Source organism: Nilaparvata lugens, chromosome 14, assembly GCF_014356525.2.
Source record: "Nilaparvata lugens isolate BPH chromosome 14, ASM1435652v1, whole genome shotgun sequence".
In the NCBI taxonomy this organism is placed as follows: Eukaryota; Metazoa; Arthropoda; class Insecta; order Hemiptera; family Delphacidae; genus Nilaparvata; species Nilaparvata lugens.
In genome coordinates this window covers 7255601-7394902 of record NC_052517.1, presented here as the reverse complement: position 1 = coordinate 7394902, position 139302 = coordinate 7255601, and the positions used below count along the sequence as shown (strand labels likewise).

Below are 139302 nucleotides of genomic sequence, written 5' to 3'. Positions count from 1 at the left end.
ACAGTAACTAATATTATAACCCATAGTATGGCCATTGGATTTTTTCTCGCCGCCGCCATGAAGATTTCAAATATTTGAATCTTACAATGGAGATTATAGGGGATTATAAGAAAAATAGCATGCCTTTACTTACTAAAGCATAGTTTTGTGATTATTAACTTCGATATAATTTTTTCCATGTTTTTTTCTATATTCCCAATATAGTTTTGGAACTTGAAATAGTAAATAATAGATAATATCGAGTGAAGATGAAAGGTAGGTAAGGTAACCTGAAAGCTGAATCTCCAAAAACAATTTTTAAAACTTTTGATATAATTATGTCTAATTATATGTCTTAATTATACTAGTAGTTCTGAAGGAATGCAGATTGTTAGAACTTGTTGGAATTGTACATTTTTATATATAAATATATTATAGGCTATAATGAAGATGCCGAAATAACGGATGCCGAAATATTAGAAGTGTTAAAAAATTGAAAGAGGGTAAAGCACCGGGCATAACTGGGATACCAGGAGAATTTTTCAAATATGCCCCTAGAAGCTTTGTTGCATTGCTGCGCTGCTTTTTCAATCACGCTTTTGAAAAAGGTGAGTTACCTTCTAGTTTTGGTAAAGCCAAAATTTTCCCAATCCATAAAAAAGGAGGTGTGGCTCTAGTAGAGAATTATAGAGGCATTGCATTCTTAGATTCGGGAGTCATAATTTTTGCAGGAGTACTGTTGAGGAGATTGCAAAAATATGTGATACAACACAATGTTATAACAGAGAGTCAGGCCGGTTTTAGAAAGGGTTACTCTACAGTAGACAACATTTTCAATTTGTACAGTATTGTCACTTGCTAATATGCTTTTTACACGCAAAGTAATTTTTTACAGATTATTAGTTGTTTCGTATATTACAATAATTAGCCACGTGAGACGTTTAGTTCCTCAAGTTGCATACTGTTTTGCCACAATAAATTTCTGCCAAGGTGTTTGGTCAGATTCTACGTTGTGTGACTCGGTCGATCGTTAGGTCGCCGATCAGTAAATGTTTTATGCCTAACCTCAAATTTTCAATATTTTATATAATATTATATAGTAGCAAAAATTATTTCCATTCCTCTTAGGCTGTTGTACAATTTAGCCAGGATGTCTGATATTATCTAATCTTTGACGTTATCATCTTTGGCGATATTAGCCTATTATTTCACTTAGACCTATAAATCTTTCAACTAGGGATTTTTATTTATCCATCCAAATTTAAATATGTTACAATGTATGTTGATTTCCGGGCTGCGTTCGATGTCATTGACCGAAAGGCACTATGTTCAAATTATATAACATGGGAATACCATTCAAATTAATAAAAATGTTACAGTCGAATTATATAAATGCACACAATCAGCTGTGTGGACCACTAAGGGGCTAACACAGGAATTCGAAACTTACTGCGGCTTAAGACAAGGCTGCTTATTATCGCCGATTCTCTTCTCCTTATTCATTAATGATTTATTAGATTATGTAGGAGATGAGTTATGGATTAGGGATCGAAATATTAGAGGCTTACTTTATGCCGATGATTTGGTGCTGCAGTCAGATACACCCAAAGCTCTGCAGAGAATGATTAATAAACTTAAATCGTATTGTGAGGTATGGGGAATCAAAATTAATAAAAAATAATGGTTTTTAGAAAGGGTGGGAAATTGGCTAGTCATGAAGAATGGTTTTGGGGTGGAGAGAAAATTGAAATAGTAGGAACATATAAATATCTGGGGGTTATCTTCACGGCCACCATGAGGTTCGGAACTCACATAAGAGATAGGGTGTCAGCAGCTAAGTGTGGAGTGAATGCAGTTTGGAGCAGTATAATCACTAACAACACAATTCCAGTCAAAAGCTAAATGGGAGGTATTCAATGCAGCAATTAGAGCGATTGTGAGTTATAGTGGACAGGTCTGGGGCTACAAGATGTTTGAAGAGCTAGAAATTTTTTATCAAAAAGTTATTTTCCCTACCTAGATGTACACCCAACTACATTTTGTATTTAGAAACAGGGAAAAATCTTCTGTTTTTTCATAGTTTTAGATTGCACTATAAATACATTCTTAAAGTATTGAAGTTGCCAACATCTCGTTTGCCTCTTTTTTTAGCCGATGTCATGATAGAAAAAAAATATGGGTTGGTTCAAGGAATGGAAGAATTTAGGCAACAAATATCAATGTGAAGTGGGCGTGAGCCGAACAAGTATTGTCAATCAGGAAGCACAACAAGAACTACTTATGGACTGCATGATGAAGGAATTTCGTGAAAAGTGTAGCGAGAGGGCAAGAAGGGCAAGGTATCATGACATCGATGCAAAATTAAAACAGGATTTAGGTGGCAGGGACTATATAAATGCGAAGTTTAATAGAGCAGAAACAGCCATGATACTGAAGTCAAGAGCAGCTTTGTGGCCTCTCAATTATAGAATAGATAGAGACGGAGACCAAGCACTTTGTTCAATGTGTAATGACAGATTGAAGGAGGACACATATCATTTCTGTTCTATTTCATCAGAAATTAGATGGGAGGTTTGGGGTAAACGTGAATTGACCGAGCAGCAAGTAATAGAGCAGTTAAATGGTGAGAGCTGGGAGAAATTAATAAAATATGTGAGAATTGCATGGAGATATCGCTCGCAACTCATTGAGGAGTTTAACACATGAAATAGAGATGAGATAGGAATTTAGATATATCATATAGACAGTATTAAAATCAAGTATAAAAAGTGAGTATTCACTATTCATAAGAGTCTACTAAAAGAGCTATTGAATTACAATATTTTCTTATTGAGATATGAGTCCCCGAATAGCAGATTATTGTGAGAATATGTATGGAGAATGGGCTATAGAATATTGAATGAAAAAGGCTAAGAAGTTGTCAAAAAACCACTGATTTATTGATAATTAGAAAGACCGGTTTCGGTTATTACACCATTGTCAACTTCTTAGCCTTTTTCATTCAATATGAATAATTACCACAATATCAACTTCTCAACTACACAAAAAGGCTATAGAATACGAGAAGCGGTGTAGCATTAGATTCTGGTACTTTTTCAGAAATTAAGCTCTGTTGAATATAAAGTATTCAAAATCAACGAGGAATTGAGGTTCATGATTATTCCGGGCGCAAATGTCATTCCGTGGTCATTTTTGAGCAACAGCCGTAGAAGATGTCTCCGTGAAAGTGAAAGTTATACCTATTTACCACAGTTAAAGTTGGTGGAATTTGATAAATCTTTCAGATATTGTAGTATGATTATTTTGGAGCTTCAGATGGCTGAATTGATCCGATATCCTCGACATTATTAGAATTAAAGACAATTTCTTGAAAATCCACATATTTATGCCGCCATCTTGTCTTTTCATGGTGACAAACATTTTTTGAGATTGCCATCATGGATAATCTCTTCCTACACATCATTATGAAGAGATTGATACCATTCCCAAGTCTGTACGATCAAGGAGTCATGAGTTACACGGTTTTCTAATTGTTGGGATTGGCATTTGGTGGAAAAAGTGTGTTTTCCGCTGCAAACAGTACTTTTTACTCTTTTCCGATGACGCTCCAGCCGTAAGATATGAACTTACAGCCTCCAACCAGATGTCATTTTGAAGCTTTGGAAATATTCTACAACACTGTGCCAATAATACTAGTGTTTGTCCACTGCAAATACATGTACAGAGTGGAAAGTGAAATATTGTCCCCGAAAAATGTATGTTTCAAGTTTTTGAAGTTAAATAAATAATGGAAAGAGTGGTCGAAATGAGATGGTTCTCTCAAACATAATTGTTTGGTCAATTCTAAATACACTTTGGTGGTAAAACCAATCCGATATCTCTCACAATAACTGAATAACAAGCGATGTAAGAATTTCTGTCAATAATGACCGCCATCTTGAATTTTTCAATGATGTAGAATATTTTCGTTGTTTCCATCATCAATATTCTTATTCGTCTTGTTGTAACGAAGAGATTGAGACCATTTGCAATCTTGAGGTAGTCATGAAAAAATGGATTTTATAGTTCTAGCCTGTTACCTCATGCCTATGGAAAAACGCACCAGAATCATGCAGAGTTTTCTTTGGAGGGCGCTGGAGAACTCATTTTTCGACGTACAGCGCATTAAGATATATAGTTTTAAAGTTAAAAACACGCTCTAAATTTCATAGATTAGAAATTTCTCTGTATCTCTTGCACATAAAAATTTATAATGGTATGAAATTTGAACAAATTTAGAAAAAAAATTTTGGGCTTTTGAAGGTTACAACTGAAACAATATGCGTTTTAGAGGAAAATTTTATAGGACAAAAATTGTAGAGGAAGATCTTACAAATATTTTCTTCTAAAGAACGGTTGAATATCTTGAACGGCTATTGAAATACAAGCGATATAGCAAAACCCTGAAAATTTTGGCGGTCATCTTGTTTCCGAGGTGTTTGCCTGTGATTTAGACTTATCATCATCACGATCCTTATTATGCTAGACCTAACGAAGAAATTGAGACATCTTCCACGGCTGTTACTCAAAAATGACCACGGAGTGCCTTATTCATGACATTTGTGCCCGGACTAGATGGAAATTGTGTAACAATCGCCACCTAAGTGTAAAAACAAAGTAGTACTGTATAGTACGTCTGTGAAGTTGGCCGAAATGATAACAGCCGATCAGGTTTGTTTTGACAAATTTAGGATTTTTTTGACGATTGTTGTGGCGTCTAGATACTAGATTGTGTAGTTACAATATTATTGCCAGCCAACTTCACACTAGCCCTAAGATTGACTTAAATGTTTCAAAATTGCATAGATCGTATTTACAAGACTCTCATGTTCATTGAAACAATAAGAAGTTTTAGGAATCTACCAATATATCAATAATAGAATCGGCATCCTTGAAGAAATATTACCAAGAAAAAGGGACGGATCCAAGAAAGGGAGGGTCGTCATTTGGAAATTTTGAAGGGTGTTACAGAAATCCGGTATCCCTAACAATAAACTCTTGTTTTGTGACGCCTGCACAGGTCAACTGTATTGTCTAGTGATTACTCAACACAGGCCAAAATCCCCACTAAAGTGATTATTCACAAGTTGTAGAGAGGATCCATGACTTTGACTAATGTGATTGACACTATTCTGAGCTTCCTCTGTGCTTCGCGGCAAGAAACAGGATTGGATAAAAACGCCCGCGGAACAACACTCAAAAGCGCAGGTCTCTAAACTACTCAAAAGCGCGACTTTTGAATCCTCTCGCATATAACATGAGAACTACCATATGGATTTTCAGTTTAGGAATGAGAATGGGCCGTAGGAAAATTCTACAAAAAATCATAAACGAATCCCTCCATACTATTAACACACCCATGAAAGTATTATCAAATCAATCTCTTCGAAAGTAAAAAGTTAGAAAAAATTTCTCCAATTTGATGTTGGTTTATAATCATAATTTATTGGATAATATCCAACTTTCCGACCTGGACATTCAACTATTTTAGCTTTTCTGAGCTTGGGATCATATTTTTGACGAGTTTCTTCATACCTATATTCAATCACATATATATTATAATTATGATACAGTTCTTGAGTAATTAACATTTATTTTGTTATTGAGAATACACCTAACTGGATGAAAACTTCTTATACAAATCAATTAGTGTTTCATATAATTCAATAATATCCTAGTAATTTGAATTAGAACAAAATATTTGTATGAGGAACTGTCATAAGGGTGTTGAAGAATGTTTATTATAAAATGTAGTAACAGTTTGTAGCATTCAACGTTTTAATTCTAGTTCAGTATACTTTCTTGTGCATATCATTTATCATTGTAATATACTGTACGATAGGTATGGATTGAAACTTGGAATAAATATTAAATCAATAAAATAATAGGCAAAGATGAACCCCAAACAATATTGTGATTGTGATGTTGAAATGCAATGACAATCGAAACGTTAAGATTCTGGCGAATAAAATATTCTATGACTGTTCCCCAGTTTTAATTGAATGTTCATTATCATAAGAGTGGTTGATTTCTAAAGGTCGAATACAAAACAATCTCACTTTCCCACACGTTATCGATCCCCAATAATTGATTTTCTAATTGGTCACTGATGTTTTCATAGGCTGCTTGTAAGTTTAGTGTTTCTTTCTTCAACAGAAAAGATATGTCAAAACTTTTGAGTTATAGCCTAAAGGACTGAAGCGTTAAACTTCAGTCTGGTGTCGCTGCTCCGGTAAAGGGTTGGATTCCGTTCCCACCTGGCATTGGTTTCTATCATACCATGTACTAATAGATTTGGGCATCATACAAAAAATATTCCCTTTAATTGACAGTCTCTATATAGTATATACTAATGAATGGAAAATAATCGTTTAAAAAATATTTATTTTCAAAATGATCAGAACATACAAACACTCCCTTCCCAAATCAATCACTGTATGCAACCCTCCGAGCTCAGAATGGCGTCAACCTTATGAACAGTTTATTTAACAAACCTACTTATGAACATAAATCTATTTCCACGGAAGATGTTAGATCTTCTCGCGTTCCCCGGTCGACCACTGTTGCTCCCCGGTCGATCATCAATCGCTCTGCTGGAGTGACGTTCGGTTGCGGAGCAGAGCGAGAGTCTGTACGCACCTTAAGTTTGTAACCTGCTCTTCAAGATCATCGATATGATTAGCAATGACAACTTCGTCGCGTTGGTTAGAGTGTGAAACGAAATGGTCATTTATATTGTTCAATGGTAAGTCAATTTGTGGATTCGATTTCTGTTTGCCAAGCCCGAATTCTTTTATTCCCTGCCAAAGTGATTTAGAGTCTTGTCTATTGTTTGTCATAAACGTATTCAAGTACCTAATCTTTGAGTTCTGTAATTCCTGTTTAACTCTATTTTTAAGGCTCCTATACTCTATCAAACTGTCCAAGTCAAATGTCTTTTTAAATTTCCTATGTGCTTTGTCTCTACGTCCCATCATCTTAAGTATGTCTTCAGTCATCAACGGTACTCGTCGTTTTCTATTAATCCTCCTTGTTACATAAGGTGCATGTTTGTCAAACAGAGTCAAAGTCCAATTCTCGAAAGTCTTGACCATGTCATCAACTGAGGGTAACGCTTCAATTTGATGCCATGAAGTCTGAGCCACATCAGTCAGGAAGGCGGCTTCATCAAAGTTTTTGAAGTCTCTATAAGTGATAATTTTCTGTTCTGGCTTAGGTATCTTATGGGAAAGAACGCAGTAGATCAAATCATGTCCAGAAATAGCTGGGACTGGGATTTGGCCTGCTTGAACAACCTCGTTAGGATCACTAACAATGAGAAGGTCAATGAGTGTGTCAGATTCATTAGTATGATGAGTTGGATCGAGAGGTGAAATAGTCATGTTTAGGCATTGGAAAATAGTAGTCAGTTGAAAGTAGTCAAAGTTACGATTTGTCATGTTCAAGTCGGTGTTCATATCCCCCATAACTAGTATATGGCTATAAAAAGGCATAAGAGAAAGCAAGGCACTTTCGAAATCTGTAAAATGACCTATTTTTGGTGGGCGATAACAGATACCAACGAGTAATTTATCAGTACTAGATAAGGATAATTCAAGTAGCATAAACTCTGGTCTGGAACAATACTCTTGTTTAGATGTGATTAAAACTTTTGTTTTGATACCATCTTTCACATAAAATGCTACACCCCCACAAGCTTTATTTAATCTATCATTCCGGAAAAGATTATATCCAGGTAATGCAACAAAATTTGATGAAATACTAGGCTTCAAAAATGATTCGGAAATTCCAATTATATTGAAGTCCTGAAAACGGAAGATTGCTCTGAGTTCATCAATGTGGCAGCTGAGGGATTGGACGTTAAGGTGAGCAGCCTTGAAAAGTTTTTTGGAAGAGTGGAGCTTATTTGCTAGAAACATACCTGCGTCATTATTACTATTATTGAAATAATCATACCTACTTGAGGGCGAGCGAGCTGACGTGTCAGTGAGAGGCATCATGGAAGCAGCAGACCAATCGTGAACCGACCTCAGAACGACACTTGACGGGGAAAATGGGGACGAAACTGATAAAACTTAACCTAAATGAAAAAGTCTCTTGATTCGAGTGCATCCTGTATGCCTTGACAGTTCGGCTCCCTTCACTATTTTAAAATTCACTAGTTCAAAAAATTCACTGAACACATCAATAAGATGTAGATGTTGTGATCTGTGGAGTTACGGTGATGAATAATCCTAATGGTGAATAAGATGAAGATTGAGGAAGAACTGGTAGTGAGAAATCTAGTCCAAGTTGAGATAGAGCGAGTAGGTATCCAGTAGTGGAAGAATCGAGTCCGAGTGGAGGTAGAGCGAGAAGGTATCCAGTAGTGGAATATCGAGTCAAAGTGAAGATTGTGTGAGTAGGAATCCAGTAGTGGAAAGATCGAGTCCAAGTGGTGACAGAGAGGGATGAAATCCAGTGGTGGAAAATCGAGTCCAATTAGAGATAGAGAGAGATGGAAGATCGTGTTCAAGGTGGAGATAGAGCGAAATGGATCCATTAAAAACTGCAAAAGAGAAGAAAAAGCCAGCAGAAAAACAAAAAATCTTTGAAGAAAGTTATCAATTGAGAAAAGATACACAATACAACTGATAATGAATAATATTTGCATAAAATGGAAGAGGAATAGTATGATTTAATGTGAGAAAGAACCGAATATAAATATGGATATTAGTGGAAAGTAATCAGATAGAAAGAAAAAAGGTAGAAAGAGAAATAGAGATAGAAAGAGAAATAAACATTTGAACATGCTGGATAGCTAGTGGGAAAATCACAGGGAAAATAATGATAATAATAGGGAAGAAGAGAAGAGAAAGAAGGAATGTGCATAATTGAGAAGAGCTTATGAAACTGAACTATAGAATAAGAAACAGAACATCGTATTGTGATCTTTGGATTAATCAAGGAAAGAAGAAGAAGAAGAAAAGAAAAAGAAAGGGAAGGAGAAGAATAAGAGGAAGAAGACGAAGAAGAATAGAAAAGAATAATAATCATCATTGCAAAAGTCACAAGTCACAAAAATCACAAAAATCACATTGCAAAATTACAACAATATTCTAGTAATCATAATAACTATAAGATTAAGAAGAGAAATGAGAAAGAGAAATAAGAAGTAGAGGAGACACTTGAGAAAGAGCTAGATTATTTTAGATGAGTTTTAAATAGGATTGAACGGTGAAATTTGAATAGTTTTATATAGTATTAGAAGTGTAACCAACTATTGGGAGTTGCAATAACGATAAAAGTAGTAAATTGAGTACTGTAATATTTTAGTGATGAATGTCTAAGATAACGTTAAATGAAACACAGCCCCTTTATAAGCATATGAACAGACTACCCACCCCTCTGTTCTATCAATAACTCTTCACACATTAGCTTCTATTGTTCGAGCTGTGGCAATAGTAGAAGATATCATTATGTACACCTAATATAGAAGAGATTACTATCTATACCTATAGATTACATCTATATCTATAACGTATGTTAATAATCCAATTTATTTGAAATTCAGCATTTCGAAAATTATTAATTATGGAAATAATTTTGGTAAGAGATGTAATTATTATTAAAAATAGAGATAATGATTTTCTTAGTACCCTCTGGAGTAAAGTAGTTGATGCATTGAACGTAGTTTTGGGAATTAATATCAAGATAAATTATTAATCAGTATTAACAAATGTGGATCTCTTCCGTTTGAAATAATTGCCTTTGTATACAATCATAAAAATAGTAGTGGAAATATTCATTTATAGAACAGAAAGACAGCTCATGAAAAATGCCAAGGTATATCTACTGTGAAATCTATTAATACGAATTTCCTATTATTGTAGTGAAGGGCACCTTAGTCATCGAAATCCTGAAATGATTTAATTTACCTTTATTTTTTGAAGGTCGGTCATCCTCTCGACTGTGTGGACCCTCTTGGATCCTCCCTCGCCGATAGAGATCTTAATCCTCCCGTCAGATGACCAGACATTCCTGTGCCCATGACGGTCGGCCGCAGCGTTGAGGATCTTGAGACGCTCCGCAGTCAGATCCTCGCGAATGGTGACGCCGGAACCCTTCAGCTTCCTCTTAGCGTCGAAGATCATCTTCCTGGTCCGGTAGCTGCAGAGTCGAACTATGATGGGTCGGTCCTTGGGTTTAGCTTGCCCTTGTTGAGGTGGTTGACGCCTTCCAACACGATGCGAGCGGTTGACATCCGCCAAAGTCACGGGCACGTTCAGCTTCTTGTTGAAGACATCAAGCGCCAGCAGGTCCGTGTCTTCTTTGTCACTCTCCGGGATCCCAAAAATACGTATTGAATGTCGGCGCCCGTATTGCTCGAGAGAGAGAGAGAGAGGAGAATATATATATATATATATATATATATATATATATATATATATATATATATAGAGAGAGAGAGAGAGAGATTGATTGATTGAATGAGTACTTTATTTATGTAGATTACAATATATACTGGCTTATACACTTATATACAATAGCTTACAATACAGCAAAATTATAGATGAATTTACATAATATAGACTAGGAAAATAACTATAGAACTGTATATGATATGAAAAAGCAATTTGTAATATAATAACTATAGATAATAATCATATTGTTATGCATCTACATAAATTGGCGGAGCTTTGGACATATCAATGTCCATTCTTTGGGAAGAATAATAAAAATATCCTCCCCACTAACTCTCTACCAAAGAGAGAGAGAGAGAGAGAGAGAGAGAGAGAGAGAGAGAGAGAGAGAGAGAGAGAGAGAGAGAGAGAGAGAGAGAGGAGAGAGAGAGGGTGAGAGAGGGAGAGAGAGAGAGAGAGGAGAGAGAGAGAGAGAGAGAGAGAGAGAGAGAGAGAGAGAGAGAGAGAGAGAGAGAGAGAGGAGAGAGAGAGAGAGAGAGAGAGAGAGAGAGAGAGGGAACGAGAGAGAGTGAGAGAGTGAGTGAGTGAGAGAGAGATATTGATAAATTTATTGATTCAGCTGATGACGAAGCCATACTCTGGCTGAATAACCTTACCATTAAAGTTTAATCTCTTCTTTTCTTTCTCAATTTTTACATTACTGCTTTGCCATACAAAGTAATAATCCTTCCTTCCTTTTTCCTTTTTTCCTTCGTCCTGGTACCCCCAGAAGAAGGGAGTTAATTGCACAAAAAATAAACAATAATAATAAGAATAGTCATACAAAATTATAAGGTCTTATTATAAACCGAATCAGTTTGAAATAGATAACAACTTATCAATCCTCTATTTCTACGATAAAAATAAACACCAGACGAATTATCTTCTCCAAAACCTTCTATAGAAGGTTTGACTGGGGATAATAAGATAGATATAGACAGATTAAATGTTTTTATTTAGGGCGGATTAAGGACTCCAGATCCTGGAGTTGACTTGAATTTGGAAAGAGATATAATTTATTTTTTTAAATTTATGTTTGCAGTGATAGAAGTGACAACATCAACAAGCTTTCTTCTAATAATCGAATTCATAGAATGTGTACAACAGTATCTGTGATTGTACTACTTCCCCGCCCGCTTCAAGCTGGTTTCATTGTTCAATAGGGTATTAGCTGTCGGGGAGACTAGTTGTCGGGGAGACTAGTTGTCGGGGAGACTAGCTGTCGGGGAGACTAGTTGTCGGGGAGACTAGTTGTCGGGGAGACTAGTTGTCGGGGAGACTAGCTGTCAGGGAGACTAGTTGTCGGGGAGACTAGTTGTCGGGTACGATCACGACAACCAGACCCCTCATAGGCCTATCCAGCAGGGGATTTACTGTCGGGGAGACTAGTTGTCGTGAGCGTGTGAGGAGCCTAGTTGTTGCCGACAACTAGGCTCCTTCGTTCTACTAGGGCATTTACTGTCGGGGAGACTAGTTGACGGCAATGGTATATTTTGCCAGGGGATTTACTGACGCCTGTGATCAAAATAGCGAGGGGACTAGTTGTCGGGGAGACAGATTGGCGGCGACCCGGAAATACAGCAATAGACTGGCTTCTCCACACATCTGTGTAATGACACTGAAGCTCTTTTTATTGTTGCCTGTGATCAAAATAGCGAGGGGACTAGTTGTCGGGGAGACAGATTGGCAGCGACCCAGAAATACAGCAATAGACTGGCTTCTCCACACATCTGTGTAATGACACTGAAGCTCTTTTTATTGTTAATTGCCATGAGAATTTGCTACGTGATATCGATAGATTATGGTGAATATCGGCTTTCGATATTGAATTTTTATAAGTGAAATAAAATTATGGTTTTTGATTAACGATATGTTAGGTATAATATGTTAGGCTAAATAAATGTGAAATATTTGCATTTACTGAAAAACCTGGTGCAAAATGCCATTCTGTCCATGCGTGTAAGTTTTAGTGGAATACTTTTCCCAAGGCTTAGGTTAGTAGCAATTCAGATTTTGTAATCTGTGTGGTGTGTTTGTTTTGTTTTTATGATTCCCCTTCCTAAGCCTATTAGTATCTTATCTTGTCTATGCCTATTAGCCTAAGCTAAGCCTACTTGCTGCCAGCACTTGTCTTTGTGTTTGTGTTGTGAAAGTAGCCTAAATATAAGTTACTGTCAGTATATTCATCGTGCTTTTGAAGTAAAGTGTTTGATTGTCAGTGATTATCTATAAGTCAGTGTTGTTTCTAGTCTACCTCAGACCTTCAAGAAATATGGCTCCTCCAGTAAGTAAGCTATGGAGCTATTTTATGAAGAAAGATTGCAAAACCGCTTCTTGTAAACAATGTTTGAGAGACGTGAAATGGTTGAAGTACCACTAATTTATCATCGCACCTTAAGAAAAATCACCCCAAAATATTTTTTGAATATTCTGGTTTGAAACAAACTAAAATTGATACTCCTTTGAAAGTTGAAATTCCTCAAATTGATCAACCTGGTCCTAGTACATCCACATCAGCAGTAAGTGAGTGATACTCCTTTGAAAGTTGAAATTCCTCAAATTGATCAACCTGGTCCTAGTACATCCACATCAGCAGTAAGCCTACCAACTACATCTACTAAGTTTACAGGTTCACCAGAAAACCGTTCTCAGGAAAAACTAGCTTTGATTTCACCAATCGCTGAAGCGTTTAGTAAAAGCCGATTGTATGCTGAGGGAGACTTGTGATACTCCAAGATTGTTGATTGTTTATTGTACTTGATTTCTAAGGACAAGCGGCCATTTTACATGTTAGAAGGAGAAGGGTTCAAGCAACTTCTGAAAGAACAAGCTCCGTCTTTTAAAGTTCCATCAGCAAACTACATGAAAAAACAGCTAGATTTAAAGTACCAATCTGTGTCCAACGATATGAAACAACGGATCGCTAATGCTCCACATGTCTCTTTTTCAATGGATGTGTGGACTGAAACTATGTCTGAGAAGTCCTTCTTTGGAATTACCTGCCACTTTCTAGAAGGAATTAACATTATTTCTGTAGATCTAAGTATAGTCCAGTTAACCTCAAACCATACTGCAGAGTTGCTTGAGCAAACCATGTTGAAGGTTTTTGAAGAATGGAAAATTGACAAAAAGAAAATTGTCAGCATTACAACTGACAATGGCAGTAGCATGGTCGCTGCAGTCAAGCGCAGCTTTGAACCACAACATGCACCGTGCTTTGCACACACTTTGAATTTGGTCACAGAATCAGTTATTTCCCATGAAAAAATTGAATCTATAGTTAAAAAGGTCCGGGGAGTAGTTAAATTTATAAAGAACAGCGTTATAATGTCAGACAAATTGAGGAAAATTCAAATGGACAACAACGCACCAGAAGGTGATTCAAGGAGAAAATGATTCTGGATGTGGAAACATGCTGGAATTCGACTTATTATATGGTAGACTTTTTTGGCTACTTTCTTGATAACATATTCACCGTGAATGTCAAATTTCATCTTTGCATCAATAAATACACCTAAGTATTTATAGTTTGATTCCCATTCTATTTTAATCACATATTTGTCAACATTATCATAATAACTACTTTCTTTTACACATAACTATTGCCTTACTCTTCTGAACATTTAGTTTATTAGTAATTAACCACCTATTTACAAATTCAATTCCACCAGTTATACACTCTATTACTTCCTCCACTTTATTGGCACTATAGTACAAAAGAGTCATCAGCATACAATTTTAATTTTGTTCTGTTTATCACCCTTTCCATATCATTTATGTAAAAATTAAATAAAATTGGCCCTGAAATGCTTCTGGGGTTCGCCATAGACATTTTCAATTTTATTTGAGTGTACTCCTGTCCATTTAACAGTTTGAAATCGATACTGTATCATTCGACATGCAACCGAAAATGCAATAATTTTGCTTCCTAGGGATTTTTGAGATATTTCCAGAAGTTTTCGAGATATTTTCTCTGCAAAGTGTAAAACTGTTGAAAGAAGTCTGTTTCTTGAGGAATGAGGATCCGAGTGAATGGAAAAAAGTAGTATTGAACAGAATATATATTATTTCCCCTACAGCCATCTACAGAAATATTCTATTCAAATTCAAATTTATTTATTCAAGTAAGTCACAATACATTCCGGTCTATACACGAATCTACAATAAATTACAGTACAACAGCTAATTATGCAACAAATTTCACATATTATGAAAACTTATTAATTACAATGAATATTGAATGGAACATTAGAATATTGATAATATAGTATTGTAATGTAACTACATAAATCAGCGGTGTTTCAAAAATGAATAAATGATAACTTCAATGAATAAATATACACCCCACTATAAATGATATGTGTTGGGGTTAAGGTAGCCGAGAGTAACCTCTGTTATTATTCTATTAATAACAATATTAATCTCAACCAACTAACAATTAATATATATTAATTAATAAGCAATCAAAATCAATTAACTAACATGAACTTCGACAAAACTCCATTCTTCAATATTTGTACATTGTTAAAAGACGACCTGGCAGCGTTGGAGAGCTAGAAAACAATAGCACTCTCTGTTTTGTTTCAAACTCTGTCGAGTTTCCATTCTGTCTATTCTGCGACAGTGTGGTCCACGTTATAATGATAGTGTAACCGGTGGAGGTATTTTTAACCCTACACCACACCTGACATCATTTCTGCAACCGGTGACATATTTGTCTCTATTGAGTTAATCTTCCAAAATATGAAATATATACATGTGGTTCGATAGTCATTCTTGCAGACTAAACCACCGCTGGCCACCAATGTAAACGGAGGGGGTTGTTTCTTCTCTTCTATAATATTTACCAAAATTATGCTATCAAATCTCCAGTTGAATTCTTGATTGGTTGGGAGCTTTTAGTGGATTCGTTCATTCAAATGCACAGATTATCATCATTATCTAATGGTCACCTATTTTAGCAACTCGCAACTACGAGCCAGGAACTTCAATGAAAAATACTAATAAAATTCAACTTCAGGTTTATTGAACTCTAAATAGGTAGAACGAATTAATAAAAGTCAGGAAACATGTCAAATTTTCAAACAGAACAAAGTGATTCAGCAATTGATTCACAAAAAAAATATATTCAATACTAATCTACACATTTTGGGAACCTGCTAACTTGCTGCATTTAAATTAAGGCCTCGGTCATTCTATGAGATTAAATTTTGAGCTTAATAAGAAAAACAACAAAAGTTTGGCACTTACCATTTTAACAATATTTAAACTTGGACTCTTCAGAAACACTCACATACGCTTTAATAAAACTCACTATACTTAAACTCACACTCACAAATAATTTCCTGATTCTACTCCTTCTAACTCCATAAAATTTGGTTTTCTATTCAACTAGATAAAAATTACTGATAACTGAAAGTTTAACAATTTGTCCCTCTGAATGGGAAATGGGCCCATTCAGAGGACCGAGGCTCGCACACCGTTACATGTTTTCCGTTCACGTCTCAATACCAACTGTGGCCTTTTCACTGAAAATTATTCCCCCTCCACGAGCATTGAGCATAACTTCCAGTGGAAAAGCCAAAGCTGCAAAAGCTTAATGTAGTTGCAGAGTGTAACGCTAGATAGCGCTGACAGCAAACATGATACAAAACACCGTGATACTGTATCATTCGACATGCAACCGAAAATGCAATAATTTTGCTTCCTAGGGATTTTTGAGATATTTCCAGAAGTTTTCGAGATATTTTCTCTGCAAAGTGTAAAACTGTTGAAAGAAGTCTGTTTCTTGAGGAATGAGGATCCGAGTGAATGGAAAAAAGTAGTATTGAACAGAATATATATTATTTCCCCTACAGCCATCTACAGAAATATTCTATTCAAATTCAAATTTATTTATTCAAGTAAGTCACAATACATTCCGGTCTATACACGAATCTACAATAAATTACAGTACAACAGCTAATTATGCAACAAATTTCACATATTATGAAAACTTATTAATTACAATGAAGATTGAATGGAACATTAGAATATTGATAATATAGTATTGTAATGTACCGTAACTACATAAATCAGCGGTGTTTCAAAAATGAATAAATGATAACTTCAATGAATAAATATACACCCCACTATAAATGATATGTGTTGGGGTTAAGGTAGCCGAGAGTAACCTCTGTTATTATTCTATTAATAACAATATTAATCTCAACCAACTAACAATTAATATATATTAATTAATAAGCAATCAAAATCAATTAACTAACATGAACTTCGACAAAACTCCATTCTTCAATATTTGTACATTGTTAAAAGACGACCTGGCAACGTTGGAGAGCTAGAAAACAATAGCACTCTCTGTTTTGTTTCAAACTCTGTCGAGTTTCCATTCTGTATATTCTGCAACAGTGTGGTCCACGTTATAATGATAGTATTGTCATACATGACATCAAAACCTATTCAATTTTAGAAATATTATTTTGTGAACTGGAAATCTGGTCGCGGATTTAATTATTAAATGTAATTGATAAAGCGAGAAGATCTCCAATGTACAAAGATGAAACGTGAGTTTATTATGGCAATATTATGGTTTTTAGCTCCATGCTATACAAACAAGAGTGAGTTGACTTTTGGTCTGTGAATCAAGGCTGCATGTGTTTGTCACATAAATAGATTTTGAATTTTTCTTTTGAGGCCCGTATTCCTTGAACCGTTTGTGAAGTTAGTTGTTGACTTAAGGCATTGGTTACCTGAAGGATTCTGTCTTGAGAATTCAATTATAGGCTGTCGCAGTCCGGGCAGTTTAAACCTACATAATTGTATTTTCAGGATTTGAATCTTGTAGGGAAAGCTGGTGTTTTTGATTCAATCAACTGGCAGAGTTTTTTATATATTTTTTTATTTAAACTTCGGGAGTGCTTTAACTGGACTTGAGGAGCAGACCAAGGGACTCTTGTTAAGGTAAAGTATTATAATAGTTAATTGTACTTTTTTTAAATTGTATTTCGTGAATAACCAAAAAATCTTTATTTTTTCACGGTAAATTTGATTAAAAATCGTTTGACATTTTTCAAGATTGAACGAATATTGAGTGAGATATGGCAGCATTAGTGATGGGTGAATAAAAGGGTCATGTAACGTTTTACTATTTTTTGTAATAATCTAATATCGCTTACTATAATATAAGATGCAAAGAAAACTAATACTAAGTATTAAGATTAACTATTCCAGTAATTAATTATAATTCTTCTTCATTGAAAACGATCTGGCAACCTTGCAGTTATTAAAATACTGTCCTTACTCTGTACCCTTATAATGTGGAGCTCACTATAAATTGGGTTGGCTTATGGAGCTATTGACAGCTCAAGGTCTATTATTCACAGAACTACTAGGTGCTGGTTATCTTATCTGGAAAGAAGTTACATTGTAAAGGTAAATCAGTACTGTCAAACAATGACTTAACCAGTGACCCCCTGGGTTGAAGAACTCGCCCATGAACGGTTGTATTGATCTCTGAAATCTGCAATCTAGTAACTATATAAAGTTGGTGAGAATTGTTATGGAAACAGCTAAATGTCTTCTCCACAAGTATGATAATATTATGACAGTAGGTTCCGTGGGGGCCTCCAGTGTTTGCCAAGATCTTTGAGACGGTAATGAAGATGCAGCTGGTGGAGTTCTTTGAGACTAATGAGCTTTTCTCTGATCTGCAACATGGTTTCAGAAAGAATAGGTCGACCGTGACAGCAGTTGCTGAGCTTGTCAAGAGAACCAGGAAGCTTTTGAGGGAACCAACGGCCTGTCTCTGACATTATGTGACCTGAGTAAAGCGTTTGATTGCGTATCTCATGAAATAGTGATTGGCAAAATCGAGGGATATGGAGTGGGTGGTGCTGTTCTTTGGGCTCTCTAATCGTACTTGAAGGATCAAAGGCAGGTCATATACATTGGAGGTGCCAATTCAAGGGCTCAGTCGGTAATCATGGTGTCCCTCAGGGTTCGGTTCTGGGACCTGTATTATTCTTGATTGCAATCAATGACCTTGATCTTGAGGGTAGGGCACTGACGTTTGCTGATGATACCACATTGATTTCTTCTGGCCCAAATCTGGCCCAGGTACAGCAGGGGGCTGATTTGCTTTTTGATGCTGCTGGAGGGTGGTTGGAAGCAGATACGTTGCTACTGAATGAGGAAAAGACACGAAGATTGGTCTGTACACTGAGTTGCAGTCAGGCCATCAGTGCTCACAGTGTGTCTCTCCTTGGATTCACCATTGATCCAAAGCTTACCTGGGAGTGCCATATTGAGGGCATCTGTAAGAGGTTGTCACGAGTCACCTATTTGCTTAGGAAGTTGAGCAGGCCCTACTTGCTGGTAGTGTACCATGCGCTTTTTCATAGCATCCTGAGCTATGGACTGCTGCTGTGGGATCATGCTTCTGCATGTGAAGATGTCTTCAAGCTGCAAAAGAGGGCCATCTGCATTATTACCTTTAGTGGATTTCTGGATCATTTTCGACCTCTCTTCCAATCCACAGGTGTAATGACCATCTACAGTCATTACATTTACATGTGTGCTGTCTGCTGTGTATGTGCGAGCAAATCATGAAAAGTTTAACACGAGGAGTGACTTCCATGGTCACGACACTAGAAGTCGAGGTCTCATAGATGTGCCATACCGCCGTTTGTTAAAGACCCATGATTCATTTCCTGCATTAGCCTTGTGGATCTTCAATAGACTGCCGGGGGATTTGAAGAGGTTGAACACACCAGCATTCAACCTGAGACTTGAGTGTTGGTAGGGAGAAATCCGTTTTATTCCATTCAGGAATATTTTCTAAACGACTTGGTAGGCCTTGTCTAACGTGTACTGCCATCTTGATAGTTGCAAATAATGTGATAAATGTGAAAAGTCATATTTTTTAAACTCTTGACACAACCCATTGCTGGTATTGGCGAGGAGGAAGGTAATTCAATTTATTAGATTCAATGATTCATTGGATTTCTATGTTATATGATTGTTATGGTGGAAGATGATGAATTGGAAGGGTTGACTACTAAATTTCTATTGGGAATGATATCAAATCTGATGAGTTTACAGGTTGTGTGCTCTAGCTACATGGCTTGAGTTGTTGCTAAGGAATTATTGCACTTTTGGTTTTTTTGGATAATAATACAAGGATAAATCTATTTTTCTGATGGTGCTGAAACTTTCTGTTTGTTTTTTATATTTGCTATTTATTATCTATTCATAATTTTCTTTTCATATCACTTGCTCTTTCTATATATAGTGAGGTCCACGTTATATTGGCAGTGTACAATTGACAATACTGTTGCTGTCCTTTTCTATCATACAACAAAACAGATAGCACTATCTCTCTCTAGCTTTGCGATGTTGTCAGTTTGCCAAAATATTTTATTTTTACTTTTGACAGTGACTGTACAAAAGTAGACTAACAATATTCTTAGCCGCCATTTTTTTCTTCATTCTATCAAAATAATTTGGTTTACAAGTCGTATAATTGATTTAAAATGTATTTTTTAAACAATGAAATAATTTTTAGACATTACCATATGAGAAACACAAATTGAAATACCCGAATTGGCATTTTAAAAGTTGATAACCAACCATCCTAGACTTTATCCTTCAGTTATCCTACACGTTTATGTTAGACCTACTCGTACCAGTATAAATAATAATTGAAAGGTTATTTCAGAATTGTATCCAATGAAATCACTTATTTTAAAAGGATTTCTATTTTTCTATTATCTTTAAAAGAAATTGGAGTAGAATACCTACCAAATAACTCAATAATTTCTGTTGTTTTGAAATTCAAATTGTTGTATCACAGCTTTTTAAATTAGCTGTTATTCAAGATTTGTATATTCATTCATTATATTCATTCATTAATTCAAGATTTTTATAAAAATAAAAATCTGATCTCAGTTATGGAAGCAAATTTTTGAATCAAATTACGAAAAAATATATTTTCTTGATTAATTTGACATTAAATTGATTATTTTACTAAGGAAATGATAATTATTATTAGATCAAATCTAATGGTATGAATTGAGTAACAGCTGTTTACAGTCAGTGGTAAAATGGAGAGACTTGGCAACGTTTTTCTCCTATTCTTCTTTTCTACCATTATAACGTACACCTCACTATAGTTGATTGAGCACTCACCCATACCTCTGTGTATCCACGATTTCAGAAATAAATGAAATTGTAAAACTTTACGACGGGGAATTCATCGATTCAATTCGATTTTTTCTTATGTTCAGATATGAAAATAGAGAAGAACAAAAGAATATTTAAGAATGAAAGAATAATTATTAGAATCATTTGAATGGATTAAAATTTATTCTTTCGAGAAAAAAGAATATTCTATTATGTTATGCTGGTACTATTGTTTCTTAGTTCAGTGCCATCTAGAAAACTACTAATAATCTCTAGATGGCATAAATTCTGTCGTCTGTCATTTTTGACAAGACAGAAACAAAACATGATTTCGTTTACGCATGCACCAATTTTCTTGTATGGTTTCCATACTACCGTATTCTATTCATGGAATGCCTCCAATTTCTACCAAAAATTACTGCATAAGCTACCCTCAATCAATAATAAGTGATAACAACTAAACAAGTGTAGTCACAACGTTCTGAAACAAATTGCTTATTCTTGAGGTTAGGACAGTTTCAATCCGTAAGGTAAGTAAATATCAAAATCAATATATTATAAGCCTGTTTCCATTGAATATAAAATATGTTTTCTAAGTTGTGAAGTATCTTATAAATATTGAAACATACCGATGCTCTTACATAACCTGTACGTTACATGTAGGCTACAAATACGTTAATATTATTGTCGTTGTTCAATTTTAAGTTACTTGCATCCACTATTAATAAACCGGTACCGTATATACTTTTTTAACTGTCATAATATTCTTCATAATAATAATAATATTTTTTTGAAAACTATCATATTGATTGACTTTGTTATTGTTTTCTTTTTCCAGAATGGAGATTGATTTAGAAACAAGAGGTATAGACCATGGAAATTTAGCTCTTTCCTTGTCAACAGCCATTCATTTGGTGTTACCTGTGAGTTTTCTAGCAAGCAATCATGTATCCTTGCTTGTATCTGGACTACTGTCTCTTGCAATATCTCAAATACAAAGTGAGTACTTCAAAATTTGAAAATCGCAGTGAAATCTGTATCGGTTCAAAAACGAAATAGTCTACAAATCGAAACGTCTAAAATAGACTAAGTAAACATTAATCTTTAGGTTAGACATGATGTGCTTCTACGTTGTAATCGTTGTCTAAAATTTAGGATTGATTCAATAAATTTTGTTTGGGTTTAAAAAATTTGTTCCCACAGTCAAAATGTTTGAAAATGTGCCTCATGACTTGAAAATACATCATACATAATAAAGATATGGCTCTGCTCTATGTGTAATTTGAGGCAAAGAGAAGACATAAAGCATTTCCTAGGAGTATGTCCTGTTTTAGTGGGGTTACGTAAAATGTTTCTGGGGAAGAATGTATTAAATGATATAGAGATGATGGAGTGGTTAAATGGAAAAGAGTGGAGTCTCTTAGCGCGATATGTGGAAAGGGCAGTTAGTATTAGAAATGAAATGATTAGGGGGTTTAATTATTAAATATAAAAAGGAAAATTACTGAGGCATTATAGTAGTATTCATTTCAATTTGTTCAGCGTTATTGATTTATTTGTTCTTTATGTAGCAGGTTCTTTATTTTTTTTTCTTTATTTGGTTTCCAATGATAATTGTTTTCACAAAATTTCGAATTTCTTTTGTTTTTGTAGAATAGGCCTACCAACTCTGGCAGACAACCTTTATGGTTATGTCAAGTTTTTTGTCTCATGTTTTTTATTTAGCTTAATCATTATCTTAATTATATAATTTTTAATTGTTTATTTTGTAACATGATTGTAGTCTTATTATTTTTATCTATATTGAATAAAGGCATTTTCTATCTATCTATCTATCTATAATAAAGATATGCTTTCATTCAGCTTTCAAAGACTGTTATAAAAACTTTAGAAGGCAATCTTGTAGGATGACATTCTTTTTTTGCTGAGGCTAATGCCCTCATCATAGCTAAATGGATATTTCATGCATTCAACACACCTGTCTATCTTACAAGCACATAGTTGATCGTCGTCAAGTAAAAATACAGTCTACTGAATCAATCGTTAAAATAATAAAAAAAATCTGGTGTGGCGCACTCACACAACTTTCCTTACCGTTATGAAAATTGATCACCTGACGATAGTGTTCCCGTGCATCTCAAGTCTGCTATTCAAAACTCTGAGCCAGCTGGTGACAGGACAATAACGCTGTAGACACACGAGGTCTGCTATCTATTCATAGTGAATCATTTAATAGAATCAACAGTTGCCAACAGTGTGCAATTGAAAAATCACATTTTCTCGAATTTCGAGCTTATTTTCAATTTTAGGTGAAAATGTTACTGAACATTAATTGTAGAGATCTTCATGCTCAATCTTTTCCACTTGAATTTTTTGTTCAGATTGTATCTGAAGCCTGATAATTAGGAATTTAAAATCAAAATTTGCATAGATGGGGCGGATCTCCTGAAATTTTTACAGATATGGGACTTGTGGCAGTTGATAGAGCTTTTCAATGACTATTTTAGATATAAATTTGATCAAAATCGTTGGAGCCGTTTTTGAGAAAATGCGAAAACCCCTGTTTTTTACCTCATTTTCGCCATTTAGTCGCCATCTTGAATTGCATTTGATCGAAATTGTTTGTGTCGGATCCTTATATTGTAAGGACCTTAAGTTCCAAATTTCTTGTCATTCCGTTAATTGGGAGATGATATGTCGTGTACAAAGACATATATATATATACACACATACAGACCAATAGCCAAACCCCACTTTTTTGGACTCAGGAGACCTTGAAACGTATAGAAATTTAGAAATTGGGGTACCTTAATTTTTTCGGGAAGCAATACTTTCCTTACCTATGATAATAGGGCAAGTAAAGTAATACAGTCTACTGAATCAATCCTCAAATAAAAATACATGAGTTCTGCTGGCTTGATCGTGGCATGATTTCTGCATAGGTAAAGATCGAGGTTAGGTTAGGTTGATCATTTCCACTGATTTCCTATCGTAAATCTCACTATCATTTTCCAATTTTAGATTTAAATGTTCATTTGTAAAAACTTGTTTAAATGTGCTTGAACTATTTTATAAAGAAAGCGGCCAAAATATCAATGAATTCAACTATGAAGTACGTCACCCAATGTACAGGAGGGTACCTTATTGCGCCTTGTCCAAGAAAGGAGAAATCCGGGAGATTTTTCCTCTATGTTGCTAATCGTATTTTTAACCTTTTGCCAAGTGAAATAAAGGATGCATTACGCTTGAATAGATTCAGACACTTGACAAAGAGTTGGCTCTTGGAGAGGAATGAAGTGGAAACATTGTTTCAAGACCTACTCTTCCTATGCTATGTCGTAATTAATTATTCAAAAGCGATTGTTTCAAGAAATTCTATTTCAGTAGATTAATTTCTTAATTTTATGTATTTATGTATGGCATTTCAACACGCTCAAATTATCCGATTGCATTATTCAAGCTTAAAGAGTTTAATTCAGCTTAATTTATTACTTATTATGAAAAATTCAGCTAAATTTATCTCTTATATTTTATAACTTTATCTACTTTCAGTTTTATTTAGTGTTCTCTCTCTCTCATTATAGTACAAATTTTAATCAAATAGTTTCTAGTACTAGATCTGATCATATTCATTATTCATATTGATTGATTGAGTACTTTATTCATGTAGATTACAATATATACTGGCTTATACACTTATATACAATAGCTTACAATACAGCAAAATTATAGATGAATTTACATAATATAGACTAGGAAAATAACTATTGAACTGTATATGATATGAAAAAGCAATTTGTAATATAATAACTATAGATAATAATCATATTGTTATGCATCTACATAAATTGGCGGAGCTTTGGACATATCAATGTCCATTCTTTGGGAAGAATAATAAAAATATCCTCCCCACTAACTCTCTACCAAATGGATGGATGTGACTCAAGACAATAGACAATGGGCTTAAGTACACATATTGAAGGCATTACAAAAACACTTCACTCGCATAGGCTACTTTTCAACAAATTAATAAAAACAATATAAATGAATAATAAAAACTAATAAATGAAACAATAAATAAACCTAAATGAATAATTAATACGGTAAAAACAATATAAAAATCTTGTATTATTTTAATTTTTTTAAAAAATACAAGGTACTAAAAGATGTTTATATTGTTTTTATTAATTTGAAGGCAATAAATTTGTAAAGTTTCTATTCATGCAGATCTCTGCTGTTTTATTTTTGTTTAATAAGAATATTTTTTTTCTAAATTGTATCCATACTTATCAAGAGATTAAAAAAATCATATGGAACATGAACGACCCCACACTGTATTAACTCAGGGGTTGTTTAAAACAATATTTTTCCACTTTTTCAGTTATATGCAGAGTGATTCAAATAAGGCGTAATAATAGGTAACTTGTCAACCGTTCATTTTACAGAGAAATTCAAATATGCAACTTCCCTTCTTTTATTGTGACATTTCACGACATGCCATTTTAAATTGAAATTTCAAATCTTCCAAAATGGAGGGCAACTTTATTTATTTGAATCGCAACCCCCATTTTCTATGATATTTTTCGATTCTACATGGAATTTAAAGACATTTTTACTCTTGACAATTTTTTGATAAACCTAACCGTTTAGGATGTACAGTCATAATAAGCCATTAATGCAACCAGTAATTATCTGTGGCTTATTATGGCTGTACATCCTAAACGATTAGGTTTATCAAAAAAATTACAAGAGTAAAAATGTCTTTGAATTTCACGTAGAATCCAAAAAATTCATAAAAATGGGAGTTGCTATTCAAATGAATAAAGTAGCTTTCCATTTTGGAAGATGGCGGCCAAATTTTCAATTTAAAATGGCATGTCGTAAAATTTCACAGAATTCAAATGTTTTTATTGTCGTGAACAAATAGATGTATTGACAAAGTCATCAGGTACACATACATTTCATAGTCATACATTTCACATAAGTACTCAAAAAAGAGAAATACTATCACAGCCAACAGTCCCACGTACTTAGTATCTTCACAGTTATACAGGGTGATTCATAATTATGGTAAAATATTTTAATACGTGATAGTAGAGGTGAAAATAAGAAAAAAAGTTCATATAAACATATATCCATAAACGCTTCATTAGCGAGCTATACAGGGTGAAAGATTTCGCCCGGAATTTAGTTCCTCTGGTGAAATACACTGATGCTGAATTGTTTGGGGACTAGTTTTTGATAAACTTATGCTGGATTGATATGGAAAAATATCTGAAAAATTGAATAAAACTAGTCTGGAAGCTGTAGTGTGAGTAGTTTTTGAGAAAAAAGTTTAAATATGAAAAAAATCTAAGAAGAAAAACACAGACTTCTACGTTTGATGCCCAATAACTTTCTTTAATGACCAGTAAACAAATAATTTTTCGCAATAAAAATTGTAGAGAATTTAATTCTGAAAAGAATTATGTAAAATGTGTAAACTAAATTTGAATAAAATGTATTCTTATGTAGTACATTACACCACGAAAATTTGCTGTTTTATGAGGAGAGAACTAATAACTCATAGGTTGTAGCTGATTGCAAATAGAACATGGATTTTAATAACAGCTGTTCCAAAACAGCTGATTTATTATGTTTTAAATAAGAAAACATTCAAAAGAAATTATCAGCTGAAAATTATTTTCAGAAATATTTTAGCTCACTGTTGAACAAAAAAAAAAAAAACAAACTGTAAGTTAGGCCTACTGTAACTGCGCTGTGTTTTTTGTTTAATCTATCAACCAGTTATTCGTAACCATTCCACTTTGCTTTTGTGTTAAGTGTTAACTTTTTAAAAAATGGCAGGTAATCTTAGACATTATTCATACTCCGAATTAGCTGACATGCATTTAATGTATGGAATGGGACACTACTGTAATAGTACTGAAGCAAGACGTTTGTATCAAGAGAACTTTCCTATCGAGTATGTCCAAGTTCAAAGTTTTTTGCCACTATTCATCAACGTCTGTCTGAAACAGATTCTTTGATATCCAAAGAGCACATTTATGCAGGCAGACCCCGATCTACTATGACTGTTGAGTTAGAAGAACAAGTTCTTAATGAAATTAATGAACATCCAGAAAAGAGCACAAGAGAATTGTCAGTGCAGTTAAATGTCAATCAATCTATTATTTGGAGGATACTAAAATATAAACAATTACATCCATACCACCTCCAGAAAGTTCATACTCTATTGCCACAAGACTGTATTCCCTGTGCTGGTATTGGCCGATTGTTTTTAGTAAAACTTGTTTACCCAAACTTTTTAACGACCGTTTTATTTACCGACGAGGCACACTACAAGAACAGCTATCGTTAACGTCCACAACCAACATATTTGGGCAGCTGAGAATCCTCATGCCATCAATCCTAATCTTCCACAACATCAGTTTTCAGTAAACATTTGGGCAGGAATCATAGGAGATCATCTACTTCTGTTCGAGCTTCCTCCCAGGCTTAATGGCATAATCTACTAGTCTTTTGGTATAAGTTTAATTTCATTTAGATATGCTACTTTCATATAAAACCGAATATTTTATTTGCAATCAGCTCCAACTTATGAGTTATTAGTTCTCTCCTCATAAAACAGCAAATTTTTGTGGTGTAATGTACTACATAAGAATACATTTTATTCAACTTTTATTTGAATTTAGTTCACACAGCTTACATAATTCTCTTCAGAATTAAATTCTCTTCAATTTTTATTGCGAAAAATTATTTGTTTACTGGTCATTAAAGAAAGTTATTGGGCATCAAACGTAGAAGTCTGTGTTTTTCTACTTAGATTTTTTGCATATTTCAACTTTTTTCTCAAAACTACTCACACTACAGCTTCCAGACTAGTTTTATTCAATTTTTCAGATATTTTTCCATATCAATCCAGCATAATTTTATCAAAAACTAGTCCCCAAACAATTCAGCATCAGTGTATTTCACCAGAGGAACTAAATTCCGGGCGAAATCTTTCACCCTGTATAGCTCGCTAATGAAGCGTTTATGGATATATGTTTATATGAACTTTTTTTCTTATTTCTACCTCTACTATCACGTATTAAAATATTTTACCATAATTATGAATCACCCTGTATACAGTCATATTTTTAATTGGCAATAACAATATTATAATAGAGGTCACATATTAACATGAAATATCAGCTGCCAACATCTCCTCAATCGAATAAAAAGCCCTATTTTTAATTTGGAATCAAATATTCCCAAAAAAGGGTAGTTGCCCATTTAAAGTATAGCTCGCTAATGAAGCGTTTATGGATATATGTTTATATGAACTTTTTTTCTTATTTCTACCTCTACTATCACATATTAAAATATTTTACCATAATTATGAATCACCCTGTATACAGTCATATTTTTAATTGGCAATAACAATATTATAATAGAGGTCACATATTAACATGAAATATCAGCTGCCAACATCTCCTCAATCGAATAAAAAGCCCTATTTTTGAATTTGGAATCAAATATTCCCAAAAAAAAGGGAAGTTGCCCATTTAAAGTTTAAAATTCCATTAAAAAGCCCATTAAAATTCATCAATACTTTATCTGATAAAATAAACTCCAATAAGAAAACTATTGCGGTCTTCCTGGATATACGCAAAGCTTTTGATACAATACCTCATAATACTTTGTTCAATAAACTGGAGTCCTATGGTTTCAGAGGAGTCTCGCTTAAATTGTTCAAAAGCTATCTGAGTAATAGAACCCAGTCCCTAACCATAAATGATCAATCTAGTGTAACTAACTTAACTTCTTATGGTCTTCCTCAAGGTACTGTACTTTCTCCCATCCTTTTCATACTCTATGTAAATGACTTTTTAAATTTAAGACTTCTAAACTCAACTGTGATATCCTTTGCAGATGATACTGCAGCTATTTTTCACGGAAATTCATGGAATGAAGTTCATACTATAGCTGAAAATAATATGCTTTTAATTAAGAAGTGGTTAGATAAGAATACCTTAAGTTTAAATATTGAAAAAACTAATTACATTACTTTCTCTGCAAATAGAGTAGGGCAGCCTAACGAGAATCAAGATTTGAGACTCCATTCTCAGTGCAATTTTAAACTTGGGAAATTTGATGAAAACCTTAAATGGGATGTTCATATTAAATACATATGTAGAAAAATTAGATATTTATCCTTTAAATTTTACCAAGTTAACAGAATTCTTAATAAGAACCACCCTGAAAATGATGTATCATGCTCTAGTCAAGTCAATTCTGCAGTATGGCATAGTTGTTTGGGGAGGCTGTTTCAACTGTCATATTGCTGAATTATTTGTAGCACAAAAACTGATAATTAAAACTATATTAAACAAACCCAGGCTCTATCCAACGGATATGGTTTTTAGTGATTTTGAGGTCATGACTATACGTCAATTATACATAAAAACCGTAATTGAGTACTTAATAAAATATAGATCCGATTTCCTCTCACAATAAACTCTACTCTTAATTATTATAATCTAAGGGCCACTGCTAACAAATATGTAACCTATAACACTAATATTGAATGTATAAGGAGGCAATTAATTTACATAGGTACTAAAATAATAAACCTCATTCCAAATCACTTTCTCATGGACAATAAGATCAGCGGAAAAATTAAACTGGATATAAAAAACTGGACATACAGTAATTTCTTCTTCCATTTAGATATATGACTCGAGATTTCTGCTCCAGCATTTTTTTTTTTCATTAGTTTTTTTCATTTTTCAGTGGACTCGCTTACCTTTATTTTAAGTACCTATTCCTCTGTTTTCTTCCTTCCCCCCATTTCTCCCTTCCTTTTTTCCTCATTACTTCTCTTCTCTTCTTTGCCTGCCTATTACATGGGAAACCATAGTTGGCTAGGTATCTTCCTCTCTTTTTTTCTCTTCTCCAACACACCCAAACACTAAGCCCATGGTTTTTTATATTTGTAACATTTTATTGTGTTTTATTTGTTTCGTAAATCTTTGTAATTTTGTTTTGTCTTGTTTTGTGTGTTTTTAATAAATTGAATTGAAATTGAATTGAAATTGAAAGTTCTCTGTACAATGAACGGTTAACAAGTTATCTATTGTCAACCTTATGTGAATCACTCTGTATTGTATACTGTAAAGTATTTTTCCTACAGTTACGTTGAAAAGTGGCCATTGCTGCACTGATTACAGAACGCAAAGAATCACTTTTCCGCTCTAGTGCGGGAAAAATTTTTCTGCACTCCAGATTTGCAACATGGCAACGCAAAATACTTAGTAGGTTATATGGAGCAACAGTGCAGCAAAATCAAAATGAAGTTGGTAACAGTGACTGGGCTGCTATAGTGAGCAGACGTGCAACGAAGCACAACGCGCTAATTATTACATTATATATTATAACCAAGAACAACGAGGACTTTAGGATTTTAGGATTAAGGTTTTTATCAATAATAAAATTACACAGAAAAACATTTGATGCATTTCAGGCAATTTTACCCATAATTACCCACTTTTCATATTCAATGGTAACTGTAGGAAAAATTAAATGTGAAATACGTGCGCAAAGTTCCTCTGCTGCACTCAAGAAGCCATTCCGCCCTCACCTACGGCTCGGGCGTAAACGTTTCTTTCGGTGCAGCAAACTGTCACTTTGCGCACTAGTTGCACAAATAACTATTTTGTAAGAATAAATTTCAATTTTATTGTTTCACAGGTATATGCAAGTGCAAAGCGTCCTCAATCGGTCTGTGGCAGAGTCAACTAGTTTGGTGTGGTATGCTGGGTCTAGTGTGTAGAGGTCTTGTGACGTCACTATGTCACCGGTGGATAGAAGGTCATCTGAATGTCACACCTGTCATGTCTGCCCTCACGTGTGTGGGGGTCACTACCATCTGTGCTCTTGGCTTGGAGGTGAGTCACGATGGAAACTTTCATAGACCATATAAGATAACTCCCGACTTGATTGATTGAGTACTTTATTTATGTAGATTACAATATATACTGGCTTATACACTTATATACAATAGCTTACAATACAGCAAATTTATAGATGAACTTACATATAGACTAAGAAAATAATTATTGAACTGTATATGATATGAAAAAGTAATTTGTAATATAATAACTATAGATAATTATATTGTTATGGATCTACAAAAATTGGCGGAGCTTTGGACATATCAATGTCCATTCTTCGGAAAGAATATTAGAAATATCCTCCCCACTAACTCTCTACCAAACTACTTGGAGGGATATGCGGGGCAGAGAAGCGTAGGGGTAGAGTGGCGGCGATGGGCGATGTTACCGTGCTAAACAGCACTCTGTAGTGTTAAGGCTGTGCAAAGGCTAAAAATAAACTTTCTACTCGTGATATTTTTCAAAGTTTTTCGATTTGTATATTTATTTATTTATCCATTTATTGTATAAAATACTATAATCATAATACAATTATGACATTGAAGGAAAAACTAGGCTGAGCCTGTACTATTTCTCTCCAAAAATTTTGATAAAATGTTAATGTTGTCCAAAAGATAAGGTTATGTAATCACACACTGCTTCGTATATCATCAAGCTATCAAAATGAAAAAGTTTTCTCAGGAAAACATTTTTTTTCTGATCATTACTTTTTGAGATGTGAACGCCTAAAGTTTAAATTTTTGGAACAGAACATTTCAAATTCGGTAAGAGATAAATCCATGAGATTTGGAGGATAGATTATGGTATTGTTGATCTAGTAAAACAACAATTTTCTGAAAATATCAATTTCTGAAAAAGTTATTCAATTTACCAAGAATAACTCAACTGAAAGTTATTTTTAGTAAATTTGAATAACTATCTTAAAAACTGATATTGTTTTTATTAATTTGTTGGAATGTAGCCCATGTGAGTGAGTAAAGTGTTTTTATGATGGACACGTTAAGCCGTCGGTCCCGGCTGTCTAAAAAGCAGTCGTTAGGTCATGTCAGAGGCCCTGAAATTGATCAGTTGCGACCTGAAAACTCTGACACCAGACCTGAGCCAGCCAGGTCACTCGATATTATTATTATTATCTCAACAATATATTGAAAAAGATTATCCAATTTAAATAAAAATGAAAAGTAAAAATGAAATTTTATTCCGAACAGCCTTATGTCTTGTAGTTCTTCACTTTACAGAATTCTTATTCCTTAAATATGTTCACAAAGTATTAATGTTCAAGTTTCATTAAAGAAAGGTTCAATTTAAACAGTAGAATTTTTAATTTAATTTCAACTTTGTCAGTTCCTTACATTGGAAACGTTTCTATTTGCAGAGATCAGGCATTCTGAGATTTCTGCTGACAATAAGCGTGGTAGCATCTCTACTATTAATAGTTGCAAGCAGTGACTTGACTTTGTTTTTCAAGGAAAATCATCAGAATAATGTAACTGAACCGGCAATCTCAACGTCTATGGTGAGTGATGACAAAAACTGTATACTTTTTATTGAAATTGAAATTATCTTTATTCTTCTTCTTAGAAAGTACCATACAATATACATATTCAAAACTTGAAGAAGGTTCCTCACATGAGCAAAGCCTGTGTGCGAGAAAACTTGCTTACCTATACGAATATTCATCTATTCATTCATTGATATTTTTATTTATATTTGATCGAGTGAAGTGAGGTCTAAAGCTGCGTACACATATACGCTCTTCCAACCCGCACCGAGCACGCTCCTCCCTCGTACCGCCCTCGTACCGCCCTCGTTCCTCCATCGAACCACAGTCGCTCCGCCCACGCACCCATCATGAACGTTACGGAAGATGTTAGATCTTCTCGCGTTCCCCGGTCGAACCACTGTTGCTCGCCGGTCGATCATCAATCGCTCTGCTGGAGTGACGTTCGATTGCGGAGCAGAGCGACAGTCTGTACGCACCTTAAGATTCAAGTCGACGGCTTTTGCATTTCTCTTCATTTATGTTTATATGGTATTGTCATACTTACTCAATTGCAGCTGTTTTCCATGCATTAAATCGAGCCGGTAAACAGCTGTTTGCAGAATAAGAACTCATCTGAAATCTTATAATATAGACCTTTATTATTTTATTTGAGCTCGATGGGACTGTCTGTTATGAACTAGGCGCTACGGGCTAGGTCATGTTTATAAAATGCAGTAACTCGAGAATAAGCAGGTAATGGTTTCTGTTTTTCAGCAATATTATTCTTTCTCAGATAAATATGACAAAAATATTGTACGTAACTTGTACGGTAACGTATTTACCGCATTCGTATGATAATTCTGCCATCAACTACGTTTCGGGCAGAAACAGTCGTACTTATGCGGTAAATTATAGTTACCGGACTTGTGACGTAAAATACTATATTATATATATTCCGCATTTACGGCGAAACTCGGTAATAGATTTTCATGAAATTTGACAGGTATGTTCCTTTTTCAATTTCGTGTCGACGTAGCCTATATACAAGGTTTTTGGACATTTTGCATTTCAAGGATAATATAAAAGGAAAAGTAGCCTCCTTCATACGCCAATATTAGAGTAAAAATCAGACTAATGGAATTATTCATCATGAATCAGCTGTCGAGTGTATTATAAATTGCATGCAATTCAATATCTAAATGATTGTAACTTATTGAAAACACAGCTGTTGTGTGGACTATTAATTGCATGCAGTGAGGAATGCAATTGATAACTTGAAGTAGCATAGAATTTTCTCCCGACTTTTCTCTGCTTTCAACTCGGTAAGCTTTTGATGATAGTAGTATAGCTGTTTACATCGAATAATTAGCATTGTCGATACAACAACCCAAACAGCCATTAGTCATTTATACACCGATATCTCGCCGACACGACAGGACAGGACAGAATTTACTCTGATGGACAGAATTAGAGGAGGCTTCGGTCCATAACTGCGCGAGGTCTACTGTTCACAGAACTACTAGTTATCACGATTCTCCTATTTGAATTATCTACTCTACCTACACTAACCTACTCTAGAACATGGTACGCCATAGTGGAGTAGGTCAATTTCCACACAGAAAACAACACTAAACATGTAGAGGATACATAATAAAAAATTTTTGTAACTAACCATTGTATGTAATCGTAATTTATCTAATATTTTCTGTAATTGATGAGTAGCTTCAGTTTTTTTTTGGGTGAAATAAACATTTATTAATTTTATTTTTGATTTTAGTTGTATCTTTTTAGAGCCGGTTTCCGAGCTCGGGATTTAGCTAAGTTCTAGACTTTTAACAGCTGGAGTCAGAAAATTGGCTTTCCGAAACGGGGCGTGGTCGCAGTCCACGTTTTAATTGAATTTCGAAAAACTAGAAAATTGAACATCAAATAAAATAAAGAGAAATTGTGTAAAGTTTCAGCTATTTTGAATTATTTAGGGATGTTTCATTTCCTACAATATTCATCCTACAACTTTTTCTATATCTCCTCTAGTTTTCGAGATATCCACTCTTGAAGTTGTGACATTTTTGAAAAAAAAAAACGTTTGCAACCAATTTCTTTCTATTTTAGCTTTTATAACTTTTTAAAAATCGATGGGAAAAATCCATTTTGATTATGAGCTAATAGAGCATTAAATTCTCTTCAATTTGATGTATAATTTCACGCTTTTTCGAATTTCCCTACACCTTATGCTACAACTTTAGTGTTGAGTGTGAAATCTCCATTTTTGCAACAATAGACCAATTGACAAAGGAATGTTTTAAACAAAATTTTTGACTTTGCAGCGTTGTTGAGACTAATTCGGAGGAGAACATATCAAAAGTCCCAAGTCCTAACTCATGTGCTAAGGGGATGAGGGTGGTTTAAAAGTTTGCTTCCACGCTCATATCTTGAGAACAATGCGTAAAATAAGAGCTGAAATAGAAAAAAATTGGTGGCAAACGTGTTTTTTACTTTCCTTGCCCTACTACCATAGATAAGGAAAGTATTGCTATCCAAAAAAATTAAGGTACCCTAATTTCAAGTTTTCTATACGTTTCAAGGTCCCCTGAGTCCAAAAACATGATTTTTCGGTGTTGGTGTGTGTGTGTGTGTGTGTGTGTGTGTGTGTGTGTGTGTGTGTGTGTGTGTGTGTGTAATTTTAAACTTAAGGTATTGGTAATTCATACCATGGATAGCTATTTATAAGCCCTATCAACTGACATGAGTCTCATTTCTGGGAAAATTGCAGGAGCTCCGTAATATTCTTGTGAAAAATGGCGGATAATCACTAAAAAACCATGTTATTCATGGTTTTCTCGAAAACGGCTCTAACAATTTTCTTTAAATTCATACCATGGATAGCTATTTATAAGCCCTATCAACTGACATGAGTCTCATTTCTGAGAAAATTGCAGGAGCTCCGTAATATACTTGAGAAAAATGGCGGATAATTACTAAAAAAACCATGTTTTTCACGATTTTCTCAAAATAACTTGACCGATTTTTTTTCAAATTCATACTCTGTATTTATCAGCTCTATTAACTGGGATGAGTCTCCTTTCTGGGAAACTAATGGGGGGTCCACCCTATCCTTGAGAAATGGACTTTGTAACCTCCTTCTCGTGCATGAGGTAGGTAGGTAGTGCAGTTCATAAAAAGAACACATAGTCGAGATATTTCATCTGTAGAACAGCTGTTTTGACGACTTTAAAAAAATGACGACTAAAAAAAATCATCGAATTTCACAATTCACACAAAGGAAAAAGTACTCTGAAAACAATTATACACATATAATGATATACAAAAGTCTGATCGTAGTTTCAAATATGAGCAAGGAAAGTTGTGTGAGTGTACCACACCAAATTTTTTTAAATGTCACACCTTCAAGAGCGGATTTCTCGAAAACCAGAGGAGATAGTAAAAAAGTTGTAGAATAAATATTTTAGGAAATTATGTAAGCTTTAATTTGTTGTATGAGAGCCATGTCCTTAGGATACATAGTTTTTTAGTTTTATGCAAGAAACCAAAAAATGGTTCCTTTAAACCACCCTCACCCCCTTAGCACAGGGGGTGGTGGGGACTTTTGATATGTTCACCTCCTTACTACCCCAAACAGAACCGTGGGGGTCAAAAATTGTCTTCCCTACCTTTTCCTCTATAACCTTTCCTTGAATGGACTATGAATATTACAGTATTTAATTAACATTGGTTTTGCTATCCTTGTCTATCATTCGGCAGAGCTGATTCTTTACAAGCCCCGCAACATTCCCGGATCGGTTTTTACAGTTACTATATGATATTTTAATCGTTGAAAAATATGTTTTCTTGACGAACAACATATAATAGAGTATTATCATTATCAAACGATAATCCAAATTAAATGCTGTAAATCACCCCGAAGACTTCTGCTACTGCAAATATTGACAACAGGGTAAACAGCTAGATGGAAATTCGATGAGCGCTACTATTCAACAATTATTTGTCAGGGCGGGAATCGAACCTAGTACCTCCCAATTGCCGGTCAGGAATGCTTACCCTTAGGCTAGTTACACACACATCGATTTTTGGTCGTACGATATTTTGCCGTCACTATGAATTCTATCAGATTAAACGGAACTTGGCAAACATCATATGTTTGAAATCATCTGTTCAATCTAATAGAATTTATAAGGACGGCAAAATATCGTACGACCAACAATCGATGTGTGTGTAACTAGCCTTACACCAAACTGACAATCTCTGGATAGCAGCGCTCATTTTATACGAAGCCATAGCGGCCAACCAGTCTACAGATGGAAATTACTGAGATATTGCAATTATTCAAATGCTAATGAATTAATAATTATTATTTAACGAAAATCCAAATTGAATGTCAATATTTGCAGTAGCAGGGGTCTTCGGGGTGATTTACAGCATTTAATTTGGATTTTCGTTTAATTAATAATAATTAATTCATTAGTATTTGAATAGCTGCAATACCTCAGTAATTCCCATCTGTATAATAGATTATTTTAAACAAGTCAAACCGCTTTCCAAACTTGCTTAACTGTCAATATCCTATACTATTAAATGAACAATTTCTGTTTATAAGCTTAGATGTTTATATCTTTGTTTTCTATGTCTGTATGTGACCGAATCTTGGAAATGTCTCTAACGACTCTCACGAAATTTGGAACAAAGTAGGTTTATGATATAAAAATTAGGTCTCAACCCTGGGATAACTTGCTGAAGGACATTAAAATGAGAAATACGTACTTGGAAAAACAGCTGGAAATTTTGTCTTTTTGTCTTCTGTCGATACTGTAATGGAAGTGAGTGAGTGCATGTGTGGGTTATTCCTTAGCTGATTACACGAGAAGAATTAATAATCCAGCAAGAAAAACTTATTTTAGCTTATTTCTTTTTTTTAGAAACCATATTTACTTCAGAAAGTCCAAAATAGTAACTAGATGCTGTAAGTGTAGAATAGTACGTAGTATACTAGTAGTTCTGTGAACAGTAGACCTCACGCACTATCCTCATCCACAAGTACCTGATTGAAACTATAGACCTTATGGAAATACAGCAATAGACTGGCTTCTCCACACATCTGTGTAATCACTTGTCAGCTGATGTATGATGAATAATTCTATTGTCTGATTTTTACGCTAATATTGGCGTATGAAGGAGGCTCCTTTTTCCTTTTATATTATCCTTGAAATGCAAAATTTCCAAAAACCTTGTATATACGTCGACGCGCAATTTGAAAGGGAACATACCTGTCAAATTTCATGAAAATCGAATACCGCGTTTCGCCGTAAATGCGCAACATATAAACATTCAAACATTTAAACATTAAGAGAAATGCCAAACCGTAGACTTGAATCTTAGACCTCACTTCGCTCGGTCAATTAACAAATATTGTAGCAATCAAGGTATATCATTCTAAATAGAATTCATAGTATACCGTATCTATTTGTAATTGATGATGTGTTTGTTTTTTGGAGTGTGAATAAACTGTTATTTTGATGAGTGATAGTAGCTTAACCTAGATTTTGATTTGGACTGTAGTATAAATTTGAAAAGGGGCAGTTTTGGGCATAAGCCTGTTGTGCCTCCTCACATAACTCTAAAAAAAATGTGCGACTAAAAATGAATAAATTCATTCATTTATACAATAAGTACATTATCAAAATGATAGGGAGAGGAAAAATAAGGTAACTTTGTGTTATTCCTCTCCCAAATTTATATAACAAATAATAATATAACAAATTTATATAATAAATAAATACAAACTATAAATACAGTATATCATAATTCAATCGATCGTCATAAATTGTCTATGATTTTACATTCCAGAGCGAAGCTCGGTCCCCCGATGCTTTAATTTTAATTTTTGTAATCTACCTTTATTAGCTCGATTAGTTTCTAAATATCGGGGACCGAGCTTTGCTCTGGAGTACAAAGGCATAAAACATTTATCACGAAAGAAGAAATTAGAATAACATTCATAGTTCATACAGAAATGTTTTATCTAATCACAGTAAATTGAGATTAATTCCCAGAGGAATGCAAAAATTTCCCTCACAAAGGCCCGGTTGCACAAAAGCCGGTTAAATTTTAATCCTGATTAATTTCACGTGAACCAAATCAGAGAAGACCATTTCAAAAAGATGCAATTAATCAGGATTGGAAATAACCCGGCTTCTATGCAACCGGCACTAAGTACCTGATTGAATGATTACAAAAGTTCAACAGCTATCATAATTTTGACACAGTCCCACACACATGAACTCGCTCACTCACTTCCATCACCAACGGACGACGAAATAATTACCAGCTGTTTTTCCAAGGATCAATAATAATTATCCTTTTTATGTCCTTCAGCGAGTTTTCTCAGGGATGAGACCTAGTGCAATCGAATCTTTATATTATAAACTTACTATGTTCTGAATTTCGTGAGAATCGTTAGAGCTGTTTTCGAGATCCGGTGAAATACAAACATATAGGCTAAACATCCAAACATCTAAACATATAAACAGAAGTTGCTCGTTTAATAGTATAGGATTGCAGTATCATATTTATCTCAATCAACTCTTATATTTTTATGTTTTAGGTATCACATACAACAGTACTTTTGCTGGCTGCATTTCTACCTTCGCCTTCAACTCCAGGCGAACCTTTTTTGCTGACGGAGCAAAAATCACTCACTTCCAATGTGGTTGCTTCAGTTATCTATGCGATCATAACTTATGCGTTCCATCTGCTGTATGTGAAAAGGTTAGTAGAAGGTGGGCCAGTAAAACTGCACTATTCCAGGTAATAAATTGAAATCTTTCTTCAAAGAAACATTCTAAATATTGTTATAGAATATTCTTAACCTTCCGGCAGTCGCGCTGTTGTAAAAAGTACAACAGTGTCAGTTTTTTGCTGCACAAAACTATTGAATGGGGTGGTGTCAGTGAACGAGTCACCGATGCATTTCAAAACTTTCCCCCATCACTCCACTGAGTTGCAGTATCAACCGAGCTCAGTCTTTAGGTGCCATTTAGTCGTGATAGTGCATAAGTCGCACTGTGCATAAGATAGGGAAAGACTGTATATGGGGACTGTAAACGAACCAATAACACAGAATTGATGGCTTTGCTTGATGTACCTTAATGGGCTATGAAATGGTAATCATCCAAATGTTCATAGGCGTAAAATAGTCCAAGAAGATGGAAAAAGTAATTATACAATTAATTAATATGTTTTGACAGTAAACAGAGTACATAACACTTGGAAAATGGATGTTGTATAAAATACAAAACGCGACTGCTCGTGTGATTGAGTAGTGCGTGACTACCGGAAGGTTAAGGATATATTAAAAATATTCTTACGGCTCAACTCACACTTAGGCGACTCAGGTCGAGAAGAGAGACTCTAGTCCAGAGCATGTGTTTCAAATGGGTGACTTCGTGGAGACTAGAATCGACTAGTCTGAGTATCACCATTTTGGAAACACATGCTCTTGACTAGAGTCGAGTCTCTTCTCGACCTGTGTCGCGTAAGGCTGGTCACACACCGATTAGTCAAGACAAGACTAGTCACGTTTAGTCACAATACTTCACATTGCTGCTTATGACACTGCAACACACACTGATTAGTCATTGCAATTAGACATGACTCCATAAGAGTATTTAAAAAAAAATAACAAATTTTCCACATTGGTTGTATTTGAATAGTTTCGTCTTGACTAACTGGTGTGTGCCTACCCTAAGGCTGGTCACACACCGATTAGTCAAGACTAGTCACGTTTAGTCACAATACTTCACATAGTTGCTTATAAAGACATGTCTAATTGCAATGACTAACCTGTGTGTGTTGCGTCAACTATGTGAAGTATTGTGTCTAATTTTGTCTTGTCTTGACCAACTGGTGTGTGCCTAGCCTTAGTGCGAGTTGAGCCTTAGTCATATTTTCCGACAAATTTTAAGAACACTAAGGGAAATTTTAGTTTTATATGGAAAAATAAAGTGGTATAGTACAATAAGGTTTCTGCAAGTAAAATGTAGGGTGGTCAAACTGCACTATTCCAGGTATTAATTTGAAATCCATAAAAAATATTTTCAAGTCATAATACATTCCAACAAATCGTAAGAACACAGATTGAAATTTTGGTTGTATTTGGAAAAATTGTTATTTTTTTTTAAAAATACTCTAATAACTTGGCGACCATCACTCTGCACTCACTGTTCAAGGGTAACCGTCCACTGGAACCGTATTCAACCGATCCGTTCGGCCGTTGGATCGGACGAATCTGCCGGACGTTAATTCGGCCGAATATGGTCGTCCATTGGAACCGTTTACGTCAGTCTAGTTACCAATCATTGAATTAACTACTAACACCAAAATTATTATTCATAAACAATGATTATATTGAGATTTTGAAAATTTAATAAACAAATATCCAATAAATTAGTTATTCATTACAATAATTTTACATTCAGATCATATTTGTTCAGCAATCTCTGACCACAGATTCCTATGCACATAACGACGATGATATCTTTTGTCTCGCATATCCCACAATGGAACATGCTCTTGAACCAAACTTATCAACTTTTCATTGTCCATAGTTTCAACTTTATAAAACAGAACAACTTCAAAAAACAAAAAAAAAACAAGACTGTGGAACAATTTTAGGTTAGGAACACTCTGTTGTCTCAGCTTGACTAAATAAATAATAAATAAATAAATAGATTTTACTGTCGTAGACCAATATAGGTAATTGACAAAGTCATAGTAATACAATATTACAAAATAATAGAGTCAAAGCAATAGTTTAAAGTCACAAAGTAGAATAAATTACTTCACTGTAATTACTCGTGAACTCTAATTATGACTAGTTAGTTCGGCCGGATAGAGCCGGAAAATCCCATTCAATTCGGATCGGCCGTATGAACCTGTTGCAATGGACGAGCATCTATTCCTTTCTCTGTTGGGGGATCGTTCGGTAGTTTTCGGCCGATGCTAGTTCGGACGAAAACGGTTCTAGTGGACGGCTCACCTAAGTCTCACACTGAAATTCTCACTAACACGTTGTAACTGATCTGGTGTTATTGCACCAATTTCTTGTGATATTCACATTTTCAAGTCCTGTAATGTTGCTGAACAAGTTTCAAAAACCTTTGACGTGAGGTATCCCCATAAAAAAATCACACGAGCTTGGATGGGACATATGAATAAAACTGAGCATATGCTCATGACCATGAGCATGGAGCATAAGGTTTTGCTCATGAGCATTAGATAGAAGCATAAGCATTTGCTCATTTTTATATGAATAAGCTTTACCTAATGCCCCTGAACTCTGGAGCAAGTGCTCAAGTATTTTAAACAAGGTCTATAAATACAGGTCATGACACTCGTGTTCCTTATGGAGCGGCCATTTTATGGGGTCTTTATAGCGGTACATTTGAAAATTCAATCTAATTCAATTTTCTCAAACAAAATTATGCATTTTAAAAACAATATTCCAGTTCAGATAATATGTGAATTCAGGCTTTCAATTTTTTAATAATATTTTTTCAATAATAAATGCTTCAATTATTCACTTATTTATTATTAAAAATTGTTCTGCTGATTCGCTTTACTTTGTTTTTATAGTGAAAGGATAGAATGTGCTACTCACATAAGCGCTAAATATGCAAGTATAGACACCGCTTGTGTTTGGTCGTCTGCTCTGTTCTCTATCTATGAATTGAGTTTGAGGTTAGTTGAGTTTGGAATTTTGAAATAATATCCTGAAAAATGTCATCTCTATAATAATCTTCAGTATAATCTTATAATCTCAATAGCCTTCTTATAATCGACTACACTCTCTTCTTCTTAAATGCCTATTTCCTATTCTGTGATGGCTATTTTTATATCCGATAAGTATCTTTTGTATTTATTCTTTTGTAGGAATAATGGTGATATATATCATGGTTGAATGTGAAAATAGTTTTAAAGTTCTCAACTATTGGTTGTGATCGTATCTGGTATAGTTTCCTCTTCCTCACACGAATTAGTTGAGCCATTTTACTATGAGCAAAAGGTAAAAAGCTGTTCTAGACTAGACTCACCTTTTTTTGAAGCATTTGCTTAAAAATTTGAGCAAATGCTCTAGTTTATTCATACAATTTGAGTATAAGCTTCTACCCTTGAGCAAATGCTCAAACCATTTTTTTGATGAGCATGAGCAAAAGGTTTTGCTCACGTTTATTCATAGAAAATGAAGAATATGCTCCATATTTTAGAAGTATAAGCAAATGCTTAACTTTATTCATATGGCCTATGTTGTAAAATAGTTTTATTTTTTACAGAAATGCAACAACCATTCCCCTCAACCCAGGTTCTTTCCTGATTGAACTGCAGGAGTGTGATTGGCGCAGACTTTTGGCGGCCATTTTTCAAACCTTGTGCCTGGGTTTGGCTCTACCCGACGTGGTGTTGGGTGCAGCCGCCTCTACCCTACGCCTCTGTGGTAGGGTTGTACCCAGGTGGTTTGCCAGGGAAACCCTGTTTACTGGCACTCATGTGGCTGCTTTCGTTTTCTCTGGTGAGTTATCTACTTTGATTCGAGTTTTTTTCAAATTATCAATATTACTAGTAGTACTGTGAACAGTAGACCTCATGCAGTATTCTCATCCATAAGTACCTGATTTCACTTGTTTTAAATGTTAACAAACTCAGTTCACGTTTGAATTTGTATTCCATATGATTAATTCATCCAGTTCCGTGATAATCTTTATATCTGATGAAAATTAATTTTTTACAATAAAAAAAATTATAATTTCTCCAGCATTATTTAGTTCATTTGTTTATTTTTAATCACATATTAAATTAGTTTTTTCGAATGTGAGAATATTGATACTAATGGGCACGCATAATAATACCATGACAGCAAAACAAAATATTGAAACCAAAGACCTTGAAGCTGCGATTAGACCAAAGTTATTAACAAAATTTTAATAACTCATCCTTATAGATTATATTAGATTGAACATAAGTTATCATACACATGATGTAGATGTGTATTTGTCAACTTTCGTTCAATCTAATAGAATCTATAAGGATTAAGTTATCAACATTTTGTTAATAACTTTGGTGTAAACCCAGCTTTAAGATGCATACCTCTTTGATTGAAACTATAGACCTTATACAAATACAGTAATAGACTGGCTTCTCCACACATCTGTGTAATCACTTGTTAGCTGATTTATGATGAATAATTATTATTCTATAGTCTTTTTACTGTAATATTGGCGTATGAAGGAGGCTCCTTTTTCCTTTTATATTATCCTTGAGATGCAAAATTTCCAAAAACCTTGTATATACGTCGACGCGCAATTTAAAAAGGAACATACCTGTCATATTTCATGAAAATCTATTACCGCGGTTCGCCGTAAATGCGCAACATATAAACATTTTAACATTAAGAGAAATGCCAAACCGTCGACTTGAATCTTAGACCTCACTTCGCTCGGTCAATTAAAAAGAATATAAAAACACTAGCTTACCCGGCGAACTTCGTACCGCCCAAAAGTCAATGTATCTCATGTCACGCTTGACTTTATTTGGTGAATCATGAAATTTATCTGATTATCAGTATTTTCATTTACATCTTAATACGGACTTCCTATGTGGTTAGTCATGCAGCATTTATTATTCCGAAAACATATTCATCTCAATCAATTGTAAGTAATATCTATCAGTAAAGTTTTGAATTTAAAAAAGAGATTAAATCAGTGTTTCAAAGATGAATTTAATTTTTCTTAGTTGTTGATTGACAATATATGGTCCATAAAATATGCGATGTCCGATGAATCACATAGAATTCCATACTCTTTCCATCTTCCATTTTAGGATGAATATAAGCTAAGCTGAATTAAAAAAAAGTAAATTATTCTGTCATTCTTCAGTAATTGATGGATGCAATATGAACATGTTGATAAAACCTGTCATAAAACCTCTTTCATGAGGTGAATAATTTTTTCTAGTTTCTCAATGATAGGGGACTGATGACATACAGACAGGATTTACTCTGATGGACAGTATAAGCGAAGGCTGTCGTTTATAACTGCGCGAGGTCTACTGTTCACAGAACTACTAGTAAAGAATACTAGTAAAGAAAAAGGTCTCAACTATCCAATCCTCCATGCTCTATCCAAGCCCCCCCTCCTCCTTTTCGGCCTACTCTCAGTTAAATTGTGTATTTGGAACAAAATTTATTAATTTTGAACTAATATAATGTAATTGAATGAATAAATAAATCAAATAATAAATTAGGATTAATTAATTTGTGTTTCAGGTCTGATAAGCACAGTCTTAACATGGTTCTTCCCAATCGGCTTCCTTGTGGAGCTCGTTTGCTTAGCTCACATCGGCTCCGATGGTTTAGATGCACTTCAGACGCTCTACGCTCGCTTTCAACCCACTTACTATCATCATAAGGTAATTAGGAGCTTCGCTCGTAATTTATTTATTGATAAACAGAACACAATTCTTTAAAATGATTGGGGAAGGACTAACAGGCATAGCCCAGAACTGTTACTTAGATTTATACACTATAAATAGTCCAGAAAGAAGGTTATGTTCCATACACTTTTGAATTCAAGTCCAATTTTCAGTCTAAATATTTGAAAACAGAAATGTTCTAATTCAAATTGCTTACAGGACCAAATTAAATTACAAAATAACACTCTCTAATCACTTAAAACTCTAAAATAATGATTAACTTTGAAAATTATGATGAATTTGAAAACATCGCGAAAATATGTTTTTATTTTAAATATAATTATTATTTTTCATCAATTATGAATAATTTTACCTTTCAAACCCTTGAGGTTTCTTCATCTTTTAGGTCGTGTTTATATTTTACAGCTGGCTATACGTAAGCTGATGAATTCCGAGGATGCGATATTTTGATTTTCCACAGACGCACCCGCTGACTCACTCCCATTATCCATAGACGACGAAAGTCTCAGTTGCTTTTCCAAGGATGAATTATACTTTTAATGTCGTTCAGCGAGTTTACCTAGGGATGAGACCTAGTGCAATAGAATTTTTTCATCATAAACCTACTATATTGCAAATTTCATCAAAATCGTTAGAGCAGTTTTCGAGATCCGTTGGACATAAATAACCACATAAATAACCAATATATAAATATATTATACAGAAATTGCTCGCTTAATATAATAGGATTAAATTCAAAAGTTATTTGTCTCAAATTCAAAGTTGACTGTTTTGTCTCTTAAAAGTTGAAGAATCCTGTCTGTATGTCGTGTCGGCGAGATATCGGTGTGAAAACGGCTAATGGCTGTTGGGGTTGGTGTATGAAAAATGCTAACATCAAAAGCTAATCTCCTTCAAGACATACTGGCAACAGGACAGCCCAAGTTCAAAGCAGAGAAAGGTCGAGAGAAAATACTATGTTACTTTCAGTTATTGAGATATTAATTGCATGCGTCATTGCATGCAATTAATAATCCACTCGACGGATGATTCATGATGAATGATTCTATAGTGTGATTTTTACGGTAATATTGGCGTATTAATATGGGTAATATACGTCATTATTATCTGGGGAGCTACGAATCTTATACATGTTGAACCTCTCTATAAACTTCAAAAACGAATACTGAAAATAATAGGCTTTGAGGAGAATCAATTCTCCACAAACATTCTCTTCTAGGACAGTAAATTACTGAGTGTAAGACAACTCTACATCCAGGCTATCATCACGCGAATGAGGAGAAACAACGTACACATAAAGGTGCGTACAGATTTACTCGCCGCGAACATGAGCAATTCACTTTTAATCAGCTGATGCCAAGCTTTTTATATCTGCATCTTACCGTTTTTGTAAAAATACAGATATAATCAGCTGATTAAAAGTGAATTGCTCATTTTCGCGGCGCGTATATCTGTAAGCACCTTTAGACTGGCAGATCATAACCATCAAACAAGGCAGAGAAACACGAATTTAATAGTATCAAGGATGAACACTACATTTGGGCAAAGTAATGTTTGGAACCAATTACAATTCAATACAAAGTAAAATTAGGGAAGAATTCAATAGACACAAGTTCAAGAAAAGTCAATTTTCCTGGTTAGTTGATATTGGAGTAGAACATTGTGAAAATTTAGTTAGACTGTAAATATTGAAACTTTTTATTCTTCATTCTTTTCCTTTACTAGTTTTTTTATTTTTTTTAAATTAATTTTCTTATTATTATCCTTATAGAACATTAATATTTATCTACTAATTTAATAATTTTGTTTGTACTATAAATTTTTACTAATTTCAATATAAAAAAATTCAACATTATATCATTGAATGAGGTTTGTAAATAGTAATTATAACACGCAACAAGCAACTAATAACTAATAACACATATAATTCATTGTGGGGTGTATATTTATTCATTGAATTATCTCTGCTTATCAAGAAATTATTCAATGTAAAAAACTTCATTGTTTTAATTGTATTAATTATTATAGTATTCTAATTGTTTTTGATGAATAAACTTTGATTTGATTTGCACCACACCAGATTTTTGTGTATTTTTCTATGGAAATGAACTATTTTGTGTTAATTTGTTTGAATAATTTGTATGATTGTTGGCAGGAACGAGGCAAGTCAGCTCGCTACGAGATGCTGGCGACGAGCGAAGGCAGCGCCATCATGAAAGAAGCTAAAGAGGGAGGGGAGAGCGAGGATAGCGGGAACAGCAGTGACACTGACATAGATGCGGCTGTAGCTGAGTTTCGCGTCAGGACTGAGGTAAGGAACACACCTAAATAAATATTATACATCAATATAGATAGTTAGACAAAAATGTTTATAGGAATTTATTGATGCCCGGTTGCAGAGTCGTTACATAAAATCAAACATAGCTATGTGAGACATAGTTTAAAATCACTCACATAAATGGTTGGTCGTTGCACAGTCGTTTGCCGTAGCCCATTCAGCTATATCTCGAATTAGCATCACACATAAGTCACACTGCAGCTCTATTCACTTTTTTCCGTACATGCTTCTATCCAACCAACGTCTTGCATCGGGGAAAGTTTCAATTGGCATCACTGTGAACAGACCTAAAAGACCTCACATAAAATTGATAAAAATATGGCGACTCTTGGCTTTTGGCGAGATTTCTCACCATATTTAGTGATTGGGAGGTTTTAAACGACTTGAAAAAACATAGGAAGAGAAAAAATAATCCACCTATAAAATACAGATGGTTTTTCGTAACCATCTTCCAAAAAAAGCTATCACAACCTTTAAAATGCGTTTGGCGGGAGTAGATATTGGATTTAACAGCACAAATTTGGGCCCATAACTTACTGACCGGTTTTAGCTATTGGAGACATAAATAATGGAATTATAATTCCATTTAAAATAATAATTGGAATGACTTGAAATTTGGAACTTAAGGTCTTTACACTATAAGGATCCGACACGAACAATTTCGATCAAATGCGATTCAAGATGGCGGCTAAAATGGCGAAAATGTTGTCAAAAACAGGGGTTTTCGCGATTTTCTCGAAAACGGCTCCAACGATTTTGATTAAAGTTATACCTAGAATAGTCATCGATAAGCTCTATCAACTGCCACAAGTCCCATATCTGTAAAAATTTCAGATTCGCCCCATCAATGCAAAGTTTGATTTTAGATTTTCAATTATCAGGCTTCAGATACAATTTAAACAAAAAAATTCGAGTGGAAAAGATTGAGCATGAGAATCTCTACAATTAATGTTCAGTAACATTTTCACCTAAAATTAAAAATAAGCTCGAAATTCAAGAAAATGTGATTACCCAATTACTGCAAACTGTTGGCAACTGTTGATTCTATTAAATTAATGATTCACTATGAAGAGATAGCAGACCTCGTGTGTCTCCAGCGTTATTGCCCTGTTACCAGCTGGCTCAAATCTTTGAATAGTAGACTTGAGATGCGCGGGAACACTAGCGTCAGGTGATCAATTTTCATAACGGCAAGGAAAGTTGTGTGAGTGCGCCACACCAGATTTAGGTTTTGTGGGAGCTATAGTTTACTTTGACATCTGTGCAACGGAATAGTTATTTGTGCAACTAGTGCGCAAAGTGACAGTTTGCTGCACCGAAAGAAACGTTTACGCCCGAGCCGTAGGCGAGGGCGGAATGGTTTCTTGAGTGCAGCAGAGGAACTTTGCGCACGTATTTCACATTAAGTTTTTCTTACAGTTACCATTGAATATGAAAAGTGGGTAATTATGGGTAAAATTGCCTGAAATGCATCAAATGTTTTTCTGTGTAATTTTATTATTGATAAAAACCTTAATCCTAAAATCCTAAAGTCCTCGTTGTCCTTGGTTATAATATATAATGTAATAATTAGCGCGTTGTGCTTGGTTGCACCTCTGCTCACTATAGCAGCCACAGCAGTCACTGTTACCAACTTCATTTTGATTTTGCTGCACTGTTGCTCCATATAACCTACTAAGTATTTTGCGTTGCCATGTTGCAAATCTGGAGTGCAGAAAAATTTTTCCCTCACTAGAGCGGAAAAGTGATTCTTTGCGTTCTGTAATCAGTGCAGCAATGGCCACTTTTCAACGTAACTGTAGGAAAAGTGAATTTATGGCTTCGTAATAGTATATTTCGCACCTAGAGCAGAAAATGAGATTTTTCCAGCTCGAAATCGGTTTTCAAGTCCGAGGCCGTAGGCCGAGGACTAGAAAAGATTGAGAGCTGGAAAAACATTTTTGCCCGTGGTGCGAACGATATTTTTCGCCACACTACAGGTATTGCTGACAAAATAAATAAAGAATACAAAATAAAGAATACTCGTTAAGCTATCGTACCTATCTCTTGATTTTAGTGGTAGAAGATTTGCAGTCAGGATTTCAGATTCTTTTAAAATTTCACTTGGAATACCACAGTCATCTTCAAGCATTTTTGAAAATTCGGAATTCACTAATCAACAATAAATAATTGAATAAAACTGGTTGCGAAGCGAATTAGTTTGATTCGAAACTGGAACTAAAATCATGGCGACTTCAGCTTATTATGAAAGTGGACACTCGCCCGATCTAGCGGATGACTTATTAATAATAATTAGCGCGTTGTTCCAGCCATAAGCGGCTGGAAAGAGACAACTTTCTGGCCTAGACCGGAAAAGAAACCCTTTTCTGACGTCGTCTGCAAACAAGGTCTTTCAGATCTACGTAGGGACTGGAAAACAGCTGCTTTCTGTGCAGTGTGGCGAAAATGAGTTAACAGTCTGTTATTAACTTCATGTGACGATTCTGCAACCGGGCATGATTTGAATTTGAATCACAAATAAAATAATTTGTTTTGATTATTAAAATGATAGTAAATCAATCAATAAGAATGAAAATAGTCCTATAACAATATTAAAAATATTGGTGATGATTTCTTGATCCATTCCGAGCTGCTTTGTATAAACACACTTTTTTATGTATTTGAACACGACATGCAGTCGATTATTAAGTTAATATTAAAAACTTTTACTTACTGACTGTTGAAAATGATCGCCAGACGATTGAAAGTACTCCAGTCAGTAAGTAAAAGTTTTTAATATTTACTTAATAATCGTCTGCATGTCGTGTTCAAATACATAAAAAAAGTGTGTTTGAAAATATGTATGCAAAATTTCAAGTTAATCAGTTCAGTAGTTGAGACGTGATGTTGTGTCGAACTTATATTTCGCATCCCGTACATGTATAAGCCGATTCCTTACTTTATAAATAGTAATGTAAAGATGTCAATCAAGCAATCGATCAATTGAACATCAAAATAGTTGAGATTAAAACGACACATTAAAATTAAACACTTGTAATAATTTTCTAAAAAAAATCACCTCACTTGTAATAAAAATTAATAAAAACATAAAGTACACGTTTTATTCAAAACATTTTAAATGAAAAGGGTACTTCATCTATATATATAAAAGCGAAATGGCACTCACTCACTCACTCACTCACTCGCATAACTAAAAATCTACCGGACCAAAAACGTTCAAATTTTGTAGGTATGTTCAGTTGGCCCTTTAGAGGCGCACTAAGAAATCTTTTGGCAATATTTTAACTCTAAGGGTTGTTTTTAAGGGTTTAAAGTTCGTCTTTTAGCATGTATATTCTTCTTCTCCCAATCTCTTAATTATAATTGAAATTTCCATATCATATGCTACTATAGAACTATAATCTAGATAGAGTTCCTCTTCGAAACATTTGTTAACTGGCAACTAAATTAATAATTTTGTCAGGTTGGCATTAAGTTGAGTTGACTTTGTTAGGTTGGTACCAAGTTGAAGATTTACGAGTAAATGCATTTATCGCGGAAAAATTGATTGGGCACTGCTACTTCAATCCTGGGAATATTATATTACTAGCCGTCAGGCTCGCTTCGCTCGCCATATCCGTTTAGCCAGACGTTTAGTCTGGACCCCCGACTGGATTGTTCTAACATATGATAAAAATGCTCAAATGAAAAATGCAGGCGAGCGGAGCGAGCCTGCTGATCTTATTCTTGGACGATCCAGTCGGGGGTCCAGGGGGCGGAGTCCCCTGGCTAGACGGATATGGCGAGCGAAGCGAGCCTGACGGCTAGTGGTTTTATATTGTTGTTATTTTTCAAATCTATCTTGATAAATATAATTTTGAATTTTAACATGAAACTGTCGCAACAACTTATTTGTTGACAAATCACAGGATTTATTAGTTTTGTCTTCAAATTTATGAGGATTTTATAGCGTAAAATAAATATTTGAATGAGTTTCTATTCAATTTTTTGAACTGTGTACTATTTATAGGTGGTGGAAGATCTTTCGAAGCCTGTACCTTTGGAACCCACTCCTGAATCAGGTAGAAAGTCTGTTGTATGTCTCACTACAGCTGTGGCTTTGTTTCTGCTCAGTGGTATTCTACTCAGGCATTCTTGGACTGTTCTCTCTCTTCTACCTATCGTTGGTGAGTATATTTTTAAAAATATTTTATTATTTCTACCATAAAGTCGTATCTTGAGATGTTATGACAAAAAATATTTAACTATAGTAAGGTCCACGTTATAATGGCAGTGGATAAGGATAGAAGAATAGCGATGCCGATTCTCTGCATTAATTAATTATATTTCTACACTTTAAAAAACATAATTGGCATCGTTGCGGACCTAGAAAAGGATAGTACCACCGGCTTTGTCGAATGATTGACAAGGATAGCAAAACCAAAGTTGATCAAATACTGTCATTATAACGTGGACCTCACTATAGTAGTTCAGAGAACAGTAGAGCTCGCTACACTCGCTAACATTACTACTCACACGCCCGCATATTCACACACAAACACACATACAAATTGGATTTAGAGTATGATGATATATGCAATAGGATCGGTGGTGGACGCTGAGAAATAGAAGTTCTTAACACTTTAGAGCTAGGATGCACGGTTGAAGAAATGAAAAATCTGAAACTTGAAATTTGGGACTTGGAAAAAATATAGAATTTTTTAAACATTTATATATATATATATAGGGTGATTCTTAATTATGGTAAAGTAATTTAATACGTGATAGTGGAGGTAAAAATAAGAAAAAAAGTTCTTATAAACATATATCCATAAACGCTCCATAGCGAGCTATACAGGGTGAAAAATTTCACACGGAATTCAGTTCCTCTGGTGAAATTCATCGTTACTGAATTGTTTGGGGACTAGTTTTTGATAAACTTATGCTGGATTAATATGGAAAAATATCTGAAAAATTGAATAAAACTAGTCTGGAAGCTGTAGTGTGAGTAGTTTTTGAGAAAAAAGTTAAAATATGCAAAAAATCCAAGTAGAAAAACACATACTTCTACCTTTGATGCCAAATAACTTTCTTTAATGACCAGTAAACAAATACTTTTTTGCAATAAAAATTGTAGAGAATTTAATTCTGAAAATAATTATGTAAGTTGTGTAAACTAAATTTAAATAAAAGTTGAATAAAATGTATTCTTATGTAGTACATTACACCACGAAAATTTGCTGTTTTATGAGGAGAGAACTAATAACTCATAGGTTGTAGCTGATTGCAAATAGTCCCCAAACAATTCAGTATCGGTGTATTTCACCAGAGGAACTGAATTCCGGGCGAAATCTTTCACTCTGTATAGCTCACTAATGAAGCGTTTATGGATATATATTTATAAGAACTTTTTTTCTTATATTTACCTCCACTATCACGTATTAAATTACTTTACCATAATTGAGAATCACACTGTATATATATATATATATATATGCATATGCATTCATAGGCCAAAATTATAAAAAGAACATAATTTTACACTTAATATTTTAAATACTAATAGAATTTAGAAAGTTCTGGAGCCATTGACATGCATCTTCTCCAGCATCTTCACCAGATGCTGTCAGCCCTCCATGATAGGAGTGTTGTGGACACTCAGATATTAGGTGTTTCATTGATTTGAATTTGTCCACATTGGCACAGAGGATCAGAGGTGTATCCCCATGCTGTCATCAGCTCAGCACACCTTTCCACCTGCGTCCTGAACCGGTTAAGGCCACACCACTCTCTACGTCTCAGCTGGGTGCCAGAACAATGTCATTAGGGTCATCCACAAGGCCTTTGTTCCTGACCTCTCCCTGCAACCATCTCAGTCTCCATAACTCTCTTACACTTCTAATTTCCTCCTGCTCGTCAAGTCTCAAGTATCTTCTTGACTTGAGGCGCCTTATCATGTTTTTAACATGTGATATATGAAGTAAGACCACCTTCAAGCGCTGAATAATAAAGGTCCTTTACACTCTTGAGCTCGGAAGCACGGTTGAAAAGATAAAACATCTGAAACTCTGATTGGGACTTGTGGGGGAAGGGGGTGAAATTCGAATTCCAAAAATTAGAACATTTTCAACATGTGATACATGAAATAATACCGCTTTGAAGCGCTGAGAAGAATGAGCCCAATTTGAACCTGATCCGATAGAGTATTGAAAAGTTATGTTGATTTTTAGGGTAAAATTTCCGAATAAAGGGCCCCCATCTTGGAACGGGGATGAATTTGAAAATTTCAAATACATACGTTTGACAAGGATAGCAACACCAATGCTAATCAAATATTGCCATTATAACGTGGACCTCACTATAGGAGGTCCTGCAAAAAGTGATAGAAATACTACTAAGTCCCGGTTGCACAAAAGCCGGTTGAATTTTAACCGTGATTAACTTTATGAGAGCCAATCAGGAAAGGCGTTTTTGATAAGACGGCTTCTCTGATTGCTTCTCGTGGAATTAAACATGGTTAAAACTTAACCGGATTTTGTGCAACCGGTACTCAGAATTTAAAATAATAAAATTTAGAATTGAAACTTGACTGTATTTATTTATCTTATAAACTAAACTAAACTGGACTATATTATTTATCTATATAAATAAAAATCGAACCTCAAATTTTGACATTCAATAACTTTTTTATGTGTGCACCGAATTTGATATTTTTTTTTATTTGTGTTTGTTATGTTCAGGACCACGTTTATGGCCTATCAAATTTGATCCGACTTCAGGACTCTTTCCTACGGTCCTTCAAAGTTCACATGTAATCCTTATGGGAGAAGATTTTTGAACTGGCAATACAGAAATAAAAATCAACTGTTATAATCATTGCGTAATCCAACAGCCGTCGGTAGATAGTAGACAAAAGTGTGTGCTGCTCCATAACCGCCCATGTATTTTATTCTAAAGGCCCCGACTAAAAACAAAATGACTGTTGTGTGTAAAAAAGCTTTAGAACAAAACTTTTTTTTTTTAATAACTGTTTTTAAAATTTATTTCAAAGTTAAATAAACTATTAATAATATAAATAAGATTCAACAACGTCTGTTGAGTCAGCACTTGAATCAGCAACTATGAGCACATTACAATTATCTTCAATGCATAGATTTTTTCTATCCAATTTTTATTCGATACTTTACTGATATAAAATGTATATACTACAATTTTAATACTTAATGTTCTAGGAAAATAGAATCACTCTCCAAATATTAAGTAATTGAAAAATATAAACTTCTGCACAACTAACTAAGCACCTAGGAAGTCCATATTGAGATATGAATGTAAATACTGATTGTTGGATAATTCTCATAAAAATATAGTGATGCATCAGATTAAGCTTTTTGATACGCACTTGAGAAAACTGTTTGTCCTCCAAAAGCATATTATAAGAGCAGCTCTAGGTAGACCACGCTTGTTCCCAAGCCGAGATATTTTTATTGAATTTGATGTACCAACATTGAGGCAAACGTTCATGAAAACCGTAATACTCTACATAAACAAGAATCACTCTCTATTTTCAGCTCGCACTACCCCTTACAATATGCGAGTAAATCATTTCAATAGATACAATATGCTTTTGATCAAGCTCACTACATGTAGGCATCAATTCTTTTATTACTGTAATCTTTTCATCAACTTAGTTCCGTCAAATTTCATTATAGAAAAACCAACTGGTAAATATCACAAAACTGTGGAAGAGTGGATAAACAGGAATTTCTTTTTTAAATTAACGCTACAATAGATTTAGTTACTCTTAAGTATTCGTTAGTTATTCGTAAGTTTTTGATGATGTTCAATCATATATATATAATTATTTAAAAAGCCAAATAGAATAAGTATTCTACAAATTTTAGTCAAGCGCTAAACTTGTTAAATCTAATAATGTAAACTCACTGCTGGCTCTCAAGTTCTTACTTATGCCAGCAGTCGCCAAAATAAAGATAAATTAAGTTTTGATCTAATAATTAAGTTTAAGTTTTGCTTATTTGTTTAACACTTTGTAACTTAATATATTGTAATATTTTGTTTTGGCAATAAATTTCAATTTCAATTTCAAATTTCAAAAGCTAAGTAAGAAGCACACCTGAGGAGGCGCGGCTTGGTGATACAAAGTGTTGATCTTATGGAGATTGCCTTATCACACCGTTCCACGCCATCCCCGATTCAGTGTGTTGAGTTCTTCCATTCAAACCAATAAGCAAGAAGCACCTGGATGCACAATGCCGCATCGCGCCTCCTCAGGTGTGCATCCAGCTAAAGTTTGTCATGAGATGCATTAACTATTTGGCGGTACGAAGTTCGCCGGGCCAGCTAGTTTCTTATATTTCTCCGATTATAGTTTATCCTGATTTTTCTGTTTCAGTTGGTGTAGTGGTATTACTGGTCCAATCAATGCTGCCAACTGTATCCATTGCTTCTGAGGAGTCCGGGAATTTTATGGTGTGCCTATGTTTGATGATTGACTGTCTTCTGATATCCCAAGTTTCATTGGAAATTATAATTGTTGGCATTTTATGGCATATTATTGGTGAGTTTTCAAACATATCATTAATTTCATTAATTTTCATGTATTTATCCATTCAAATACAGAAGCAGGCTCAACTTACACTTAGGCGACTCAGGTGGAGAAGAGACTGGACTCTAGTGGAGAGCATGTGTTTAAAAATGGTGACGTCGCGGAGACTAGAGTCGACTGGTCTGAGTGTCACCATTTGGAAACACATGCTCTCCACTAGAGTCCAGTCTCTTCTCCACCTGAGTCGCCCAAGTGTGAGAATTATGTTAGAGAATTAGCCTTAGAGAATTATGTTTGGTATAAAATAGTAGTATACCTAAGACTATACAAAACCATCATAAGACCAGTACTACTATAAGCTTCAGAAACATGGATACTGAATAAACAATTAGAAAAAAGACTATTTCCTACAGATACCCTGAAAAGTGACCATTTGTGCACTGACTGCAGGCTGCAAAGAATCACTTTTCCGCACTAGTGCGCAAAGTGAGTACTTTGCGTACTCCAGATTTGCAGCATGACAACGCAAAATAGTTAGTAGGTTATATGGAGCACCAGTGCAGCAAAATCAAAATGAAGTTGGTAACAGTGACTGCTGTGGCTGCTATAGTGAGCAGAGGTGCAACCAAGCACAACGCGCTAATTATTAAGTAGATATTATAATGGAGGACAGCAACAGCACAGTGCCACCACAGCACACCACACAGCTGCCCCCCGCCATTCAAACACACATACATTATTCAGGCAATTTTACCCATAATTACCCACTTTTCATATTCAATGGTAACTGTAGGAAAAATTTAATGTGAAATACGTGCGCAAAGTTCGTTTGCTGCACTCAAGAAACCATTCCGCCCTCGCCTACGGCTCGGGCGTAAACGTTTCTTTCGATGCAGCAAACTGTCACTTTGCGCACTAGTTGCACAAATAACTATTGTTTTTGAAAACAAGATTCTTTGAAAATTTTTTGGCCCAACGGGGCTCAACGGAGTTTGGAGAATCAAGCACAACTATGAAAAACGCCAATTATTCAATGAAGCAAACATAGTGGGTGAGATTGAAAGCAGAAGGTTACGGTGGACGGGACACATTCTGAGCAAAGAAGAAAGCGCTCTGACAAGCAGTGTACTGAGGAATAATCCTATAGGAAGGAGACCAGCTGGAAGGCCAAAAACTGGATGGTGGGACCAGGTCTGGAAAGATATGAGGAGGATGGGCCTAAAAGAGGAGGACACGGGTGACCGAAACTTGTGGAGAGGCTTAGTTGATGAGGCCAAGTACCGACTGGGGTACAAGTGGCCACCGCAGTAACTAAGTATAAAGTAGTAGTAGCTGAGGTGCACATGGTATTTTTGGGTTCAAAATTTATGCGTTTCAATTCTATATCTTGTGAATGTGAAGTTTTTTTTCAAGTTTTATTCTGTTTAAACTTTCAGATTAATAGTTTAGCGCTACCTTTCGACAAAACATTGTAATTATTATTAAACGATCTAGCTGTTTACCCTGTTGTCAATATTTGCAGTAGCAGAAGTCTTCGGGGTGAATTACAGCATTTAATTTGGATTTTCGTTCAATGATAATTAATTCATTAGCATTTGAATAATTGCAATATCTCAGTAATTTCCGTCTGTAAAACGTTGTACTATAATACCAAGTAATATTCAAAGTACGTTACTTTGTAAAAACACTTCATTGACATGAGATACTTTTTAAATTAATAAAACAATATAAAATCTTGTAGCACCCTTTAATTTTTTTTTAATTTTTATTTTAAAGTTTTTCAAAAATAAAGGGTGCTATAAGATTTTATATTGTTTTATTAAGTTACTTTGTTCTGTTCACCTTTACTGTCAATACTAATTGTAAAAAAGAATAAATAAAAATAAAATAAATAAAATAAATAAAATAAATAAATAAAATAAATAAATAAATAAATAAAATAAATAAAATACATAAAATAAATAAAATAATTAAATAACTAATTAGTGTCTCATCTCTGTTTAGGGCTACTTATAATATACATAGAAATACAAATCTCATTACCCTTTTTTTGAATTATTATTTTATCACAACATGTTTTGGACATTGATGCCATTTTCAAGTGATTTTTCAATGTCAAGTGGCATGAATGTCCAAACCATGTTGTGATAAAATAATTCAAAAAAGGGTACTGGGATTTGTATTTCTATTTATCTATTTCTAATTAATTAGTGTATACATTCTTTTGGACCCCTCTGTATTATTACATTGGAAATTAAAACAAAAAATAGATGATACGAAAATATGAGAATCAAGCTCCTGCTACTGTAGTTAGGAGGATAGATATTTCCATTAGAAGTATAGAAGAATCTAGATTCAGTTAGAAGTTAAAAGGATAACTTGGTCAGTTCAGCTCTACCAATGGCTTCAATAAAATACGTTTTAAAGGGTCAGCATTAGTTGAAAGTGAAGCATTAATGCTATTCATAAGGAATTCATGTTTTTTAATGGATTACAGATTTAAAAATTGTGATTTCTGGCAAAATAAAAGATTTCGACAGACTTCTTGTCTGATTTAATGTAGATGATGACACAGAAGAAGATGATGACGATGAAGATCACTGATGACATCAGTGTAGGTGTTGTTTATGTTTTTCTCCATATAAATTCTTGATATTTGACTATACATTATATTATTTTCCTACAGTTACGTTGAAAAGTGGCCATTGCTGCACTGATTACAGAACGCAAAGAATCACTTTTCCGCTCTAGTGCGGGAAAAATTTTTTTGCACTCCAGATTTGCAACATGGCAACGCAAAATAGTTAGTAGGTTATATGGAGCAACAGTGCAGCAAAATCAAAATGAAGTTGGTAACAGTGACTGCTGTGGCTGCTATAGTGAGCAGAGGTGCAACCAAGCACAACGCGCTAATTATTATTCATTATATATTATAACCAAGGACAACGAGGACTTTAGGATTTTAGGATTAAGGTTTTTATCAATAATAAAATTACACAGAAAAACATTTGATGCATTTCAGGCAATTTTACCCATAATTACCCACTTTTCATATTCAATGGTAACTGTAGGAAAAACTTAATGTGAAATACGTGCGCAAAGTTCCTCTGCTGCACTCAACAAACCATTCCGCCCTCGCCAACGGCTCGGGCGTAAACGTTTCTTTCGGTGCAGCAAACTGTCACTTTGCGCACTAGTTGCACAAATAACTATATTAAACGAAAATCCAAATTAAATGCTGTAAATCACCCCGAGGACCCCTGCTACTACAAATATTGACAACAGGGTAAACAGCTAGATGGAATTTCGATGAGCGCTACTATTCAAAAATTGTTTGTCAGCCCGGGAATCGAATCCAGTACCTCTCAATTGCCGGTCAGGAATGCTTACCCTTACACCAAACTGACAATCTCTGGTTAGCAGCGCTCACTCTATACGAAGCCATAGCGGCCAGCCAGTCTATAGATGGAAATTACTGAGATATTGCAATTATTCAAATGCTAATGAATTAATTATTATTAAACGAAAATCCAAATTACATGCTGTAATTCACCCTGAAGACTTCTGTTACTGCAAATATTGACAACAGGGTAAACAGCTAGATGGAATTTCGAAGAGCGCTACTATTCAAAAATTGTTTGTCAGCCCGGGAATCGAACCCAGTACCTTCCAATTGCCGGTCAGGAATGCTTACCCTTACTACCCGTAATTGCCATACCTCAGTAATTTCCATCTGTTTGACTATATACATCTTTTTGTTTCATTTTTGATAATTTCTCTAATTCTAAATGAAAAATTTCGTGAATTTGCAGGTCAACTACTCAGCTTCAAATACAACTCGCGGCGTTTCCATACTGTGACCCAACGCCTGAAATCGCTGACTTCAGCCAAACCACGTGCGCCGATCAATCAGAGCGATTCCCTCCATATTTTGCAGTGATGCCAACTGCTGTCTTGAGCGACACAAAAATCCAAAATTGTTTCGTCCACTTGTGAAGCCTTGTAGAGATGTTTTTGCTGCGTTAGGTTGGTAGTTGTACTATTTTTGTTTGTGGTGGTGGTGGTATTGTAAGATTCATGTTGTTTACTATAGTGAGGTCGACGTTATAATGGCAGTGGAGAAAGATAGGAGAACAACGTTGCCGAACCTCTGTCTTGTTAAACCTTCTATAGACAGTAGTAGCATATAGAAACAATAGCGTAAGTAGATATCCAATGGTATAGGGCGTTTATGTCGCAACCTTTACTGTTATCTCAAGCCGATTACTGTTGACTATTGTCGAATTTTACTGGTTTGTTGGGGTAAGAGTGTATGAACGGCACAGTATGAGAGACTACCAGTGTCACACAGCTTCACGGGAAAGAATTACATGAACTATCGGCTTGAGATAACAGTAAAAGTTGCGACATAAACGCCCTATACCATGGGATATCTACTCACGCTATTGTTTCTCAATGGTAGTAGATACAGGTGTATTGATGTAATATTAACTGTTCATTCTCGTTTAAAATAATCAATTATTTTTCATTAAGCAATAAATTATATTTTTCAATAATTTCATAACGAATTTACATAATTAAGATGAAATTCTTTGTTAATTAATTTTCGCCACACTGCACAGAAAGCAGCTGTTTTGCAGTGCCTACGTAGATGTGAAAGACCTTGTTGCAGACGACGTCAGAAAAGGGTTTCTTTTCCGGTCTAGGCCAGAAAGTTGTCTCTTTCCAGCCGCTTATGGCTGGAAACAACGCGCTAATTATTATTAATAAGTCATCCGCTAGATCGGGCGAGTGTCCACTTTCATAATAAGCTCAAGTCGCCATGATTTTAGTTCCAGTTTCGAATCAAACTAATTCGCTTCGCAACCAGTTTATTCAATTATTATTGTTGATTAGTGCATTCCGAATTTTCAAAAATGCTTGAAGATGACTGTGGTATTCCAAGTGAAATTTTAAAAGAATCTGAAATCCTGACTGCAAATCTTCTACCACTAAAATCAGAGATAGGTACGATAGCTTAACGAGTATTCTTTATTTATTTTGTCAGCAATACCGTAGTGTGGCGAAAAATATCGTTCGCACCACGGGCAAAAATGTTTTTCCAGCTCTCAATCTTTTCTAGTCCTCGGCCTATGGCCTCGGACTTGAAAACCGATTCGAGCTGGAAAAATCTCATTTTCTGCTCTAGGTGCGAAATATGCTATATCAATTCTACATTTTTGAAAGACAATCTGGGACAACAGAGCAAAGCGAGAAAGAGATAGCACTATCCGCTTTGTTGAATGATAGACAAGGATAGCAATATCATTGCTAATCAAACACTGTCAATATAACGTGGACCTGACTATATGAAGTAACATGTTATGTTATATAACATATTATATTATGTTCTATATAAAGTTCATAGACAATAGATACAATGCAGGTAAAAACAACAGGCATTCGCCCAAAACTGCTTTAAACCTTAATTTGGAATACACAGTCTTGAGGTTATGTAAATGATAACTTACTTTTTTGTTGTGTAGTTGAGAAGTTGATATTGTGGTAATTATTCATATTGAATGAAAAAGACTAAGAAATTGTCAAAAACCACAGATTTATTGATACTTAGAAAGACCGGTTTCGGTTTTAAGAGGATAAACTCATAGAGAAACATTAGCGTAAGTAGATATCCCATGGTATAGGGCGTTTATGTCGCAACTTTTAATGTTATCTCAAGCCGATTATTGTCGATTTTTACTGTTTTTACCGGGTAAGAGTGTATGAACGGCACAAATATGAGAGACTACCAGCGTCATAAAGCTTCACACAAAGAACTACGTGGACTATCAGCTATAGATAACAGTAAAAGTTGCGACATAAACGCCCTATACCATGAGATATCTACTTATGCTATTGTTTCTCTTTTATAAACTCTTATCAGTGATTGACAATGATGTAATAACCGAAACCGGTCTTTCTAAGTATCAATAAATCTGTGGTTATTGACAATTTCTTAGTCTTTTTCATTCGATAACTTAATTCACACACTTTTTTGAGTCCAAAAAATGTATGTACTACAATAATTTTAAATTTATCAGATTAATTAATTTCAAAAATAATGTGTTAATTTTACCCCTAACATGATTATTTATTCCATTGATAATCACAAATCATAATTACAATATAGTGTGATTTGGAAAAGATAACAGGCATAGCCCAAAACTGTCTTCCTCCCAAATTTTAACAAATGAAATTTTCAAAAAATAATGAGGCTATGATTTCACTTCAAATATGCTACTATAGTGAGTTCCAAAATCTTTATAGTTTCAAAATTTTTGTGTAAATAATATTATATTCCTACATTTTTCAAAAACAATCTGGCAACGTTGCAGAGCTAGGAAAGAATAGCGCTATCTGCTTTGTCTAATGACAGACAGGGATAGCAACACCAATGTTAATCAGGTGCTGACTTCACTATAGAACTAGAACAACCACAACATGATACGGAATCAACCCAATATGATACAGTATCATCTCAACTTGATACACATCACCATAATTTGATACAAAACAGGATAGAGCTAACTGCTTTGTCTAATGACAGACAAGGATAGCAACACCAATTTTAATCAGGTGCTGACTTTATAACGTGGACCTCACTATAGTACACGAAGAGATAGTCCTTGTCTGACATTTGATAGAATAAAAACCAGGGTTTGTGATTGATATGCATATTTCTTTGATGTTTGAAGGTATAGTGAGGTCCACGTTATAATGGCAGTGTACGATTGACAATACTGTAGCTGTCCTTCTCTATCATACAACAAAATAGATAGCGCTATCTCTCTCTCGCTTTGCAATGTTGTCAGTTTGCCAGAATATTTTATTTTTACTTCTGACAGTGACTGTACAAAAGTAGACAAACAATTCTCAGCCACCATTTTTCCTTCATTCTATCAAAATACTTGAGTACACAAGTTGTATAATTGATTTAAAATGTATTTTTGAAACAATGAAATAATTTTTAGACATTACCGTATGAGAAACACAAATTAGAATACCTGAAATGACATTTTAAAAGTTGATAACTAACCATCCTAGACTCCATCCATGCTTCAGTTAAGCTAGGTTAGACCTACTGGTACTGGTATAAAACATATTGAAAGGTTATTTCAGAATTATTTACATTAAAATTACTTTTTTTGGATGGGATTTCTATTTTTCTATTATCTTCAAAAGAAATTGCAGTAGAATACCTACCAAATAACTTAATTCGTGTTGTTTTGAAATGCAGATTGTTGTATCACAGCTTTTTAAATTAGCCGCCATTTCAGGTTTGTATAAAAATAAAAATCTGATCTCAGTTATGAAAGCAAATTTTTGAAACAAATTATGAAAAAATATATTTTCTTGATTGAATTGACATTAAATTAATTGTTTATCAAGGAAATGATAATTATTATTAGATCAAATTCAATGGGATGAATTGAGTAACAGCTGTGTACAGTTAGTGGCAAAATGGAGAGACTTGGCAACGTTTTTCTCCTATCTTTCTTCACTGCCATTATAACGTGGACCTCACTATAGTAGATGTAGATTGGATAAAAAATAGTGAATTCGGGTAGATTTTGTTGGTGGGGAGATCTCAACTCGCCTGAATACATCATTTAAGCCTTCAATGACTGTTAATACTGTCGTACTTCAGCTGTACTGACAGTTTAACGTGCCCATCCGATAACACGGAAGTGACCTGGTCAAAAACTTTCGGTAATGAGCGGTTTTGAACACTACCTCCGTAAATAAAGCCATAATGCATTTGTGTGACGTCAGCACAGGTAGGTCTCCTAGACCAATCAAAATTTGGTGATTTCAGCTGATCTATATCAGCTAGTGTTTGTATTGGTGTAGGAACCCTACCTGTGCTGACGTTACCATCAACCACCTGTCATGCACTATGGCTTTGTTTATGGAGGTAGTGGCTTGAACCCGGGACCTCCAAGTTACTAATGAAGTACTCTATCCACTTCACTACTCCTAAATTTGAAAATTTAATATTCATGAAGATTAGTGATATTATCAGCTTTAATTTTTTTCTTGTAAGTGGGATGGCGAATTGATGCTGAAAATTGGAAAATAGAAATGTTATTTTGGCTGTTACTTTGATTATTACAATATTTTGTGAATAATGTAGTTCTAATTTAATGTAATTTGTAATGTAGTTTCAATTTTTAAAGTAATTAGTTCTTGCCAAGTTGTGCCTCAGTTTAGTTTAGAAATTGAATTTAATTATAGTTCAGTCCAGATATTTGATCAGAATCTCAATGATTAGTTTTTCGAAATTCTACAAAAACCATCAGGTTTTAGATTGCTAGAATTAGTTGCAGTTGAAATCTTTGCCATATTAGTTATTTTTGGGATAATATTTAGGTAGATTTTATTAAAAATTCACAAGTCTCATATTTTTAGAATAAAGCCAAGTAACCACTAGGAGACCAGCACGCGCGACTGTCTAGATAGCGTTCATGCCACAATGTACTGATTTGGACAGGAAATAATTTCTCATCAGAATCTCCAAACGTTACATCAAGTCAACGTTAGTAGACAGAAGGTTGGTCACTCACAGGTGTGTGGGGGAACGCCAGCGTGACGTCACGTGTAGTAAAAATGTGATAGAGTAACCACACTGAGTTTATTCTCTGTATCTTCAAATACATTGTCGTTTAATCCCCTCAAGATTGACCTAGAACTTTAAAATTCTCCGTACTTATAGCGAATGAATTATCGATTCTAATGATGTCAAATATTTTAAGTTCATTCAACTTATATGAATAAAATGAAGTTGAAAATTTTCAAGAATCTAAAACCGTGAAATGAAAAAGTTGATACGCTGGAAAAGCGTTAGTCGACAACGTTATCTATATATATAAAAGCGAAATGGCACTCACTAAATGACTGACTCACTCACTCACTCACTCACTCACTCACTCGCATAACTAAAAATCTACCGGACCAAAAACGTTCAAATTTGGTAGGTATGTTCAGTTGGCCCTTTAGAGGCGCACTAAGAAATCTTTTGGCAATATTTTAACTCTAAGGGTTGTTTTTAAGGGTTTTAAAGTTCGTCTTTTAGCATGTATATTCTTCTTCTCCCAATCTCTTAATTATAATTGAAATTTCCATATCATATGTTACTATAGAACTATAATCTAGATAGAGTACCTCTTCGAAACAGTTGTTAACTGGCAACTAAATTAATAATTTTGTCAGGTTGGCATTAAGTTGAGTTGACTTTGTTAGGTTGGCACCAAGTTGAAGATTTAAATGCATTTATCGCGGAAAAATTGATTGGGCATTGCTACTTAAATCCTGGGAATATTATATTACTAGCCGTCAGGCTCGCTTCGCTCGCCATATCCGTTTAGCCAGACGTTTAGTCTGGACCCCCGACTGGATTGTTCTAACATATGATAAAAATGCTCAAATGAAAAATGCAGGCGAGCGAAGCGAGCCTGCTGATCTCATTCTTGGACGATTCAGTCGGGGGTCCAGGGGGCGGAGCCCCCTGGCTAGACGGATATTGCGAGCGAAGCGAGCCTGACGGCTAGTACTATTATAATTTCAGATTAACCCATAAAACAATATTGATAAACCAATGCATTGCAATAGACCGATCCCGATAAATACGATGCATTGCATTCATATAAATGCACTGAACACATGCTGGTATCGAGCACATGTTCTACGAGAATCAAAATAGTTTATCCCCGAAATTCACAAGCTGATGTATAGCCAAACCACAAAATATAAATACGACCTAGAAGATGAAGAAACCTTAGCTGGGTCTACACCAAAGTTACTAACAAAATGCTAATAACTTAATCCTTATAGATTCTATTAGATTGAACCGAACTTGACAAACACATATGTTCATCATGTGTATTATAAGTTACTAGCCGTCAGGCTCGCTTCGCTCGCCATATCCGTCTAGCAAGGGGGCTCCGCCCCCTGGACCCCCGACTGGATCGTCCAAGAATGAGATCAGCAGGCTCGCTTCGCTCGCCTGCATTTTTCCATTTTTATCATATTATATTAGGACAATCCAGTCGGGGGTCCAGACTAAACGTCTGGCTAAACAGATATGGCGAGCGAAGCGAGCCTGACGGCTAGTAATATAATATTCCTAGGATTGAAGTAGCAGTGCCCAATCAATTTTTCCGCGATAAATGCATTTAAATCTTCAACTTGGTGCCAACCTAACAAAATCAACTCAACTTAATGCCAACCTGACAAAATTATTAATTTAGTTGCCAGTTAACAACTGTTTCGAAGAGGTACTCTATCTAGATTATAGTTCTATAGTAACATATGATATGGAAATTTCAATTCTAATTAAGAGATTGGGGAGAAGAAGAATATACATGCTAAAAGACGAACTTTAAACCCTTAAAAACAACCCTTAGAGATGAAATATTGCCAAAAGATTTCTTAGTGCGCCTCTAAAGGGTGTCACGTTATTCTTTATATTAAAATAACGATTAGCCTCCTGCTTGGCATCAGTCGGTAAAGCATGAGATTTAATATAATTAGGGCGTGGTTTTCTAATAGTATTCAGTCTTAAAAAATCTTGATAGGCCTAGATATGGGCTTCTCCAATAACTCTTGTAATTCAATAATAATAAATATATATATATAAATGATACTTATACTATAGAGATGAGGAATATAAAATAAATTGCACACCATGAAAATTTTACACATATATTACATAAATAATGCAAAGATCAGTCGAGGCAAAAAATATATATAGAGCGATAAAAAATATAATATAAAAATAGAACAATATTTGAAATCAATAAAAATATCACAGGCTAACTTTATATTCTAGATTTATGGCACGAATCATTACCATGTGCCTTTATCTTGAAATCATATGCATTCTTTGGCATGTAGCTGTGACATGTACTTGCTAATACTTGTCGGCTTGGATAATTCAATCATAAATATGTGCTCTAAGATCAGCTTGATAAATTAGCCACTAATAATCCAAATATATCTATATATAAAATCTCTAGTATTTAGTAGATTTATTGTATCGAATATATATTTTTATCTCAGGGTGTAAGATTCGGCACCTGACGGAATAGGTAGAGCCATTCATCTAGTGAATTAGAACTATGATAAACTATCGCAAATTGTATTGCAAAAATTAAATATTGTATGCATACGTTTGATAGCCTAGATTTCGTACTTCTTTGATTAAATAGAAATTTCTAAAATATTGATCTATATATATTTTTCTTTCAATTAAATACCTTTAATACTAATTTTTACTTGCGCAAGTATTACTCTTATTAATTTCTCAATTTATAATAACCCTTTCGGCGAGCTAGCTTTGATCATCAGATTATTTCGAAGCACTAGGGCGCCCATCACTAATTCAAATTTAAATCACTCACGTGTCGAAAATCTTCTTGTAAGCCGCCGATATCGATCCAACTCCATGTGGTCCGGGAATATGGTAGCCGGAATCGTCTCCTCCAAGGGGTTATAAATTTAATAAAAAATGAAAAATGACTTCTGCTTCACAATAGCATCACGAAGTCTTTTAAGAAATTTAATAATTTACTTTAACTTTAAATTTTTACAAAATTATTATAAGGTACTTCGCTCTAAAATATTTGGGGTCCTCTTATGGTGGCATCTGGCTGGCGAGTGCTGGTTCTTCCTTCTCAAGTTTTACAGATTCTCTTTCCGACTTTCAAATTAGCATAAAATTTAAATATCTCAATCCTCCGCCATTAAATTCAAATAGATCTTACAAAAATGCCAAAATATTGCTTAGATTATATGATTAATAATTTCTTTGCATTCGAGCCATATTGATAACATAGATTACACAATTTTTACACAAAATCTACTACAATTATATAAATATATATAAATATTTTTGAATTGGCCTACAGTTGCCGCCTATTAACTGCCGTTTTACTATTGGTGCATGCAAATTTTATTAGGTATTCATGCGCCTGGTAACTCTTATTCCTGAATACATTAAATTATTTTTATTTGGTTTTTTATTTATGCTCTTTGCATGCTAGTTAATATTATATATATAATATTAATTCCATGCTAACTAATAATTAGCCACGTGGACGGGTGTTTTTTCACATTGCACACCATCCGAATGCAATAAAGCTCTGCCAAGGGGTTTTGGTCAGATTCTACGTTCTTCGGTTTGATCGATCTCTAGGTCACCGATCTGTGAATACATCTACCTAACCTCAATCTTCAAATATTTTATAAATAATCTATTTATGAGTAATAAACTTCCTTCAAATCCTTTTTAGGTTCTTGTACCATTTAGCCAGAACAAGCTGATGCTATCTAATCTTGTTTATTATCTGCTTGGCGATATTAGCCAATTACTTTATTTTTAGACCTATTACTATTTCTGTTAGGGTTTTTCATCTACCCAGATTTAAATATGTTACACGCGCCCCTGGGTTTGAATTCAAAATATTTGAGAATCACAATGTTTTTAATGAAAACCCACCCTTCAAATACATTGATATACACTATACTTTATTTATAAATTATACTCTCCTACTTCTATCACATTTCGCAGTCATATTTGCTGCATCTCCTTTATACCTTTATCAAAAACAATAACAAATTCTCCTCCTCAACACACATAAAAATATCATAAATATAAACTTCTAAACGTACTCCTCCTGACACCATTTACAACACAGTAATTTTTGAATTCGCCGCTTGCAGGGCTGCCAACTTAACTACACACATTCATAATTCTCATAAATGATTCCTTTTAGACAATAATTTCGATTCATAAACTTCTGGGCTTATATCCTATAGTATTTCTTAGGTCTTAATATAAATAATTTTCTATACATCAGGTACAATACTTTCTTTTGCTAATGGCTCTTTGGTTTTGGTAACTGGTATTCACTTTAAATCTTTTCAGGTAACAAACGTGGCATAATTAAAAGTAATAAATATAAAAACATATAAATAAATATCGACATTAATAAATATAATAAATAACAATAATAAATAACTCTTTGGGTACAGTACTTCTTTTTATAAACATATGTTCAACAGACATTACATTCATTTGATTTGGGTGGCTTTGGTCAGCTGTTCGCTGTTCTACAATTCATAGTGTTACATGTTACAGCAGAATTTGCTATCGACTTTCATAACTAACCTAACTGCTCAATTTTTTCTCTTAAAAAGGTAATTAACAAATTTTAATTTTATTATCCCCGCTTGTGTCCTTTTTATCTGATGTATATAATTTAATTACATATTTAAAAATTGTTCTTTTCCTTATTGCAGGCTTCTAACGGCTGGAAGGAATTAAAACATTGGATTGTTGCCACGAGGTCCTATACCAATATTAAATTTATTAAGGAAGGTTAGTAATTGGCTTGATAGTGTTGTTTTCCTTTGACTTCTTATCATATTATTTGAAATTTGATGATATTTCATGTAGAATTGTTGTGGTTTACTTGCATCTTCTTGCATTCGGTTTGTAGATGTTGCTGTAGGCCGGTTGGTTATCTGCTGTTGGTTTTTTGAGGCTGTCCTAGTTGATAAATTTTCTTCATGAATATAAAACCCCGGTATCTTGTATACTTTTTTAAACAATTCCTTGATTCATTAATTGTAGTTCCTTTCAATCCATTCCAATCATCCTGTAATTTTAATTCACCTTTCCTCTTATTTTCATTTAATGTTCTTGATCTCAGTTCATTATAACTCCTTATGCCCGCAACAATAAACATTTTTATAATATTAAATTTCCAATTATCAATAATAGATTCATTTAACAACAACAATACAATATTTTTCGTTCTATCCACAACACAGTCGTTTATTAATATCACAGCCATCATAACAAATATTAAACACCATATCAAAACATTTATCAACTTCCCAACAATATAATCACTCAACATATAGCCAGGTACTTCCACTTTTTTAATATTATTTTTTAATTCTTCCAATCTTATTGGCTTTCTAGCCTTTATCAACCTCCATAAATAGTCCACTTTATTTTTATCCAGGCATGAATCAGTAGTAGTCATAGTAGTAGCTCCGTTTTTATCCATTCATTCGATCCGTTTTTATCCCGTTTCCTTAGCCCATTCTTCCGGTCACATCGTTGATCATCTTCCTTGAAACGAATATGCCGCGGATGCACGCCGTCGGCCCGCTCCTGTCCTCCTCGGTGTTGGTTCGATGTCCTCCTTTGCCTCTTGAAGCGTGCATGCGGCCGGTATGCGCGCGCGTGGTTCCTCCTTCGTCGCTTCTTCCGCCTCCGGGCCTTGCGATGCATCTTCTTCTCCCGAATGCCGTCCTCTCCGTCCTGATGTCGGCCGTCCGGTGTCCTCGGGCGCTTCCGTCTCCGGGCCTTGCGGTGGGCGCTCCTCCGGTCCTGCATGTTATCCTCTCGGTCAAAAATTTTGGGGTCCTTTGTCTCCTTCGGTGGTGTCCATTGGTGCGGGTGCATGGATTCTGTGCGCGGGTGCATGGTGGCGGTCACTTGATGCGCGAGTGTGACTTTCAAAGCGGGTAGTATGGTGGCGGTCTCTTGATGTGTGGGCTGCTCTACCTGCGGTGATGGATCGTCGGCGGGGAACAATATACTTAAAATGGGTGATGTTTGTGGCTGGCTTTAATTGCATGTTTGGCGGCGGTTTTTTGTAGTAAACTGTCTTGTATTGGCTTCGGTTCTTCTAATACTATTTCGGTTCTTCTAATAAGTTTTCGGTAAATCACTTCTGAATGTGGTGTATGACGTTGAAATATCCTGCTTTTCTTGGTTTGTTTCATTTGAGCTTGTGCTTGTTATATCGGGGGTATCATATAGTCCTGGTTTATTAGCTGTAGTTTTCTGTATATCTGGTGGCGGGTTGTTGGGTGTTGGGTTCTGTGTTTTTTGGTGATTTGATCTGGACGCATGCTCTAATGTGTAGTTTGTACTTATTTGATGAGGTGGCGGTTTGTAATTTTTGTCGTAATTATTCTGAGTGTAATCATTATTTGTGTTAAATCGATCATGGCCATAATAATAATTTCTTTCATAGGTTTGCTGTGGATAATGGTTTGTTTGACGATTCTGAAAACTTCTATTATTCCAGCTGTTATTTTGATTATGATTATAGCGGCGTTTAAATTGAGGGGTAGATCGTGAGCAATCATATGGTACTGATTCATAATTTTGGCTGTTATACTGATTAAATTTTGAGTTATGTTGATTTTGTGCGTATCTCTGGTCTGAACGGTGGTTTGATATGGCCATTGCAGACTGTATGCCATATAAATGATTTATCAGCTGCTTACAATCAGTAATGGGTTGTGTGGCGAGTGCCATTCTAACTTGATACGGTAGCTTCTTTAAAATAATACTTGCTAATGCCGATTCATTAATGGGCTCGCTCAATTGAGAATTTTTAAACTGTAGGGCAGTGACGAAAGTGGTACATGCACCGTCTAAGTTAGGGTTGAAATCGCATGATATAATGTCCGCTAGCACGTCCAACTGTTTACTTCTGCTCCAATACTGTTCCAGGAAGACAGCTACAAACTCATCCAATGATGTAAATTCATGGGCTCTACTCCGAAAGAACATCAGGGGTTCGCCAATCAATAAACTAGTCAAACGAAGACGCCAAAAATTCCAAGAGGTAGGTGCAAGAGTTTGTACTAATTTTATCTGATCAATGAATGGTTGAGGTTGCAAATGGCGATCAGTGTTATCAAATTTTCCTAGTCCTTGTAATATACTATGTACGTTGAGGTTGTCTGTTTGAATTCCTTGAGGTTGTTGTTGAATATGATTTTCCAATGCTATTATTTTTTCCTGTGTTATCTGCCATTGACTATTATGTGTAATTTTATTTGCGTTTATTTCTTGATTTAGTTGAGTCAGAGTGGATTTCTGAATTAGTAGAGTTCCATTTAAAGCTTTACAGGTTTCAGTGTTTTGATTGATGCTACCTTGCAGTTGGTTCATTTTTGTGGACATATTAATCTGTTTGTTTTGTATTTCTTTAATATTGTTAATATTTTTGTCAACTGTAGTTGTTAAGTTTTGATTGGCAACGGTAATTTGTTTGTGGATTTCTTGGTGGCAATCGGCCTTAATGTTATTTGTTATATCCTGAATAGGTGTAGTGATTTGTGTATTTAAGTTGTTTATCCTTTCATTGAGTTCACATGTAACCGTATCTAACCTTTCCGATAATCCTGCCGTAACTTTATCCTGACTTTCTTTTTGTAGGGTTATCATTGCTTTTAACTCTTCCCTATGACTCTCTACTTTAGTTTCAATATTATCCAACCGTTGTTCTACTGATTTTATAGCGCCTGTGGTCTCTTTCATACCCTGTTCCACTGTCTGTTTATTTTCCTCTTTTACTGTAGCAATCTCCTTTTTAATTTCCTGCATCATACTATCCATTGTTTTTTGTAACATAATGTTAAAAGTGCTACTCGTTTGTTCCATTATTACCTTTTGAAGCGGATCTAATTCTGTGATTGAAAATATACTTTGTTTGCTCAGGTGTGACTCGGCCTCCGGCGATGCGGGTTCTGCAGACTGCTCTTCGCCCCCTTCAAAGTTGATCTCTACTATCCGTTGATTCAAGGGTGTGTCAGCGGCGTCGATTCGAGTGGAGGATAGAGGTTGCAGACCTGGTGGATCGAAAATTATCGACCCGACGCTTCCTGGTTCCCTTTCTCGTGGCGTATTGGCATCTACCGTGGTGGGGTTTGATGTGCTCGGAGTCGACAAAGTGGGATCTGTGCAACCGCCGTACATATATGAAACTTCAGAGTTTGCGGGAGTGTGATTCATTATGTCAAATGTGATAAATGCTAATTAAACAGTGATAAAAATGATAAGCGAAAATGCTTAAAAAAGAGACACAGCCGGGACTTACAGTGAACAGTGATGTGTAAAGTGTTTGGATACTCTTACAATCAGGTATTTATACTTAAGTTTTTTACAATACTCTAGCGCCCTCAATGTTTTGTTGATTTATTTTTGGCTAGTTTACAGGCTGCGACTTATTTTCCAACTGGCTTAAACACCTAATATATTTTTGACTAGAAAGTAATAGCAGTTTAGGCTTATAAAATAAAATCTCTCTCTATAAACATGTAATTTTTCACAGTACTAATAATATAAAATTTTCTTTAAAACATATAATTTCTCTCTATTTAAAGCTCTTGTTTCCCCAAAAAGTAATACAAATATTCCTTCGCCAGTTTTCCTCACAACTCGTATAAGTTATCTATAATTTTCACTATGTTTATTGACCTAATTTCAAGTAATTATTCAATGAGCTTGGCTCTCATCATCAGTCCCACGTTGGTACGACATGTCTTTGTGTCACGTTATTCTTTATATAACAAATAACGATTAGCCTCCTGCTTGGCATCAGTCGGTAAAGCATGAGATTTAATATAATTAGGGCGTGGTTTTCTAATAGTATTCAGTCTTAAAAAATCTTGATAGGCCTAGATATGGGCTTCTCCAATAACTCTTGTAATTCAATAATAATAAATATATATATATAAATGATACTTATACTATAGAGATGAGGAATATAAAATAAATTGCACACCATGAAAATTTTACACATATATTACATAAATAATGCAAAGATCAGTCGAGGCAAAAAATATATATAGAGCGATAAAAATATAATATAAAAATAGAACAATATTGAAATCAATAAAAATATCACAGGCTAACTTTATATTCTAGATTTATGGCACGAATCATTACCATGTGCCTTTATCTTGAAATCATATGCATTCTTTGGCATGTAGCTGTGACATGTACTTGCTAATACTTGTCGGCTTGGATAATTCAATCATAAATATGTGCTCTAAGATCAGCTTGATAATTAGCCACTAATAATCCAAATATATCTATATATTAAAATCTCTAGTATTTAGTAGATTTATTTGTATCGAATATATATTTTTATCTCAGGGTGTAAGATTCGGCACCTGACGGAATAGGTAGAGCCATTCATCTAGTGAATTAGAACTATGATAAACTATCGCAAATTGTATTGCAAAAATTAAATATTGTATGCATACGTTTGATAGCCTAGATTTCGTACTTCTTTGATTAAATAGAAATTTCTAAAATATTGATCTATATATATTTTTCTTTCAATTAAATACCTTTAATACTAATTTTTTACTTGCGCAAGTATTACTCTTATTAATTTCTCAATTTATAATAACCCTTTCGGCGAGCTAGCTTTGATTATCAGATTATTTCGAAGCACTAGGGCGCCCATCACTAAATTCAAATTTAAATCACTCACGTGTCGAAAATCTTCTTGTAAGCCGCCGATATCGATCCAACTCCATGTGGTCCGGGAATATGGTAGCCGGAATCGTCTCCTCCAAGGGGTTATAAATTTAATAAAAAATGAAAAATGACTTCTGCTTCACAATAGCATCACGAAGTCTTTTAAGAAATTTAATAATTTACTTTAACTTTAATTTTTACAAAATTATTAATAAGGTACTTCGCTCTAAAATATTTGGGGTCCTCTTATGGTGGCATCTGGCTGGCGAGTGCTGGTTCTTCCTTCTCAAGTTTTACAGATTCTCTTTCCGACTTTCAAATTAGCATAAAATTAAATATCTCAATCCTCCGCCATTAAATTCAAATAGATCTTACAAAAAATGCCAAAATATTGCTTAGATTATATGATTAATAATTTCTTTGCATTCGAGCCATATTGATAACATAGATTACACAAATTTTTACACAAAATCTACTACAATTATATAAATATATATAAATATTTTTGAATTGGCCTACAGTTGCCGCCTATTAACTGCCGTTTTACTATTGGTGCATGCAAATTTTATTAGGTATTCATGCGCCTGGTAACTCTTATTTCCTGAATACATTAAATTATTTTTATTTGGTTTTTTATTTATGCTCTTTGCATGCTAGTTAATATTATATATATTAATATTATTCCATGCTAACTAATAATTAGCCACGTGGACGGGTGTTTTTTCACATTGCACACCATCCGAATGCAATAAAGCTCTGCCAAGGGGTTTTGGTCAGATTCTACGTTCTTCGGTTTGATCGATCTCTAGGTCACCGATCTGTGAATACATCTACCTAACCTCAATCTTCAAATATTTTATAAATAATCTATTTATGAGTAATAAACTTCCTTCAAATCCTTTTTAGGTTCTTGTACCATTTAGCCAGAACAAGCTGATGCTATCTAATCATGTTTATTATCTGCTTGGCGATATTAGCCAATTACTTTATTTTTAGACCTATTACTATTTCTGTTAGGGTTTTTCATCTACCCAGATTTAAATATGTTACAAGGGCCAACTGAACATACCTACTAAATTTGAACATTTTTGGTCGGGTAGATTTTTAGTTATGCGAGTGAGTGAGTGAGTGAGTGCCATTTCGCTTTTATATATATATAGATGTTATTAATGTTAATAACTTTGGTGTAAACGCGGCTTAAGGGTTTGAAAGGGTAGATTAGGAGGTGGGGTTTCTGCTTTTAAATGGAAAAATGCTTGTATTATTTAAATGTTTTGATAATTATTGTAAAGCAGAAACAGAAAGCTTGCATGTCAGAACAAGTTTGTGTTATATAATTTGACTATACCTCACTGTATGATTTTCAAGGATGCGATATTCTGCCTACTTTGTGTACTACAGCCTAGGTCACGGCTGCAGTTCTCCCACTCCAATTGCATGTCAACTCAAATTCAACAGATGGAAATTACTGAAATATTGCAATTATTCAATTGCTAATGAATTAATTACAGCATTTAATTTGGATTTTCGTTTAATAATAATAATTAAATTTAATAGATGAGTGACCAACCTTCTGTCTACTAACTTTGACATCAAGTCTCTTGTTTTTGATGAGATACCATAGACCTGCAATGTTTGGTGATTATTGCTCTCGCAGACGAGGATTGGTCTATAGGCAGTTGTAGACAATCAGTCTTGTAGACAACCTGAGACACTTCTCTTAAGCCATGTCCAGACGCTCAAGTTTTGCTTCAGTCTTTTAAACTTGAATTTTAAAAAACACTTTTGAAGTGAAAATACACATGTAACGCAGAATTGATTTGATTTTTACAGATTTATTGATAAGAATACACATGTATTTTCACTTCAAAAGTGTTTTTTAAAATTCAAGTTTAATTTTAACAGTGATAAAGTATGGATATACAACAGAGTATTCAGTCTTTTGCTCAAGCAAAAGTCGGAGCATGTAAGTCGATGCGTCTGGACGGTAAAACGGATGGGTCTTCAAGCTTAAGTCGTCAAACTTAGAATGTATCGGCCGGGAATCTTTTTCCATCAAACCGTCCGTCTTTTGCCTATCCACCAAAACCTAAATCGCGTAAAAATGGCGATAGAGGAATTGTGATTCCAGATTCGAATTCAGCGCACTCAAATTAATAAAATGCCTCGCGAGTACTTGAAAATAAGCAAGTTTTTTTTATCGATAACGCCATTTAAATTTATTTTCTTTCTTGATTCTCATGATACTCTCAGAATTTGATGTTGATATTATGATTTACTATCATGATATATTAAGATGTACTATATTGTTGATAAGAATACTATCTACAAAATTTCAATCCATTTACAATCACAGTGTCTCGAGATATGAGTCATCTAAAACAAAGCCATTTAGCGATTAACAGTAATATTTTTGTCATTGTGTTGTTAAATATAGCATTATCCAGTTGAATCAGCGAAAAAATACGATATAATTATTACTCATCTACCAGATATATGGTAGATATTGATGACGAACTGAACTTGAGAGCACAAAAATAGGAAAACGGACGACATGAGACGGATGCGTGTGGTCGCAATTTTACATCCGTCTTTTGCTTGAACCAAACGATCCGTCTTATGCTTGAGCAAAAGACTGATGGAAAACTTGAGCGTCTGGACCCGGCTTTAGACCAAAATCGCGCAACTTCTCTCTCAATGATTATTAGGCTTGAGTTGCAAATTGGAATTGTTGATAAATAGTTATTTTTGGGACAATATTCAGGTAGATTTTTTTACAAATTATATTAAAATTTACTAGTCTTCGATTTTGAGAATTAGTTGGAGTAAATATGGTTATGGAGATATATGTTATTTTTGGGAAAATATTGAGGTAGGTTTTATAACAGATTTTCAAGTAATATTTATTGGTAGGGTTTCTTAGGCCCATCTCGGTTTAAACGGAGATAGATCTGCTGTTAGTTCAAACCCGGAATGTAACACGTTAAATCCGAGCATGGCTTCTTGCAACCATAGATTAGCGTTAAACGTACGTTGGGCATATGTTTCTTGGTAGAGTGTTACTGAGGTTAAGGTGGGCCGTCCACTAGTACCGTTTTCGTCCGAACTAGCATCGGCCAAAAACTACCGAACTCGACCGAACGATCCCCCAACAAAGAAAGGAATAGATGCTCGTCCATTGCAACAGGTACGGCCGATCAATTTTTCGATCCGAATAATTGAATGGGATTTACCGGCTCTATCCGGCCGAACTAGCTAGTCGAGCTGAGACAACAAAGTGTTCTAACCTAAAATTGTTTCACAGTCTTGTTTGTTGAAGTTGTTCTGTTTTATAAAGTTGTAACTATTGACAATAAAAAGTTGATAAGCTTGGTTCAAGAGCATGTTCCATTGTGGGATATGCGAGACAAAAGATATCATTGTCTGTGGACAAAGATTGCTGAACAAATAGGATCTAAAGATAAGATTATTATAATGAATAACTAATTTAGTGGATATTTGTTCATTCAGTTTTCAAAATCTCAATATAATCATTGTTTATGAAAAATTTTGGTAGCTATGATAGTAGTTAATTCAATAATTGGCAACCAGTCTACTACTGAACTAGACTGACGTGAACGGTTCCAATGGACGACCATATTCGGCCGAATCAACGGCCGGCAGATCAACCGTTTCTTCAACCGTTTTGTTCGGCTGTTGGATCGGACGAATCCAACGGCCAAACAAAACGGTTGAAGATCTTGCCGAACTAAAACCCTTCTGTATCTTCTAAAAATTCATTTGGGATTTTTGAGTGGTAGGACACTGTTATAAAAAGAACTACCCATCTCACAATAAAGTTAATAGTGATCGAAAAAATCTCAATCTTTCTTCTCTTGACGAATGTCTTGAAAACTAGTCTCAGAGACTTATTTTAGAGAGACCAAGAACACTTATTTAGTTTGATCGACTCTTATTTTCTAGGGCATTTATTAAATGGAATAGACCATGAAACCTATACCGGGTGCTTCAAAAAAATGTATACACACTTTGAACTTTCATAGAAAATTTATTTACCGTTCTACAAAGTTAAATTTCAGGAAAATAGAAAGCTGAAAGTCCAATGTAAATGAAACATAAATAAAAAATGTTAATACTGTTCAAATTGGTGACCTGCAGCATCAATACAATTCTGAGTACGAGTCACCACTGATTCTGTACATCGTATCAAAACGTCCAATGAGATTTCTCTACACACCGCTTGAATCTCATTCCAAAGAATGTCTAGGTTACGTGGTTTACGTTTGTACACCTCATGTTTTACTGTGCCCCACAAGAAGAAATCCAGTGGTGTAAGGTCTGGAGAGCATGCTGGAAACTCGATTGGCCCCCTGCGTCCTATCCACTGGCCTGGCAAATTTTGATCCAGGTAAGCTCGTTCGTCCCTGTGATAGTGCGGCGGAGCACCATCTTGTTGAAAATAAAAATCATCATTACCATATAATGCACAAATGGCAGGAAATATGGAATCAGCAAGCATTGTTAGGTAATTAATACCAGTTAGAGTGCCTTCAAATCGAAAAGGTCCAATGAGTCCCCTTGAAGACAAACCGCACCACACATTTACACCAGGCAAATTTACAGCTTTTACAATTAATTGTAATGTGAGGATTTTCTTCACCCCAGTAAACACAATTGTGCCTATTGACAGTTCCATTAAGTTTAATTGGGCTTCATCCGACCAAATGATGCTACCCATAAATCCTGGTCCTCGTATCACCATCTCCTGAATCCATTCACAAAATTGCAACCTTCGATCTGGATCGTCGTCATTTAGCTGTTGCACCAGCCTTGGAATGTAAACACGATACTTGCCTCTCTTCAGAATGCGTAGCACGCTGCTAGCACTTACATCACTTTCACGTGCCCCTTGCCTTGAAGATTTGTTAGGAGACCGTTGAAACAGTTCCAAGACTGCCGTTGATGTTTCATCACTTGTAGCTGTTCGAGGCCGACCTGAATGACCTTTATGCACATCACACACTGCTCCATGAACTTTGAATTTGTCTCGTATGCATGTAATTGTTAATCTTGAAGGTGGTACTGTATCATACTCCCTTCTCCACTGTCTTTAAACATTTACATTCCCAAACTTCCAGTACCACTTAATAACCTGCTTACGTTCTTCAAAACTCAAACGTACGTCCGCCATGTTGATATTACAAATTCCAAGTCCAACTAACAATATAACATAGAGGGACGATTATGCTGCCACCTGGCCAAGAAATATAACATTAACCTTGTAGAGTGGTAAAACTACGATTGTTTAAAGTGTGTATACATTTTTTTGAAGCACCCGGTATATTCAATAATATGATAACAAGAATAGGACACTGAAGGAATACCACAATATCTTCGCAACATAGATTCAATGATCGCTCTGATTTAGGGTAACCGTCCACTGGAACCGTATTCAACCGATCCATTCAACCGTTGGATCGGACGAATCTGCCGTACGTTAACTCGGCCGAATATGGTCGTCCATTGCAACCGTTTACGTCAGTCTAGTTCAGTAGTTGGCTGAACTGTTGAATATTGAAATAATTTAATTATATTTAATTATTATCATAGCCACCAATATTTTTCATAAACGGTGTTTATATTAAGATTTTGAAAATTGAATAAATAAATATCCACTAAATTAGTTATTCATTACATTAATCTTACCTTCAGATCCTATTTGATCAGTAATCTTTATCTACAGATTCCTTTGAACACCACTACGATGATATCTTTTGTCTCGCATAACCCACAATGGAACATTTTCTTGAACCAAACTTATCAACTTTTCATTGTCCATAGTTGATGCCAAAGACCTTAAAGATGCATAGACTCACATGCAGCGCTAGTGTCGTACTTGGAATTGAACTGAATTGAATTGGGGCAACATAAATATAAGATTATTACATACCAATGCCTTTGTAATCTATAATATTACAAATATATACATATAATATCTTGCGCTACAATACCCCAATGGCGGGCTTCAATTTCAAGTAAGAGCTATCATTGGGAAGGCATAGGCATTGTGGGTCTATATCTCTTTAAGGTCTTTGGTTGAAACTTTATAAAACAGAACAAGTTCAAAAAACAGACAAGACTGTGAAACAATCTTTAGGTTAGGATGATGTTGTCTCAGCTCGACTAGTTAGTTCGGTCGGATAGAGCCGGAAAATCTCATTTAATTCGGATCGAAGACTTGATCGGCTGGAGACGGCCGTGCACGGACTTATGAACCTGTTGCAATGGACGAGCATCTACAGCTTCCTTTGTTGGGGGATCGTTCGGACGAGTTCGGTAGTTTTCGACCGATGCTAGTTCGGACGAAATCGGTTCCAGTGGACCATTAATGTGTCCTATAAACTGGGTCTAATATTTATTATATTGATTCCATCAAATTTAGTAATGAGTCATCAAAATTATTTATAGCATGATAAGATCATGGAAGTTTGTTGAAATTGTATTAAATTGGAGGTGTTGTGAAAAATACATATTTTTGGTCAATATTCTGTAGCTTTTATGAGATATTATTGATTAGGGTTGTTTAGAGCAGTATTTCAAAGTTGAAGTGGCTTACTATGGAATTCACAGAGTAGGTAATAAAAGTGATTATCTAAAATGAGAGATTGTTAATAATGAGTGATTATAAAGTGAGACAGATTTACGGATTTATTGTAGAAATAAACAAACTAATGATGGAAATAAAATGGAAGTTACATTTGTACACATTCTAATATTAATGAATAATTATTATTAAACGAAATTCCAATTAAATGCTGTAAATCACCCCGAAGACTTCTGCTACTGCAAATATTGACAACAGGGTAAACAACTAGATGGAAATTCGATGAGGGCTACAATACAAAAATTATTTGTCAGCCCGGGCTGTTTACCCTTTTGTCAATATTTGCAATAGCAGAAGTATTCGGGGTGATTTACAGCATTTAATTGGAATTTCGTTTAATAATAATTATTCTTTAAACAAACTAACCTGTGAATTAATAAAAACATACCGTTATTGTTACAATCTTTGTTAAATCTCTACTTCATATACATGTAATCAGTAAATAGTTGAAAGTTTTGAATTTTTTCATTAACATTAACATGTGCTTCAACAATAAAATATTAAGAATGGTTGTACTTGGTTTTATAATAATTATTATTAATACTAGCTGAAGCTCTACAATATTCAAGTTATTTCATACTCTGTCTATATTTTGTCTAACACTATTTTTTGTAATTTATTGTATGATTTAAGCATGCTTCATCTTCTTGGCCCTGTAACTTCAGTTCCTCTAACCTATTAACTCTTGTTGAACTGATCTTGATACTCAACTAAATCTCAACTAGAACCTCAAGGTGCATTTTCGTTTATGCGTAAATTTCCGCAGTTGATAACGTCAAGCATTGTTGACATTCATATTGTGCTAATTCTAAGTGTGCTAAAACAGCTGATCAAATAACTTTTTATTATTTGTCTTTATTATTCAAAAAATTAACAATTTTAATAATATCAACATATTGCCATTTAAAAGTATAAAAAGTATAAGCTCAACCTGCCCCATTAAAACATATTTGAACATAATCTTTTAGGTTATGTAGACAAATTGAAATCTACCCAATCTGAGATTCTCTCCCTGTCGTGGTCGACGACGGCATCCACGCATAAACGAAAACCCAGCTTTGCCCTAACCTAATCCAACGCAGACCTTTAACCTAACCAATCCCTAACTAACCTAACCTAACCTAACCTAACAAATATCATGGAAAATCTGGTTGTTTAATATTGTCTGGTTGTCATATTAGTTTGTAAGGTAATATAATGGAAACCGTTTAAGAGATTATACTTGTAAAAATGAAATTCAATGTGTTTCTCAATAAATATAGTTTGTATCATACTTTTAGCTTCAGCTATTATCTGAGGGTCATAATTGAATAACATTAAAAACACTCCACTCTCATGGGCTACTTTTTAACAAATTAATAAAAACAATATAAAAATTTTGTAGAAACCTTTATCTTTTAAAAACTTCAAAATAGTTCAACAACTAGTTTCGACCCAACTTAGGTCATTTTCAAGTTGAAACTTTGTACTACAATATTTAAATATTGTTTAATATATAGTCATTGTCGATATTGTAGAACCGTTCCATAATTGAATAAAAACCACATATGTTGTCAAATTCTACACAGTTTTATTCGGTACGGGGCCATGGATTCGTGAACACCCAGGTCACATTTTCAAGTTGACAGTCACATTTTCAGTCAACTTGAAAATGTGACCGGTGTGGTCACAAATCCATGGTCGTGTACCGAATAAAACTGTAGAATTTGACAACATATTAGTGTTTTTATTCAATTTCAATAATATTTTATGCTATACAGAGTGTGCTGAAAAAATGCCCATAAGTCAGGGTGTGATTCCTCATATGAAAAGAAGAGAAAAAATTGCTAATTAACATAGGTCCGAGAAATACGCGAAACTTGAACTTAAAATAATCCTCAATTACATAAAAAAAACATGAAATATAGACAAAATCTGTCAAGTTCTCTATTTTTCATGCGTTCTGTATGTAATTAAGGATTATAATTTCATGGTTGCGTTTGTCTATTATAGACTTATTCTACATCTTTCTCTTCAAAATTAAATTTTTCCTACAGTTACGTTGAAAAGTGGCCATTGCTGCACTGATTACAGAACGCAAAGAATCACTTTTCCGCTCTAGTGCGGGAAAAATTTTTCTGCACTCCAGATTTGCAACATGGCAACGCAAAATACTTAGTAGGTTATATGGAGCAACAGTGCAGCAAAATCAAAATGAAGTTGGTAACAGTGACTGCTGTGGCTGCTATAGTGAGCAGAGGTGCAACCAAGCACAACGCGCTAATTATTAAGTAGATATTATAACCAAGGACAACGACAGCACAGTGCCACCACAGCACACACCACACAGCTGCCCCCCGCCATTCAAACACTACTAAGTTATTTGATGGATTTCAGGCAATTTTACCCATAATTACCCACTTTTCATATTCAATGGTAACTGTAGGAAAAACTTAATGTGAAATACGTGCGCAAAGTTCCTCTGCTGCACTCAACAAACCATTCCGCCCTCGCCTACGGCTCGGGCGTAAACGTTTCTTTCGGTGCAGCAAACTGTCACTTTGCGCACTAGTTGCACAAATAACGATTCTGCAAGTTCTGTGTTTATTGTACATTTAACATAGAAATCTGCTTTAAACCTATAAGGAACTTGTTTTTCGGGACCAAGTTTTGCGTATTTCGTCACATATCTTAGAAATTACTGTAGCTAAATGTCTGGAAACGGTTTTATTCAATTTTCAGGTCATTTTACATGAAGTACGCTTAATTTCACATCTTAATCAACAGCCAACAAATACCCGTAGGGCTTTGTTTCGGCAGGGGCACAGAAATTCAGACCAAATCTTTCACCCTGTATAACTTGGTAACCAAGCATTTTCGGACCAATGTTAATTGGAACTTTTTTCTTCTCTTGATGAGAGGAATCACACCCTGACTTATGGGCACCTTTTTTTAGAACACTCTGTACATTCTTTTATTTCGTTGAAGGGTTGATTTTAGTTGTTTCTGTTATCGTTAGGTCACTGCCTTATGAATAACCTCAACCTAACTTCCCATTCCCATTCAAGCAATGGGAAGTCAATCAAAACTTTGTCAATATATAATTTTTTAAAAAATAGTTTTTAATTTTGTGAACGACAATAAAAACATTTGATTTGATTTGAAGGTGGCAGGGAATCTAATTATAAAAATATAATATCATTCAGAACTCAACTTTAATTTGTTGTTTCTTTCTCTCGATTTGTTGTATTATTTATATTTGATAGTTTATTTATTTCTCCCATTTTATTATTTAATTTCCCCCTCTTTTTTCTATTATTTTCTAGTTGAACACTTGAAGTAGAAGAAAACATTTTCAGCAGTTGATTTTCACCATAACATTTGGAAGATTATTGTGGAGAAAAAGGAGTAGGAAAGTTCAATGGAAGGAGGAGCAGAAGAAAATGCTGAAGAAGGACGAGGAAGAATCAGAAGAAGAAAGATGAGATTAAGGTAAGCTTTCATTATTTTTGTTTTAAAAATTATGTCATTTTTGCATTTTGGGAAAAATTTCATCAGAAACTTCTGTTATCATAACATAAACTTGTGAAATTTTAAATTAAAATATGCTTCATAAGCATAGTACCAATTTGTACTATTAGTCCAGTCAATATAGTCATAATAGCCCAGTCAATAAAGGTTTTTTCGATCCGAAAATTAAATAAAAGCTGAATCTTTCCCCCCTAGCCCCCCTCAAAGTTGAAAAATGCAGGTAATCACAGAAAATCAATTATCTCTGTACCCATTTATCGGAAACAGTTCTATTATATGCCATTCGATTCGTTACATTATAGACTACAATATTAGTTATATTCATTTTTTCAATAAAATTAACAGTTTTCTTGATAAAATAATATATATGTAAAAATTTAGGGGGTTTGCGATTTGATTTTTTTGTTTTTTTATTAACTTCAAAGCAAGTAGTTTTAAAGAAGAATGAGCCGAATAATTAATGTAGCCACTCTCATTTCAAATCCATTGATGTATATTGTTATGTATTTGCAATTCGATTTGACGCCGTGGAAGGGGAAACAGTCGACGCGAACGGCGCGGCTGACTCTCTTAGCCATAGTAAACAGCAAACTGGAAATCAATTATCTCTGTAACCATTAATCGGAGAAAAATCTATCATATGTCATTCGATTCGTTAAATTAAGGACTACAATATTAGTTATATTCATTTTTTCAATAAAATTAACAGTTTTCTTGATAAAATAATATACATAATATATATATATATATATATATATATATATATATATATATATAATATATATATATATATGTAAAAATTTAGGGGTTTTTCGATTTGATTTTTGTTTTCTCCGATTAACTTCGAAGCAAGTACCTAATTTTAAGAACAATGTTACGAATAATTATTGTAGCCACATTCATTGTGAATCCATTGATGTATATTGTTATGTATTTGCGATTCAAGTTGACGCTGTAGAAGAGGAAACAGCCGACGCGGCTGACTCCCTTCACCATAGTAAACAGAATAATACTGCTGTCTACATTGCATCTCATTTACACTATGGCGCTCGAAACAATTAATTTTGTCTATTGTTTTGACATGCGCTGTATATAGATTTTCACTTTTCTAAAAAAATATTACAATTTTCTTGATTTAACCATGCTCATGATAAAAATCAGGATTTCATTGTTTGCTCACAGAATTTATTATATTAATTTGAAGTGTGCCTTCTCCATACGAGTCAGAGGTAACACAATTTGATAACTCTAGTTTCAGATATTGATGTTTTTCAACGAAGTTTCATGATATATTATGTGTCCGACTCCTCCATCTTATCCTTATTTTGTGAAAAATGAGGATTCAGAATTTCTTTTCATAGCTTTTCTTGTGTTTTATCTTGCTTAATCACTCTTTATAATTTAAAAACTTGATAATGGAATGAGTATCATCAGATCACGTGAACAAAAAAAAATAAAAGGGTGGGCCTACCTGAGATACTATATGATAATACAGTACTCCTGATAAGTTGAAAATTTTAAAGCAGAAAGTAGATTAATTTGTTGCACATTCGGTTCAAATATTAAAAAATGTTACCAAATATTACCAATATTATCACATATAGTGAGAACGAATTACTTTGAAGCTTTCTATTCTGAAATATATTCTATACATGAAGAGGCAATACCAAGCCAGAATCACAGTTCCGTTCAAATCATTATTATCAGAGCTTTCAAATTTATGCTATGTAACTATGGATGTTATCCCCATCTCACAATTTCCCCATTTATCCTTATCCTGATTCAGAATAAAGTAGTTGATCTCTATAATCACAAAAATCAATGTACAGTACCTATAATAAATAGTAAAAATAACAAAATTTCTAGTAATAATGCAACTTTTTCTAGGTACGAATTTCAAGGCTCATAAAATGACTTTTTCTCAATCACAGGCAGAAATTCCAATGATCATCATAATAGTAATTTAATGAGAATTGTTTGTATTGTACATTGTTCGACGTAAGATAAGCTACATCTTTAAGGTAATCAACGTATTTAGGATTATCATGTTTATGAATGAAAGCGAGACTGTGATAGAAGATTGGTCAAACTGAAATATAAACATTTTATACAATGCATATTTCTGATCAACTATAATTACAAATGATAGTATCAAGCCGTAATGAATTGAGCAACTGAATTTCAAAGTTACTATCCACTGTTAAAATCGCACTGTGATTACCTTTTACTTCCAAATGGATTGAATTGCCTCACTCTAAGCTTATAAAATGTAAAACCAACATTTTAATTTTCTCTACTGGAGCAAAACATCGATAGAAAATAAAGAAGAGCCCATTATAAGCACAATATACTTGTGTACTAGAATTCACTTGAACTAACTCATCACTTCAACCCTTCAATTATCATAATGAAACAGGTACATTTTTCAAATAGCTTCACCCAACTAAATCTGTGAATGCTAAGTCATAAGGAATCATGTTCAATAGTTTTAATTTGAATGCTTCAAATAGAAAATGATCTATTCTTTTGGTGCCCTAATCAAAATCAATTTCAATCAACATTAATCGACATAAAGAAAAGCTTCTGCCAACCTTGTGTAATGAATGACAAGATGCGAGTGGAGGTGAAAAATCGATATGTTAACAAAAATAATAGAAGATGATGAATCATCCTTCAATTAATCTTATACGGTAGGGTACTTTGTGGTTAAATGTGAAACACTTTCATAATTTTCCTACCTTTTATGCATGCTTACTCTTCCTTAATTTGTATGTTTGCATGGCTTTCATCTTTAGAATCTACTGAATTTTCATATTGGACTGTCTAAATAATGTAGATATTCAACTAGTAAGAACGGAAGATAAGCTACTTTACAGAGAGAATCATAGAAAGTTTCAACTCAACAAGCCCAATGTATAATTTTTTTTTTTGCCTCAGCCGTCATATATATTTGGCTCAACTGAAGGTATATTATCAACATGGCTTGGAGAATATTAACTGTAGAAAACAGCAAACACTGCACGCTATGATTTTTCAGGAAATTGCCACTGTTAACACTATTGTAATCTGTGATTTATCTCAGTTTTTGACATTCATAACTTATGATAAATTTTAGCATGGAATTATGATCATACACACATATTTTAAATATGTATTATATTATGTAATAGTATGAATATTTTATCGGTTGCAAACAATATCTTTGTCTGTCATAGAATGCATGACTCAGCACATATATAACAACAAAATGATTTTAGAGAATTTAGAGAATTAAAATGTGAAAAATTAGTTTCATCGCATGTCAAAACAATAGACAAAATTGATTCTTTCGAGCGCCATAGTGTGAATAAGATGCAACTTAGAAAGCAGTAGGCCTACTACTGTATTTTACTGTTTACGATGGTGAAGAGACTTTATGAAATTATTGAAAAATATAATTTCTTGCTCAATATAAGATAATTGATTTTTCCTACAGTTACCTTGAAAAGTGGCCATTCCTCCACTGATTACAGAATGCAAAGAATCACTTTTCCGCTCTAGTGCGGGAAAATTTTTTTCTGCACTCCAGATTTGCAACATGGCAATGCAAAATAGTTAGTAGGTTATATGGAGCACCAGTGCAGCAAAATCAAATTAAGTTGGTAACAGTGACTGTGGTATAGTGTTGTGGTGCACAGTGGTTATAATAATAACGATGGACAACGAGGACAGAGACATGAGTGACAGCCGCCCCTTCATTCATCTACTACTACATTATTATTCAATTTGACAATAAATTAAGGTTTTTATTAATAATAAAATTACACAGAAAAACATTTGATGGATTTCAGGCAATTTTATCCATAATTACTCACTTTTCATATTCAATGGTAACTGTAGGAAAAATTTAATGTGAAATACGTGTGCAAAGTTCCTCTGCTGCACTCAAGAAGCCATTCCGCCCGCCCTCGCCTACGGCTCAGGCGTAAACGTTTCTTTCGGTGCAGCAAACTGTCACTTTGCGCACTAGTTGCACAAATAACTAATTTCAAACGAGAATGAACAGTTTATATTACATCAATAAACCTTTATCAGCTATCATGTATAGAAGGCATTAACAAGATAGATGATCGGCAACGTTGATCTACTATCTTTCTCCACTGCCATTATAACGTGGACCTCACTTTAGTAAACATGTACATGGTATCTATCTACCTCTGTTCAGTACCGGAAGTACTGTATACAGAGTGTTTAGGAACTGCCTACCATTACTCTAGGGCATTGTTCCTGGGTAAAAAACATATCTAAATATCATATTTAAATTGACCGGAAGTCTTCAGTTACTCACACAGCGGCCATTTTGCTTTTTTCACTTATTATTTTTTTTAAATGATGGTTGAACAAATGGAATTGAAACTTTGCACAATCATTTATTACAACTAGACAAAGCTACAAAAAAATTATGATGATTTTTCAAACTCATAAAACAAAATTGCGGCCATTTAAAATGTTGTTTCTTAAATAACTCAGAAACCGTTGGTTTTACAAAACCTTTACAAGAATAATTTTTTTTACTAAATTTAATTACCTATCGATTGGTACTAGATTTTTTAAGATTGGACCAATATTAACTGAGATTTTTCAGCTTTAGTGATAGGTGACCACTGAAAGTTTGTTGCAGTGCAAACCAAGGCATCGCCTCAATGATGCAACAATCTCTTTTTGCGTTGCATATAAAATAAAGTTACATAACCCACTAAAGGTGGGTCACCAACCACTAAAGCTGCCATATCTCAGTTAATAGAGGGCCAATCTTGGAAAATCAGGTACCAATCTGATCTCTGGTACCAATCGATAGGACATAGGAGCCAAGTCCTATAACAAGCTACCGACATGAGTCCAACAAGAGCCGAATCCCAATAAATTCAAATTGGAATTAAAGAGATGTTCAACTGAAAGAGCTCTTTATATTATCGAAGAATATCTGAATGAGATCAGCTCCTATGAGTTGAATTGTATTGTATGTTTGTATTGTTGTATTCTGTAGATTTTTCATTTGTTATGTATTTTATTTCAAATTGTATCTAATCAAAGATATATATATAGGTATATATATTTTACACTATTCATTGTATACACTGTACAAATTTATGAATAAAGAAATGATTAAATGAAATGTAATAGGCAATTGAATTTACTGAAAAAAGTTATTTTTGTAAAAACAACGGTTTATGAGTTCTTTAAGAAACAAAATTTTAAATGGCCGCCATTTTTTTATGAATTTGAAAAATCATCATAATTTTTTGTAGCTTTGTCTAGCTGTGATTACACTAGATTTGATCATGATTACACTAGATTACACTAATTTTGATCGTGCAAAGTTTCAATTCCGTCTATTCAACCATTATTTAGAAAAAAATAAGTGAAAAAATTAAAATGGCCGCTGTGTGAGTAACTGAATACTTACAGACAATTTAAATATGATATTTAGATATGTTTTTACCCAGGAACAATGCCTTAGAGTATTGGAAGGGAGTTCATAAACACCCTTTATAAACGAGTTGAGATTCACTTCAAAACGTCATAATATCAATGACTCCCATTGATACAATGCTCACTGTTTGAAGGTAATCTCATTATACAGTTTAATGGAATCAGAACTGCACTGATTAAATATTGGAGGAAAGGTAAAGTAAATTTTTCTCTATTTTCAATATCACTTGACATTTTTATTGAATACCCGCACACTTTTCAATCCGCAGATTTTCCCTTTAACCAATATTTTTAAAGCTTTGCATGTGTGTAATTTAATCAGAAGGATTCATTAATATTTATTTTCAATTGTTATTATTACAAAAATTGTATCATGTATTATGAGTTTTCTGATAAATAAAATCATCATTTCATTGTAGTTGGAAATGATATTTCATTTTCATGAGATAAAATTGTAAATTTTAACCAACTCAGTAAATGCGTGGTAGATTTCCACTGAAACAGTTGCAAAACTGGACTTTGAAGTTTTTATCAAGATGAAATGAAAAATATGTCAGGTCCACATTATGTCACATATCAAGTGTAAAAGTTTTTATCGACATTTATTTCTGAATAAATTTCCTCTAAAACAGTTGAATGCCAAGGTTTCCCCTCACCAGGCCGGCGTCAAAAGATTTTTGTGTCCTGTAAAGATGTCCATCACCCAGACTGGAATGTGAGTCCAAGTAGAACCCTGGACCTCTGAGATGAGCAGATTTTCGAATGCCTCCTATGCCTCCCCCAAGCAATCCATGCACAATCTTATGACCAAATTCGTGAAGGCTGAATGGGTTTCTATTGGTTTCAACAGGTTCCGTTTCAATTATTTCTTCTGGAATATGGATTTCTTTGTTATCTCCAAGATTGGGATCTATCAGTTGATCATTACAGTCAATTAAGTTATTACCACCTTGTATGCAATCATTTGGAAAAGGGGGATGAATTGCAGGCTGTTCTGGATCTTCAGGTTCTCTACAACCTTGGTTCACATGTTTAAGTCCATGCTTGTCTTGGCAAATAACTTGATTGTTATTGTTCCTGTCCGGATTATTTCCACAGTCAGGATAAGGGGGTACCACTGTCTGTGGTTCCAGATCAGGACAAGGCCTCTCTTCAGGATTCACATCTACAGATGTACGGTTTCGTCTATAATTTATTTCCCAATCTATGTCCGGAAAACGGTTTCGCTGGAGTTGATTTTCAGGAAAACGGTTTTCTTGGAGTTGATTTTCAGAAAAACGGTTTTCTTGGAGTTGATTTTCAGGAAAACGGTTTCCTTGGACAAGACCTTCCGGAAAACGGTTTCCTTGTTCGGGCCCCTTTGGAAAATCGGTTCCTTGGTCTGGTTGGAGGAAATTTTCCGGGTCTGGTTTGAGTTGATTTTCCATCTTCTTATTCTGTTCAACCTGTTTCAAATATTCTTCTATCTCACGGTGAACTTCCGGAAAACGGTTTCCTAGATCGGGATCTGGAAAATCGGTTCCTTGGTCTGGTTTGAGGAGATTTTCTATCTTCTTATTTTCTTCAACTTGTTTCAAATCTTCTGGTTTTTTTATTGCTGGAACATCGGTACCTTGGGGTTGTGGTATACGTGTTAATTCTTCAATTGTACTAATATCTGGATTCTTAATTAGTGGAACATCTGGATCTTCTGGTACCTCCCCTTTTTGTCCTCGACGTTTCTTATTTCTCCTACGTTTTGGCTTCTTAACGTCGGGTTCTTGGGTCACCCTGCGTCTCTTGCCATGCCTATGTTTGGCTTTTTTGGTCTTGGGCTTTGGGTTGTCTGAATGGTAGGGTACACCTGATCCCGCCAGTGACGGGTGCACGTTGTTGTAGACATCTACTCCATTGAAATTTGTTGGTTGATAGTTGTGATATCCCAGTTCTGATAAATTTGGTGAATCTAAATAATCTCCTTCTGATGTAGCCCTTGCTCTTCCAGAGCCCCTCGGATCTGAGAAAAGTAATAAGTCGATTACTATTAATTTACTAGCTGGCCCGGCGAACTTCGTACCGCCAATGCATCTCATGACAAACTTCAGCTGGATGCACACCTAAGGAGACGTGATACGGCATTTTATTTATTGACCGAGCGAAGTGAGGTCTAAGATTCAAGTCGACGGTTTAGCATTTCTCTTGATGTTTAAATGTTTGAATGTTCAAATGTATATATGTTGCGTATTTACGGCAAAACGCGGTAAAGATTTTCATGACATTTGACAGGTATGTTCCTTTTTTAATTGCGCTTCGACGTATATACAAGGTTTCTGGAAATTTTGCATTTCAAGGATAATATAAAAGAAAAAAGGAGCCTCCTTCATACGCCAATATTGGAGTAAAAATCAGACTATAGAATATTATTTATCATAAATCAGCTGACAAGTGATTACACAGATGTGTGGAGAAGCCAGTCTATTGCTGTATTTCCACAAGGTCTATAGTTTCAATCAGGTACTTGTGGATGAGAATACTGCGTGAGGTCTACTGTTCACAGAACTACTAGTATAGATAATTTTACAACTGCAAATTAAACTAGTAGTTCTATGAATAGTAGACCTCACGCAGTATTTTTCATCCACAAGTACCTGATTGAAACTATAGACCATATGGAAATACAGCAAAAGACTGGCTTCTCCACACATCTGTGTAATCACTTGTCAGCTGATTTATGATGAATAATTCTATAGTCTGATTTTTACTCTAATATTGGCGTATGAAGGAGGCTCCTTTTTCCTTTTATATTATCCTTGAAATGCAAAATTCCTAAAAATCTTGTATATACGTCGACGCGCAATTAAAAAAGGAACATACCTGTCAAATTTCATGAAAATCTATTACCGCGTTTCGCCGTAAATGCGCAACATATAAACATTTGAACATTAAGAGAAATGCCAAACCGTCGACTTGAATCTTAGACCTCACTTCGCTCGGTCAATAATTTACTAAAATCAATTAATTCTGAACACCGAAGACAGCACAACTTTTCGAAACAAAGCAATGTCTTTAGAGCATGCAAGTCTTTAACCTGAGGCCGAACTGCTGGATGGTTACACACACAACAGTCATTTTATTTTTAGTCAGGGCGTTTAGAATGAAATACATGGGCGGTTATGGAGCAGCACACACTCTTGTCTACCATCTACCGACGGCTGTTGGATGACGCAATGATTATAACAGCTGATTTTCATTTCTGTGTGTAGCCAGCTCACAAATCTTCTCCCATAAGGATTACATGTAAACTTTGAAGGACCGTAGGAAAGAGTCCTGAAGTCGGATTATAAATTTGATAGGCCATAAACCTGGTCCTGAACATAACAAACACAACTGAAAAAAAATCAAATTCGGTGCACACATAAAAAAGTTATTGAATGTCAAAATTTGAGACTCGATTTTTATTTATGTAGATTTATGTACAACAATTAAAACAGCTGTGCTCATAATAGTAAAGTTGTGTTCCTTTTGTGGCTCAAAATTTTTTTGCAAAATGACTCAAAAATTTCCAAATTGTAGAGATTTGAGAAAAATAGTTTTGTTTTCAATTAGTTTTTAAATATCAAAATTTAAATTTTTTAGTTTTGAAGTGGAAATTGGGCTTTTTAAAGTGAAAAGTAGAATTATAACCTCATTCTTTTTTGAAATTTGTAAAATTTGGGAGAAGACAGTTTTGGACTATGCCTATTGTTTTCTCCCAATCATATTATATACTATAACTATGATTTGTGATTGTCAATGAAATAAATAAATATACAATATTGGAGCACAAGGGAAATTAACAAAAATTGATATTCCCAATCAAGTGAATTACAATAAGTACTATACAAAGAAATTAAATTTAGATTAGAGTATTAGATTAGATTTCTTTATTTATGCATATTACAATGTATGTTTATTGAGAGAAAAAGATATTCTTCATTCATTCATTTATACAATAAGTACAGCATCAGAGTAATAGAAAGAGGAAAAATAAGGTAACCTTGTGCTATTCCTCTCCCAAATTTAGATAAGGTTACACATAGTCCCAAATAGGCCAAGTCTTGTAGTTGTTCCTAAATTCAGAGAATTTTCAGTCCTTAATTATTTTCATAAAATAGATTTTTAAATTCAGATGCCGTGCTTCAAAACTAAACATAGAAGGAATATTTCACATTATTATAAATAAAATAGGAAATATTCACATATTAACCCTACAGAGACACACTTACTTCATGCTAACACAGTAGACACACAGGGGTGCTGAACACCCCAAATAACTTTTGCATTTTTCTTTGAAAATTATGAAAAAACTAAGTACTTAGACCATACTTCATCATTTCTTAATCATTTTTGTTCCAAGTGCATACAGAAATCAAAAGTAAAGCACTGCTTATCAATATTTACACTAATTTTAGAAGTACGTATGTTCCGCCTAAGTGTTGGAGCTCCTAATCCGGATTGAACGGATGGCTTGATCATTGCCAATGACAACTCCATCAAAAACTCACGTCTCTTCATTTTATTGTTTTGAATCTCAAGTTGTAGAGAATCATAGCATTTATTCCTATCTGATCCATCATCCCATACCACATTAGTAGTGACAATACAAGTAAATCTTTGTAATAAAAGTGTTTGATAAAAGTCCTATGTAAAAGACACTCTGGGGTGTTAGACACCCCAAACGAAGAACAAGATGAGCTGGTGACCTTGTAGAATGCTATTACTGACTGGAAGTGGTGGAGAGCAGTTGACAATGCTTCAAACCTAATTTAGACTGGGCATTAATTCCCATCTGTTTGATATTGTCAACTGCAGAACAGAAAAAAATCCCTTGCGTGTGAAACACCCCAGTGTGTCTCTTCAGGGTTAAAAATAATATCAGGGCACCGAGGTTCGCTCTTTACTTATTTATTTATTGATAAACAGAACACAATTCTTTAAAATGATTTTGGGGAAGGTCTAACAGGCACAGCCCAAAACTGTTTCTTCCTCGAATTTTGATTTATACACTATAAATATTCCAAAAAGTAGGCTATGTTCCATACACTGAATTCAAGTTCAATTTTCAGTCCAAACATTTAAAAACAAAAAAGTTCTAATTTAGATTGTTTACAACCCAAATTGAATAACGAAATATCACTCACTAATCACTTAGAACTGTAAAATAATGATTAACTTTGAATATTATGATATACCATCTCATGTCACCAAATCAGATTATTTTGATTGAGATCAAGTAAATTAAAATTTCTAGGGTAATCTCGGTAAGCTAATTGATTACACAGCTGATCTCGCACACAGGCACACGCATCTTCTGTTATCGACAGACGACGAAATTATCATCTGTTTTTCCAAGGATGAATAATTATTATCCTTTTCATGTTCATCAGCGAGTTTTCCAAGGGATGAGACCTAGTACAATAGAATTTTTATATCATAAACCTACTATGTTCAAAATTTCGTGAAATCGTTAGAGCCGTTTTCGAGATCCGTTGAAAATAAATAACCAGATATAAAAATATAAACAGATATACAAAAATTGCTCGCTTAATATAATAGGATAATTTTGAAGAATTAACGAAAAACTACTACTTTAAGAAAAATACAGTTTGTAAAAAATGATTTTAGGAAACTAAAATACTTATATGGGAAAACCAAGAAACTATTTATATATTTATCCTGCTATATTAAACGAGCAATTTCTGTATATCTATCTGTTTATATTTTTATATCTGGTTTCTTATGTTCAACGGATCTCGAAAACGGCTCTAATGATTTTCACGACATTTTTAACATAGTAGGTTTATGATATAAAAATTAGATTACACTAGGTCTCATCCCTGGAAAAACTCGCTGAAGGGCATGAAAAGGATAATTTATCCTTGGAAAAACAGATGATAATTTCGTCGTCTGTCGATAACAGAAGATGCGTGTGCCTGTGTGGGAGATCAGCTGTGTAATCAATCAGCTTACCGTATCTGACGAGAAATCTAGAAATTCTAATTTACTCGATCTCAATCAAATAATCTGATTTGTTGACATGAGATGGTATATCATAATATTCAAAGTTAATCATTGTTTTACAGTTCTTAGTGATTAGTGAGTGTAATTTTGTTATTCAATTTGGTTTGTAAATAATCTAAATTAGAACTTTTTTGTTTTTAAACGTTTGGACTGGAAATTGAACCTGGATTCAGTGTATGGAACATAACCTACTTTTTGGACTATTTATAGTGTATGAATCAAAATTCGAGGAAGAAACAGTTTTGGGCTGTGCCTGTTAGTCCTTCCCCAATATCATTTTAAAAAATTTTGTTCTGTTTATCAATAGTTTATAAATTAATAACGAGCGAAGCTCAGTGCCCCGATATTCATTATTATTCATATAATATGACAATTTCTACTAAGTCAAACAAGAACAATAGTGGTACAAAACAAAATAGCACTGTACACAAATGAGCTATATTAATCTATATAAATAAAAATCAAGCCTCAAATTTTGACATTCAATAACTTTTTTCTGAGCACTGAATTTGATGATTTTTTTAGTTGTGTTTGTTATGTTCAGGACCAGGTTTCTGGCCTATCAAATTTGTAATCTGACTTCAGGACTCTTTCCTACGGTCCTTCAAAGTTTACATGTAATCCTTTTGGAGAAGATTTTTGACCTGGCTACACACAGAAATAAAAATCAGCTGTTATAATCATTGCGTCATCCAACAGCCGTCGGTAGATAGTAGACAAGAGTGTGTGCTGGTCCATAACCGCCCATGTATTTTATTCTAAACGCCCTGAGTAAAAACTAAATGACTGTTCTGTGTGTAACCATCCAGTAGTGCGGCCTCAGGTTAAAGACTCACATGCTCTAAAGACATTGCTTTGTTTCGAATAATTGTGCTGTCTTCAGTGTTCAGAATTAATTGATTTTTAGTAAATTATTTATTTTGCAGTTGGAAAATAATCTATATAAATAAAATACCGCATCGCGCCTCCTAGGTGTGCATCCAGCTAAAGTTAGTCATGAGATGCATTAACTATTTGGCGGTACGAAGTTCGCCGGGCCAGCAATTGTAAAACTGAAATAATAATAGATGAGCACAGTAAAAATTAATGTAGATTGCTCCAAAAAACATTATTTAGTTCTTTTAAACACTTTCTATTTTATTTTCAATCACCTTTTTAATTTGTTTTCCAAATGTTAGAATATTGATACTGATGGGCACGCATCATACAAAGTAAATGATATTATAAATATAGTGACTAGCCGTCAGGCTCGCTTCGCTTGCCATATCCGTTTAGCCAGGGGGCTCCGCCCCCTGGACCCCCGACTGGATCGTCCAAGAATGAAATCAGCAGGCTCGCTTCGCTCGCCTACATTTTCCATTTGCGCATTTTTATCATATGTTAGGACGATCCAATCGGGGATCCAGACTAAACGTCTGGCTAAACGGATATGGCGAGCGAAGCGAGCCTGACGGCTAGTAATATAATATTCCCAAGAATAGCTCTGATTGATAGAGCAGTGCCCAATCAATTTTTCCGCGATAAATGCATTTCAATCTTCAACTTTTTGCCAATCTAACAAAGTCAACTCAACTTAATGCCAACCTGACAGAATTATTAATTTAGTTACCAGTTAACAACTGTTTCGAAGAGGTACTCTCTCTAGATTATAGTTCTATATTAACATATGGTATGGCCTTTTTTCAATTATAATTAAGAGAATAAGAAGAATATACATGCTAAAAGATGAACTTTAAACCCTTAAAAACCACCCTTAGAGTTAAAATATTGCCAAAAGATTTCTTAGTGCACCTCTAAAGGGCCAACTGAACATACCTACCAAATTTGAACGTTTTTGGTCCGGTAGATTTTTAGTTCTGCGAGTGAGTGAGTCAGTCAGTCAGTCAGTGAGTGAGTGCCATTTCGCTTTTATATATATAGATATCAGAGTATGGAGAAATTCTTTCTCTTTTCATATTATCCTTAAAATGCAAAATTTCAAAAAAAACCTTGTGTATACATTGACGCGCAGTTGAAAAAGGAATATTCCTGCCAAATCTCATCGAATTCTATCAACGCGTTACATACAGACAGACAAAAGAAAATCCGAGTTAAAACATAGACCTCACTGCGTTCGGTCAATCAACTAAAGAAGCTGGTGGAAAAAGAGAATTGGCAACTTCGGTGTCCTATCATTTCCACTGACATAATAAAGTGAATCTTACTAAAGTGAGGTCCACGTTATAATGGCAGTATTTGATTAACATTGGTGTTGCTATCTTTGTCTATCATTCAACAAAGCAGGTAACACAATGCTTTTCTAGCTCCGCAACGTTGCCAAATCTGTTTTTAACAATTAGGAAATATAATAATTAAGGCAGGAAATCGGCAACGCCGTTCTCCTATCGTTATCTACTGTCATTATTGACCGAACTTAGTGAGGTCTATGTTTCAACTCAATTTGCTTTTGTGTGTCTGTATGTAACGCGATTACGGCCAAACGTGTTCATAGAATTCGATGAGATTTGGCAGGAATATTCCTTTTTCAACTGCGCGTCGATGTATAAACAAGGTTTTTTGAAATTATGCATTTTAAGGATAATATGAAAAGGAAAGGAATTCCTCCATACTCTGATATTACTATATTTATATCATCTACTTTGAAGATAGGATCAATCAGACTATAGAATCATTCACAATCAATCAGCTGAGAAGTGGATTATTCATTGCATGCATTACACAGATGTCTGGCCGTGTCTATTTCTATAAGGTGGAGTTTCAATATTTTTTAAGATGCGTGCCCATCAGTATCAATATTCTCACATTTGAAAAACAAATTTAATAGGTGATTGAAAATAAAATGAAAAATGATTAAATTAACTAAATAATGCTGAAGAAATTATAATTGACTGAGCGAAGTGAGGTCTAAGATTCAAGTCGACGGTTTGGCATTTCTCTTAATGTTTAAACATTCAAAGTTTATATGTTGCGCATTCACGGCGATACGCGGTAATAGATTTTCATGAAATTTGACAGGTATGTTCCATTTTTATTTGCGCGTCGACGTATATACTAGGTTTCTGGAAATTTTGCAATTCAAGGATAATATAAAAGGAAAAAGGAGCCTCCTTCATACGCCAATATTAGAGTAAAAATCAGACTATAGAATTATTCATCATAAATCAGCTGACAAGTGATTACACAGATGTGTGGAGAAGCCAGTCTCTTGCTGTATTTCCATAAGGTCTATAGTTTCAATCAGGTACTTGTGGATGAGAATACTGCGTGAGGTCTACTGTTCACAGAACTACTAGTATTCTTGATTGAAAAAACCCATTTTAAAATAGTTGAGAAATATTTTTATCAGATGGAAAGATTATCACGGAACTGGATGAATATTATCATATGGGATACAAATTCAAACGTATAGTGAGTTCATTAACATAAGTGAGTTTAGATCTTGGAGAAAACAAATAACTATTTTCAAAAGTAAATTATGATTCAACTGTGAATTGTGATTCAAGTGAATCAACTAGAACAGGTGACATCAGGTACTTGTGGATGAGAAAACTGCGTGAGGTCTACTGTTCACAGAACTACTAGTAACGTGGACCTTACTATATAGTATTAATAAGGCCCGCCGCAAAGTAGACCCACGCTAATCCACTAAAAGCAACCCACACCGTGGGATGTTTTGTAAACCACTGCTAGGCTTCTCCAGACATCTGTGTATTGCATGCAATGAATAATCCACTTGTCAGCTGATTGATTACTAGTAGTTCTGTGAACAGCATACCTCACGCAGTTTTCTCATCCACAAGTACCTGATGTCAACTGTTTTAAATGTTGACAAAGTCAGTTCACGTTTGAATTTGTATTCCATAATTTATTAATATTCATGTTAATTTAAACAATGAATAGAATATATTTCTATTCCAGAATTTATATATTATTCATCCAGTTCCGTGATAATCTTTCCATCTAATGAAAATTAATTTTTTTCAATCAAAAATATTATAATTTCTTCAGCATTATTTAGTTCATTTGATTATTTTTAATCACCTATTAAATTAGTTTTTTCGAATGTGAGGATATTGATACTGATGGACACGCATAATAATACCGTGACTGCAAAACAAAATATTGAAACCAAAGACTTCAAAGCTGCGATTAGACCAAATTTTGTAACAAAATGTTAATAACTCAATCCTTATAGATTATATTAGATTGAACATAACTTATCATACACATGATGAACATGTGTGTTTGTCAACTTGCGTTCAATCTAATAGAATCTATAAGGATTAAGTTATTAACATTCTGTTAATAACTTTGGTGTAAACCCAGCTTAAAGATGCATACCTCTTCAAGGTCTTTGATTGAAACTACAGACCTTATGGAAATACAGCAATATTCATATAGATATTTAATATAGACTGGCTTCCCTACACATCTCTGTAATCACTTGTCAGCTGATTTATGATGAATAATTTTATAGTCTGATTTTTACTCTAATATTGGCGTATGAAGGAGGCTCCTTTTTACTTTCCTTGCCCTATTACCATAGGTAAGGAAAATATTGCTTTCCAAAAAAAATTAAGGTACCCGCATTTCTGAATTTCTATACGTTTCAAGGTCCCCTGAGTCCAAAAAACTGGTTTTTGGGTATTGGCCTGTATGTGTGTGTGTGTGTGTGTGTGTGTGTGTGTGTGTGTGTGTGTGTGTGTGTGTGTGTATATGAGTGTATGTGCGTCTGTGTACACGATATCTCATCTCCCAATATAACGGAATGACTTGAAATTTGGAACTTAAGGTCCTTCCACTATAAGGATCCGACACGAACAATTTCGATCAAATGCAATTCAAGATGGCGGCTAAAATGGCGAAAATGTTGTCAAAAACAGGGTTTTTCGTGATTTTCTCGGAAACGGCTCCAACGATTTTGATCAAATTCATACCTAAAATAGTCATCGATAAGCTCTATCAACTGCCACAAGTCCCATATCTGTAAAAATTTCAGGAGCTCCGCCCCATCAATGCAGATAGATTCCCAATTATCAGACTTCAGATACAATTGAAACAAAAAAAATCAAGTGGAGTAGATTGAGCATGAAAATCACTACAATTAATGTTCAGTAACATTTTCACCTAAAATTGAAAATAAGCTTTAAATTCGAGAAAATGTGATTATTCAATTGCAAATTATTGTTGATTCTATTAAATCATTCACTATGAAGAGATAGCAGACCTCATGTGTGTCTCCAGCGTTATTGCCCTGTCACCAGCTGGCTCAAATATTTGAATAGTAGACTTGAGATGCGCGGGAACACTAGCGTCAGTGATCAATTTTCATAACGGCAAGGAAAGTTGTGTGAGTGAGCCACACCAGATTTTTCGTTTTATATTATCCTTGAAATGCAAAATTTCCAAAAACCTTGTATATACGTCGACGCGCAATTTAAAAAGGAACATACCTGTCAAATTTCATGAAAACCTATTACCGCGTTTCGCCGTAAATGCGCAACATATAAATAAATAAACATTAAGAGAAATGCCAAACCGTCGACTTGAATCTTAGACCTCACTTCGTTCGGTCATTGAATAATTCTTTAGCAATGGTTTTTACAAAACATCCCACGGCGTGGGTTGCTTTTCGGGGTTTGGCGTGGGTCTACTTTGTGGCGGGCCTAATACTTGTAAATATGTTCCACTAACCTGGGTATGAAGAACAGAAATTATTTATTACACAGCAGCAAAAGATCACAAGTACTTGTAAATACATGGCTGTTACAGGCCAAGCTCCGACCGAACTAGGTCGCCCTGCAAAAAATGGAATATTCAATGGAACACAAAACTACTTATAGCATAGCTTGATGTTTCAAAACTTTATTACGTTTTCTACAGAATTATCAATTTTATTCATGAAACACACATAACTGACGTTAGTTTGATTTTTCAATCTATTTTCGATATGTTAATTGGTTTTGTTGACTCTTTATACTTGTATTTTAATTTCACATGCGACTTGAAAAGAAAATTGCTCGTTAGATTATTGAAAGCTGCCTCAATGACAATTAAGGTATTGTCACCAACCTGCTTATTATGATATTATGCAAAACTCTAAATATTCAGTACCCCAGTTTGTTTTCAATTAAGTAACTTATAAATAATTATGTTTTTTCATGCACCATTTCTTGATCAATTTTCACCACCTTGTAAAAATCCAATTACAAAACTCAAGCTCAATTAATTGAGTATGGTACTAAAACTTCAAATTACATCTACATGGATTAACTAAATCTATTAAGTTACTTAATCTGAAAACAATATCTTCTTCTTCTTCTTTTTCTGCATCATCATCATCTTCTTCTCTTCTTCTTCTTCTTCTTCTTCTTCTTCTTCTTCTTCTTCTTCTTCTTCTTCTTCTTCTTCTTCTTCTTCTTCTTTTTCTGCATCATCATCATCATCATCATCATCTTCTTCTTCTTCTCTTCTTCTTCTTCTTCTTCTTCTTCTTCTGCATCATCTTCATCTTCTTCTTCTTCTTCTTCTTCTTCTGCATCATCTTCTTCTTCTTCTCTTCTTCTTCTTTTTCTGCATCATCATCATCATCATCATCATCATCTCATCATCATCATCATCATCATCATCATCATCACATCATCATCTTCTTCTTCTTCTTCTTCTTCTTCTCTTCTTTTTCTGCATCATCATCATCTTCTTCTTCTTTTTCTTCTTCTTCTTCTTCTTCTTCTGCATCATCTTCTTCTTCTTCTTCTTCTTTTTCTGCATCATCATCATCATCTTCTTCTTCTTCTTCTTCTTCTTCTTCTTCTTCTTTTTCTGCATCATCATCATCATCATCTTCTTCTTCTTCTTCTTCTGCATCATCTTCATCTTCTTCTTCTTCTTCTTCTTCATCTTCTTTTCTTTGCTTCCTCAAAGTGATTACTCAATTGACTTTTGAATTGAGGCGTTTAATTGAACATTAAAACAAATCAAATGTTGAGTACATAACTCAAATAAACTGTTATTTGATAGATAAATTTGAAATTTAGCAATAAAACTTGATTTAAAAAATTCCATGAAGTTTTGATCACAGATTACAGATTAGTTTATTTTACAGTAATGACAGCAAGTGAAGTGTTTTTCACAGATAACGTCAATTCAACTAATGCTGACAGTTTTTAAATGAATCTGACGATAGGACAATATAGGCCCAGTTGTTGATTGGACGTTTCAATACTGTTCACTGGTTGTATAAAAAGTCGAGCCGCTAGTTGTGTGGCACTCAAATCCCGCAGTTGGTTGTAAGATTCAACAGCCATGCATTTGAAAGTTCTAATATTTCTTGGCATTTTTCTGATAGACGGATGTCTCAGCGCAAGTTAGTATTATTCAAACATTTTTTCTTGTAGTTGTCTTTTTGTATTTACATTATTTGTATTTGTATAGTCTATCTATATATATAAAAGCGAAATGGCACTCACTCACTGACTGACTCACTCACTCACTCACTCGCATAACTAAAAATCTACCGGACCAAAAACGTTCAAATTTGGTAGGTATGTTCAGTTGGCCCTTTAGAGGCGCACTAAGAAATCTTTTGGCAATATTTTAACTCTAAGGGTTGTTTTTAAGGGTTTAAAGTTTGTCTTTTAGCATGTATATTCTTCTTCTCCCAATCTCTTAATTATAATTGAAATTTCCATATCATATGTTACTATAGAACTATAATCTAGATAGAGTACCTCTTCGAAACAGTTGTAAACTGGCAACTAAATTAATAATTTTGTCAGGTTGGCATTAAGTTGAGTTGACTTTGTTAGGTTGGCACCAAGTTGAAGTTTTAAATGCATTTATCGCGGAAAAATTGATTGGTCACAGCTACTTCAATCCTGGGAATATTATATTACTAGCAGTCAGGCTCGCTTCGCTCGCCATATCCGTTTAGCCAGCCGTTTAGTCTGGACCCCCGACTAGATTGTCCTAACATATGATAAAAATGCCCATTTGAAAAATACATGCGAGCGAAGCGAACCTGCTGATCTCATTCTTGGACGATCCAGTCGGGGGTCCAGGGGGCGGAGCCCCCTGGCTACACGGATATGGCGAGCGAAGCGAGCCTGACGGCTAGTGTTGTATATTTTCATTATGTTTTTTTATCATTACTTGTATTAAATTTGCTCATTTGAGAAGATTACAATTTCGCACAATTTGACAGGGTCGCCGTCTAGGTATCACCATAGAGAAACAATAGCGTAAGTAGATAACCCATGGTATAGGGCGTTTACGTCGCAACTTCTACTGTTATCTCAAGCCAATTACTGTCGATTATTGTCGATTTTTACTGTTTTGTTGGGGTGAGAGTGTATGAACGGCACAGTATGAGAGACTACGAGGGTCACACAGCTTCACGGGGAAGAACTACGTGAACTATCGGCTTGAGATAACAGTAAAAGCTGCGACATAAACTCCCTATACCATGGGATATCTACTCACGCTATTGTTTCTCTATGGTATCACCCCGACTACCTGACACCTGGTCATTCTGGCGATAGGCGACAACCTGTACCCTCGTAAAAGTATACCATTGCCGTCAATCAAGTTGCCACCCTGACTACTTGTCACCTACTGGACTGAAGGTGCCAACATGTCATGACCGTAAACGACAACCTGACACCTCGCACCCTAGCGTCAGAGTGTCCACTCGACAAGTTGTCACCTCCTTAGAAAGGAGACAAGTGGACGGGGATGGCTCACGTCAACCTGTTCCCTCAAAACCGGTTTTAAAAGGTGACAGGTTGACGGGGTGTCAAGTCGCGTTTCCGCACACACAATCCAAGTTTCAACTTGTTTATTTCGAAGTGTAGTTTTCAATTCTAATCTTTGGGTGCTATTTTCAAAGTTGAAAACGAAAGATCCATTAATCATTAATCAAGTTGAGCAATGTCATCTTAATATGTTATTAATTCCTCTATTAATTGATTTCATAAGTAATAATCTCATATGGTTATTATTAAACGAAAATCCCAATTAAATGCTTTAAATCACCTCGCAGACTTCTGCTACTGCAAATATTGACAACTAGCTATTTCCATCTAGCTGTTTACCCTGTTGTAAGTCTTCGGGTTGATAAACTGCATTAAATTGGATTTTAGTTTAATAATAATCATTGATTCATTAGCATTTCAATAATTGCAATACCTCAGTAATTTCAATCTCATATGAATCTATAAGGTATTCATTATCAGTTCATCCAATATAATAATTGACCTGACTCTAATTTCAACTCATATGAATCTATAATGTTGTAATATTTCAATATTGAAAAGACTTTGACCCTTTTAGAAGTTCAAATTGTGCGCTGTTAATGTAGATCGATTTTAGTCAAACACAAAATATCGAATATCGATCAGTTCATCAAATATCAATATTCCATATTTATTTGAGAAAGATTCATTTTGGTTCAACAAATTAATGAAATACAGTTGAGAAATAGAAATTTATTGACAAATCTTAGAATATATACAGCAATGACATAGAACTAACCTGAATTAATTTAACTCTGAAATATGTGTTTTATTCGGTTCAGTTGGCAAGTAAAATGAATTGAGTTTCATATCTGTTTCCTTGTCTCTCCCCCGCTTTTCTTGAAATGTGCTAGGTAACTTAGACAATGTCCTTTAATAAAGAAGTTAATTTAATGTTGTGTTTCTGTCTATTTCATGGAGCTTATATTAATTTGTAGTAAATGTATACTCAGTGAAAGCAAAATATGCTATGAGTTCTTGTTTTCTTCTTGGTAATTTTTCTGTAATTCGTAATTGTGTAAATGTCTATCAGCCTAACCTCCTCAAGCACATTTTAAGATTTTTCATGCATTAACAAGTTTCAATTCTGGATTTGTGGTATGGTGTTTCTTTATTATTATTGTTAAATTTTATGGAAAATACTGTCATGTTTTATGGCTTGTCATGTTCAAACTCTGTAATATACTTGAAACTTTGCCTATTACATATTTCACACAGTTAGCCTAAATGCTTTCAATCCATTATATTATCCCTTCTCATATTAGAATTAACTATATTAGGATAAATTGGTATACCCATGATTTATGTAAAAGGAAACCGATGTCTTATCCAATGATCCAATGTCTGATTTATCTGATGTCTTGTCTTATCCTATACAAGTTTTGGCCCAACTGTCCAATACAGTTTAACCACTGAAACACCTCAAATTGGTACCCCTGGTAGGACCCGACCCCAAGGTCATAATATATATTATATAAGGTATTCAATATAATAATTGACCTGACTTTTTATTTAATTTAGGCTAATTTATTTGTTATTCATTCATTATATATGCATATGCACTCATAGGACAATGAAAAAAATTAAAATCATTTAAAGAGTCAATAACTTGTTTGGCCTATGTAGCCGGGAGACATTGTTGTGTCCAGCCTGCAAAAAGGGAGCTTCAAATTGAGAGTTCAAAATCCACTAATAATGTAATGCACAACACTGTCATTTTTAGGTTGGAATACATTCATAATCTTGCCTTTGAAATTTCTTCATGTAAAATTCACTTCATATTTATTCATTTATTGACAAAGGTTACAAAATTCTGGATAAAACTGGCATTTGCCTAGAACTTTTTTATTCCCAATTAAAATAAGTATCCCAGAGCCTATATATTAAATGTTTATAATGAAATCCACTTATAATTTCAAATTAAAATGATCACTGTATCATACTTTGAAATTTTGAGTTCAATTACCTACATTTTTTTCTGTCATGTAACCCATGTCAGATGTATATATTAAACATGAAAAAACATTTGCAATATGGAAAAAAGTCCTTTACATACTTTGATTATTCTCCTTAAACTATTGTGTAGCTTCCCACTGTAGAGTCTATGTGTCAGGATGCATTTAAATCATGGAATAAGAACAAGACAAATAATTTCAAATCCAAATAATCAAGCACTGGAATTCTGAATTTTAAGTGCAATCACATTCGAAGCATAGATCCGAATAAAATGAAATACACAACAATATTGTCAAAATATTGGAATTGCACTTAATATCCACAAAACAATAACTCTTCCAAAACTATCTCAACCAAAAATAATCTCTTTAAAACGTATGTCATTCAAGTCATTCAACTAGGGAAAGGTCATCTCTTATGAATTTGTCATAGGCCTACTCCAACTGCGTATTCGAATTTTCTTGTAAATCTACATCAACATCTATAAATTTGTCATAGGCCTACCCCAACTGCATATTCGAATTTTCTTGTAAATCTTCATCAACATCTATTGAAGCTGCATGACCTCTCTACTATCATTATCATCCTTCCCATTACCCAAGCACAAGCCTCGAGCTTTCATGGGCATCAACTCACATCGGGGTAAACTTTTAGGTCCCCTCATCTCTCATGTTCCCGGTCGTGTGTTGATGGGAAGGATATTATCAGTTTATATCCTTTCCAGAGAATTGACAATTATTCGTTGAAATACCGCCGATTTATGAAGTTACATCACAATATTATATTATCGTTATTGTAATTGCATACAATCTTTATTCTCATTGATTTTTTCACTTTCCTTGTCCAATGTAAGGAAAGTATTGCTTTCCAAAAAAATTTTAGGTAACCTAATTTCATGTTTTCTATACGTTTCAAGGTCCCCTGAGTCCAAAAACATGATTTTTGGGTGTTGGTCTGTGTGTGTGTCTGTGAACACGATAACTCCATTCCTAATTAACCGATTGATTTGAAATTTTAAACTTAAGGTCCTTATACCATGAGGATCCGACAATAAAATTCAATTCAAAATGGCGGATAATACCTAAAAAACCATGTTTTTCATAGTTTTCTCGAAAACGGTTCTAACGATTTTCTTCAAATTTATACCCTAGATAGCTATTTATAAGCCCTATCAACTAACATGAGTCTCATTTCTGGGAAAATTGCAGGAGCTCCGTAATATTTCTGAGAAGAGTGAATTTTGTTGAATTTCTATCACGATTTTCTCGAAAATGACTTGACCGATATTTTTCAAATTCATACCCTGTATAGTTATATATTAGCTCTATTAACTGGCATGAGTCTCCTCCCTGAGAAATTAACAGGGGGTCCACCCCATCCTTGAGAAAATTTACTTTGTAACCTCCTTCTCGTGCATGAGGTAGGTAGGTAGAGCAGTTTATTCAAAAGATCACATGTCGATATTTTATTTGTAGAACAGCTGTTTTGACAACTTTTAAAAAAATCCTCAAATTTCATAATTCAAAAAAAGGAAAATGTACTCTGAACACAATAGTATAATCATAGTTTTAATTATTTAGCCGCCAATCGGCATAATGTTATTCCCCTAAATTATCCTCGTTTATGAAGCTTATAGATCAATGAGCAAGGAAAGTTGTGTGAGTGTACCACACCAGATTTCTCTACTTTCCTTGCCCTATTACCATGGGTAAGGAAAGAATTACTTTCCGAAAAAATTAAGGTACCCCAATTTCTAAATTTCTATACGTTTCAAGGTCCCCCGAGTCCAAAAAAAAAGTGGTTTTTGGGTATTGGTCTGTATGTGTGTGCATCTGTGTACACGATATCTCATCTCCCAATTAAAGGAATGACTTGAAAATTTGGAACTTAAGGTCCTACACTATAAGGATCCGACACGAACAATTTTGATCAAATGCAATTCAAGATGACGGCTAAAATGGCGAAAATGTTGTCACATGGTTTTTCGCGATTTTCTCGAAAACGGCTCAACGATTTTTATCAAATTTATACCTAAAAAAGTCATTGATAAGCTCTATCAACTGCCACAAGTCCCATATCTGTAAAAATTTCAGGAGCACCGCCCCATCTATGCAAAGTTTGATTTTAGGTTCCCAATTATCAGGCTTGATTGATTGATTGATTGATTGGGTACTTTATTTATGTAGATTACAATATATACTGGCTTATACACTTATATACAATAGCTTACAATACAGCAAAATTATAGATGAATTTACATAATATAGACTAAGAAAATAATTATTGAACTGTATATGATATGAAAAAGCAATTTGTAATATAATAACTATAGATAATAATTATATTGTTATGCATCTACATAAATTGGCGAAGCTTTGGACATATCAATATCCATTCTTTGGAAAGAATATTAAAAATATCCTCCCCACTAACTCTCTACCTACTAACTCTCTTCATTATTGGAACTAAGGATTTATTTATTAATGGAAATATTGTAAAAACTTTAATCAATATGAATATTTAAGAGAAAAAAACAGAAAATTGATAAAGTAAAATAATCATATAGGTAGATAAGATCAAATAATTGATTAATAAAATGAAGTAGGCTGAAAGTAGATCAGGGTTATCAACTTTCAGTAATATACAGCAGTATGCAGTGGATAATTGAAATAACATGAGAGTTTATATTATATATATATATATATATATATATATATATATATATATATATATAAAATTCAGAAGGATTTTGTGAAAATAGTAGTTCGATGATTGGGTATCCTCAAAGTACTTTCTCCGGTTCTAGTATGTGAAGCATCTATCCTCCTACCTTCAAACAAAAAACCTTTCGACAAATTTGAAATCATCTTTAAAATAGTTCGGATTACCGTATTTCAAGATATCTCTAACAAGCTTGACTATTCGAAAAAGCCTCTGATCGGGAAGCTTCAATGTTGAACTAGCAATGTGGGCTGGGGTGATATGATCATGGCGTTGGAGAGAGTAGACGAAACGTAGACAATAATTTTGGCAACGCTGTAGTTTATCATTCAGAGTGACTTGCATATCGTTAGGAACAGAATTACAATACATTAAATGTGGGAAGATGAGAGATTGAACCAATAATAATTTAATGTTTCTAGGGAGGATATCGTGCATTTTCTTCAATGCATGCATGGCTGAGAATACCTTTTTACAAGTTTTGTTCACTTGTTCTGACCAGTCAAGAGTATTATTCACAATAACGCCTAAATTTTTAACTGAGCTACAGTAAGGAATGTCATTACCGTCTACACTAATTTTGTGAATCGATTCAAGGTCAATATTGTTTATAAGACGAGAATATCCAATTATAATGGGTTGTGTTTTGATGGGATTAAGCTTAAGGCCATTTTTCTTTGTCCATTCCACTTTCGAATTGATATCCTGATTCATTATTCCAACTGTTTCATTAATTTTTGTTATGGGACAGCTTAAATAGATTTGAAGGTCGTCTGCATAAGTATGGAAACTGGAGAATATGATAATGGAAGAAAGGTCATTAGCATACAAAGTGAAGAGGAGAGGGCCAAAATTGAACCTTGTGGTACTCAGGCTTCAGATACAATTCAAACAAAAAATTTCAAGTGGAAAAGATTAAAGCATAAAAATCTCTACAATTAAGGTCCAGTAACATTTTCATCTAAATTTGGAAATAAGCTCGAAATTCGAGAAAATAAGATTATTCAATTGCAAACTGTTGGCAACTGTTAATTCTATTTTAGATAAAAGTGAGCAAATATAACTTTCATAATCTCTATCCACCCTAAAATTTAGAGGTAATAGAGACCCTCTCACCTTGAAAATCTGACTGATGAAACGCCTACTATGTATGTCGCTAATATAATCTGGTCTTACTGGATGACACATTCTAAGATTATAATAAATGGAATGAAACTGCGAATTTGCGGCACAATCCCACCAAGTTTTTGTTAATTTGTTGCGTATTCGATTAATAATAATCTCACATTTTCCTAGCGATTCATTAGGGTGAGTTACAGGGTCTATCCAATCCACATTATATTGTCTACTCAACATTCTCCATTCCTTAGCCCAACCGCATTTACTTCACCATGTCAATATTGTTATTTTTCTTATAAATCTAGATTCTGATAGGCTTATCGTTTTCGCTATGTATCTACAATTCAATTTTAATGTATCCAACCATATATTATTCTCTTCACTCTCCAAATACAAAATATAATTTGGTGTATTGACCGGCAAACAGAACAGTCTCTTAATAAAGAATCTATGCAGTCGCTCCAATTCCTCTCTTTGCTGATACCCCCATACTTGGGCAGCATATGTTACCGTCGCCTTGCTTACCGAACTAAACACCTGCCTTTTGGTTGATAACGGCACTTCATTGTTTGTAATCAGTTTCTTCCATACACTATTAATACCGTATTTTGCTATCGATACTTTATCTTTAAAATGGCTAATCAAAGATAACGTAGAAGTGAAAGTGACTCCAAGGTACTTGTACTCGTTTACTACTTCTATCGGTTCTTCTCCATACCTCCAATTCTCACTCCGGCTCAATCTACCCCCCTTTCTAAAGACGATTATCTTCGATTCAATATCAAGTTCCACCGGCAACAATAATCTCTCAATTTATTTATCATTCTCTGCATTTTGTGAATACTATCAGTGAATATCACCAAGTCGTCAGCATAAAGGAGTGCATTTATTTCAGTATCTCTTATCCGTAGCCCACCTCCTATGTATTCACAAATATCGTTAGTAAAGATAGAAAACAGAATCGGGGATACTAAACATCCCTGTTTTAAGCCACTCTCAAACTCAATACTTTCTGCAAGACCATTACCATTCTTGCACCAAGATCTTTCTCATATAATGCTCTCAACACCCGGACAAACTTATTTGAAATACCTATTTCCAATAATCTGTAGAACAACGCTTCTCGATCAATAGAGTCAAACGCGGCCTTGAAGTCCACAAAGAAACAGTAAACCTTTTTATTTCTTACTAACATTCAACATATGATATCTTATCAAGTTGTACAAAACATAAATATTATCGACTGACGAATACCCTTTTCTAAAACCGGCTTGATTCTCTCTAATAATTTTTCTCTGCGTTACCCATTGCTCTAGTCTATTCAGTAAACACCCTACAAATACCTTATAAATTGAGTTGGTGAAAGATATCGCCCTATAATTTTTCGGATCTCGCGTATCTCCTCTTTTGTGCAATGGGAAGACTATTAATTTTTTGAATGATTCTGGAGCCTTGCCTACATCAAAAATCCTATTGAAAAGAATTATCATCAATTGTATGTATGTTACAGGTGCTTTTTTGTAAAACTCACCTTTCCATTTCGTAACTTTTTTAGTGATAACCTGATTTCGTTGATATCTAAGGCTTTGTCCAATAACTCATCTGTAATATGGGGCTCTGCATACGATGTTGGTCCACATACTCGAATAGGCGTGTATAGCTCTTTAAAATGACATACCCATTCCTCTGGTTTTATATATATTTTTCTCACCTCGTTTTTCCTTTTAAATTCACGCACTAGTTCCCAAAAATGTTTAGAATCTCTAACTGATTTTAATTTTGTTTTTACTCCCTCCCAATAAACATCTTTTTCCCTCTTACATATTTCTTTGTAGTCTTTCACAGCCGTTAAATAGTCATTCTTAACTACGATAGAGTTATTTTTCTTAATAATTTCAATAAAGCAAACATTGTGTTCCTAGCCATTTCACATTCTCGGTCGTACCAAATACTTTTCTTGAACTTATTATTTACTAATTTCGGCTCCTTCTTAAATTGGTGGTGTCATATATCAGTTCCCTCAGTAAAGTACATGACTCATCGATATCTTCTGGTAAATGAGAAACATTCCGACACCTCTCTGCTAATTTATCAACAAAACTATTTCCATTCGCGCTATTCCAGGTAAGTTTTGGGGCACTTGGTACTGAACAGCTTTTTTCAACTTCCGCTATACTTTCACACTACTTGATAGATATACTTATGGGAAAATGATCTGAGAAGTTCGCGCCCTTCACTTCAAAATATTCAATTAAATGCAAACTATCTAAGCTGACACAATACAAATCGATAACCGACGCTCCTCTGTTATTAACAAATGTGAACTCCCCCGACTCATCCCCCGTGACCCTACCATTTAAAATAACGAAATTAATTTCCTCACAGAGATTTATTAATTGTTTTCGTTTTTTATTGATTACGGTATCTTTAGACCGGCGTTCGTACTCAATTGTTAATTCTATTAAATCATTCACTATGAACAGATAGCAGACTTAGTGTGTCTGCAGCATTATTGTCCTGTCACCAGCTCGCTCATATCCTAGAATAGTAGACTTGAGATGTGTGTGAACACTAGCGTCAGTTGATAAATTTTCATAACGGCAAGGGAAGTTGTGTGAGTGCGCCACACCAGATTTTTATACTTGGTAAAATTCATTGAATAATTAGCATTACCGTAATTTAATGTGAATTAGTATATAAGCCAGTAAATATTGTAACATACATAAATAAAGAATCTAATTTAATCTTATCATCATCATTTCATCCTTCCATCCATTATAATTGATGCTGAGGCCTGAAGCATTTATAAGCACCTCCCTTACTCATCAACTCACTCATTATCTTCATAACTAATTCACAAACCTGGAGCTGATGTGGGAGCATCACCCTAAACGAAAAAATCTGGTGTGGCGCACTCACATAACTTTCCTTGCCGTCAAGAAAATTGATCACCTGACGCTAGTGTTCACGCGCATCTCAAGTCTACTATTCAAAGATCTGAGACAGCTCAAAGGTGACAGGGCAACAAAGCTGGAGACACACGAGGTCTGCTATCTCTCTTCATAGTTAATGATTTTAATAGAATTAACAGTTGCCAACAGTTTGCAATTGAATAATCTTATTTACAAGAATTTCGAGCTTATTTCAAATTCTAGATGAAAATGTTACTGAACATTACTTGTAGAAATTTTCATGCTCAATCTTTTCCACTTGGAATTTTTTGTTTGAATTGTATCTGAAGCCTGATAATTGGGAACCTAAAATCACACACACACACACACACACACACACACACACACACACACACACACACACACACACACACACACACACACACACACACACACACACACACACACACACACACACACCACACACACACACACAACACACACACACACACACACACACACACACACACACACACACACACACCAATACCCAAAAACCACTCTTTTGGACTCAGGGGACTTTGAAACGTATAGAAATTGGGGTACCTTAATTTTTCTCGGAAAGCAATACTTTCCTTACCTATGGTAATAGGGCAAGAAAAGTAAAAGCCATGTGAATGTTGTTTATCAACAGTTTCATTAATGAATTTTAATTTCTTACAGACTGGAATATTTGGTGGTATCCATCAGAACAAAGGAGTTACTCAGACATTGATTATCAACAGCATGGACACAAACATATTTCGGACACTCCACATAGTTACTATGGACATTGGCCCTATGGAGGAGGTCATGGAGGTAGGGAGCTATATCAAGGAGGTCATGGAGGGGGTCATGGAGGTAGAGAGCTATATCAAGGAGGTCATGGAGGGGGTCATGGAGGTAGAGAGCTATATCAAGGAGGTCATGGAGGCGGTCATGGAGGTAGTGAACGATATCAAGGAGGTCATGGAGGGGGACATGGAGGGGGTCATGGAGGTAGGTATCTAAATCAAGGAGGTCATGGAGGTAGTGAGCGATATCAAGGAGGTCATGAAGGTAGGGAGCTATATCAAGGAGGTCATGGAGGGGGTCATGGGGGTAGGGAGCTATATCAAGGAGGTCATGGAGGGGGTCATGGAGGTAGAGAGCTATATCAAGGAGGTCATGGAGGGGGTCATGGAGGTAGTGAACGATATCAAGGAGGTCATGGAGGGGGACATGGAGGGGGTCATGGAGGTAGGTATCTAAGTCAAGGAGGTCATGGAGGTAGTGAGCGATATCAAGGAGGTCATGGAGGGGGTCATGGGGGTAGGGAGCTATATCAAGGAGGTCATGGAGGGGGTCATGGGGGTAGGGAGCTATATCAAGGAGGTCATGGAGGGGGTCATGGAGGTAGGGATCTAAGTCAAGGAGGTCATGGAGGTAGTGAGCGATATCAAGGAGGTCATGGAGGGGGTCATGGGGGTAGGGAGCTATATCAAGGAGGTCATGGAGGGGGTCATGGAGGTAGTGAGCGATATCAAGGAGTCATGGAGGTCATCATGGAGGGGGTCATGGGGGTAGGGATCTAAGTCAAGGAGGTCATGGAGGGGGTCATGGAGGTAGTGAGCGATATCAAGGAGGTCATGGAGGGGGTCATGGAGGTAGTGAGCGATATCAAGGAGGTCATGGAGGGGGTCATGGAGGTAGGTATCTAAGTCGTGTACCGGGTCATCGTGCTAGGAAACCAGATCAGGGAGGTCATCATGGAGGGGGTCTTGGAGGTAGAGATCTAAGTCTTGTACCGGGTAATCGTGGTAGGAAACCAGATCAAGGAGGTCATCATGGAGGTCATGGAGGAATACCTGATGATGATGATGATTATATAGCTATATGTGAGCCATGAGAATATAATTATATTGCCATGAGAATCTTCATACTTCATAAGAAGTGTGAGAATCAGAAAAATAATTTTCACTTGAGTTATATGTAAATTTTGAAGCAGTAGCTTATGAATCAGAATTGCTATCCTCTGAGCTGAATGAGGTAATTTTTTGTCTGGAAACTTGTTTTTGTTCAATTAGGTGTTTGGTATTTATCTATCTATTTTGTTTGTTAATTTTTCTCATTGATGAAATAATATTATAAAATCAATTAATGATTTTTGAATATTAAAATATTATTGATGGATTTACTCTGAATGTTTTCTGAGTTGCACCTTATAAATGCATTTCTAATAGACAGTCAAGGAGATCATGCAGGTAGGGCTTTTGGTTGAGTATATGATAGGTATTGGAGATGAATAATACCATGAACCATCTCTACTATAATACTGTGAATAATCCCGTAAACTTGGAAAATATGAGTTAGTCCTTTCTATCCAATCCTATTCTACTCTAAGAAAATAAAGTTTGATACTGAAAGATCAAGGCATTACAATGTTTTTAAAAGAACAAATTGAATTAATGGAATTCATATTAGTTACAATTAGAGCAATAATAACTAATAATTATTATTTTTTCAAGTTTGATTTCAAAAATTAGGTAATTCATCTTGTTGAGGGAAGATATTTGATTTTTGAGTTGTGGTAGAATGGTAAATTAGTTATTCATTGTTTGACATTGTAGTATTATATTTGATTGATAGCTCAATATTATCCAAGTTATATTCTGAATTTTTTGTTGGATAGGAATAAATATGGGAAGGAACTTTGCAAGATGACCCTAACTTATTAATAGCTTTTCACTCCATATAGTTATTGTAACATTTTCTCCATCAACATATGGACTTTTTTTACATAAATTCAGGGCGACATATCAATCTACGCATACATGCATATACAGAGTGTCTCAGAAGTAGTGTTGAACATTTAGGGTATTGTTCCTGGATGATTGGAGACTACAAAATGTCGTATTTTAAGTGCCAAAAACTCAGCGGCTATCCTTATAGCTGCCATTTTGTTTTTTCACTTAGGAATTTTTATCTCAAGAACGAAATGATGTAATGATCTGAAATTTGGCTTGAATATTTATGCTATAAAGACTCAACTTCAAAAATAAAATTGAAAATTTTCGATGTAAATTTTCAAAGTGGCAGCCATTTAAAATTTTTGATAGCAAATTTCACGAAAACCGTTCACTTTACAGAAAATTTACAAGAGACAAAAAGTTAGCAAATTTCATCAACATTCCAAGGATACCTCATTTATTGAGATAGGTTAGAGAATAACAGAGAGATTAATTATTTTCGTACAGCATGCATGATCATGAACAAACAAGATCATCTGAAAAACATTGTAAAATCAGCTGGATGGCCATATGGAGCCATACCGAGTTTCAAAACTTCATCTTAAATACAATTGGAATTAAAAATGTAATATTGATGTTTAAATTGTGAAAACTGTATGCATGCATGCATGCTATACGGAAAGAAATAATTTCTCTGTTATTCTTCGACCAATCTTTATAAATAAGGTATCCTTGAAATCTTGATAAAATTTGCCAACTTTTTTGTCTCATGTAGATTTTCTGTAAAGTGAACGGTTTTCATGAAATTTGCCATCAAAAATTTAAAACGGCCGTCATTTTTAATATGTAAATCGAAAATTGTTTATTTTATTTTTCAAAGTTAAGTCTTCATAGAATAAATATTCATGCCAAATTTCAGATCAATACAAAATTTCTTTTTTGAGATAAAAATTCCCAAGTGAAAAAAACAAAATGGCAGCTCTAAGGATAACTGCTGAGTTTTGGACTCTTCAAATACATTTGTAGTCTCCTATCATCCAGGAACAATACCCTGAAATGTTCGACATTACTTCTGAAACACTCTGTATTAACATTATACATTTATGCATAGATATGAGCTTAGAAATGTAATCTAACCTTGTGTGGAACTCTAGATTCCTGAGCTGAGACTCAGAACCATGCAGGTGGCTTTTCACAGTCTACACTGTAATGCATTCCCAGCGTATCTATGTAGAAGACGTCCGGCACCCCCATGGGTCCCCGGAATAATTACCACTCTCAAAACTGAATTAAATCCCACTAAACTCTCTTGTGTTTCCCAAGACCAATAGTCTAACTGGAATTCTTATAGAGAGAATCATGCTTCAGTCTACTAATTGAACGAGTGTTAGCGAGTTCCCTCTTTTGACTTACTTGGCCAAAGTCTGTTTGTATGTTCTACAATAACTTTTGAGAGAATTGATCAATCAGCTTCAAATTTTGAACACGTATTCTTGGAACCTTTTCACAGGTCAAGTTCGTTGGACAACAAAATTGACTCACTCCTTCGTCAGGATGTAAAAATAACATTGAAAGTGCATAAAAATTGTTTTGTTCAGCTGATGAATTCATTGCATGCAATTACAAACAGTTGAATGAATGCAGTTCATTTATAACATCAGCCAAGGCTATTTAGAAGCTATCACACTGAGGCCCCATTGCACAAAAGCTGGTTGAATTTTAATCGTGGTTATGAGAACCAATCAGAGAAGGCCTTTTTGAAAAGACGGCTTCTCTGATTAGTGGAGTTAATCACGATTAAACAAAAAAGATTTTGTGCAACCGGCACAGAGGGTCCATCAAGCGCTGACATATGATTTCAGCTGGTTAATAACGTTTACATCAACAAACTGATACGGGTTGAGATATCGAAGCGGTTTTCGCGATTCATTTTCTCTTGGCACTCTGTATCGAAATCATGATCACATGACCACCTTCTCATTTAAAAAAATGAATTTTGATTGATATTTTCTTCTGTATATATAAATGAATGCCTGTTTGTTACTTTGTTCCCTATAGACTTGAAAACTACAAGACAGAATGGCATGAAACTTTGGGAATATGTTGTGGATGGTTTCTGACCGGAAATTTTTAATAGGGGGGCTAATAACAATTATTTATTAATCCATATTACAGACCCATGTTTTCGAAATTGTCGGCCGAGCGGCTACCGCCGAAAATGATCATGATTCAAGATCATGTTGTAATATGATATAGCATCTTAAGTTACCATCAGTAATAAACAGATAAATTTTGTACTGGTATTAATACAGTGTTTTAGAGTTGATGTTTAATTGATTGGTACCAGCTGTAGATAATGATTCCTTAGAAGACATATACAAATAATTATCACTCCCCTATCATTGAGAAACTTGAACATGTTGGAAAAAAATTATCCACCTCATGAAAGTGAGTTGTTCATATTGCATTCATTAATTACTGAAGAATAACATAATAATTTACAGTTTTTTAAATTGAACTTAGCTTATATTCATCCTAAAATGGAAGATGTAAATGATATGGAATTCTGTGTGATTCATCATATATCGCATATTTCCTGCACCATCTCTTGACATTCAACAACAATGAATGCATTAAATCCATCTTTGAAACACTGATTTAACCTTTCTATGTTTCTTTATAATTCAACACTTTACTGATAAATATTACGAGAAATTGACTGATAAGAATATGTTTTCGGAATGATGAATGCTGCATGACTAATCACATAGGAAGTCTGTATTAAAATGTAACTGGAAATATTTATTGTCAGATAAATTTCATGATTCACAAAATAAGTTAAGTGTGACATGAGATACATTGACTTTTTGGCAGTTCGCCGGGCCAGCTAGTTAAGGTGCATTTTCGTTTGTGCGTAAATTTCCGCAGTTGACGACGACAAGCATTGTTGTCATTCATATTGTCCAAATTTCAAGTGTGCAAAACCAGCTGATCAAATAACTTTTCATTTAGCTGAATTTCCATCTAGCTGTTAACCCTGTTGTCAATGTCTAAGTCTTCGGGGTGATTTGCAGCATTTGTTTAGGATTTTCATTGAATAATAATTATATATTCATTAGCATTTGAATAAATGCATTCTCTATTTAATTCCATCTGTAACTGGTTGGCCGCTATGGCTTCGTATAGAGTGAGCGCTGCTGTATAGATTGTCAGTTTGGTGTAAAGGTAAGCATTCCTGACTAGCAATTGGGAGGTACCGGGTTCGATTCCCGGGCTGGCAACTAATTTTTGGATAGTAGTTCTCATCGAATTTCCATCTAGCTGTTAACCCTGTTGTCAATGACTGCAGTAGCAGAAGTCTTCGGGGTGATTTGCAGCATTTGATTAGGATTTTCGTTAATAATTATTTTCAACTTTTCATTATTTGTGTTTATTATTCAATAATAAAACATTTCTTATATATTTATAATTAAAATCATTAACTCAAGCTCCCCCATCAAAACATAATTTAAACATAATCTTTTAGGTTATTTAGACAAATTGAAATCTACCCAATGTGAGATCCTCACCCTGTCGTGGTCGACACCGGCATTTACGCACAAACGAAACCCCAGCTTTTTAGGGATAAAATCGTTGAAGCGACAGGGTAATTTTTATGGAGTAATTTTTATTTCAAATAAAATCCCCTATAGAATCTACTGTCAAATTATTCCTGTGAAATAAATATTTAGCTGTTTCCATATAATCTTCACCAACTCCGTAAAATTTAAAGTTGCTGGTTTCAAAGATTTCAATACAACAGTTCATGAGCGAGTTCTCCAATCCAGGGGGTCACTAGTAGGCTGTAGGCCTACAGATAGCATGCATCCTCCCACGTTGGTTAGTCACCATGTAGACGAGGTGTCTCTGCTAAGGCTCTTTCATAAGGATTCCAGAAACCCTCCTCCATTTTACTTGGTAAAATTCGTTGAATAATTTGCATTACCGTCATCCAATGTAAACTAGTGTATAAGACAGTAAAATATTGTAACATACATAAATAAAAAAATTAAAATTTAAATCCATGTTACTTGCCACCCTTTCCATGTGGCTGCTGAATGCTTCCATCATATCGATCCATCATTAGATCATAGGACATTGATCTAGCATCAATATCAATATCATCAGCATAGGCCAACAGCTGAACAGACTTATTGAGCAGTATTCCTCTGGTATCAATTTTGGAATCCCTGATCACCTTCTCAAGAGCAATATTAAAAAGTAGAAATGCCAAGGCATCTCCTTGCCTGAGACCATTTACTGACTCGAATGGGTCAGACAGGAAGTTCTGTCACAGAATAGGTACAGAATGGAAACTGTCAATCAAACGCCTATCTAACCAATGCTTTTTACATGATACAAAAATACTAGACACGTCATGTGACCTTGGGAAGTTCCAATCGTGGTCTTCTGATTGGCTCGTGGCAGTGAACGAGATCAATTGATCCGGATCATTAAAGTGATCTGAACCTACCATCAATACTATTACAATGCGGCGCTTCCTAACAAGATGGCGGATTTTAGCATCAGGGTACTAGCCAAGTTTCCATACTGTATGTATACTGTGTTATTATGTCTGTAATCATCATCATTTCATCCTTCCATTCTTTATAACTGATGCTCAGGCCTGAAGCATTTATGAGCACCTCCCTTACTCATCAACTCACTAATAATCCTCATAACTAATTCACAAACCTGGAACTGATGCATCACCCTAAACGAAAACCATCTGAATATGGCTTGTGAACAGTTTAATTAATAAATTTCAATTTCTTACAGACTGGGATGGTTTGTGGGATCCATTAGAACAAAGGAGTAATTCAGGTATTGATTATCAACAGTCATTCCACAAAACTGGAAACAAGACATTGAAGTGCGTCATCAACAGAAATGGAAAATTGGTTACGATTATAAAGGCGGACGGAAATCCTGAAGGATCTGATCAGGGTCATGGACAATATGCAGGACCATATGGACCCCAGAAGCATGGACACAAACATATTTCGGGCACTCCATCTCATCAATACAATGGACATTGGCCCTATGGAGGAGGTCATTGGGGAAGGGAACTAGGTCAAGTAGATGGAGGTCATCATGGAGGGGGTCATGGTGGTAGGGATCTAGGTCAAGTGGGTCATGGAGGAAGACATGATTATTATCATAATTAGCATGTGGCAAACACATAGACACACACCTCCCTGTGTCAAAAGACTTTTAATAAAATTTACTGTGACAAAAAAGTTTTTTGGTTATTGAAGAAATAAAATTTTAAACAGCAATCACTCTTTTAATGAATTTGAAAAATCTGGTGTGGCGCACTCACACAACTTTCCTTGCCGTTATGAAAATTTATCACCTGACGCTAGTGTTCGGGCGCATCTCAAGTCTACTATTCTAAGATCTGAGCCAGTTGGTGACAGGACTATAACGCTGGAGACACAAGAGGTCTGCCATCTCTCCATAGTGAATGATTTAATAGAATCAACAGATTGCAATTGAATAATCACTTTTTCTCGAATTTCGAGCTTATTTCCATTTTTAGGTTAAAATGTTACTGAACATCAATTGTAGAGATTTTCATGCTCAATCCTTTCCACTTGAAATTTTTCGTTTAAATTGTATCTGGAGACTGATAATTGGGAATCTAAAATCAAACTTTGCATAGATGGGGCGAAGCTCCTGAAATTTTTACAGATATATGACTTGTGGCAGTTGATAGAGCTTATCAATGACTATTATAGGTATAAATATGATCAAAATCGTTGGAGCCGTTTTTGAGAAAATAGCAAAAAACCCTGTTTTTGATAACATTTTCGCCATTTTAGCCGCCATATTGAATTGCATGTGATCGAAACTGTTCGTGTCGGATCCTCATAGTGTAAGGACTTAAGTTCCAAATTTCAAGTCATTCCGTGAACTGGGAGTTGAGATGTCGTGTACACAGACGCACATTCACTCACACACACACACACACACACACACACACACACACACACACACACACACACACACACACACACACACACACACACACACACACACACACACACACACACACACACACACACACACACACACACACACACCACACCAGTGAACTCTAAACTAACTGGAATGGACTAGCAACACAAAAAAAGTGAGGCAGCTGGTAAAGATAGGCAACCCGCATTGCTTCATTTTGTTACGCATTGGCTCTTATGGGAGAATGCATTGCACAGTCTCAATTTCTATTTTATTTCTATATTGTATGTCTTATTCCACGGAAGCGTTATTTTTCCTTTATTAAGCAGTTCATTGTTAACTTTTTGAGAGCAAAAATAATTAAATAGGTTGAATATTAATAAAGAAAAGAATTTTTTTATTTGTGACTGCAGTAGTTTTAGTATTGTCAACTTTTCACAAGCATGGGAATAACTTTGGGCCAGATTTAAGAGAAGCATATTATTTATTTATTTTTATTTATTTAACAAGGACAAATATAAACTGTCATGAAATGATTGGGAATAAAAAAACAGGCTCATAGTCCAATCTCATATTTTTCACAATAAAAGTAGGTAAATAAAATAAATTATGATTATTCAATAACACAGGATTATTAAATTATGTAATGATAGCAATATACTAGGTATTCTGATAACATTTCAAATCAGTCTGGGAGTTTCAGAAATGATGCAAAGAAATCTATGAAGAAACATTATATCAATTGTATTATAATTATGACCATATGATAAGCAAACAGTAAAATATGCTAAATAATAATTATTTTATAATTATAAATTATATAAACAATAATACACACATAATTATACACATAAAATTATTTTATAATTGTAAATTGAACGATTATTAAATTTATTTGAAATGGGAAGATTTCAAAAATTAATTACAATTCAGCTGATAGCAATATCATATTTTTCAAAATAAAAGTAGGTACCTAAAATAAATTATGTCATCTCATGATGATAACACAGAACTATTAATCATTATTGTAAAGCTGTGTTTACACAAAATTCATTAAATGTTTATTTTTTCGTACTTATAGATTCTATTAGATTATAGTATTATACTATCAGATTCTATTAGTATTATATGCTGCTACTTACACTAAATTTATATTATACATTATACATAAAATGTATGATACGCCTACTGTACCTACATAATATACCGTATACAAATATTATGATAAATATACTATATTTATTATATGCTGATGCTTAACACCAAATTTATATCCATAAATTACATCATACATAGAATGTGTGATAGAATGAATTTTAGTCTTTGTAGGGAAACATTCACAATTTCTGCATCAGATATTATTTATTCTTTTTTGAATAAGGATTAATTTGTTCTTCAACTATGTTTTTTATTTTAGATGCTATAAAGTAGGCCGAAATTTTCAATAAACATAGAAACTATCACAGTACGGTATAACTTACTAGGAATATAACCAAATTTGTTGTTTTATTTTTGGTCAAATAAACTGATCAATATAGAAAGAAGTATTGAAAATGTATGTAAAACAAAAAGATTTCTTCAAATTAATCAACAGAATAAAAATGTTTGACTTACCTGTGAAATGGTATTTCATTTCCTTTAACATGCCCATTCTTGCATCCAAATGCAACACAATACATCACCATTTTTCGGTCGTATTTTTATTCAATTCTACGCATTTCACTACAAATACATCACAATATTTAAGAGAAAATGTTGTGATCTAATACTAATAGCCCTAATACCCATTCAAATCCGTTTTTAAACTTTAAAAATGAAAAATCGTACTCAAGATCTGCAACAGCCTGATGAATGTATGAGTACGAGAGAGAAGGGAATCCCACACGGTATGCCTGTCTCACTCACTCCGCCTTACACACTTTTGGTTGTAGCTAAGCATTGGACAGCCCGTTCCAGTTAGTTTAGAGTTCACTGACACACACACACACACACACACACACACACACACACACACACACACACACACACACACACACACACACCAATACCCAAAAACCACTTTTTTGGATTCAGGGAACCTTGGTCCTTAATTTAGAAATTAAGGTACCTCAATTTCTAAATTTCTATACGTTTCAAGGTCCCCTGAGTCCAAAAAAGTGGTAAAAATTGCCATCAGGCCCGGCCCCAGGGGTGGGCAGACCGGGCGGCCGCCCAAGGCAGCAAATTTTAAGGAACGGAAAATTTAAAAATACAAATAAATAATAAATTCATAATATAATATGTGGATATTAAAACTATATAAGATGCTTTTCCAACCTCGAGCTAATGAAGACTTTTCTAAGATCCCAGGAACGTCTGAGTGGTCTAGCGAACATAAAATAGTTCAATCTTGAAAAATTGGTGAAGGAATATTCCCATGCAAAGGTCAGACGCGTTCTACTTCATTATCAGGTGTGTTAATAGTTATTTGTGCAACTAGTGCACAAAGTGTCAGTTTGCTGCACCGAAAGAAACGTTTACGCCCGAGCCGTAGGCGAGGGCGGAATGGTTTCTTGAGTGCAGCAGAGGAACTTTGCGCACGTATTTCACATTAAGTTTTTCCTACAGTTACCATTGAATATGAAAAGTGGGTAATTATGGGTAAAATTGCCTGAAATGCATCAAATGTTTTTCTGTGTAATTTTATTATTGATAAAAACCTTAATCCTAAAATCCTAAAGTCCTCGTTGTCCTTGGTTATAATATATAATGAATAATAATTAGCGCGTTGTGCTTGGTTGCACCTCTGCTCACTATAGCAGCCACAGCAGTCACTGTTACCAACTTCATTTTCATTTTGCTGCACTGTTGCTCCATATAACCTACTAAGTATTTTGCGTTGCCATGTTGCAAATCTGGAGTGCAGAAAAATTTTTCCCGCACTAGAGCGGAAAAGTGATTCTTTGCGTTCTGTAATCAGTGCAGCAATGGCCACTTTTCAACGTAACTGTAGGAAAACAAAATTGTATAAATTGTAGTTTCAATTAGTTAGCAAGTTAAGCAGGCCTAATACTATGTTGCAGTCTACCTCTTAGGCTACTTTCACACACTTTCGGTTTGGTTCGGTTCATTTTGTTTTTGGCAAATTCCGATGAGTGTGAAACGATGATTCGGTTTGAATTCGGTACCGAATAGCAACCGTATAGCACCGAACGCCCCCTCGACACGAATAGGTTTCATTCAGAGAAAACTTCTATAATTGAATTCTGTGGTTTAATTATATTCGAATTCGTTGCTGGGGAAACAGGAAAAACAAAGTCTTTTACACATGCTTGCCTTTTTTGTTTTTATTTTAACCTTGGGGTGTTTCGGTGATTAAACTGTACTGGACAGTCGGGCCAAAACTTGTGTTGGATAAGACATCGGTTTCCTTTTATATAAATCATAGGTAGCCCTGTATTAATTTATCCTAAAATAACTAATTCTAATATGAGAAGGAATAATATAATGACTTGAAAGCATTTGGGCTAACTGTGAAATATGTAATAGGCAACGTTTCAAGTATATTACAGAGTTCGAACATGACAAACAATAAAACCTTATAATAATAATAAAGAAACACCATACCAAAAATCCAGAATTATCGTTAATGAATGAAAAATCTTACAATGTGCTCGGGAGGTTAGTTTGAAAGACATTCTACAAATTACGAATTACAGAAAAATTACCAAGAGAAAAACAAGAACTCATAGCATATTTTGCTTTCACTGAGTTTACATCTACTACAAAATTAATATAAGTTTCAAGAAGTTGGCAGAAATAAAACTTTAAAATGAATTTATCAAAGAACATTGCTACGAGCACATTTCGAGAGACAATACCATAGCGGAAGAGAGCAAGAAAACGGATATGAAAATGAAAACAGTTAGTTTTGCTTTGCCAACTGAACCGAATAAAACACATACTTTAGAGTTTAATTAATTTAGGCTAGTTCTAAGTCATTGCTGTGTATAATTTTAAGATTTGACACTAAATTTATATTTCTCAAATGTATTTTAATAATTTATTGAACCAAAATGGATCTTTTCCAAATAACTATTGAATGAATATTGAATATCGATATTTGAAGAAGAGATTGATACTCAATATTTTGTGTTCGATTAAAATCGATCTAAATTAACAGGCAGCGCACAATTTGAAATTCTAAAAGTGTCAAAGTATTGTAATATTGTAATATTACAACCTGATATCGTGATTATCTGTTTCAAAAATTTTCAAGTCAAAATAATATAGTCAATTCATTTCTGTTAGTTCACAGAAAATTTTTTTCTCAATCAATTGTTTGCTAAAAAATATGAAAGATATAAATGAAAACTAAGGAGAATTTTCATTTATTTTTCCACGAATATTACATGATTTCATCAATGAAGAGGAGAGATGAAGTTTATATACCATGTGTCAAAACAAGGAACAAATTTTCAATTTTAAAAAATAATCTCTCTGAACATCCAAAATTAACATGATCAAAAAGAAACTATTCAAATAATTCACAATTTTTAATTAACTTTAAAATTTTGTTGTTCAATAAATAACATCTTACAATTTAACACCAGCTGTTATATTTAAATATTGTGACAATTCGTTTTAGTGGCTACTTTAAAAACTAGTTCTTTGAATCATATGAAAATCAAGGCAGAGGCAGCAAACAATCTCAAAGTATAATAATTATCAACGTTACCCTTAACTGATAACAATATCAAATTAAATCAGTCTCTTCCAGTAAACCAATTGAGTTCATATTACTTATTATACTATTTATTCTATTAATTATAAAATTATTATATTGAAATCACATTTATAGGTTAAGGGAATGTTGTGGTAAACCTAACCTAAAACTTTTGAATGCTTAGAACACTAGTATAGAGTTGATATCAATCAGACCTGTGTATTGTATAATATAATGTGATGGCATGTTTATTTATGAATTATTATTCTTCGTTATTGTGTAGAAAGGAAAAAGGAATCTATAATAATAAGCTAATCAAAATTATTAGCACAATAAATGAGTTTATTTTTGAAAAACAAATTATAAAAAGATATAGTATTCTGATGTACAATAGTAGCAAAATGTTACAAATAGGTACTCTTTGTATGTAAGTCTACATTGACTGTTGCATCGATTGTATCAAACCCCAACCAATATTTAATATTGATAATGTCATATTCGATAGTTAATGTATCGATGAGATGTACATTCAAGATGGCTACTGTTCTTCTCCGGGTCAAGGCGACTCCAGTTTGTAATTCAATTTTGTATTTGATTTATTATTTAAATGGTGTTAAATAAATAGCCAGTGAGTTTGCAAACATCGTATTTATTTCAATTCCACTTTACAACAATGGCGACGAGGATTAAAAACCTAAGGATGGATGATGGACGGGTTCCTGTATTCAACGGTATTAACCTATAACTTCACGTGTTCCTGCAAATGGATCTAAGTTTTTCATCATGAATGAATCCACGGCGGGTTCCAATTCTAGTCATGGGATGACTACTATTTTCTCAAATATCGGATCAATGGCCGAATTTGACATTACCAGTGATTGGAAGTTTTATTGAGAAAAACTTGAGATGTTTTTCGTGGCAAATGGAATCGACAAGGACAGGAAAGTTTCAGTGCTTTTAACAGTCATCGGAGATGCAGCTTTTAAAACACTTCGAAACCTGTGTGATCCTGAGTCTCCAACTTCAAAAACGTATGAGGAACTTTGTTGTATTCTTGAAAAACAATTTTCGCCCTTCGTTTCGGTCTATCGGAAATGAATTGATTTCTACAATTTGAAACAGCAGTCTAACGAATCTATTGGGAATTGGTTCGTACGTCTCAAACAGCTTGCTATGAACTGCAAATTTGGTGGTGAGTTGAACAACATTTTGAAGGACAAATTGATTGCTGGACTTTTGCCTGATGCGGCTGACAGGGTGCGGGAGCAAGTGGAGAAACTTCCTGATGTGAACGGTTTGAACGTTTTAAGAGGTTTCGGGGGAGATAGAAGGAATCCTTTGCTGGAAGATGAACTTAGTCGACGACAGACTGATGATGGACAGAGAGGTGCATTTGCGCCGCCTAACTTTGAACAGTTATCACAGATGGGCCAGCAACTTCAGCAATCCATTCCATCTTTCCGCACAATGATCAATCAGCCAAACTATTATCAGCAATCTGATTTGTCGATGATGCCTGATCACAGGCGGCGAGGTGTTGATCATCATCAGGCTAGAAATAGACATGTGATGCATCATCCTTATAGGGACGAAAGACCGCCGAGGTCTGATCAAAGACATAATCAGCATGGTGGTGGTCGTTACCATCAATATGGTGGTCATCATCAACGAGAAAGAAAGGGTAGGTGACATTAAAATAATATGCTAAAGTGAGGTACTGGAGCTGAACTGTTTCTCCATACCTGATCATTTTCCAAATGAATATTTGAATTTTTTCAAAATTAAATATTTTCCAAATACATCTAATTTTCAAAAGCATAATTCAATCTTGCTTGTGTAATTGAATTAAAGGTAATTATTTTTTCGCCACACTTGGATGTAATGAGCTGGTTTACGTGCGTCATATGGAGGCCGAAAGTGATTGTTTTCCGACCAAGCCGGTAAAACTTTACGGCCCTAGGGCTGTAAAATTACCTTGAATAACAGTTGATCATGTCCGATCTCACAAAAATCATAGAGATAATCTCATAATGACTGTAATAATCTATATAATTATGTATCGTGAATCGCGGTATCATGTCTATAATATATTTTATGAATTACTGTTTCATAATTTAATATTTATTATTGTGTTTTTGTTATCAAACAATAGAATACGATGATATCTCCATAGCCTCAACAATATAATGTTGGCTGCATTGTCCATTGTCAGAAAGGTAAGTATCGCAAGTATTTAAAAGTGAAGAATCAAATTTGAAATCAAAGTACAATAATTGTATCAATATTTAAAAGTGAGGTAGAGTAATAATTGTTTCTTTTTTATTATCGAATTCCACTTCTTAATGCAATACAATCAACAATAATAATAGGAAAATACAGCAGAGATCTAAAGTTTAAGGTAAGCCTACTGGTAAAACTCAGCCTTGACTGAAAAATTCCTAGTAATTTTTCCGTAATTCATTATTAAAACTTTTAGATAATTTTTCTTCAATATCAAACCATATAGAGAAAACATTAGGCCCACTCAAGATTGAATATTCGAATGTTTTCTCTATGATTTAACTATTTTCAGAGCAATATTTTGTTGTGAAAATGCCGGCAAAACGGCTTCAAGTTTGCCGCTATACACTATATTATAGTAGCCTACATACGTTACCTGACTTACAGGCCTCTTCGATCAAAAATATGCAATGGCCGAGAGCGTAAAGGCGTAATACATCAGAACTTCAAAGCTCAGTGAATTACAAACATGATCTAGGTTCGAACCTCGGTCAGTGACATTTTTTTTGTTGATGAATTTCGACTTTTATTAGCTATTTTTCATATTAGTTACCGTAATTTAAATTTCAATCAATTTTTTAGATATATTTTGAGACAAAACTGTGAAATATGCAATTATATTAATTTTTTAATCACATTATTTCAAAATAGTAATGAAAATTCTATTCATCCTTCTATCCATGAGATATTGCACCGGGCGCAAAGCGCGAGCTATAAAAATTCAAACAATTATTCGAAATATTAATAGTATAAAAATATGGTCACTATTGTAAATTATTAATTAGTAATATTGAAATTAATTGACAGTAAAAGTTGTCATAACCAAGATTCAAACTATCATAATAGGCTGTTTGAATTTTATTTATGTTTCAATTTCTTTTATATTGGCAAGTTTTTTTTGGTGTGGCAAAAAATAGCGTTCGCAACACGGGCAAAAATGTTTTTCCGGCTCTCGACTTCGTCTCGAACTTGAAAACCGCGATCTCGAGCCGGAAAACGTACATTTTCGACCCTAGGTGCGAAATATACTATTTTCATGTTTCAATTCTCATTTTCTATTCATTCCATTTTTCAAACTCCCTCACTAAAACATTTGGACTGTTGTATAAATTATGATTTGAACCGTTTTGGGTTTAAAAGCCTGTGGTACTTTTCTGTAAGTTGTGTAATTCTGAATGATGAAATAAATAGGATATTCTCCCTTATTAGCTTTTCTAGAAGGTTTCTCTTTGAAAATTAATACATTTCAATTCAAATTGCCACCTACCTCATCATGACGAGGACACGTCTTAGTTCCTTCTCTTATTCTTAAGAGAGTTATTCTTAATTAGGACTCTCTCTTATTCTTAAACAGGCTTCGTTGGAACTCATATAACGAGTACAGTGGACTGTTCAGGAGATAGTCTTTCATAGTTCTTCTGAAAATGAATGGCTTTTCTTTCTCTTTGATATTTTTTGGCAGAAGATTATAAAATTTACATCCCTAATTACGTGGCTGTCTTTTGGTTTTTTGTAGCTTATCAAATGGAATTTCCGATGTTGTAAAATAATCATAACACTTTCTCTGCATTCACATTACATTGAATTATCAGTCTACTTGTTGAAACACAGTTCCTCACTTACGTCAATGACTATTCAATTAGAAGTTTGATAAATTGGAAGTACTTTTTTAGATTTACCGGAAGACGTTGTAGTCCAATCTTCTCCAACTGTAACTTATATTTTTCCTTTAAAATTAATAATTCGACTACAAATTAGAGAATCGTATCGTAAAGACTTTGAAGAGAACTCAAATCAATTCAAGTGGATAGCATAACCTATAATTTTTATTCATTCATAACTCTACCTTCATTGTATTATCATTCATCCCATCATCATCACCTAGGCTTAAAATACTTCTAGGAAGTCGCCTTTGTAGAATAATAAATAAATAAATCCAAAAAGTGTTCTCCAACGATTTCCATTTTCATGAATAAGGTGAAAAAAACATTCATGTCAAGTCCATCAACGTTTTTTTTTTAATTTCTTTAATTTAATTTTTTAATGTAGCCTATAGTAAAAAAATCTGCTCATTAAAATGAGTTGTCTGACAATATAAGTAATCGTTACATTACACAACTTGGACATTCGTAGATTTCTTGTGTGTACGTACGTCCCTATACTTGAAATCATCATCGAAGATAATTTTGTAAATATTTTTTGGAATCAATTTATTTCCATTGTTAGAAGTTTCCACATTGAATTCTGTTTCAATTCAACGGTGCCTGTAATCTGCTGTTGGGATAAATATATATTTTTTGTGTGAAATTGTAGAGATATTGATATCTATTAGAAAATCTTGATGAGTCTGAATATTAATACCTTATTCCTAAGTTCATAGAAATCTCATCCCCATTAATGTAGAAATATTTAATCAGCCTTTCAAGTCCAGAGCTTATCTCATTTACAATCTTTTTCATAACAGTGTCAAAAAGTGTTGGAGTTGGGCATTATCTTGATCGAATTCTCTTTTCATACTTCCTGAATGAGGAGGCCTAGGTTGTAACTTATTTGAAATTCTGCGCTTAGTTATGAATAACGATATAACAAATCCTTAATAACTTCTTTCATTGCGAACGCTATTCTTTTGAGGGTAACATTTAGAGCTGTGTATAATAAACTATTCCCTTGTCAAACTTGAACTATGAATTTCTGAATGATAATATCTTCCATTTTGAGATAGTGTCAGTTTTAAATTGAATATTTCGAGCCCTTTTCAAATTCAAATATTTGAAGGAAAATTTAAATAGGCAGTAATGTTGAAAAGCTCATGTTTCTCTCAAGAATCGCTCATTGATCCTTGTGATAACCAGTAATCCGCTTGATACCGTAAGTATAGGTACGGCAGGCCTACAATTTATAATGAATTCAAATTTTTTGCTGAGGGTGATGTCCACATGAGCTCCAGGCTTTTGCGTGGGGATGAGATATGAGACTAATGAGAGTTAAAACTAAAAAGCCCACTGTAATTTAAAATTGATTTGATTCTTTCAAATTCATAATAGGCTATAATTTTATTGACTTCTAATTGGTTGGCCATTCTAGAACAATTAAATACTATTATTCTTCACTCATTCATGATGTATTCTATAGCATCCAGATAGATTAATGCAGCTTTGTACAGTTCAAATTCATCTGAATTTGTTTGAGTGGATTAATTTACATTAATTAGAGCAAGGTCTATAGAAAGAGGTCTGAACACGCGGCCATATTGACATTTGTTTACTCGCTCTGTTAAGCGATGAGCTAATGACTAGCGAAGGAGCTAGTATAAGAAAGATAGTCTGCTATAATTTTAAAAGCCTATTCTATTTTATAAGCCTGCTAGAAAAGCCTATTCTAATATCATAAAATATAGTATAATTAAAACGCCCGATTTTATAATAAATGTGGCTAAAATTACTGGTAGCATTGGTCTCCTGATCCTGACCTCATTCTATATAGACCTTGAATCAAAGTAATGAATAAAAATAATTAACACAAATTTGGTGAATCATGGGAAAAATATGTTATCAATAATGTAAATAATCATGTATAATGTAGGCTACATATTGTACAATAAAATATGATCAAAACTTATTAATTAATTCAATCTTTGTATTGCATCCATACATGAAACCGGTTAGTCTATATAAGCGACTTCCCGTTGATAAAGCGTTTCCTCCTCCTCTTATATTAGGTACTTCTTAAAATTAATATAGCCCGGAATATAAATGAGGTATACGGTCGCCACGTGGAAATACTTTTGTAAACGGTCGCTGCGTGGATGGCCGCTTGAATAAAAATCTGGTGTGGCGCACTCACACAACTTTCCTTGCTCATATTTGAAACTGCGATCAGACTTCTGTATATGTGTATATAAAATTGTTTTCAAAGTACTTTTTCTTTGTGTGAATAATATTGTGAAATTCGATGATTTTTTTAGTCGCCATTTTTTCAAAGTCGTCAAAACAGCTGTTCTACAGATGAAATATCTCGACTATGTGTTCTTTTTATGAGCTGCGCTACCTACCTACCTCATGCACGAGAAGGAGGTTACTAAGTCCATTTCTCAAGGATGGGGTGGACCCCCCCTTGGTTTCCAGAAAGGAGACTCATGCCAGTTGATAGAGCTGATAAATAACTATACAGGGTATGAATTTGAAAAAAATCGGTCAAGTTATTTTTGAGAAAATAATGAAAACATGGTTTTTAGTAATTATCCGTCATTTTTCTCGAGAATATTACGGAGCTCCTGCAATTTTCCCAGGAAAAAACTCATGTCATTTGATAGGGCTTATGAATAGCTATCCATGGTTTAAATTTGAAGAAAATCGTTAAAGCCGTTTTAGAGAAAACCGTGAAAAACATGGTTTTTTTAGTCATTATCCGCCATTTTTCTCAAGAATATTACGGAGCTCATGGAATTTTCCCAGAAATGAGACTCATGCCAGTTGATAGTGCTTATGAATATCTATCTATTCATGGTATGAATTTGAAGAAAATCGTTAGAGCCGTTTTCGAGAAAACGGTGAAAAACATGGATTTTTAGTCATTATCCGCCATTTTTCTCAAGAATATTACGGAGCACCTGAAATTTTCCCAGAAATGAGACTCATGCCAGTTGATAGGGCTTATAAATAGCTATCCATGGTATAGATTTGAAGGGAATCGTTAGAGCCGTTTTCGGGAAAACCGTGATAAACATGGATTTTTAGTCATTATCCGCCATTTTTCTCAAGAATATTACGGAGCTCCTGAAATTTTCCCAGAAATGAGACTCATGCCAGTTGATAGGGCTTATAAATAGCTATCCATGGTATAAATTTGAAGAAAATCGTTAGAGCCGTTTTCGAGAAAAACGTGAAAAACATGGTTTTTAGTAATTATCCGCCATTTTTTCCGCCATCTTGAATTGGATTTTATTGAATTTCTTATTGTCGGATCCTCATGGCATAAGGACCTTAAGTTTAAAATTTCAAGTCAATCGGTTAATTAGGAATGGAGTTATCATGTTCACAGACATACACACACACACACATACACACACACATACACACACACAGACCAACACCCAAAAATCATTTTTTTGGACTCAGGGGACCTTGAAACGTATAGAAAACATGAAATTAGGGTACCTTAATTTTTTTTGGAAAGCAATACTTTCCTTACCTATGGTAATAGGGCAAGGAAAGTAAAAAGGTACTCAATCATAGGATATGATGACTGCCGCGTGGCATTTCATAGATGCTGGGTTCGATTCCCACTTGCATAAAGATTTTGTAGAAGAGCGTTCATCAATTTGTGCATAGGCCTACATGGTTTCTCTGATGTCATCATGTTCTTATGCGCAATTCTTTCATATTAACACATTAAGATTTCGTTTTATTAATTATTATCAAATGATATATTCCTCTTGATATTATATAGATTTATAGAACATCTCAAGGGACCGCTCAAAAAAAAGCTCTATTATACCAGGTATGTACTAAATCGGGTTCTACACGGTACTATCTCTCTCTTGGGTTAACAGCCGTAGGGCTGGTTGGCAGCAGCTCTCCATGCTTTTCTGTCGTCCGCTTTCCGCTTCAGCTCGTAGTATGATCCACATCTCATATCCCGTAGCAATTGTTTCATATACTCCAGCCTAGGTCTTCCTCTCATATTCCTTCCCTCAACCATTCCCTCCATTATCCTTGTCAGTAGGGTGTCATGTCTGATGATGTGGCCAATCAGCTGTGCTCTTCTTTGCTTGATCCACTTCAAGAAGTTCCGGTTCTCTCCCACGGTACTATATCGAGGTTGAATGCTTTTCATGAACGTATCAAGGGACCAAGGATGGTATATAGCAAGTATTGTAGTTGCCTCGATCGCGTTTACCTACGCGCATGAGATGGCATGAGCCTACGTCAGACTGCGACCTCTCGGCAAACGCCGGCTTCCTTTAAGAATTACATACAAAACATCGCGTCAAATATCAATTCCTCACATGAAAACCGCTGTATTGATGAAAAATATGAATATGCGATTCAATTCAGAAAGAAAATAGCTTTACATCAATATGTAATTTGAAAACATTAATTAATTTCCAGAAAATACTTGAATCTATTACTAGGTATATTATTCAATCCGTAGAACCAATTCATCAGTGAAAAGGGTGGTAACTTATTTGTTTTGGACTTATTTGAACATAATATGACAAAATAAAGAAAACAAATATAATTTTAGCTTGTCATCCAATTATATTCAGAAATGATTGTTTTTTACTTGACAATCGTTTGTGAAAGTAAATAGTATCAGCGCCCGGAATGCTGAGTAGTCGCAAAGCATTATTCTGTATAATAATGACTATTTGTTCAGGACTATACTCATTGACAAATACCTAGAATAAATTTAGGGAATTCATTAGACTGATCATAATATTACAAGCTAATTTAGATCGTTGAACTGTCTGGCTACCAATAAGATTATGTCAGTTGTCTACTGGAAAGCGTAATGCCAACACATAGCTCTTTTATACCGTAGGCCTACCTAGTGTTTTTGTTTCAACTCAATGCAGTATTATTATTATTTCCTACAGTTACGTTGAAAAGTGGCCATTGCTGCACTGATTACAGAACGCAAAGAATAACTTTTCCGCTCTAGTGCGGGAAAAAATTTTCTGCACTCCAGATTTTCAACATGGCAACACAAAATACTTATTAGGTTATATGGAGCAACAGTGCAGCAAAATCAAAATGAAGTTGGTAACAGTGACTGCTGTGGCTGCTATAGTGAGCAGAGGTGCAACCAAGCACAACGCGCTAATTATTAGTATAGATATTATAACCAAGGACAACATTTTTATTCAATTTGACAATAAATTAAGGTTTTTATCAATAATAAAATTACACAGAAAAACATTTGATGGATTTCAGGCAATTTTACCCATAATTACCCACTTTTCATATTCAATGGTAACTGTAGGAAAAACTTAATGTGAAATACGTGCACAAAGTTCCTCTGCTGCACTCAACAAACCATTCCGCCCTCGCCTACGGCTCGGGCGTAAACGTTTCTTTCGGTGCAGCAAACTGTCACTTTGCGCACTAGTTGCACAAATAACTATTGACGATTGTTAGTATTTTTTATTGATGACTGTTATTAATATTAATCATGCCACTTAATGAAGTAGGCCTAATGTACATTCTGATTATCAAGTGAGTTCTGCGTTTTTTCTATGTGGTTATTCTGTGTAATGTGCGTGAATGAAATTGTTTGATGGTAGGTTTCGAGCTTTATTTCCAGTATTTTTTTATATATATAATAATCGTTTATAATGCCAGGAGAAAGGTGTGCAGTTGTTAAACTTATTAATAAGTTTATTTCTTTAACCTTCTAGTCGTGACCCTAAATTTCTCTGGTGTTCGTCGTGAACCTGGGTCCTGAAAACCCACTTTTCCCATCAATTATTTAAAGCAGAATCTAATTTTTTATTTTTGATTTCAATGTGTCCATGGATACTCAATTTTCATGGCAAGGTGTGCAGTTGTTAAACTTATTAATAAGTTTATTTCTTTAACCTTCTAGTCGTGACCCTAAATTTCTCTGGTGTTCGTCGTGAACCTGGGTACTGAAAATTTGCTTTGACATTGTTTCAAAGAGGATAAATACTGAACATTTTGATGTCATTCACTTCTATTTAGTGTGATGGTTAATTTGCTATAAGGGCTCAAAGTTAGGCATTTTTACGTTTGAATACGTGTTAAGCCGGACCGAGAGGTCGCAGCATGACGTCACACCATAACCGGCTGCGTTCTCCACGCGTCTTATGGGATCAAGGGGACAAACTATAAAAACCTTTCTACCAAATAGGAATCGACCATTTAGGAATCGGTCAGTTGGGAAAATCATATTTTTCGTCGCAAAAGATCGAAAATTGGAGAGAGAATCCCAAATGGTAGAATTGAAACTGTACTTTCCCAATGGTCGAATCCCAAATGATCGAAAAGATTTAATAGTAATCTCATTTGGCCGAAAATATCACTGTCGCAAAAGGTCGAAAATTGATTTTCCCATCTGACCGATTCTCAACAGTCGAATCCCATTGGTAGAAAAATATTTTAGTTTGTCGCAAATGATCGAATCTCATCGGCTAGATGAGATTCGACCATATGGGAAAACAGAACTCTTTTACCTAATAGGATTCGACCATTTGCGACGAACTGCTACATTTTTCTATCAAATGGGATTCTACTTTTTGAGAATCGGTCAGATGGGGAAAATCAAATGTTCGACCTTTTGCGACAGCTGAGATTTTCGGCCAAATGAGATTACTATTAAAACTTTTCGATCATTGGGATTCGACATTTGGGAAGTACAAGTTTCAATTCTACCATTTGGACTCTTCAATTTTCGATCTTTGCGACAAATAATAATTTCGGCCAAATGGGAATCGGTCATTTGACATGCCACTAAAATTGAACTTTCCCAAATGGTCGAATCCCAAATCATCGAAAAGTTTTAATAGTAATCTCATTTGGCCGAAAATCTCAGCTGTCGCAAAAGGTCGAAAATTGATTTTCCCATCTGACCGATTCTCAAAAAGTCGAATCCCATTTGATAGAAAAATGTTGTAGTTTGTCGCAATTGATCGAATCTCATCGGCTAGATGAGATTCGACTATATGGGAATATATACTCTTCGACCTTTTGGGATTCGGTCAGATGGACCCCACGGATCAAGGCAACCTTCTATACACTATTCTTGTCAAGAGAATGCATAAAAATGCACTATAACGGGATGTACGGTACTCTTATAGATCGAGGTTCCAGTGTGTAGGCTATATCAGTCGCAAACCTGCTATCACACTCTTTAAAAATGCTATTTTGCTATTTATCAAGCTATTAATTCAAGATCTATGCTGTATAGTGTATAGATTATTGACAATACACCTCCATATTTATTGAAATTCTTCGATGTAATTCAAATATGTAGCGTACTCATTATCCCAATTGTAAATGTAGCCTATTCAGTATTCATGCAAATAAAAGTACATAGAATTATCAATATTCGATGCCTGGATCTAGGCCTATGTACTGTATGGTCAGTTTGATAAGTGTTGCATCTCAGAATCAGGCTTCAATACGGTATACTATATACTCACCTGTAATCAGCAATGAAAAGTTATTTGTGCAACTAGTGCGCAAGTGACAGTTTGCGCACCGAAAGAAACAGGCGAGGGCGGAATGGTTTCTTGAGTGCAGCAGGAGGAACTTTGCGCACGTATTTCACATTAAGTTTTTCCTACAGTACCATTGAATATGAAAAGTGGTAATTATGGGTAAAATTGCCTGAAATGCATCAAATGTTTTTCTGTGTAATTTTATTATTGATAAAAACTTAATTTATTGTCAAATTGAATAAAAATATTGTCGTTGGTTATAATATATATGTAATAATTAGCGCGTTGTGCTTCGTTGCACCTCTGCTCACTATAGCAGCCACAGCAGTCACTGTTACCAACTTCATTTTGATTTTGCTGCACTGTTGTCTCATATAACCTACTAAGTATTTTGCGTTGCCATGTTGCAAATCTGGAGTGCAGAAAAATTTTTCCCGCTAGAGCGGAAAAGTGATTCTTTGCGTTCTGTAATCAGTGCAGCAATGGCCACTTTTCAACGTAACTGTAGGAAATAATATTGAAGATTCTATTTGGAAGAACTGGGCTTTTTGAATTATTGTCGGTCTTGGTCAATACAATAATAATATAATAGGGTCACTGTATACCAAGAAAAACATCATATTTTCAACAAAATTATAGAGCAATTTTCCAGTAGTATAATGTTTCAAGCTTTGGAAAGTCACAACTGAATGAAGAGAGATGAATTGAATTCTTAACTGTGTTGCAACTACTCCAATCATGCGTTAAGTAGTGATGTTTTGTCAGTATTTACCGGTACATGAATTTCAATTATTGACCCAAAACACTAACTTTGTCAACACTAGTCAATAACTTTAAACTCTCGATGGAAACCCTACATAATGCATCATATCCATAAAGTGGAAGGTTTTATGAATAGGTACCCTTTGGAATTGATGTATTGTTTTAAACTTTAATAGCAACACTATTATTGATGTATATTGTTACTTTAATAGCAACACTATTATTTTTAAATTTGAAAAAATAATAATGTAGAAATAATCATAGAAATACAATGTGGTGATATACGGTAGTTCTTAAAATTAATTATTTAATGGAATTTTGATGTCCTTATAATAAATTAAATAATACTATATCAAGCCGTAATCAGACTTCACCGCACCCTATACTGTATAATTTGCCACTAAGTGAGAATCAATTGCCAGCAAAACCAATTATAGGCCTACTGTCTAATCTATGTTTTTCTTTTAGAAGTAGAAGTAGGCTACTGTGAATTCACTGTACAACAGCAGCTATCTTGGTGATGAAGATTTTTGGCGTTTTAAAAAAAGTTGCAATTGAGTTTTGCTCGGCAACATCTTTACATGGAATGCAATATACTGTTGAGCCTCGGAGAGCACTCATTGAAAGGTAACAGATCACCACTAATTATTCAAAACGTTTT

The 139302-nt window shown here is 34.5% G+C and overlaps 2 protein-coding genes across 5 annotated transcripts; one reads left to right on the top strand and one right to left on the bottom strand.

Moving 5' to 3' along the window:
* The first annotated feature begins 20947 nt into the window (after nt 1-20947).
* Nucleotides 20948-121031, top strand: LOC111043480 (glycine-rich cell wall structural protein 1.8-like). Of its 4 annotated transcripts, XM_039440669.1 has the most exons (15): nt 20948-21169; nt 21478-21638; nt 30375-30571; nt 31953-32093; nt 38680-38843; nt 42407-42642; nt 44395-44537; nt 46717-46872; nt 50909-51065; nt 55289-55453; nt 59254-59467; nt 83751-83916; nt 102572-102832; nt 113669-113803; nt 120532-121031. In XM_039440669.1, the coding sequence occupies exons 2-11, from the start codon at nt 21479-21481 to the stop codon at nt 59379-59381; spliced, it is 1647 nt and encodes a 548-aa protein (XP_039296603.1). In that variant the 5' UTR covers nt 20948-21169; nt 21478; the 3' UTR covers nt 59382-59467; nt 83751-83916; nt 102572-102832; nt 113669-113803; nt 120532-121031. The 4 variants fall into 4 exon arrangements, with proteins under 4 accessions (XP_039296603.1, XP_039296604.1, XP_039296605.1 ...); XM_039440670.1 differs by lacking the exon at nt 102572-102832; XM_039440671.1 differs by lacking the exons at nt 20948-21169; nt 21478-21638; nt 30375-30571; ... (7 more) ...; nt 59254-59467; nt 83751-83916 and adding exons at nt 114065-114430; nt 114523-114672 and having other exon boundaries at nt 102606-102832; nt 113669-114034.
* On the bottom strand, nt 89642-101408 carry LOC111045637. Its single transcript, XM_022331087.2, has 2 exons — nt 101161-101408; nt 89642-91423 (listed from the first exon to the last, which is right to left on the bottom strand). The coding sequence occupies exons 1-2, from the start codon at nt 101225-101227 to the stop codon at nt 90051-90053; spliced, it is 1440 nt and encodes a 479-aa protein (XP_022186779.2). The 5' UTR covers nt 101228-101408; the 3' UTR covers nt 89642-90050.
* Nucleotides 121032-139302: the final 18271 nt, after the last annotated feature.

Coding starts and splice junctions, on each gene's coding strand:
- LOC111043480 (XM_039440670.1), top strand. CDS start 21,479: ATGGAGATTGATTTAGAAACAAGAGGTATAGACCATGGAAATTTAGCT. Junction 32,094..38,679: donor CGGCAATCTCAACGTCTATG/GTGAGTGATGAC, acceptor TTTATGTTTTAG/GTATCACATACAACAGTACT. Junction 38,844..42,406: donor CATCTGCTGTATGTGAAAAG/GTTAGTAGAAGG, acceptor TATTTTTTACAG/AAATGCAACAACCATTCCCC.
- LOC111045637 (XM_022331087.2), bottom strand. CDS start 101,227: ATGTATTTACAAGTACTTGTGATCTTTTGCTGCTGTGTAATAAATAAT. Junction 91,424..101,160: donor TTTCTGTTCTTCATACCCAG/GTTAGTGGAACA, acceptor TACTTTTCTCAG/ATCCGAGGGGCTCTGGAAGA.